Source organism: Emydura macquarii, unplaced genomic scaffold (assembly GCF_026122565.2).
Source record: "Emydura macquarii macquarii isolate MOO-44397 ecotype Brisbane River unplaced genomic scaffold, CSIRO-AGI_Emac_v2 contig_2897, whole genome shotgun sequence".
Classification (NCBI taxonomy): Eukaryota; Metazoa; Chordata; order Testudines; family Chelidae; genus Emydura; species Emydura macquarii.
This window is the reverse complement of record NW_027133034.1, coordinates 49,840,582-49,950,214: the sequence shown is the minus strand read 5'-3', so window position 1 is coordinate 49,950,214 and position 109,633 is coordinate 49,840,582. Positions and strand designations below refer to the sequence as shown.

At 40.1% G+C, this 109,633-nt stretch overlaps 1 protein-coding gene across 1 annotated transcript; it reads right to left on the bottom strand.

Moving 5' to 3' along the window:
* Nucleotides 1-1,921: 1,921 nt before the first annotated feature.
* PDE8B (phosphodiesterase 8B) lies at nucleotides 1,922-76,580 on the bottom strand. The gene is made up of 22 exons (XM_067569177.1): nucleotides 76,081-76,580; nucleotides 65,067-65,126; nucleotides 52,846-53,036; nucleotides 50,635-50,694; nucleotides 49,173-49,230; nucleotides 44,919-45,007; nucleotides 39,319-39,397; nucleotides 37,680-37,820; nucleotides 36,026-36,114; nucleotides 35,170-35,230; nucleotides 25,768-25,819; nucleotides 20,655-20,732; nucleotides 19,539-19,615; nucleotides 18,661-18,825; nucleotides 17,593-17,638; nucleotides 16,993-17,128; nucleotides 14,500-14,698; nucleotides 13,077-13,294; nucleotides 12,221-12,356; nucleotides 6,350-6,517; nucleotides 4,578-4,707; nucleotides 1,922-3,937 (listed from the first exon to the last, which is right to left on the bottom strand). Exons 2-22 carry the CDS (start codon nucleotides 65,091-65,093, stop codon nucleotides 3,822-3,824), a joined length of 2,316 nt encoding a protein of 771 aa, XP_067425278.1. The 5' UTR covers nucleotides 65,094-65,126; nucleotides 76,081-76,580; the 3' UTR covers nucleotides 1,922-3,821.
* Between the last annotated feature and the right edge of the window lie 33,053 nt (nucleotides 76,581-109,633).

The window sequence follows — 109,633 nt, the reverse complement described above, 5'->3', positions numbered from 1 at the left end:
AAAGGCAGAAGTAGATGGCTGTTCTGACTGGTGATCTAGGTTTAAATGTCTGCACAAAATGATAAACATGAACACCCTAAGGTAGGATAATTTTTAGTATTTTAGGTTTTTATAGTTGTGCACAAAAGTAGGAAAGAGAAGAAATGGCCAATGGCTGTTTTTCTGTTTTTGCCAACTCTGAGTAGTATAAGGATGTTGGTAGCTCACAGGCGTTGTGACCTTAATGAGGATTAATGCACCTGAGATGGTTTATGTAACATGATTAGTGTATTTAATATGAAGGATAGTTACAGGTTAGTTTAAGTCTTTTCATCATTTCTTCATCTCAGTTCATTTGACTTGAATAAAAAACCCTGGCAAATCCCTAGGCTCTTTAGAATATGAGAATCTCCATATTCAGCTGAGTCTAGAAAGAGCTTGTTCAGCGCTAGCCGAGGCATCTCTATCTGTAGAGTATGGAGAAATCTGGATTTTTTTAGTTGGTTTTAAATCCATTTACACTAAGTGCCCTTGACTAGAAATAAGCACAGATGAAAACCCAGCAGTTTTTAAAACAGCTTTTTAAGGAGTGGTAGTCCTAGTCCTTTCAGAAGTAGCAGAGTCATACTTTTCCTCTACCATCTCTTCCTTTTGAATCAGTGACAGCTATTCTCAGAGCATGCTAGCCGAGAGAGAGAGAGAGGTTTAAAATCTGTAATTATGGATTTAGCTGGGTGAGGCAATTAAGTGCAATTAAAATATAGGGGCCAGACTTCTCATTCCTAGGGTAAAACCAGCAGGAGAAAGCTGACAGAAGAAATCAAAGATCCCATTAGCATTCCTCCCTGTTGGAGTGGGAGCTTGCTCTGCCAGAGTAGGCTACAGGGCTCAAACTGGCAGATACTCCCAGGGAACATCCATGGCCAGCTGAGGAAAGGTCTTGTGCCTCAGCCCTCACTCACACTGATTTTTGGCCATAGCTGCCTCTGTGAGAGTGGGGCTCCACAGGAAGATAATATAGCCTTAGGCTGTACTACATTTTTCAGGGAAACATAGTGTGGCTAGTCTCACCCCTGCTCTATCTTCTTCCAACAGAGGGGTGGGTGTAAGGGCATGGAGACAGACAGACAGACAGTTGAATCCCCTCTTTTCTACTGGGCAGGAATGATATAGGCTTAAGTCTTTTAACCAGCAGACTGTTTTTGCTCAGGGTAGTTTGAGCTGTAGGGATTGTTCTGAAGTACAGCTGACATTAACTCTTCAGTTTTTCCATATGTATATTAATTCCAAATAAAAGGGAAAAGGTAACACTTTCCTTGACCATGTTAATGTGTGCTGCTGTGGCTAACAAGTTTATCACCTGCATCCAATAGCATGTGTTGTATCCTGTGGCAGAGTGCCTTTGTTTAACCCATTTTGTAAAAGGTGTGATATTCAGAAAACTGGCTAACATGTTTCCAGTTTAACAATCAGCTCTTCCCAGAAAGCACTGATTTGCTCAATTTAGCTCTGTTACATGTCAAAGTTGAAAAAACGTGCATTTAAAAGTATTAAAACTAGAAGAGAAACTGTTCAAGAAATAGTTATTTTCTAGATTACTCATTCTGTTTTAACAGGAGCCTAGGTTATCATTCCACTACTAGTTACTTTGCCTAACTCCAAATTTTTGTTTACACTTTTTCCCCAACCAGTGAATAGAGTTTTACAACTAATATTGACTGTCGATTAAAGCTTCAGATGAACAGAAGTGTGGTTGAGCTTTATTTCTTGAGTTCCTTCAACCATTAACGTTTGCTACAGAACTGTAAGAGGTTGAAGAGGGTATAAAATTTGACAATAAGATGAAGTAAATCTTTACCCAGAACATATGTAGTCTGAAAACTGATATTGTATTTAAACTGAGTTAGTGACAAAACTTTGAAAATTCATGAAAGATCCCCCCCCCCCCAACATGACAGTCCAGTGTTTTAGTATATAATTGGTTCAAGATACAACCATTATCAGAACGCTTGCTCTTAAATGAAAGCATGAGAAGAGCAAACATTTTACAATATAAAATGTGGTGGTGAACTTATTTTACTAAAATCCATTGAAAAAAATGTAATCAGAACTAGAACTTTGTAGTGATACGTCATGGGAATGATGATGAATATAGACAGTTCACCAAAAACACCATTCTTCAAATATACACAGTGCAGCATTATAATACACAGCAAACTGCCTCAGCCATGACAAAAGTAAGTTTCTATTACAGTTCTAACAAAAATATAGCTTATATACATTTCTCTGCATGGAAATTGTACGATTTGTTTACAGACCTTGGTACAAAACATAGAAAAATGTTGGCACATTATGTAAGCTTCCTGCAGTAAACTACAGTCAATCATTGTAATTTTTCCACCATAGCAATAATGCCTATTTTCTCTTTACCTGGATTACTACTTGGTACAGCACAAAATAGAGGTATAGAACTTGTCCAAAGTTCTTTATTTTCTATAAAGAATGCGCTATTTCTTTATATAAAGTCACAGCTTGTAACTCTTGACTGCAGCTTGGAGTGCACAGTGTTTAAAATCAGTAATTCCTGTTAGCTGTTTTGCTAGTATTAAACAAAGTCTAAAATCTGAACTCAGGGTTTGCACAAAATAGTGATTAAAATGAGATGTATAAAAATATGCATTTGTGCTTTGGAAGCGTCAGCATAACTTTTATATTTTAAAACTAATGAAAATACTATGTTCAGTTTCTAACTTATTTACATCTTTTGAAACACTTTTTACATCTAATAAAACAGCATATTCTATTAGGAGGGAAAAAAGCATTAGTTATAATGCTGTTATAATTTATAACCTGAAAACTCTTAAAAAGCTACAGGTCCATGCTATATATAACACAACATATGGCCTTGTGTCCATAAAATTTAGATTTAATAAAATCTTAGTGACCATGTGTACAAACAACATTTTATTAAAAAGGTTGTTGATCAATCTCACACTGTATTGGTTTATATGTAAAATAGGACAATGTCTCCTGGTAACCTCTGTATGACGGCAGAGAAAAAAGAATGAATCGCACCAATTATATGAACCATGATAATTCCCTCTGTATAACAAATGTTATAATTAAATCAGACTAAATTAATTACAATCAAGAGTTTATATGGGAAAGGAGAGAAACAGGTTGATCTGTGCAGTATGACAGAGGTAAAATTATATCCAATCTTTGTGTAATAACAAAGAGTTAAAGTTTGTAGGCAGGCTAGATGGTGTTCTTCTCTGAAAACAGGATAAATAGTTGCAAAACCTATTAACTATTTGTGAAGTCTCACTTGTTCTATTCTAGAGCTTCTTTTTAGAAATAAAGTTCACAAAAGGGTTTTCCTTGTGAGGAAAACTTACATAATGGGGGCAAATTTATGCCAAATCTTGATGGTTTTTACTCTATTTTGTGTTTGATTAACCTATTTGCATTTCACAGGTGAATAGATCACACTTTTGTATGAGAGACATTTGTATACAGTATATTTTAGTCAGTAAATAAAATTGTAGTGGTTACAAGATGAGAAATACACATAAAACATTACAAATTAGCTTTAGAAATACCTGTTCTGCCACAAAAATGATAATTTCAAAGACCATTTATTCACCTCCAGTTACATACCTTTATGAAAACAATTTGTAGAATTTAGAGCATTTTAAAATTGAGGAATAAAATATTTTCTCCTGGTGCAGCTTTTAAGATCATATTCAAGGAAAAAGTCACCCATGCCTCTTGTATCTAATTTAGAAAATGATTCACAGTGTGACTGGTAGATCAAGAGATCCTGTTTTCTTCTATTAGCTTCAATTGTTGTTCTCTGCTGGAAGCCTGAGACTCTTGCACTTTAACTCATCTAATGTTTTCCAATGTTTGTAGTTATCAGCCAGGTGTTGCATCAAAACAGGTAGATGTGCAAATGCTGCAGTGGATAGAAGGAACAATAAATCATACAAAGCTGTGATATGCTAAAAAGTGTTCAGGGCAGCACTAGCCTGACTGGACCTAACATTTACACTATTATAATTTGGCAGGGGATCTGAGTGTAACACTGCCCTCCTTTTACTTGTTGCACTACAATTAAGAAGTGTTATAGGGGTAAGAATCTGTGCTGTTTTGACAGCAACAGCACAAATAAGCAAATCCCATTATTTCAAGTGGGCTGATTTATCAATAATTCTGGTATCAATAATTCTGGTACACATATGAGAAAATCTTTCTTAATTCTCATCAGAAGAAATATTCTGCTAAAGGAGAAAGTTGGTAAAGAAATAACTATTTTCAATCTTAAATTACTCAAGGCAAATAAAATATTTTATTTGTAAAAGTACTTGATTCTTTCAAATGATCTACAATAAAGTTTGCATTGTTTATACTGAAGTTAATTCACAAAATAATGTTTAGATCTTATGCATCCTGCACACTGAGTATTGACAGAGTTACTGAAATGGAAAAAACAGTAAAAGGAACAGTGCTCGAGGTAATTCATGAGAGAATAATATAGAGTTTGTAACAGGGATTTGCTCTTCAACAGAGAAAGAAGAAAATGTGGAACTTCTTACCATCCCAGGCATCAAACATGTCTGTTATAAAATAATCAATGAAGGATATCTGAGACTTGGGGATGCTACAGGTGTTTCGATCAAATACTGGCATTACAACTGGTAGACCCTGTCTTTTCTCTTCATCTGTCTGTAGAAAACAAAGCTAGTATTAGCCTTTAAAGCTTTGTCTTTGCCCTCCTAGGGTGAAGACAAACTGAGGATTAGGTGAATTTGTAAGTAGACCAAAACAATAAGAGGTTCTTTAGCCAGTCACCAGAACACAAAAATTGCAAACTAGTAGTTTAATGTGACTAATTCCTTCTGGGTAAAAAAAAGATTTACAGTCTCTTTGGTTAAGATGGATTAAAAACTCCTAGTTAGAGGATCATGTTTATTTTTTGAAAAAATAATTACTTACAATAAACTGATTAATCCTGCCTGATACTCATTTTGTGGACCTGCGGTCATTGCTGCATTGACTTATCAACACCACCCTATTCCATAGTTAGAGACCCACTACAGAGTTCTGCCCCTGTGCACAGAAGAGCTACAAATAGGAAAATCTTTTCCTTTTTCCCTAAGTGTAATTTTGACAAGTGCCTTGTCCTTAAGTGTAAATCTGATGAGTGCCTAGAGCTATAGAATCAGCTTTTGCCCCATAATGATAGTCAGTATTAATTCAATTGTAACATCTTTATTTCAAGGTGCATTTTTATAATATTTTAATCAATACAAGTCAATTTTAAGAGTTAGGGTTAGAAAGTGAGGACATATCCAAAGGCTTCACTCAGTAGAATAAAGCACAACTCCAAAACATTAAATACTGTTACTTTGGTTTTCATTAATAACTGTGCCATATCTCCCATTTGGATTTTGACAACTGGAATGTATCAACCCTCTGTCTCCCCTGTAGCTCTTCATTTCCTAGAGCACACTATTTGGGAAATCACACATGCTAAATAATGCTTTGCATTGCTACTGCTCCGATTAGCTGAGGTCGTCATCTAAATGCTTTATACTCAAGTCAACGCAGATTGTGAAGAGAGATCACTTCTCCCACCACTGAAACTTTGCCACTAGTGGCATGGAACCCAACAACTTTTTAATAGTCCACAGTTGTTTGAGAAGGAACTGAAGAGTATTTCATTTTCAGGAAATGGCAGGAAATGTCTGGAGGAGGCATAATGGTATTACCTGAATTGAAAGTTAGGAAGGGAAGCAGGGCTCACATCCCTATTCTTGTGAAGGCTACCAGGGAACACTAGTGATCACATATGGTTGGTCTTACATCATAGATGAAAAATACCTCCAATAGCAGAGTGCTGCATAACCCCATGGTAAGAGATATTAGTTGAAGTATGACAGAGGGAAAAGTATTCTCTACTGAATCATCACGGTGTCCCTGCAGACATGGAATTTTTCTCTGTCAACTGGGAGAGTGGTCAGACTGTGGTAACTAGAATGGTGATTGTAATGGGATGAGCAATTATCTCTTGGGCAGACTGAGAAGGTAACAGAAAGTGGAACAATTGAAGCATAAAAGTGCTCTGTCCAAATAGTTTCACATTGCAAACTGAATGCTAAACTCAGACTGGACCTATGGGCAGCAGGTCAATAGTTGAAGGTTTAGACTTGGGCATGTTTTTCTTCTATGAAACAGTGAGACCCCAGCAGTGGGAGGAAAGTAGATAAAACATTTCTATTTTGAATTTATAAGAATATTAGACAGACTCCTAAGTGACTATATGTTTGAGCTAAAAAGTTGTATTCAAATAATAAAAGAACCATACCTGTGCAAAATATTCCTCTGAAATCCTCCCAGCCCATTCAATACACAGTTCCAAAGGGCGACACGGATTTGCTACATCTGCACATTTAATCATCATGCGCTTGATCAGTGTCTGATTCTCTGGGAAATTCTTTACATTGGTTGTACATTCACAGTCACTGCCCTCGTTCTGTAACAGAGAGTCAATCACAGTTTGTTTAGAACATCAGCACTAACAAGTATAAACACATTATTACACTCCTCTCTAAAGCACTTATAATAAACGGGCACCTTATCCAATTAGATACATGGTACTCTAGAACAGAAGAACGGCCATGCTGGGTCAGCCCAATGGTCCATCAAGCCCAGCATCCTGTCTTCTGACAGTGACCAATGCCAGATGCTTCAGAGCGAATTAACAGAACAGGGCAATTTCCCCCATGATCCAGCCACTTTTGGCCAGTCCCAGTTTCTAGCAGTCAGAGGTGGAGGGACACTAGAGCATGGAATTGCATCCCTGACCAGCTTGGCTACTAGCCATTGATGGACTTATGTTCCATAAACTTATCTAATTCTATTTTTGGACCCAGTTATACTTTTGGCCTTCACAATATCCCCTGAAAACAAGTTCCACAGGTTGACTACACTGTGTGAAGAAGTACTTCCTTATGTTTGTTCTAAACCTGCTGCCTATTAATTTCATTGCGTGACCCCTGGTTCTTGTGTTATGTGAAGGGATAAATAACACTTCCTTAGTCACTGTCGCCACACCAGTCATGATTTTAAGGACCTCTATCATATCCATCCTCAAGCAGCTCTTTTCCAAGCTGAACAGTCCCAGACTGTTCAACCTCTCTTCATATAGAAGCTATTCCATATCCCTAACCATTTTTTTGTTGCCTTTCTCCGTACCTTTTCCAATTCCAATATATCATTTTGAGATTGGGAGACCAGAACTACACGCAGTATTCAATGTGTGGATGTAGCATGGATTTATAGTGAGGCATTATGATATTTTCTTCCTTATTATCTATCCCTTTCCTAATGATTACTAACATTATTAGTTTTTTTGACTGCCGCTGCACATTGAGAAAAATGTTTTAGCGAACTATCCACGACTAAGATCTCTTTCTTGAGTGGTAACAGCTAATTTAGACCCCACCATTTTGTGTGTATAGTTGGGATGTTTTCCAATGTTTCAATATACATTACTTTGTATTTATCAGCAGTGAATTTCATCTGCCATTTTCTTGTCTAGTCATCCAGTTTTGTGAAATCGCCTTGCAAATCTTCAGTCTTATCTATCTTGAGTAATTTTGTATCATCTGCAAACTTTGACATCTCACTGTTTACCCTTTTCCAGATAATTTCTGAGTACGTTGAACTGCACTGGTTCCAGTACAGATCCTTGGGGGACCCCGTTATTTAACTTTCTCCACTGTGAAAAGTGACCATTTATTCCTACCCTCTGTTTCCTATCTTTTACTGATTCATGAGAAAACTTTTCCTTTTATCCCATAACTGCTTACTTTGCTTAAGAGCCTTTGGTAAAACTTTCTGAAAGTCCAAATAACTATATCCATTGGATCACCCTTGCCCACAGGTTTGTTAACCTTTTCAAAGAATTCTAATAGATTGGGAAGGCATGATTTCACTTTACAAGAGCTGTGCTGACTTTCCCATCATCATGTTCCTCTATGTGTCTGATGATTCTGTCCTTTATTATAATTTCAACCAATTTGCCTGGTACTGAAGTTAGTCTTACTGGGCTGTAATTGCCAGAATTGCCTCTAGAGTCTTTTAAAATAAAAAAATTAGCATCACATTAGCTATCTACCAGTCTTCTGGTACTGAGACTGATTTAAGTGGTAGGTTACCTACCACAGTTGTTAGTTCTGCAATTTCACATTTGAGTTTCTTCAGAACTCTTGGGTGAATACCATCTGGTTCTGGTGACTTATTACTGTTTAATATATCAATTTGTCCTACAATCTTGACTATTGACACCTTAATCTGGGACAGTTCTCCTCAGATCTGTCACCTAAAAAAGAATGGCTTGAATGTGGGAATCTCCCTTATATCCTCTGCATCTTAAGCCTTGTCTACATTCGTGGTTATGCCAGCAAAACTGTCGCTCATTGGTGTGACACCCCGTCCTTCCCTTCCCCCCTGCCCAAGAGATATAAATTGCTGGCAAAAGTGCGAGTGTAGTTGCGTTATGTTGGTGGGAGGGAGCTTTCCCACTGACATAATAAAACAACCTAAATGAGAAGCATCCGCTACATCAGCAGACAGCGTCTCCCGCCAATCTTATATCACTCCGGGGTGTATTTTTTTCATACCCCCGAGCAACAAAGTTTTGCCAGCATAACCACGAGTATAGACCTTAAACTGGTGCAAAGAATTCACTAGTTTGTTTTCCTTGAATGCTCCTTTAGCACCTCAATTGTCCAGTGGCCCTACTGATTGTTTTCCAGGCTTCCTGTTTCTGATGTACTTTAAAATTTGTTATCGTTAGTTTGTGTGTCTTTTGCTAGTTGCTCTTCAAATTCTTTTTTGGCCTGACTTGACTTGCCAGAGTTTATGCCCCTTTTTATTTTCCTCAATAGGATCTGACTTCCGATTTTTAAAGGATCTCTTTTTGTCTCTAACCACCCCTTTTACTCTGTTTAACCAACGTGCCTTTTTTTGGTGCTCTCACTGGATTTTTTTTAATTTGGGGTTGTGATGGGGTACTCAACCCAGTGGCTTGGAAAGGTTAATGTAGGCTAAGAAAGGGGCCAAACAAGCCACAGCTGAGAGGAATCAGGTGGCTAAGCAATCCCCTGACTGAGGGAGGAAGCCTACCTGAGGAGGAATGAGCTGGGCTGGATTTATAAAGGTAGGAAGCTGATAGCAGAAGGGTCTGCTGGGAAAGGTCTACAGCTATTCCCTGGGAGAAGAGAGATACATTTGGGCCGGCAAACCCAGAGAGGGGGGCAGCTAGGAAGGTAGGACAGTGCTCAGAGAAAGGCATAAGGTCTAGAAGGGATCAAACCTTGGCTGCTGGCTAGAGGGTCCCTGAGCCGGAGCCCAGAGTAGAGGGTTAAGTCAGAAGAGGCAGCAGCAGCTAATGGAGCAAGAGGTGCTACAGACCCAGGGAGAGCAGTGGAGGGATGGTGTGCAACCGTGGGAAGGGGTGTCACCTTGCAAGCCAGTCCCCAGAACAGCCAAGAGGAGGCACCAGCCTAGCGATGAATGGAGCACCCCGTCACAGGTATATATGTATTGTTTGAGCCTCTAGTATGGTGAGCAGCATGTTAAGAACGAAAAGCAGAAAGGAGAAAGTTCCTCCTGTGTACAGCAGTATTACTAGGTAATGTAATTATAACTAACTATCTGTGTTAGAAGTTTGAGAGGTTTTCAGAATTAGTTGTGAAGTCAGCAAAAGAAAGTCACTGACTTTCAGTTTCACTCCTGATCAACTGAGAAAAGCAATTGTGGAGGTGGCTATTTGTAAAGTGCACATCGGTAGTCCATTTCTTAGCAGGCAATCTCATTGCAGCGATATCACCCTATAGCTATAAGTTAGTAAACAACTTCCATTCATAAGTGACCTGGATTGGAATCAGCATTTTAGAGGTGAGACAACAACATGTAGATCTTTATAAAGCTCTTTGAGATCTACAGATGAGAAGTGCTACATAAGGAGGAAAGGCGTGATCCTCACTTTAAAGATGGGGAAACGTAGGCATGGAGATCTAAAGTGACTTGACCAAGGTGTTTTCAAGGATAAAGCAGCAGCTCCAGTCAGTTTTTAAAAGTTTTGAAACAAACAATAACTTCCTTGTGAGGCCTTTGGGCTGGATTTTAAGCCCCAGAGCTGGAATTACTACTTTATGCTTTGGGTAGGTTAATCAGACAGCCCAGGGAATCACCAGTAGTGAAACAGTAAAAAGGAAGAGATCATTTGCTGGAGCTCTCCTCTTCCTGAGCAATTCTGCCTCTTACCAGCTGCTTTGCAGAGTGGGGGGCTGGAATGGAACATTGGTGGCAAACCTGTAATGCAGCCATCTTCTGGGCCTTGTATCATTTACAAGGGCACAGGTATGCTGTTGTGGATTGGCTCCTTACTGAGCAATAAAATTGATTTCACCATGGCATTAATGCTGCTTACAAAATAATATGTTTGTGACATTAGATCCTGCCTTCTACCACTACATTCAACTCAGAGTCAAAAATTGAACATAAATATAACTGTTTACCACAAGCGTTGAAATTAATGTCTGGGTGGTTCATGAGGAAATATTTTGCAGTGACTCTTACCAATTTAGACATTACTCTTCTCTCAGTATTTAACAGTTAATTTTATTCAGCATGGGTAGCCCAGCAAAGAGCTGCCAAAGTAATGCTTCCTCCTAACTGTTGTTCAGGATCAAAAATAGGAAGAGGCATCATTAACAATAAGGAATACAACAAACTGCTGCAAGGGAAAAGAAGCCTATATCACCACTCTTTTTTGTGTTGCAATTTTATTACTCCTCAAGTCTTGTATATTTTACAATAGTCTTTGCTATAAACTGGTAAAATAAAGGAGAGTCAGTCAATCATAGAAAATGTTTTTGTGGCTTAAAAATACCGAGTGAAGCAGAATGTATGAAAAAGTATTTAGTTGTACATCAGTAAATGCTAAAATAAATACATTCATGTAGAAAAGGGGAGACTTTCAAAAACACCCCAGGGATTTAGGTGCACAATGACATTCAGTGGGACTTGTGCACCTAAATTCATGAGGCACTTCTGAAACTCAATTGTTAGAAAACATGAAAGCCTTAAAATAGAAAAAAAATATTAAAATGGATAGATTCCATTTGACTGCATGATCTACTTCTGAAAGACTTTTGAGAATGATTCCGACTTTAATAATGAATGGCCCAGCACAGAGAGCTAACAGCCCCAAGAACTATGGTTCATTTCTAAGGAACCTATGCAGGTTGTGGGGCTTTTTCCATGTTTCTACAAGTGGACAGTTGGCCAAAGCCCACACCACAGTATGTCATGTCATGCCTAGCAATCTATGCAGCAACTCTGAGGAGCATTTGCTCACCTTTTCTGAGGATGGCAAGCAAAGAGGCTTATTCCTAAACATTAAATGTAATAGTTCTTTAATTTATTGAATTGCATTCAGTCATCCAAATTCTGCTACAAAATGACATTAACTTTGAGGAGAGACAAATAGGAACAAGAAGTACCAGACCAGGGGCACTCAGTCAAAAGCACAGGGCATCAGACTGATGCCAAGAGATGTTGTCAAGAAGCTGACTGGCAGCTGGTTAAGGAGCACAGGATGACCATTAGGAGCAATGGGCAGAAGGGTCCAAACGCGGCAGCCTTTGGCAAAACAGAATGATAAAAAGAAAAAGTGAGAATTATTCAATGTTGTTTAAAAGTTCCAGAAATGGGTTTCATTCTAAAATAGTTAGGGCTAAATTGTCAAAAGCTTTTCTAACTGCACATGTAAAATCTGCAGATGCATCTATTAGCTCATGTAAAAATCCACATCTGGGAAACAAAAAATGACTTGGATAACTATACATGAATGCTGATTCTGCTAGCATGTGGAATTTTGCACTCACAAATGGATATATTCCCAAATTTTGCTGGTATAATTAGGAAGGCTTTGAAAGTATGGCCTACGGCATAAGCTGATTTAAGCTCTTTGGGCCAGGGCCAGGCACTATGTTTTCCTATATGTTTGTATTGCACCTAATGCAATGGTGTCTGGATGTTGACTGTGGCAGTTGGGCATTGCCACAGTGCAAATAAATATAAGTCAATGAAAATAATATTTAAATGCTTGCTTGATGCTTCAACAGATAAAAGTCCCGTAGAGCAGCAAGCTGAGTTATCTTACATTTGAGTTAGTTTCCTCAGACGCCATGGGCTTATTGATGCTGTTCACAAACTTGTTCACATGCTCAAAGTGCTTTGTCATCTCTGTCGCCAAAACCATGTCAATAATAGCCTGGCGCAATGTCCGATAATGGTTTCTAAAAGCAAAAGATGAAACAAGTTTATTCATGTAGGTTATTGCCAGAGTTAACTGTCTGACTCCGGATCTCCTCACAACATTCACAAAAAGAATTTTGAGACAGAAATCAAACATAAACTGGGCTCAGTGGAAAGCAACTCAATAGTGAGTAGTTACATTCATGTTAGTAGGAGTTTTAGTGGCCTCTGGACATTTTAGATAACTGAAAACTAAATCAATAAAATTACAAGTCACCCATAAGATGCCATAACTGCAAAAAGGTTGTGGCAAACGATCTGCTCTGTCTGAAATAAGCAGGAACAGGAATTCACCAGGGCACTCATAGAAATCTTTTAAAATAATTAAATTTAGGTTCATTCCATACATACACCAGAATGATCAATACACTGAATTCTGTATTCCTGGGACAGTAAAAATATGTTTCCATAACCCCCCTATTAATCTGGAGTTCTAGTCAGGCTGTTTTTGTTTTTTTAAGCAATAAAGTACTTCACATAACAACTTGAAACATCTTTATGTTTCCAAAGATCATTTGGAATACTGACATGGAGGAAAATTACAGAAATTTTTTAAAAAATTGTCTATTATATAGTTCTAGAAGTGATTCGTTATTAAGGCTTGGGGCAAATTTTCTAAATTAAACAAAAGAGGCATCTTCAGAGTCTGAAGGTAGTTTTCAAGTCCAAAACAACTAAAATAAAAAACACAGCAAACTAACCTATCAATATTCTTGAAAATGTTGCATTTGTTGTCTTTAGCTGTGAGCTGGAATGCTAATGCCGTATGGTGACTTTCCAGTACAGCAGTGTCATTATAAAGTACAGCTAATTCACTGCCTGCATTGCACAGGAAAGAGTTGGTCCGTCCTGGGTGATCCACATCATGAATTGTGGCAGCTATTAATGCAGCCACTTCATCTAAATGGTCAAGGCTTCCCTATAAGAGAGTAAAACTATAATTATTCATCATGTAGTAACTAATCACAATACAATCTTTAGAACATCACTAGGTAAATATCTGAGTTCAAACGTAAGCTCTTCAGACAGAGGCCTCTGGTCCATGCAAGAGCTTCCCATTCACTGTGTGCCAAGAGTATCCTCTCCCCCTCTTAAAACCATTTCTTCCAAGAAGCTTTCCTACCATGCCTTCATCCCAGTGATGTGTCTGCACCTTCTTCTGTTGGAGCTGTTGTTCCATGTAGTATGTCTGTCTGAATGAGCATCTTGCGGCAGGGTTTCTATTGTGTTTTTTGCAAAGCACTGTGTACACTTACAGTGCTCTGTACAGACCAAAATACTAATGTTCTAAAATGTCTATTGAAGAATTAAATATCATATTTCTGCCATTGACTTATCTAAATAGAGATGTAGAAATCCCTATTTAAAAATGTAATTTCTGCATTTATCTTTCAGTTGATTTTGATCACATATCTACAATATATTTGTGGTAAGGAAACCAGATAACCAAATACTAGCTTTCTCCTTTTGCTAAAAAAAAAATGGCTGAAGATGCCATTTTTCAAAGGGTAAACACAGATGGTTTTATAATTGCTTTGACTATATTTCTGTGAGTAAAGAAATGTTTCTAGAAGCAAAGGATGGGCAGGTTCATTCTAACTAGAAGCCTTATAGCATTCAGTTTCCTAAAATGACCCTGTAGAAAAAATAATGCCAAAATCATTACTGTTGTTCTTCTGACCAGTATTCTCTGTATTACACATGATAAACCTAGATTCTTTTCCTCATTGCTGTCTCCTGACCCCCACAGGCTAGCTGCAGCAAAATTTTCAAGTGATAACAAAAGGGAAAGGAGGTTTCTGCTGTTGATAATTAAGGGTGTGGATCCTGCAACCTCTATTTACCTAATTTCCTTACTCACATGGTTAGTCCTATGGACTTCAGAGAAATTACTTTTGTCAGCATAGATTGCAGGCTTGAAGACTAGAGCAGACAGGGGAACCTAGAAGCATTACCTACTAGTTGTGAAGATGCACAGCCCTCCCATGTGACTGTCAAGTAACAAATATTTATTTGTAACCTGAGGCTGTCATGGGCATAGCTGTTAATGAACTAATAATCTGATTAGTCCTAATGTGTGTTTATTCAGGTGTCAAAGTAAAGAATTCACAATTGAAGTTGTACCTTAACTCTCTCCTTTCCCAGAAAGAATGCAGTAGCATGTAAAACATCTGCTGCATGTGTGGAGTTGTGGTATGAGTTGGAGGAGTGGTAGTTGGCTTCAATCACCTGGAACCAGGCTCGTAGTGTTGCTTCTGAACAGTTTAAAAATTCACAGACCCCAAACCGGGCAAAAACTTTTAAACCCAAATAAACTAATGGCCTGGAAAACAATAAGGAGACAAGTATCATTGAAATATAGCAAAGTAGAAAAAACACACATGCGTGTAAACAAACTGTTTCTAGAAACCATCTCATGTGCATCATGTCTCCTCTTGCTGCACCTTCCCATATTTTTTTAAGAATAAGTGTAAATAGAAACCATTTAGTTTGTCACATGATTCTTCCAGGCTCTGGTCAACCAGGAGTTAGTTTACTACAAGTTCTTCCACTCTTTCAGACTTAATTTAAATCAGCTATGAAAAGTGTCACACTGCAGTGTTGCCAACTCGTATGATTTTACTGCAGGTCTCATGGTATTTGGTGTTTTTCTTAAAACTCCAGCCCCTGGTGATGTCTGTTTATGCAACAATCTCATATTTCATTTTTTAAAAAAAAATTCATGGTCTTTGAGAAAGAATTGGATAACATGACCCAAGTGTATCGTAACAGCTCAAAGCCCAGTGGCAAATAAAAAGAATCCTGCTATTGTTTTAAAAAAACCTTCTCTTTTTGGGATCTGACTCAAGATTTTTAAATGCTTGAGGTTGGCAATACTGTTCATGAACACTGCTTGGAGTAGCTTGGAGAGCCTCAAGCCATTCCTTCCCTATATCTATGGATGATGGCCCACATTGATGAGATAGCTGATGCATACATTGTGCCCGCTTTGGGAGGACAGGACCTTTTTTTTTTTTTTTTTTTTTTGGGGGGGGGGGGAGAAAAGGGGGAGGCATGGGAGTCCCATATACTGCTCAGTTTCTGAATTACTATATTGATGCAGGACCAACTATAAGGCTCTTTCATCTAGTGGATAAAGGCATAGCAGGAACCAATGATGAGACATTAAAGCCTGGCAACTACAAACTAGAAATAAGGCACATGTTTTTAACAGTAAGGGTGATTAACCACTGGAACAAATGACCAAGGGAAGTGGTGGATTCTTCATCTCTTGAAGTCTTCAAATCAAGACTGGATGTCCATTGACATAATTGGGGACTGACATACCTACCCCAAGCATGAGTCTAAGTATGGGAATGTGGATAAAAATTTTATAGAATGTCACAATAGCTTATAACAATAAATACTGATGGGAAAAGGAATAAATTTTGGATTAATCCAAACAAAGAGGCCTACTGCTATAACTCAAGGACAGTGCTGAATCATGTCTCATGAACAAGAGAAGTGTGGGACCGGAAACCAATGGACCAAACTTTGTGCTGGAAATTAGGCCTAACTAGTGGATTACAAAAAAAAGAGGGGATGGGCTATTTCACCCATCACTCCCATCGGGGATCCTTAAAATAAAAGTGGCTGGCTGGCTGGGAGGCAGGAGGACAGGTAGGCGTGAGCTTCATCATCATAGCGGGCACCCTCATGATCTTCTGGGACCCACCGTCACATCACAAGGCCTTTGTCATCCTGATCTTGAGAAGTGACCTGACCAGACCAGGCCAGAGAGAAGGAGCTAGGGACACAGTGTTCTGGATCTAGCCAGAACTAAAGGAGCCAGTGGCTCCTGTAGTTAAGCACAAATTTGAACAGCAGCAGCAACTCTCTGGGCCCATTTATTCCATCAAAGTTAATACAACATGCCTTTCTGGAAGGCATCTTTTAGTTAAGTACAGATTACTGGGATCAATACAGGGCTAACTGGGTGAAAATGGCCTGTCTTATACAGACGAGATGATCCAATAGTTCCCTCTGGCCTTAAAATCCATTGATCTATTGGGCCCAATACAATTCTCTCCCTTCCATCTATTTTTTTAAATCCACCACCCAGACGCACCATCCTAGAACCTCCTCTAAATGGGGGTCTGCTGTTTCCTGTATGACCATGAGCAGTCTTCAGATACAAAATACACCTCAAAATCCTTTGTGGGGCAGTTGCTAAAAAAGGATTCTGTGAGGCATGTAGGATGTAAAGGCAACTGAGTATTCCAGACAGAATTTCTATGTGGAGAGGGAATAGGAACAGGTAGGGGACAAGATAAATTGATGAGGAAAGAATTCTGTAAGCCTGTGGGTGCTGAGAGGAAGAAGAGACTGATAGGGAGAGCTTTCTGTACCCTTAGCACGGACACATTGACTCTTTTGGGCCAGTTGCACTTCCTTTCTGAAAACACCATATTGACCTGTTTTCAAAGTAGTACAGTGACAACACACAACAAGGAAAGGTCTTTGAGTCTTGTTGAAAGGGTTAAGGCAAAATACATAGTGAAACACACAGGGTTCCTTTTGTGCCAGAGCTCACTTGACAGCTTCATTTATGGGTATGTACAGAAAGAAGTCACATACCTTTTATTTGTAATAGTCTCCAGTTCAAAAATGTTAAAGTCCCAGCTTTCTTCTTTATCAAGTAACTGTGCGATACATGGTGGCACATCATTGATGGTGTTTGGCACTGAAAGGTGACTATGGCTTTGGTTCATGTCTGTCAAAATGGAATTTGGGTATGAAATTAATTATGGATTTTTACAACTCTTTAATTTCTAATAAGGATCCTGCAAATGGAATAATTCATTCTGAAGACAAAGTTTAGAAATAACTTCAGATACTATTGCTTTTATATAAGTTTATATTTTTAGTCAGTTTGGACATAAACTAAGAAGAGCAAACAAATCAAATGATGACTTTTTATGTTCCTATTTGTTTAGTTAACATTTTTCTTTTCATTCTTTTCCAGTCCAGCTTCTACATTCCTCAGATACATGTCGTTGATTATTTGAACCTGCTTTGGTTCCTGACTGGAGACATTCTAACATTTGCTCCCAGATTACTGGGACAACCATTTCCAAAGACAATTAATCAAACTGCAAATTAGCTTGGAGCTCTAAATCAATGTTTGCAGCAAATGAAACATAACACAGGCAAAGAAAGTTTAACATGGAAACTTACTCTTAGAAAATACATACTCATTTCCTGACAGTCTTCTCAAGCCATCCTGAAATAAAGATGCTAAAGTTGTAGGAAACCATCATCAAGTACAAAGACCATTTTACGCCGTTTCCCCATAGGAACTAGCCCTGTATTTCTAAAATATTGGTCATATTTTAGTGAGTGGCTCAAGCACCATGCTTGAGTTCAATCTTCCAGTACAAAGGTGGAAGTAACCACCAAGGGGTTTTAGATGCTCCAACTCCACTTTCTTTTAGTTGAAAAGTTTGATAAAAGGGATATCTGCTCCTGCAAGATTTCCTTTTAGACCAGTGTAATGAAAAAGCTCCAGAGACACTCACACTATTGAAGAATATTGGTAGGAGGTCTCCAAAAAGAATATTTACTGATCAAATAATATATTGTTCTCCTTTAATCCCCTTTCACTGACTATTGTATGATTTTTTTCATTGAAATTAACAAATTTCACTTGTTTTGCATTTCAGTTACGCTATTTTCACAAGTGACCCATTCTGGGGCTCCAAACCAGCATTTGTAGGAAGAGGTTTGAGATGTTCCACCATGAAATCTAGTGCATATTTGGGGGATAGGATAGTCTGGGCATGGTAAAAAGATTGAAATAAGGGCTCCTTAGCAGGTCAGAGTTCAGTTTAACAGTTTTTCTGTAGCCATTAACTCAGTCAGGAGTATAATAATTCTTCAGTTTAATTGCAGTGCACTGATCAGAGTAACTCTTTCTTAAAAGCTTTCAGGAATTTGCAATACTGTCAGATTAGATTATCAAGATACGTAGTTTCCAATGGAACCACAGAGGCACTCATGTAAGAGTGGCAATGTATCCAGCCACCTGACAAACAGCAGTAACTATCTTCACGCTTACTGATGGGGCCAAAATGCCAGGCAACTAAGTACAGTGAATTATAGTCACGGTTTCCCCTAAAGGTACTGCTGATGACTCCTCAGTCGGTTAGATGGATGCAAGGATTCTCTTGCCCCAGTGGTGGAAAAAAGATACCCACTATGCCAGATCAGTTAGTGATGTGTGTTTAATTTTCTTTTCTTACTCACAGTCATCAGACCTCCAACAAGATCGCTTGTGTGAGGATCTTCATCTTTGGTACCTAGCTGAGGGGAGTAAAGTTCTGTTGTCCGTAAGATTTCCAAAACTCTGTCCAAGGCCTCTGCTACCGTGACAGGGCTGTTTTCCTGGGCAGTATTGATTATGTTAATCACCTGAGTGGGGTGGGAGGGAAGAGTGAACACCAGATTGCTTAAAAGAAAAAACATTATTACAAAATCTTCATCCCCATGAAACTTCAAGTGAAAGCATTCAGTGTACTGTGTTATTTGTCACTTTGTAGCATACTAGTACTTATGTATTATGTAAACAACCAGAATCTAGATTTTCTGAATTTGAATACCTCCTCTTAGGTTCCATTGTTTTGCTGCTTTAAACGGTAGATTAGGTGAGGAGAAACCTACACTGGGGAGCTACGGGGACCAGGAGCATGAGTGAAGAGAGAGAGGTGTGAATGCCTAGGCATCCTTATTAGAGGTTGTGTGGGTGGGCCCAAGGTATTTTACAGGCAAATGGGTGGCAATGCCACAAGACTACTGAGACCCAAATAAAGTATGGAACTGCACAGGTTTCCAGGTGAAGAATCCAGGCCAGAACTCAAACATTGTGATTGTGGAAACAAAGCTATGGTTTTCTAAATGGCTCTCAAAATAAAAGGAAGGGAAAAACAGTGGCCACGCCGATGTTCTACCTCATGGCTATGATTTATAAGAAGAGATCCAAAGAGGATATTTATAAGAGTAAATAAAGTTGAGAGAGACACTTTCTACAGTTCCTTTGTTGTAAATACAACCCCATATTTTTCTGTAAAGATAGTACTGAACTCTGAGTCGGTGGCATACAAGACAGTCAGTGATATGTTTTTTACCTTTGTGATAGGAGCTTCTATTGTCATTGAGTGGATTCGTGCCATTGATGAATACCGACGATTCTGTAAACTTGGTGCTGCCATGGCATAAAATATACGGATTTAGATTCTGACACTGCACATAACATAGAACATGCATTTAAATGAGAGAGAGCCCTATGAATCATTAGCACATAGAGACTGTCTTTCAGGAATGATGTAAGAAAATACGCCCTTAGTTAGCCAGGGGGTTGGAGTTGCTTAGTCCCCTGCACACGAACTATAGGCTGTCACTGGCATTACTACTGCAGCGGATTCAGTTGCGTATACTGGTGTCTATCATCAGGAGTTTGTCTACATGGGAACTTTCAGGAAAATTCATCTGAATTAACTAAAGGTGTACATTTAAATGGATTAGTTAAACCACATTAAATCCCTGTGTGGACATTCTCCTTCAGAATCAAAATAGCCTTAATTCAGTTTAGCTTTTCTTTCAGCTAGCCCTTTGTCTGTGCTGTTTCACACCCTGAACCGCTCAGACTCTGCCTGACCACAACCAGACTCACCAATCTTCTCTCCAAACTGATTGTTTGTGAGAGTGTGCAGATGTGCTGAAAGCGTGAAAGAAGCCTCTAGCATCCCCATCCTCACCTCCCATCACAGGGCCCAGCCAGAAATGGGATAAGCAGTGAGTGTAGTCAGTAGCAGTACAGACCCCCAGTGGACTGAAGGACCCCATCCCCTCCTGCACTGGCTAGCGAAGCTGAAGAAGCATGTGAGCAGCAGCACAAGCTGCATCCTTTCAAAGGGGGCTGAGCTGGCACTCCAGCATTCATTCTTCTAGAACCCTCCCAGCCCTGCTGCACCACAGCCACACCTCACCTTCCTGCAGGCTGTACATGATCGTGCATCATACTGTACAGTTAGCGTCTATTGCTGGTTTGGGAAGTACCTCACAATTCAACATAAATGGATAACAAAATCCGCTAGAAGAAAGGTCAAAGGTCACTTGTGCCTCTCTTCCTCAGAAACTGAGAAGAATGCCACAGCTGTTCAATGCATCTGTCTTGTTCCTGTTTAACTCCATATTTTGATTGCGTTTCTAATTGTATTCTTTTTGGATTTCTATTTTCGTACCATCGCTGCTTCGAGATGTTATTGATTTGACATCAATCGATTCTTTCCTCCTGTTCTTGCATCTGAAGGAGTGGGATTCTATAAATGTAAAATGAAAGCTTTAGAATGATGACAGTAATAATAAATGCACTGCTCTTCTACTGTCCCTTCTATCTGAAAATCCCAAAGCTCATTATCTTCACAGCCCCCTGTGAGGTAGGAAGATACTGCTAGCCCCATTATACAGATAAACAAACTGAGGCATAGACAGATTAAGGCCAGATTTTTAAAGGGATTTAGGCATCTAAAGATGCAGAGAGGTGCCTAGCGGGATTTTCAAAATGGCCCAGGGGCTAGGTTTTTAAATAATTAAAATCAATAGGAGTTAGGTGCCTTGGAGTTTTGAAAATCCCACTAGGTGCCTATCTGCTTCTTTAGGTACCTAAATACCTTTGAAATCTGGCCATTAGTAACTTGCCCAAGACCACACAGGAAGTTGCTGCACACAAAAGACAAGTTACTTGGTTTCCTGACTCCCAATCCTGTTCTTTAACCAGAAGACTGTCCTGCTTTTCAACACCCCGTTGAGATTAACTGGTTTTTATTTCCTTAAGTATTTATATTAAAGAGTTACAGTGATTAAAAACAATCAAAATAGCTACAAACTAAACCACCATTCCGGACACTGACAAGAGAGAACATCCCATCTATCAGACCAAAGAAATAGCCAGATAACATATGCACTTCATGTGCCTCAATATAATCTCAAAAGGGTAATCTGGTAAAATTTGAGATTTTTTTTTCCAGATACCATGGCTGCAGTTTACCTTACATTTTAAAATAATTCCCTTCTACCTATACAGTTTCCTAAAATGCCCATCATTGTAGTAGCTAAAATGCCATTCACAGATCACAGAGAACTGTTCAGAAGGGATAATCTAAAGGATTAGGAACATTGTTAAATTGAGATTTATTAACTTCATTTGATGCTGGAGGTACGCATCTAATGTAAACAATATACAAGGTATAAATATTTATATTATGTATACAGTGCTATTGCTTGGAATCTTCATGGTATAAGGAGGCTTACTTTTAATTCTAAGACATTGTAGTAATGTAAGATGTAAATATAGTAAAAGTAATGATAGTAAAGTGACTACAATTTTGTAAGAATTTTGTCTTAGGAATTCTCTTTTGATGCGGTGATGCAGTGGCACTAAAAAGTTAGGTCGACCCAGCTACATCCCCCAAGGGTGTGAAATATCTACACCCCCGAGTGACCCAGTTAAGCTGACCTAACCCCTGGTGTAGACAGCATTAGGTTGATGGAAGACCTAGCTACCATATCTCAGGGAGGTGGATTACCGACGTCAGCAGGAGAACCCCTCCCATCGGCATGGGTAGTGTCTTCATTGGAGTGCTGCAGCTGTTCTGCTTTAATGTTTCAAGCGTACACAAGCCCTGAGAGTAGCTTTTTTCCCTTAGAGCTCCAAGGTTGCTTTAAATTCCCAAATTTCCTGTATAAGAAGGTGACAAGTGGTGAAAGTTTGAAAGCCACTCGCCTGAATTTACGGAGCTGCATTGATGGATCAAGATCCCAGCTTCTCTGTTACATTCTTGCTACTGGTTGTGTTTACTGCTATTGATTGGATTTTTATACCTACAAACCATGCGCACAGCTGCTCCAAACTACAACATCCTATTATTATTACACCATCATCCCTTCTCCCCACCTGTTTGTTCACTCACCTGTTCTGTCTTGTCTTTAGGTCCCAATCCTGCATGCACTTATGCAAGTGCTTATTTTTAAACATCTGAGTAAGCCTAATGACTTTAGCAGGATGACACACATGCTTAAACTTAAGCATATATATACACATGAAAACCCAGTGCAGGACTGGGGTCTTAGATAATAAGCACAACTGAGGCAGGGACCATCGTTTACTATACGTTTGTACAATGCCTAGTACAATGGGGTTCTGACCGGTCTTTGGGTTCTAACATAATCAATCCTAAATAATGGTCAAATTCATCACTGGTGTTAGCGGGAGCAACTAGCAGACTCAATGGAGTTGAGTCTATTTAGCTAGTGACGTGTTTGGCCTTATGTTGTATTCTGACCAAAATGCACACAACCCAACAACCATGGGTGTGTGGGAATTCTGAGACCGAATGGCCACAAAACACACACTTTTTTTAAAAAACAAAGAAATCAGGCACTCCTTCTAGGCTTAATCCCATTGAATTGAAGTATTTGCTAACAGATTAATACCGTATTTTAAAGTTTGTTAAGTACTGAGTCAGAATATCATTAAGATTCAGTTATGCGGCCAAAGTGTGATTTGTTGGCACAACCATAAACATCCCAAAGCAAGAAATAAGAGGAAACAAAATAAATTCACTGCGAGGATGTGTGTGAGTTTGAAACACTAGTCTCGATTTCTAGAAGAATGAAGTGGGTGTTCACAGGAAGAGAGCAAGATGACCCTTGTCGAGAACACAAGAACCTCAGCAGAGAGTGTTGTGTGGTGAAGTCATGGAGTGAGAATAAGTAATCATGTCAAGATTGAGATGCAATGGCAATTTTGGTGGAGGAAGACTGCACAGCACTGGCCTGTACTAACATATCATTGGCCTTTAGCTAATGATCAGTGTCTTGTTCTCATGAGCAGACAATATATAAAAAAGATTTTATGCAAAGACAACAATTTTCACAGAAAGCTTCTGTTGAATATTCAGATGAAGATTTGTTTATGACTGGTGATTTTGGAATGTCTCCTACGGTAGATACACTTTCAATGAATGCTGATGATATCAAGATATACAAGTAAAGAATTGTTTTACTATCATCATATCCGCAGGTTCACCTTTACACCCCTCTATACATTGCAAGGCAATAAGATCTGTCCCCTATGGATACCAAGAAAGGAAAACTGCTATTGCACTCAAAAGGCTGTAATGAGATTAGATTTTCTATTTTCATTGCACCCCATAGTCACTGACATGACTTCATGCAGTGCACCTTCCTGTTCTCACTGAACTCTGTGCCACTTGGAGAGGGTGGAATCAAAATGTATCATACAAACTGTAAAAAATACTAAGTTAACAGTAACATTGTGACAATTTCAGCATTCTGCAATTTGATTCACAGGCATTTCCATCTTCCCCTTTTCACAGATTCTATAGCCAGCAAAGGAAAGGTGGAAAAGAAGGATGTCATTTATTATAAGAACACAGTGTTAGAAGCAAATAGCATAACACAACATGAATCAATTTTAATGGTAGTGATTGTAAAGGGAACAGGAAATTGCACACATTTTTTACTATTACTATCTTCCTCCATAAGATCTCAAAGTGTTTTCAAATTATTAATAGACATCCTTAAAAGGTAGGTAAGGGATCACTTTTCCCAGTACTGGAAAACAGTCACCCTCTAAATGAAACACAGGAGCTGTTTAGCAGTGCATAGCAACACTACACCATGCTTTGGGGCAGGAAAGGGCTTAGATACTAAACCCAGAAACTATGGTGATGGAGCAGAATAAGGACCTAAGAGAGTAGAATAGAAAAAGGAAGAAAGCTGTACCTGACTAAAACTGCAGATCACTTAGATCAATAAAAGATGTTTATGATCCTAAAACCGATTTTGTGGCCCTTCCTCCTCAAATAAAACACTTTTATTCCCTATTAGTGCATGTTTTCTGAAAAAGTGAATGTCTTAGCTTTATTTCCCTCTCGCACTTCCTCTTGATACTGGGATACATTGAATAACTTTTGTGATAAGTTTTTGGCTGAGACCTTGAACATGATGACTTTCTGCAAGGAGACTAGATGTATAGAAGCATTGGTCTCCTAGTCCAGCCCCCTACACTCAAGGCAGGGTTAAATATTATCCAGACTATTCCTGGTAGGTGTTTGTCTAACCTGATCTTAAAAACCTCCAGTGATGGAGATTCCACAACCTCCCTAGGCAATTTATTCCAGTGCTTAACTACCCTGGCAGTTAGGAAGTTTTTCCTAATGTCCAACCTAAACCTCCCTTGCTGCAATGTAAGCCTATTGCTTCTTGTCCTATCCTCAGAGAACACATTTTTCTCCCTCCTTGTAACTACCTTTTCTGTAACTTACTTACATAAAACTTACAAATAACTGCCTAATGAATGCAGCTTACATATATAGTACATTGGTGACTTATTTTCTGATAATATGGCCATTAGCGTTACTCTGGCATTGTTCTGGCTCAGCATGAATTCCCATGATGGGACTTATTTTTTATCGCAATATCAACTTACTGTGGCCCATCACAATATGCTGTTAAGAAAAGAATCACAGGGCATCTTTCAGCAGAGAAGTTAGCTCACATCCGCACCGTGCATCAGTGAAATCAGTCACTTGAAATTTGTGAAGTAACTATTTATTCATTCACTATTACATTTTTAACTGGCCTTAAATGATTTACTGCTAAAAGGGAAGTTGAAAAATCATTAAGAAGACCACAAAACAAATGAGAACCAAAACGACATGGCACAGGCTAGGAAGCACAAGCAAAGGAGTCAATGTCAGAGGAGGAATTAGAATGCAAGAGTTCCCAACTTTCAGCCCTGCTTTCACCACCACCTCATTCTCAACACCAAGAGCACATCAGAACTGGTGCTTTAGAGGAGAGTCAGCCACACACAGACAAGTTTTAGTGACCCATTTGCTGTTCTTCTAGCCCTTTAATGGTCCTAACTTGAAGGCATTTAGCCAAATCCTCCACTGACATAAATCAGTATTGCTCCCTTCAGTGCAAGCAGTGGAACTATGCTGATTTATATTAGCCAAAGATCTGACCCACTCTTAAATACAACTACAATGGTTGTATTTTAACTTTGAGCATTGGCTTAGTGCCTTAGGCAATAAAATAAAGGTAATATAAAAATGGGGACTATTACTCAAAACTTGTTCATACGTGATGCATGTTGTTTAGCAGCACATTGCCAGTCAGCCTCAGTCGGTCACGGGCCAGTTCCTCTGATGGTGTAACACCACTGGACTGAACAGAATGGAACTACCCTGATGTATAGCCAGGAAGAATCTGGCCTCATTTTTTTTAAATGATGAAGCATGTATAGATAAATGCTCATATTCTAACCTGACTGTGAATGGTCTCCTGTGTACTTCTCATCAAGATGAATCTTGTAGAGCTGCAGTTGCATCAAAAAGTAAAATATATAAAAAAAGAAAACATTTAAAAGGGTTACATTCAATATGATCCTTAACAAGCACTGTCTGTTCAAATTCTTTGCAAAAATTCTTTTAAAAAATTCTATATGTATAATTAATTTAAGAAGAAAGAGCAACAACGTGAGAGGCAACAAGCACATGGCATAGGAAATTACGAATACAGTTGTGCTTTTATGTATTAGGAGTGCTTTTCTGTTTGATGCCTATGTCTGTAAGGGAACTGACATTCATTTTTTAATTGTGTTTTAAGTACTATTCCTAGATAAATTAACATGAAAAACTGACTTCCGTCAATAAAAAGTAAATAAATCAGATATGTTCTGCCTACTTTACAGTATATAGTACCAGTAAAACAGTTTTTAAATTAAACCAATTTTACAAGTACACTTTCAATGGTCTGACCTTGTGAAAATCCCTTGGGTGGGGAAATTACCTGATTCTGATGAAGTTTGCTGCATGTTTCTTGATAATTTTTCATCATCCCCATGGATCATAAGATTACTAAAATCTTTTTTTTCCTTTTTTGCTTCTGGAATGCACCAGATTGCTCCATTCTCATTATTTAAATATTTCTCTCTTCTTGGGCAAGATATCATCATTCCCTTACAAGGTTTTCACATAAACACCAGATGTCAAATTAAACAAGTTGAACACTGCTCTGTATTATCAATATGCTCTGCATATTTTCCAGGAACAAAGTATAAATTTCTCAGGCAGAATAAATTTAACAGAAATGTAATTGCCACATCATGTTGCCTTGGTCTTTGGTTATGGTTTTGAGAAAGTATTTTTGTTCAAGTAGAAAAACAAATGAGGAAGTTTGAGGGACCGAAGGATCTGTTCAATAAGCATGCACATGCTTATGTATATGTGGCTAATGAAACACTAAAGGGGAAAGTTTGTTGGAGTCTGTTGTTAAAATAATAGTTGGACAATGCATTTTGCTCTAGTCACACTAGGAGTAGAGATGGGTGAAGCTGTCTGTCTAAATCGGTTTTTTTTGCCCAAAAATACAGATTTAGGTTGACTGAAACATTTTATGAATGGACCAAAAATTTTGGTGACCCCGCTCCCTCCCTTCCAAAAATATTCTGAAAGACTCAAAACATATCAATGTTTTCAAAATGAAACATTTTGATGTTTCTAATTGAACTAGTTTTACTTTTGAATTTTACGGCAATTTTTTTAAGATTAATCTCAAAACCAAAACATTTTGTTTGGCCCAAAACAAATCCTCTCCTCGCCACACGACTTTTTTGGTTCAGCCAGCAAACCAAAAGGTCATTTATTCACAGAGCTCTAACTAGGAGCTCAGTTCTGCCACCCTTACTAATGGTGATTAGTACCCTACTCTGACCACATCCATCATCTGCCCTACGCACGTGAAATACGTTCTTCAAGAGCATGATGTTTATGGTAATGAGTTGGTAAGTCACCTGACTTGCCACCTCTGAGTTAGAGGGAATCAAGTGGGGCTGCACTTAACCCTGAGGGGCCTGAACACTGTCTGTCTGACATTATTGACATAGCATGTTGCAATATACAAATGAGGCTGGAGTCACCAAGGAAAGTGATGAGGTTATGCAAATGGGCACTGTCTGCAGAATTTCGGTTAGCAGCAGCTAATAGCGTGTATGTCCTGTGTTGTGCACACACAGCTGCAGCAGTTTACCCTGCCAGCCACATTTAAACAAGGAATGTGGCAGCTCACACAGGACACAAATGGTCAGCTAACCCTCAGCATCCTTTTGGGACGAGAGAGGTGAGCCCAAGGACGGCACTAGAGCATCCCTAGCCACTCTGAGGAGACAGTGCCTCTCAAGGCTTCACAGTGCAAGTGAATGCAGACTTTCCCAAAGAACTTCTAGGATCTTGGTAGTCCCCTCTGGGTTTGATGCCAAAACTGTCCCTTTTACATCCTTAGGGGTGTGCAGTAGAAGCCACGCCCATGCCTTCTGCCCACAGAATGTACTGCAAGGGCACGACCTAGCTTACACCACTACAGGAGTAGCCTGGACAATCATTGGCACTCCACGGAGCCTGCAATAAGACCTGAAGCAGCCCGGACTGTGATTGTGGACCAGTGCCTCAAACATGGAACACATATACTCCTCTTGCCCTAAGCGTTTGTTTAAGGGTAGCTTCACTGACATTCACCCATTCACCCCGATGCAATTAACTGGCTTTTAAACCTGGACATTGACCTATAAACCGATCATGGCAAATCAAACCAATGCCACATGAAGAGGATTGTTCTCTCCCCGCCCCTTCCTTTGTAACGTGGTGGATGTGAGGAGGGGGAAAACAGTTACAAGGAGCCAATAATTTCACAGTGTTTATTCAAAATGAATAATGCCAGAAAGGGTTACAATAGCCTAAACAGGATATCCTTTGATGAAATAATGTTTTGCTGGGTTATGTCTTTGTTACAGCTTAAAGCAAGATGCCATAGCAAAGTATAGTGTGAAATGATGCCACGTTAAATGTTACATCAGTGAAAGCTTGAGAGATATTTAAAGATCATAATTGTTTTTCACAAAAATTTTTGCCTTTGGGGAAAAGAAGGGTTTTTTTTTGGCTAAAAAATAATTCAAGAAGTTTTGACAAGCTCCACTGCAATGTCAACTTGATGTTTACAGTGCATGTTCCACTGCTGTAGTGCACAAAAGCAGCTGCTATGGGCTCAAATTGAAAGTTCTCTGGGCAATAATTTGACCCCTTGGGGAATGAAATTCTTAGATTATAAGGACAAAAGTGAGCACTGTGATCATCTAATCTGATCACCTATATAACACAGGCCACAGGGCTTCCGTGAATCAATTCCTATTTGAACAAGAGTATACCTTGCAGAAAAACATGCAATCTTGATTTTAAAATTTCTAATGATGAAAACTCCACCACAATTCTTAGTTAACTGTTCCATTGATTAATTACCCTCACTGTTAAAAATTTTCACCTTATTTCTAGTTTGAATTTGTCCAGCTTCCACTTCCAGCCATTGGATTTTGTTATACCTTTGTCTGCTATATTGAAGAGCCTCTTATTATAAAATTTCTGTTTCCCGCCCAAATATTTTCCCACACTGTGATCAAGTCACCCCTTAACCATCTCTTTAAAAGAGCGGACTATGCATGAGAATTAAAGGAGGTGTGTGTGTAAAGTCTGACGTGTTGAATGTAAGCAGTTTCAGAGTAGATTTACACTTGGAGCTGGAGGTGTGTGACCCTCAGAACCCTTCAGCGCCAGCTGGCAAAGGGTTCACAGTAATGTAACTGCAACTCCTAGCAGGAGTTGACAAACTCACTACAACTAACATATTACTTCCATAGTATTTATCCATAAAGAGTGCTGTGCAAGATCTTAAACGAAAGCCAGGATCACGCTGGTCAATAACATTGTGTGACGTATGTAGGGATGATATTTAAGGAGTTGTGTATATGGTCTGAAATTACAGCTTGAGTGTCTATATCAAGGTATGAAGCACCAGCAGAGACAGGTTCTCACTCAGACTAGGAGTGTTTGTCCATCTAGTGAACTAACATGTAAATTAAGCATTGTATTATTTCACAGTGGGCCTCCCATCACGGTTTGAACTGAATGCTAAGAACGAACAGAGATATATCAAGCCAACAAGAAAACAAGCAAGTGGGGGGGGGGAGTTATCTGGGGGTTCACTTCAAGTTTACTGGACTAGATCAGGGCAGGGGGAGAGACAAGTAAGGCATTTTGTTACCCATTCACTGAGAAAACCTCTTGAAGAGTGTGGGATATTCATAAATGCTTAGATCCTGGTTTTGACTGACAAACTGCAGCTCTGCCAAACATTTAATCCTTGGGGGAAAATCTACTCTATTAAATAGGAAAGAGAACCACTGATAAGTGTAGACCTAGGATTGTGTTTTATGTTTTATTTTGTGGGTGTAACCATTTGTTTCCACTCATTATCCTTACTCACTATCTCTTAAAACTTAACCTTTGATAATAAACCTATGATTGTTTCACTATATTTCAGAGCTACGATGTTGTCAAGGACCTGAACCTCAGTGGCACCAGTCAAGCTGGCTGTATACTGTTCCTTCAGGGACAGCTTACCTGGTAATTATTCAGAGTAGCCAGTGCCAGGAGCTGCATACAGCAGGGACCACTCTGTGGACTCGGGGGTTGGTGTGTGCCTATCACTAGCCTTCACAGACAGGGTGAGGTCTGCAGAGACATGGAAGTCAGTGCTTATGGTGACCAGAAGCTGGTGGTTTCAGGGAGCTGAGACACAGCAGGCACAGACAAGACTGCTTCCCACTAAGGGGCAGGTGGTGGTGATGTACCTCTCACGGTGTAAATTCCAGCACAAGGAGACATACCTGCGCTAGTTCTGATTGAGCTAATGCGCACAAAATAGAGCGTGACTGCAGTGGCACGATCTGTGAGTGGGGCTAACCCACGTATGTACCCATCTAAGATGCTACACAAAACACCATCCTCGTAAGAATGTGACTACATTCTGTGACTCATTTATTCTATAATTAAAGGTCTTTGTTTTATCTGTGACTCTCTTAACAATAAAAATCATTTGATATTAAGACCATGAACTATGCTTGAACTGCAGAGTGATTCATACGTTAGGTGCTTATGACAACTGCAGTGGAGTTACCTCACACTTGAACAAGTGTAACTGACATCAGAATCCAGCCCAGCTATTTCTGATCTTGCTTTTAGGAACAAATTGCCTTTTATGACCATATTTGGATTGCAGGAATTGAACCCAGAAATGCCCCTTGTGTGCAGTGATTTATATTTTGTTTTTGGTGTTGGGTCACTGCTCTGCTCCAAATTTTAACATATCCCTAATCCCCCAGTCTGGTCATTCCGTGTACTATTGTATAGCTCAGCAAATAAGAAGAATGCAAGTTAACTTAGGTACCTCATCATCAGGCAAAAATCTACCAATATGAGGCACTAAAAGATGAGTGAAGGTCCCCAGAGCCATGCTTTCTGCACAGAACAAGATGGCTCAGAGAGACTTGGAACTACCACACTACACAGTGCATGTTTTTCCTCCTTCAAAAGAGAGCAGCATGAGCTTTCTCCTGGTACCTGCTGTCATGCCTGCAAGCTAGCCGAACATGCCCCCTTGCACCAGTCGTACTAGATGCAGTATTTCCAGGGTTTGGAAACAGCCAGCATGTGACCATGTGCCTTAGCCAGCTTCAGAGAAGTGCTGATATCTTGTTTTCCATAAGCTCAGCTTTCATTTTAACAAATGTAAGTATCTAGCTGTTATGGTTATGAAGAAACCTCAAAAATCTGCACGTAGGGTAACCACTGCAGAGAGGAGTCTGACTCTGCAGAGAGCCAAGAATAGCAGCACTGCAGTGGCATATTGTGGGTCTCAGGCGCCCAAGGGCCAAGCCTGCATTTGCGCATCCTCCCCCTGGTCTGTACCTGTGATGGGTGCATGAGGCCTGGGGGGATGTAAATGCAGGCTTGGCTCCACCGCCACCCTCACTTACCTGCCTTGCAGGACTCACCTCTCCCACTCCAGCTCCGCAGCCGGCTGGGATGGGGGCAGTCTCACGCCCCAGCCTGGGGGTGGGGGCCCACTGACCTGGCCCTTCACAACGGGTGGGAGTGCAGAAGCGGAAGCAGCCACCCTTCAGCCTCCTGCCTGTCCTGAAGGGTTGGCCTGGTGCTCCGCACTTACCTGCCGCTCCACTCCCACAGCCAGGCGCTGGCTTGGATGGGGCAGCCTCACCCCCCGGCCCAGGGGGGACTGCCAGGTCAGCCCTTCACGAAGTGCAAGGGACATTGGAGGGGCTGGCACCCCCATCCCCTGTGCATTGTGAAGGGCCTGCCCGGCACACCTCCCCCCCTCACAGGCTGGCACCCGGGGGCCTGGCCCCCTCTCACCCCACCCTCGGTATGCCACTGTAGCACCGAGAGGTATGAACTACCCCATGCAATGAAGGTATTTCCCCCATTGGAACTGCTTCCCAAGGGTCAGGGTGGATTCTCCATCACTGGAAATATTTAAGTCAAGATTGGAGGTTTTTCTAAAAAGACATGCTCTAGTTCAAACAGGAATTAATCCAGGGAAGCTTTATAGTCTGTTATACAGGAGGTCAGACCAGATGATCACAATGTCCTTTCTAGCTTTAAAAAAAATCTATCAATCTCAGCATTTACTCATGTGCCCACTGAACTTAAATGTCAACACTGTTAACTGTTTCATTCCCCATGAAAAAAAGGAGAGGGTGGGTCACATATCTGCATACATTACTGTGTGGGGTCTCATTTTGGTGCCACCTGTGCATGGTATTTGGGAGATACCATCACCACCTATTTTTTGTCCCCAGTCCAAAAGGAGCCAAGCCCAAGGAGCCTAAAAGCTCCCCTGGGTATAGGGAAGCCCCCTGGAGAAGCAGGCAACATGATCAGACAGGGAATATCTGCACAGAGCCATGTCTTATTATGTCAACTTGCATATTGTGCTAATCATGTATCAAAGAAGCTGTCAATGTAAACATCAAGTGAAATAAATGAGCAGTGTTATCTTCCTGAAATCTGCACAATAGCCTGAAAACTCTCTGGGAAGTATGTCTGGCCCCACATCTCTCCATGAGGTGTTAGTTGCAAAACCAAACAATTTAAATGTCAACATAACATTGGTCAACATTAGGGATTTTGCCCCAGTATAGCAAAACCCACTTTACACTTTGGTGAAGAGCCACTTTACACCAGTGCAGCACATCTACCTAGGGGTTGCTACATCCAAGCAAATCTTTCTAATGTAGCCATTTGTTAACTATTTCACTCCTGATCATTTTGACAGAGACATCTCCTAATATGCTAATCCCACAATCCCAAAACTGCCTCCTCAGTTTCCTGAATGCCAAACTCTCAGACTGCTCCATATCCAACCTTCAGCTTTCCTCCTGACAACTTCTACAGTGCACTTACATATTTTCAATAGAAAATCCTGCACCATACTGAAAATTAAAAGTGTAGGAGCAGAAAAAATATTTATAATTAATATCAAACAACCCAGGAACCATTGTTCTAATTGTATTTTTACTTCCACTTAATTCAATAAAAGACTCAATTTGAATTTTCTGAAGCTACAAATGAACATCCAGTCTGCCACACTAACTGCTGAACAAACAGGGAAGTTGGCACAAAATTTCAGGTTATGCTCTTAACAGCTTATGCTGGGTTTTGCTTTTCCCGTGTTTGAACCTATCTTTGCCACCAGAGGGTGCAAATCTGCATGTCTGGATCCAGTGAACAAAATAATTACTCTTGACTTTTATAGAATATGTCTGTGTTTATGAAGAGCTGTATGAATTTGTGGCCCTGTATAAGGGCACATTCCCAGCCCCAGTGAGCCTGCAATCTAAATAAAAATTCCTTTTGAGATTTCTTCAACATCCTGCAGTGCCTACTATCCTGGTACAAGCGGGAGAAGTTCTTAGTCGTGAATTCAAAAGACTAGCTCATTAACCACAGTTTTGTAAGCGAAAAGAATTTTCTATTGATCAAAGCAACCTTTATCTAACTTACTTGAACATAGTGGCCTTGGCTTGTTTTTTCCTAGGGCCTTTAAGCCTCTATGGGTTATGCTTTCTTTTACGCCCTGATCCTCAAACCTGAAGGGCAGACCCCTTCATCCTTGAAGAGCCCCACTGAAGTAACATGTCAAGGAAGATGGAAAGGGGTGTCGGGGTCTGCCCACCGTAATTAGCTTGAAGGATGAGGTTAGCCTTTGTTTGCAAATAACTATTCAAATATCAGTAATCAAAACCTTAATAGATGGTGCTGCTAGTTCTGCCTATAATATGCTCAATGTTAATTCAGTTTTAGATATAAAACCATCTATGTACACTTCTTTGTATATTTGACCTGGACAAGACCAGTGAGTTAAATGAACTGAGAGATGAAGACTAGAGAAAAACAAAGATGAACTGCACAGGATTTTGTTGGTTGTTGTTTTTAATTTATGTCCTTTACTGCCACTTTATACAGATGGCTTCAACTTTTTTCTGCTTATTTTTGTATTAGCAAGATCAGGTTTGTCCACATGGCTTATTAATGGTGGGTGGGTAATATATATAAAAAAACATAAGACATGCCTGACTTTGAAAATTACACCAAAAAAGCCATTGCAAACAGAGCATTATTAGATTTTTCTTCACTGGTTTATTAATTAATGAATTTAAAGTTAAACAAAAATACATGAAACATCAGTATTACTTCCCATTACAAAAATATCTCAGGTCTTTCCAAACACTTTTAAACGAGCATGACAATAAACATAATTTCATTCTTCATGTAGACAAACACAGTTATATTTAAAAATGCATTAGTCTACAATGGATATTTAATGCAATATAATGCATTTCCCAGTACTGGCAAAATCTAAAAGTTCTCTTGAACATTATGGAGACAGCTTGTTCTGCTACCTGTGCAGGATGGAAAGTGGCTCCCTACACTTCTCTAACCTACCTCATCATGCATCTTTGGTCCTCTAGCATCATGGAAGCAGGCAGGATTTTATCTCAAGGGCTTAGTTTTAATTGATAGGGCAAAGTCTGTCCTAGAATATACCTTATTTCTCCCATTTACTTCATCCAAGGGTAGTTGTCATCGCATAGTGTATTAATATAGGTGAAGCAGACATATTGTAATAGTACCCTCAAGATTTAACCAGGACTGGCTTTTCTGTACAACTGTCTTTGTCTACATTAAGAGCAAAATTATATTTAACACTGTGCTAGTTCACATGGGTTATAGTTAGCAGGTTTTCTAACATGGAACATTTTCCAAGTATAGCCTAGGCCTAAAAGATGGCCTAACCCTAGTTAACCTGTCAGCACATACCCCCATTGGCTGCAGGTTAGAGAAGGATCTAGCCCCCTAGCTTGTTACTGTGTGTGTTGCTGTCTTTATTTGGGAGACACACAGCTCTAGTTCAGATGGGCAGCAAGGAGAACTCAAGAATGCATCCCCCAGGCCTGAACCATGAAATCATGCCCTGGATAGCTAGATTCATGCTCCAGGAAAGCACAGATCTCTGCTCCCAATCATCCTACCAGGCAGGGCAGAGTGTGGCCCTATGCAATACAAAACAAGAGTGGCTGACTAGAAAAAACTGTTCTTGAAGTAAACACACACAGTCTTCTTGCTTGTTCAAATAAGGGTACACTGTCAACATTTTCCAAGACTATCTAATATATCAGTTGTGAAGAGAAAAGTGGCAAAAGGTTAATGAAAAGGCCAGATAACAGATATATTACACTTTACAAAGGAAATACAGTACCTGTTTATTGTTTTCATTGGTACAACACAGCTTCTTGATGGACACAAAATGTCTAATTTTCCTAACAACAACATAAATGATTGTTATTCAATCAAATGGTTAAGACAGAAGCAAAGTGACATGATTAAATTAACACACTATTGGCCCTGCTGTCTAAAGCAGAGAACTTGGTGACCATACATGAAAACCAACGCATAAACGTATTACCAGATGAAGAGCATTCATTAGATTTCATGGCCAAGCCCTTGGCTACTCATGTCATTAACTCCTGTGGTAGGTGCATATGCACATCTAAAGGAAGAATCTGACCCTATGAGCATAATACTCTGCAATTGTGTGAGTACATGTGAGCACGTGCATGCATAATGAGAGGATTAGGAAGCCTTTACTCAGGCTATTGATCCCCATGAATTGTTTATGGATTGTTTGGATACTGGATAAAGTTGTTTTTATTCTTTTCATTTAGTGTTCAGCTAAATTTTGATTTGCAGTTTTCTGTATTACTGATGTTGTAAAACTTCATTACAATTGCTATTTCTCTCCCCCCACCAATTTTACATGCAATTATTTGGGTCACAGTCTACACTGATGTACACAACGAGCAATTGCATTGACTTCAGGTGAGGCTGCAATGGATGTACATCAGCACAGAATTTGCCCCTCTACTGTTTAGCTTTGATCATTTGTTATGGACTCCCTATGCAGCATACAAAGAACAAGCAATAACTTACTGTACGTTTATCTACGTCACTATTACTGGGCACATTGGGGTTTCCATACCAACTTCGCTAGAGATATTAAAATAGTTTGGTTAACACATTAAAACAAAATAAAGTGTATGTTTTGGCTAACTTACCCTCCCTGACCAATCACAGGTGTTATCTTCACATGTTGTTGGATACTGTCTCCTGATTTTCTTCTTGCGTAGTAAACCCCTTGCCATTCCTAAATCAATGTAATGAAAACACCTTTCAAAGACATTCCACATCACCTTTAATTAAATATAGTCATGATTATTATTTAACCCATAATCAGTGAAGAACCTTTCAGAGCACCATGTTTAACACATTCTACAGAAATAATTGTGGTGTGAAAATTAGCTATGCATTTCTTTTGAAAAGGAGTTTATGCTCAATTCCTAGCATTCCTCTTAGAGGTACCTACTGTGTGTTTCCCTCTACTGACCTCCGGCAGGCAGCATCCTGCTCCACCTCTATCCTGTTTCCATTGTACTCGGGGCCCTCCAGATCAGAAGAGGGAAGGGGCAGAATTTATTAATGACATGCTTTACTGCACATTTTACAAACTGAATTACACTTATGGATGTGCCCTAACTGCTCCACACTTAAGGTCATAATGAGATAAAAACCAAGCTTGTCAAAAAATGACAGAATATTTTTGATGAAAAAGGACACCCTCAACTCCCCTGCCTCCAAACAAACAAACAAAAAACTTTTCAAAACTGGAACGTTTTTCAGCCAGCTCTATAGCTGGTAAGCAAAAAAACAAAAAACAAAACATTTTTTTCATGACACTTATTGGGGGGGGGGGGGGGGGGGGGGGAAGGAGGAAGGGGAAAGAGTCCCTTTTCCTGATGGAAAATTTCAATTTTTTCCACTAGCTCTAGATTGGAAATTAGAGGGATTTTAATCCTGTTTCATTTCATACTAATGACTGAATTATGCTCTTAAAATTTAACACACTAAGTCTTCAGAAAACAATTTAATTTTCCACAATATTTCTTTAAATAACTAATGCCAGCAGAAACATTGTAAGGTGATCTCATTTTGAAATTCCCTTCACTTCCCACCCTCAGGAGCCTCTTAATTTTAAGATCTCTTTACTTGGAAAAAAAAACAAAACAAAACCTCACCATAATTCCAAATTACACACAAACACACAGACAGTAATAACATCTCAGAGGTAAGGAAGATTTCAAAGTTTTAAACAACGACTTATTCTCCTTCATCATAACTACTTTAGCCCGACATAGAAAAGTCAACAGGCTAGCAGTCTTGTTAACTCATGGTTTTATCATAAGTGAAGATATATTCTGTTTTTCTTAAAGCTAGAGCCATCTGATTATATCAGAATCTCAAATTAAAAAATTTCTATCCCTGATGGTTGTAGAAAAAGGCTGGAAAATGTGACCAAAAAGGCTCAAAAACAGAAGGCAAATTATTAATCTCCCCACCCCCAAAAAAATGTACAGGCTGCTCTACTTTGGGGTGGTTTCCCACACGGCAATTAGGGTAGCTAGACATCACCAGAACACAGGGATGCCCTCTATAAGGGAGGTGGGTGTCATTGAAGCAATGGCCCTGTGGCAGAGGATTCCCCAGGGAGTTAGATTCTCAGGTTGTCCAGGTCCTTCCTGGAGCAGGGACCAAGTTCTGGCCCCATATACATGATGTATCAGAGGAACTGAGACACTTTGCATTTTCAGTCCAGAGAACAAAACATGGCAGTATAGCAATGGAATATTTTGTGGGATTTTATTATTTACCTACCTTTCCTTTTTTGATACACATGTTGATAGTGTCTAAAAGGTCTGCACGGTTTTTATCACTTTTTGGTAGCTCAGTAAGTTCCTTTCCCATAAGCTCTCCCTTGTGATAGCCCATCATCCGTTCAAAGGCTGGGTTGACATACTGTCAAAACAGAAGTCCTTTTAGTACACCATACGAAAAAGGAAAGTATTTAGGGAAAAGATGTACTGAAACCTAAATATCAAAATGTTTTGTGACACCAATAAGTAAAATGTCCAACTGTACATTTTACTAATGAACTATTATTGCTGTAAGAATGAACATTGTACAGCCCAGAATATGCTTCTTACTAAACCAAGGAACTTGCCTGACCTTGCTCCTGTTGAAGTCAATAGGATTTTGGATGGGCCTAATTCATGCATAAGAAGCAGAAATAAGACAAGAGACTGTCTGGAGCGCAAGATAATGCAGAATTTGTCCAAAGATTTTTAATTGAACAAACACAAACCAACATATCTTATTATTCAATATGACAGAATTAGAGTTATTCATAGCAAATAATTTACTTGGCAAATTTAGCCATTTTCTCTGCCAATTATCCATGAACAGAATGATTTTTTTTAAAAATCTTCAAATAAATGCCCACAGGTATTCAAGACACGAGATTTTTACAAAAAATCAAATTCACTCACAAAAGTTTGCATCAGACAAGTAAAAAGGCTTGCAATTACTGCTGATGCAGAGACATTTTCTCAAATATTGCCATATTTGCTCAATATTAATGGATTTGTGAGTTGAAGGCCTATAGTATGTCTTGTGAAAATGGCAATTTGAGCTCTGATGCTGCTGGTAAAATGATTATTGCAAAACTGCTGTAAATTTTGTCAATTTTCTGGAACTTGTATTACAGCACATTACGAAGTGTCCCATTTTGATTTGCACTGTTAGCCATAGTAACGGAAACAAGCATTAAGGAGTCATGAGGAAAGACAGTGAAAGAGAGAAACCGTGGAGAAAGGGCTTTGCTATTAAACTCTCACATCAGTGAGAGATACTGTCTGAAGCCATAACCACACTCACGTAGTGGGTGGGAAGGGGGTCCATCTTCATGCTTTAGATGTCAAGTACCACGGAAGTGGCAAAAAGTTACAAAAAAAAATTCATCTGAACGAAATAAAAAAAAGTACTTGACCATCAAGGCCATCTTACTCTTATGTACCATACACTGATACACTGTGAGTGTATTACTTTATTAGGATTTTCAGAATCAGAATTTTTTCTGGCTTTGTGTTAAAAAGTCTTAATGCAAAATTCTGGGGATAGCTTTTAAATCATTTCTGATTGGTCAATGAAGGAAAGGCTTTACAAATAGAACAAATGGTAATGTACAAAGAAACAAGTTAAAGCTTTCCAACAGGCAATGAAATTGAAACATGAAAATATAGCAAAGCATAAGGAATAAGAACATAAGAATGGCCATACTGGGTCAGACCAATGGTCCATTTAGCCCAGTATCCTGTCTTCTGACAGTGGCCAATGCCAGGTGCCTCAGAGGGAATGAACAGAACATGTAATCAATGATCCATCCCGTCAGCCATAAAGGAGACAGTTTTTCCTCCCTACCAACCATATATTCTAATAAATTATGTCTTTTCCATACCTGAATAACATGATCTTCACTGGTTATTTCTATAGCTTCATGACAATGGTCTAGTGCTGTAAACACTGAATTACAAGCCCTGCAATTAGCAAATGAATCACATTAGTTTTACTGATAATATAATTTTCACTGGTAACTACAGTATGCGATTACACTATTTATCAGTGGGTGATTCACGTACAAAATCTGTTTTGACAAAACTATGGAATCATCTCTATTATAATAGTTGAAAATTCAGTTTTCAAACATTTCTGATATTCAAGTGTTTTTATTGCTATTCACAATAGTAAAGTTAACATGGGCACTAGCTCTTCTTAATAGCAAGTTCTCTTTCTTGAACACACTTTGAACTGTACAAAAAGGGTGTGTACGGGGGGGGGGGGGGGTATAATTGGGGAAACAGAGGATGTGAGACTCTCTAATGAAGACCGCATTCCAGTTTGGATCTATACAGAAGGCCTGTGGCACTACTAATAAAGGGATGGACAAACTTCTCTTTAATGTTTCAGAATAAGTTGAAAGCATGAAGCCATTTCAGTGGCCTAACACATACAGAAGATTCTTGGCATTTCTGTTGAACTGGCAATCTTTTATATAGCAGATATGAGTTACATTCGTTACAGCATTAAGTATGCAAAAAACCAAAATCAGAGTGCTTTAGATAATAGTTTAATCAGGCCAAGGTGAAGAAAGCAACATTTCCATTTTCAGGCATGTGAACCTTGCAAACAAGACAAATTGCCAAGGGAACCCAACAAAAGTCTCCCCCTAATTGATCACCACTTTATAAAGGATGCCCTGGCAACCAAACCAGCTTCATTGTGTGTTTTTTGTACCACATAATACAACTAATTTAGCTTGAAGTGCTGGGCCCCCTTGCTGAAAGAGATATGAAGTAAGTCTCCCTGCAATAAAACAAATTGGAATGTTTTAATTGTTCCCATGTTATTATTATTATTCAGACTAAAATATTTGGTTTGAATAACTTCAGTAGCAGCTCAAATCAGCAAAACCAGACATTCAGATTTTCTTGATTTGTATGTAACGCCTGCTGAAGTCAATGGGGCCAAAGCATGGGTCCTTTGGAAGGCTTCAAAGGCAGCAGAACCGTCAAAGTTCTATTGTGCAGTGAGATTCCTAGCTAAAACGACAATGCTCTCCCTCCCTTACGGGGCCATATGTCCAATCCTAATCTTTCATGTGGCTTCCCAGGGGTCCCAGGAGCTTATATATTTCAGATGTCCTGCAATATCTTGATTGATTAAATGAAAACTAACACTCCAAAAAACCTAAATAGGCCTACACGTTTGTTCAAGACATATGGCTATACCAAGCAACAATTGCTCTTTGTTTACCTTTACCAGAAACAAACAGTCCCATGCAATGTGTGTGATGAAAAGTGTTTGGAGGGAAGAGAAAAAAGTCAAATGAACATAAGCACCACCAAACTGTTCATGACACTGGCAGACCAGGTGCCAGCTCATGCCAATGCCCCCTAGGCCACACTGAATACTTGACAAATACTTAACTGGAAACCAGTCTGGCTCACCTGTGTGTTAGCATTGTTAAAACAGATATTAAGTTTATAAGAATGTGTTTAGTGTGTGGACTTCATGAAATATGAGAGAGAGTTGCTGCCTGCACTAATCTCACTTATAATATCTGTATCCTCTGCTACAAGGTAATATTTAAATGTTTGCTCTGTAACTATAAAAATGTGTTTGCTATGAAGCTAAAAACCCCACAGTCAGGAAAAAAGCATCACCAAGTGTGAGATACTAATTTACCACAAGTGGTGTCACCTAAAGACACCAGATGAGCCATTGTGGAACATCAGCGGACAAAAGACTTTGTTGATTGCTCCCCGACACCCATGAAGAGGGGACGTGCACAAACCCTCGTCCCCATCACAGTTTGAACTCTGGGCGAAGGGAATAAAAATCCCTGACCAGAAGGATCTGTATCACTGTGTTGCTTTGAATTTGGACAACATTTCTAACCTGAAGCAAGGGATACCCAAGGTACTTAGCTTAGGTTAGCCCTCAAGGACATAAAGAGCTTGCACATTACAGCAGCTTGTGTTGTTACCTTTTGAAATCTACAACTAATTAACCTGCTTTAACCTTGTAAATAACTAATTTATTTTTCCTAGTTAATAAATCTTTAGTTTATTACAGGATTGGCTACAAGCATTGTCTTTGGTGAGAGATCTAAGGTACAATTGACTTGGGGGGAAGTGATCTCACTTTGGGACTGGGAGTAACCTGAATATTGTTGCAATTTTTGGTATAAGACCATCTATCACAAAGGCAGGCTTTGTGGCAAGATAGACTGGAGTGGCCAACGGGACCATCTGTGGCTCCATGTTAAGGCTGTTCTAGTGCTTGAGGAGTTCATACTTGGTTAGTGAAATCTAATTATAGAACACAACCAATTTGGGGTTTGTGCCCTGGTTTGTAACAATCTGCACTGAGGTTGGCCCCTGTGTTCATGAGCCCCTTCAGACAACCTGATCCTGTTCATTTACCCTGAGTATTAATGACACTTATTCAATATTTTATGGTAAACTCCTTCAGAAACACTAAGTTAATGGAAAAAATCCTCCACGGTTATATATAAATAAGATTAGTTCAACTTGTACTAAGTTATTGGCCATGAGAAACCAAAAAATTTTGCAGTCATGCAATAAATGGCTTTTTGAGATCATTCTCAGTTATAGTTGTGGATTTAAAAACAATTTGAGTCAAACAAAGTTAGTGGGAAAGATGGTGCAAGATACACATCAGTAATATTCAAGTGAGTGGAAATAGATTCAAGTTTATATAACTTACACCTTGCAAAGCAAGAAAATAGTGTAAACTAAAATCAGCTTTACCGTATATGTTCTTACACCCTCCTGTTAGGTGCTTGCCTGTTACCCACATCACTTCTGGTTCCTGAATGTTAGTTACAGCAACTTAGATCCACTTAGGGCTTGTCTATATGGTGCAGCATAGCGCGCTGTGAGGTTGTGATTTGAAAGCTTACCAACTTGCTGCGCTCTAACTGCCCTATGTACACCCTGCTGGTGCATGCTAAAAAGGTACTAGTTTGTTTGAAACAGGGCTACATTAATGCAGTCTCTGCGGTCTAAGTTCAGAGGTGATATTGAAGTGCGACTCATTAAGTGGATGAAAATACCAACAAAATTTCTATTTGATTAAAGACTAATTGCTTTCTGAATTATTTCTTTTAAGTTGAAGGCGTTTTTTAGAGTTATGCAAATGCAAAAAAGCAGTGCTTTAGTATTCATGTTTTTGTTAGGATTTGGAAAACTATGAGAAATTGAATAAAGAATGGGACAGCATGGCACAGTTCCTTTAAACAATCTAGATGAAAAGATACCAATAGATCTGGTAGATAGATTACCTCCAGAGACTAACAGCTTCAAAGTTTAATGAAGACTAAGCTTTCTTTGGCTAATGGCTTTATTTTACATAAAGCTGCAGAAAAAAATGTGATAATCAATATGAGTCATGTTCCCTGGATTTTGGAATTCAATTGCTTGTATTAATTATTAATACTGTTCATGCAGAGGTGCTCAGGCGATATTAGTGTTCTGTCCTTGGGAGCCATAATTCTACCTATTAAAACATCCTGTTTTTGTACTCTTTAAACAAGCAGGATGTAATGATTATTGGAAAAGGAAACAAATGAAAACAGAACAGGAACTATGAGGGCATGTTCAATGTGCTGACATGTAACTAATATCTACTGACCTTTTTAATAACTGTTTCTTTATTCTCGTATATTCCAGACAAGTGCTAGAGGACAGATGTAAGTGCCTACAAGATTTCATGCTTAGAGGGTACCAAATGAATAATGAGGTAACTATTCTCAGATAAGAAATTAAGGAGGTTATTTTCATGTATTTAGAGTTCCTGGCAGGATTCTGACTTTGCACTTTGCTGAGCAATAGTTTTCTATCATCATAGTACATATTGAACTTGGAGGTGTAATTTGAAAATTACATCTAGTTATCTGGAAAGGTTTCCTTTTACACAGTAGTATTCTGTCATTACAGATTATATTCCATTAGCCTTATCACAGACTTCAGATACTGTAGATAGGCTATATTAATCTTTCAGTAAAGGCTGAATTTTGGATTACACTGATTTTTAATTCTGCATTCTGCTCCTTTCACACTGTAGTTAATAGTGTACCCTACCAAGCACCATCCAATAGTACATAACTTTTAAAAAGTTTGAGTGTTTTATTTTCCTGATGAGCCTGCTTATATCAGAGCTGATATTGGTCACAAAGTGTCTGAACATTTGACCAATGATTTTTAAAATTTTCTGGACTAGCATGAATTAAACGTTATTCACTGAGTAAATGCACACTCTGTAGCTAGTTGAAAATTAGTTTAACAATTTTATCCAGTAATTAACTCACCATTCTGGACTATTCTGTTAATTCAGAATGTCTCATCAATTCATGATTTGTAATTACACAAAAATAAAAATGACAAATTTTAAAAGGTGACTTCAAAATTTGTCTGTGCAATTTTGCACACAATATATTATATGCACAAATCTTATTTGTCTGTGCAAATACCGGAATGTGAAAATTATTGGATGCACAAAGCTGTCTGTGCAAATTTTAAGACCACCTCAAGATCCATTTGAAAACAAGGCCCTAAGACCTACCAACAAAATTAGATTCTGCAAAGAGACCTGCTCCTGCTTCCCTTGACTTAGATGAAGGATCAGGCCAATTAATGAAAGGTTTGGAGAATTCCTGTAGTGTGAAGTCAAATTCACAGACAAGAGGTGTGCTTTTCCAGAGGTCACCACTGTAGATTGCTCCTCTTCCATAGTTTTTGGAAAGATTAAATATTGTTTCTTTTCTGCTGGTTTATTTATGAATTGCAACAAGTTTTGTATATAGATATATGTTTGCTTACATATTTCACACAACTCTCTATTAAAGTAGTTATAGTAAACAAAGCCTGTAATGGAATACAATCACTATGGTGCAAATCTCTAATTCCTTACCTTAGGCCAAACTCTCACCAAAATCAATGCAAGTTTTGCCCAAACGAAGAACGAATAAAAACTGAATAAAAAGGCATCAGGATTTTGCTCTAGATCAAGTTTATGACAGGCTGTCACACACAGTAAGTAAATACTAGATGAATAGTAACCTAAATTACCTTCATCGAATTGTATGATGTAATTTAAAATTACAGTGTTTGCACCATGTATAGAAGCTTAGTTTCATATCAAACCCAATTCCACTAACTGAATTGTACATTGTTCTTTTAAGTTATTTCTACTAGAATGATAAATATACAAAATGGCCTCAGCCTGATCTGTAGGGGGATCGTGCATTAGCAAGGAGAGCTGCATTGCAGCCTAAATTAACTAAAAAGCCATATTAAGTGAAGTGGGGCACAAAAAGCCATCAGAACTGTTGATGACAAATAGTCACCTGTGACAGGTTTTCTTAACACAGAACACAGTATATGGAATCCACAATGAGGCAGATGTATATACAAATAATTCCTCAGGATATTGGACAATAAAAGTTTATGGGTTTTTTTTTGTACTTCTACATACCGTAGTTTGAACTGTGAGCGCACCTCCCCATGTTCTATTTGAATCAATTCATTGTAACAAGCAATTGTGCTGCTATTTTCCATAAATCTCTGGAAAAGAATCAGAGGCAGTTCATGAAATAGGTCTGATTGCTTTTAAATCCTTATTTATACTTCTGTGTCTAAAGCACTAATCTTTTGAACCCTTATTTGTACCCTCTGTGGCTAATGCTATAACAATCTGTTCCCCTGTATTGATTCTCTAATTGTCAAGACAACATTTGCTTTGTATATTACTAGGCAGTGAGATAATACGCTAAGTAACCACATTTTCTTGTTTGATTTCAGGAAGCCAGCTAAACAGATCACTATAAAAAAAATAAAAACCTGATCCAGAACCTATATTGCAAGAACTTTTCATTTTGCATGTCCATTACTTAATTCTGAAAAGAAATGGAATTTCTGAGCAACATGTACAATTCACATTAATATTAAATTAATTTATGATCTCCGGCCCTTCACTTGATTCCAAGTGAACTCACAATGGTACAAAACTCACAAAAAGTAGGAACTTTAGTCTATGTCTGGTCTCACTGAAGTCAAAGGGACTCCTCAGCATGAGTAAGGCTGGTAGAACCTGGTTTATAAGGATGCTTGAATTACTAAGCACACTGACAGTGGTTGAGAAAAAGAGGACAATGAAGGGTAACATCATCTGTACATTCCGGAGGCAAGAATGTTTTTGGCCCCTCCCTTCCCCCAGCAAATGTCGCATCCAGTCCTGCTCCTTCTGAAGTCTAGAGTTTTGGGAGAAGAATCTGGCTCTTTGATTTCAGTTCTAGTGAACTGCTGACTCGTAAACTGTTGGGGAAGATATGAAGCAACCACTTTATAAATGCATGCACAGATTTGATTGTGTTCTCCACAGAGAACAACCCTCTGATGTTGTTAGTTTTGTGAAGGGACAGCTGGATGGAGAGTCAGCTGCCAATGCTTTGAAGAACATCAAAGGTCTTTTTTAGAGGAAGCTGTACAGCATTAGCACTATGCCACATCACTATTTTTATAGAGAAAAAGAAAGTAGGTGTCAACATATGAATGTTCATCTCAAGCTGTCAACAATAAAGTCAGCTTCCTCTGCAACAGATTTTGAGTTTTAATAATCTGTTATTGGTACAGATGTGTTCATTCCATAAAACATGTTGAGAGTGAGCTGTATGAATATTCTAATACACTAATACACTAATATTCTAATACACTAATACACAGCGCAAACAAAGGAACAATTTACACTTTGCAGAAGTTAAGGCTCAACCTGTGCAGTACTGTCACATGATAATACAGTGCGGCAGAAGAAAAATCAGATCAGCACTAACAAAAAGAATTGACAGAACCAGAAATGGACACCCATGCAGAGAAACAGAGACATTCTGTTCTCCTATGGATGTGTAGTAGATTTATCCAATTAGTTCATTAATACACTCATAATACTTTTGAGTATAAAAAAGAGACTCAGAACAAATTGATTACACCAACATGAATACATGAAAACCACTTAAAAATTTAAAATAGCAAACAAAGTAGCAAAAATGCAGGGGAAAGAAAAAGACTTCAGAAGATATTCTGGAAGCGTTTCATCCCAAGATGCAAGAATGGAAAGGAATAGGTTTAGGTGATTTGATTTCAATCAATCTGTAGCATATGAAAAAGGTCCCAAGCCACTTTATGAAACAATGAACAGAAATAACTCTTAAAACATGGCTGTCCCTACATACAGTTCAGAAGATCTGTCACTGTAGCATCTACGGACTAGATGACACACAAAATTACTCATCTGATAAGAACTGATCACAGAATCTATCAAAAACAAAATAAAACCCCAAGGGCAGTGATTCAGGAATTTAATATGATCAATAAAAATAATTAAAAACTCATTTAAATGACAAAGATATATAAAAACACCAGCAAAATCCAGAATTATTCATCACTACATGACATGGATTTAATATACTGTACTGTAGAAAATCTATTGATTAAGTGACAAAACTATTCCAAGGAACTGAATCAGCTTTCAACAAGCCTTTGTGACCAATCCAGAATCCAAGGCCTTCAATAACAAAACTTCAGTAAATAATACACACCTACTTTTTATATAGAGCTTTTCATCAATAGATCTCAAAGCATTTTACAAAGGAGTTCAGTATCATCAATAGCCTTACTGGGTACAGGATCAAACCCTTTGTTATATAATTTAATTTTTTAAAATTTGCAGACGTGCAAAAAAATCCAGACACAATAACCACAACTAGCAGCAAAGGTACAACACTGTCAAATAACATTTTTCCAAGAAAAAGAAATTAAAGAGTGGGTAAAAGGCAGGTGCTACACACCGACATCATAATAAATAGTGATATGATAAAATAAAGCTATCAAAAAAGGGAAATAGTAATGAGCTATATATAATTTGAACAAAATGAATCTGTTTCTCCAAAAATTGGTTTCATTTTGCTGCTGATACAAATCTTAATCGCTCTTTGTACAATGCTGATCTTTTCCCCCTTGAATGGGTATCCACAGGCTTCAAATCCATTCAAGCATGAAAAAAATGCTGTGCTCCCCTTCTGCTTGTGACGTGTGGAAGTAGACGGATATCTGACATGTTCTAGGGCTTGAAAACAATGCTGATAAGGAAAGGCCGTAATGGCAACCTAAACTATGTCAGGAAGAGATTCAGTGGGATCCAGTCTTAACAAGTTGATACATGAAGTTGGTACTAATCAACACAATCATGCTGGTGTACTGATGACAGCATTATAAATAATTAGGGTGATAAGGAGAAAATGGTGTTCAACAGTGGCAACAACAAACAACAAGCTGGTGGATGACAGAGAAGTATCTAATTCATTTTTAATAGGCAACAGAGGATCATGAAACACTTATGATAATCTTTCAGAAAATTATTCAAAGGGAATCATTCCTTGCTTCACTTTAAATCTTCCTTCCCAGATGTTTTAAGAACCCTTCTTGCACCCCTTCCTTTGGTCTAGCCACGCAAGAAAAAGTGAATTCACCCACTTCCTCCCCTCCCTGGGACAGGTGGGAGAGAACACAAGGCTTTGGCTCAACCCTCCCTACTCACTAGCCAGTACAGCTGAACTTGTGCAGGGAGAGTCAGATTGTTGCTCGTATAAGGCCAGTACAGGCCAAGAACTGTGACTTAGAGTCACACAGAGCGCCTCCTGCAGCTACTCGGAGGGTGGTTATGCACCACCCCTTTTTTCAGGACCGCATATTAAGTCACCATCTAGGCTACAGAGCATATTGCCCTGAAATCTCTGGACAAAACACTAGGTATTAGGAGAAAAGGAAAACTTGAGACAAAAATTTTAATAGTAAAGAATGTGACAAAGAATTAGACAACTTTTCTACAATGCACTGCACTGAAAAGAAAATTAAAGTTGCATACTTTTGGGCTGACATCCATCTGTTTTAGGTACTTATAGGGCCTCCCCATTACTCCAGCTTCTGAGCACCTCACAGTCTTTAATGCATTTAGCCTCACAACACTCCTGTGAGATGGGGAAGTCAAAGATGGGGACTGAGGTACAAAAAGACTTGCCCAAGTCCCACACAGTCGGTGGCAGAGTAGGGAATTGAATTTGGGTTCCTAGAGTCCTAGGTTAGCACCCTCACTGTTGGATCATCTTCTCTCTCTCTTTACAGGGCTCCTTCCTAATCAGTTCTCAGCTACACAGGTGCCATGGGGAGCAAGAAGGCACAAATGCCTTCTTTTTCATCCTCCCTGTGTGCAAACAGTATGACAGAATCTAATACTCCGAGCACCAGGAGAGTTTGCAGGTCAGTGTATCAGTATCACACAACCAACCTGATGCAATCGCTACTGAAAACAATGGAAAGATGCCCATTGATTTTTTAAAAGAGCAGCAAAGGACACCCAACTGCACAATATTTATCCTACCATCTGTCACAGGGAATTGTGCCCAGGCCAACAGGAATTCATCTGCCAACAGTCCTGCTCCTTGTGGAAGCTCTGGCTAGGTCTATATGTTTTTCTTATGGTGTATATGTAAACTTTTCCAGTTAAACAAAGAGGAGCTGTGTTTGATGAACAGTTATTTTCTCAATGCAGTATAATTAACATTGGTGACACAAGCAAACTTGTGCTTTACATGAATAATACATAAGCTCATTTTTAAGTTTTAAAAAGGAGAAGTGTTTGTAATTTTACTAAGGAATCAGGGCAATTTCTACATACCCTATCAAAGCCCACATGGAGAAGGGGAAGAACAGAAGTCTCTTCTTGGTCAGCAGATCTACAGCAAAGCAGAACATGTCATCCAAAATGAAAACTAGGATAATTTGACAGTTACCTAAACATACTGTAGGAAAAATAACTTGGCACAAAATAGACTCGCAGAATATAACATGTAATCTATTTGCAGATGTAGCTCTTCTTGATTTGTGTGCTTAGATACCTACAGCAATGTACTAACTGTAGCATATCACGACAGATATTGGTGGCAGTTACTACATTTCTTCATCACTATTGCAGCAAATCTGCAATTCAAGTTCAAGAGAAGTGCTGGCTCTTTTCAGATAGAGAGAAGGGTTTTTACAAAGAAAGCTAATATAAAGAGGGTAAAGATATACACAGAGGAAAAAACTAAAGTTAGTTATTGATTCAAGAGTGGAAATAATAAATCTTTTGTTTTATTTTGTTCCAATTACCTGGTCACACAACTAGAAAACCAACAAAACTAGGTGGGGAAAGTGACCTAGCTACTTCCTTTAGTTATACAGTATGCAGAGCCATGATTAAATTGGCCAGGACTGCCTTGGAACAATAATGTGATATAATTTGTATGCATCTCTAGAACTTTCATTAAGCTCTTAGAAATTTCATGGGGTCTTCATTATTGTTTGGTTCCTTATCTTTGTTAAAAGAGAGAGAGAGAGCAGTACTCTCTTTCCCTTCAACCTAACAGCAAACATTAGTTGTGTTCTTTATAACAAGTCAAATCTTCAGCCCAATACTTAGGGAAAAATTCTTTGAGGTGCTTTATGTCCTTAATTCCCATGAGCTTTCGGATTTCAGTGGCAGTTGAGCTTATACAGCACCTTACAGGGATTGATCAAATGCCTTAGAGGAGAAGGCCTTCAGTCCTTTCTAAAGTAACACTCAATTGAAGTCAATGGGAATTTTGTCTGAGGAAACTGTGTGTAAAAAACAGAGCAAAGAGCAGAAGCAGAGTAAGGACTTCAGGAAACATTCCAGTGAATGTGGGACCTGCCTTCTATCAAGCTACAGTTAAGTTTTCTTATATTTGTATTTCTTATTCTCTCCCCCACCCTGCATAACCACAAGATGTTATCGGCTGTAACATTCTTGCTAAAGCTTCCTTCATAGCTTTCTAGTTTTGCTGATATTTAGGGCATTATGTTATGATCCTCTTTGGTAAGTAAATGCAGTAAGTTACGGTTTTATCTACAATCAGATAGAATAAATGTTTGAACTTACCACAAGACATCACTGATCATTTCCTCTTCATGTAAAAACAAATACTCCTAATGATTATATATTCCACAGATGCTACAGATAGTAGCTTGTGACTTATGAGATTGCCCAGCATCATGCAAACATTAGTGGTGTTACATAATAAACAAAACATTTTCTTGAATATCATAAAACTTTCACAAAAATATGAAGAAATACCTACATGCGGGGAACAACAGCAAGTATCACAGTGTGTTCCGATGGTTTTGTAGCACGGATTGATCTGAAAGGAGAAAAGTCCCTGTTTCACACCATGCTTTATGGACACAACTTTGAATTTCTTCACTATATATATAAATGAAAATCAACAAAGCCTCAGAGAAGATTCTATAAAGATCAAGTCTGGAAAATGGTAGATGACACCATAAAACTTTTTTTTGCACCTTATCGGTTTCATTTTTGGGCGTTTAAGGATATTGGGTTCACATTCTCTCCATGGAGAAAAGCATGGGCCAAAGACCCCAGATCTTGGGAGGGCAAGAACCTGCATCTGTTCAAACCAAGGGAACCTGGAGAAGCCCTTTCTCACCAATTTCATTTGGTCTGGATTCCATGGATGTGTGGATTGTATGCTGGGCTGGGAGGGGGAGCAATCAGTCTATACGGCATGCTCCCACTTCCATTGGTTGACTGCCAAAAAGAAATCTTGGTGGAAGATTAGAAAATGCAGCATTAACTCTCATATGCATCTTCTACTCCTACCTGTGGTATAGGGCACAGGTGTGAAAGGTGTAGTCAATGGCAGCACAGCTCCTACAAGGAGCTGTTCTGCATGGGGGAAGGAAAGTATAGAGCATCAAGAGAGGCCAGCCCTCAACTGCCACTGACCTGGATCCCTTCAGACAGAATAGGTTTTTCTCTCACAGACTAAAGATTCATGGGCTCTATAGTACTTGCCCTTTCTGCAAATCCTCAAACCCATCTATCGTGATGGATTTGTTCTCAGAAGATGTGGACATCGAGATATCAGGGAGACATTGAAAAATTGGATGTTGTTCAGAAGAAGAGCACCAAAAAATTGAGGAAAGCGGAAACTACATACAATAGCTTGGTTAAGCAACAACTAAAGGGCTGCACAATAACAGTTTACAATACCTGAAGGGTTAAACACCAGAGAGCAATTATTTAACATGGCACAAGAAGGTACTATTAGGAATAATGATAAAGAAGTAACGGTAGAAACCAGGAGTAATGATAAAAAGGAGAAAATTGTAGGCTGAATATCAGGAAAATGTTGTGACAGTAAGATGTTATTCTGTGAAATAGTTTCAGAAACTAAGTTGTGGAAGTCCCATTACTTAGGACGTCAGAAAGTGGACTAAAACACTAGAAAAGGTACTTAAGGGAACAAGCTTGTTTTTCTCGGGATAGGTATAAGGACAGGATAATCTGTTAGACCAGCTCTATAGAATTTATGGAAAGTACTGTGTGTGAACTATTTATGAATATACAGGCCTTTTGCTACTGGACTAACAACGACTAGATGCATCTTGTTGAGACCCTGGAATTATATGCTTGATTATCAAATATGGAATGGATTTCCCTCCATACATCAGTGATAAAAATAAAAAGAGGACCCTTATTAAAAAAAAAAAAAAAACCACCACATTAACACTAGGCCAGATTCAGAAACCCTTACTTCCACCAGGCAATCACTGACTGAGTAGTTCCACTGAAAATCAATGGGACTGTCTGAATGGTAAAGTACTACTCAGGATAAGCATGCCAAAATTTGCCCATTATGGGCTGATGAAAAAAACACAGAGCATGACATGCTGTGTAAAATATATGAACTGTTGAAAAGAGGTCTTTTCCCAGAATCCTATTATAAATAGTTGTACATTTTGAAGCAACTGCTTTGAGAGAATACCACACACATGCAAAGAATGACAAACTTTAGTAAAATGCCATCAGTGAAGTGTGCCAGACCCAGAGGACAAATGAGAGCATTCCATTAGACCCTGCTGCTCCCACTGTTGATGCAGGATTAATTCCTCAGAAGAGCAAATCTAAAAGTGATGACCACAGACTGTGCGGAAGAATTTCATGGCAGCTCTGGTTCAAAGCTTTATGGAAGCTGTGACCAACAAATGACAGCATTATTGGTTATTTTCAGCCCTACTGACTGTATCTTTCAAATCTGATCTCATATGATCACACAGGTGTTTTCGTATACTAAATGTAACTATTTTATTTCTACTTCTGTCTTAGCCACTAAAGCAGTTTTTATTTTTTTTCCTTTGTGATGAAGCCCTGTCCTAAGTCTCCAAACTGGTTTTCTGTATGTCATCATTTCTTAATTTTGTTATGCTCATTCATGGTATTCTGCAATGTACTATGACATTTAATAGCAGCATGAGGTCCATTAAGTTACCTGCAGATCGCTTCTGCATCAAAGTATCTGGAGTGCCTGTGATCTATGACAATTATTTCATGGTGCTTATCAAGAAAACATTCAAGAGCTGATTCTGGTGTTCGGGCAAAATTGCACTTGTATCCAGCTTTATCACAAGCCCACCAGAACCCATCACTTTGGTTGTCTTCTTTTGCAAAGATCAGCAAAACCTGCAAAATAGAGAAGATATCATACCCATATTAAACATACAACATAAGTCTCTTCATTGTACAAATTTAAACTACTAGAATTCAAAAGACTAGTCTTCCTCCTTTCAAAAAGAGCATCAGCTATAGAATTTAAAACAGACCCATTTACTTACTACATTAGCCATATTATTGCATTGACACTGACAGACTGGTCAGCCTGTGTATGACCCATAACTTAACAGGAGGCATTACAATTGTAATCAAGACAATGTACTTGTGTGGGGGGATATCAAAGAAATGTTAATCTCCAACCCATTACTTTATATTGATAAGAATAAAAAAAAATAGTTGCTAAGTGTATTTTGTCTGTGTTTACCTACATCTTGGTCGAAGTTTAACAATGTGATCTAATTAGTTTATAGATATTAAAATTCTGTTCCTGTCTTTTAATGATTGATTACTATATTCTGTTGATTCAAAGATGTAAGATACTGCAGGAAATAATAGTATTACTTATGTTGTCTTCAGCTTAATTATCCAATATAATTAAATGTCTTGATAGTTTGAGTGGCTAATTGCCTTATGTTAATGAATACTACTAGTTTACCTTATATACACAGGAAATAGAAGTTTAGTTTCAAAGTAACAATATACACTGCCTGTTCTTCATATCGGAAGGCCCTTGCTGTGACAATTGCTGTCAAGAGGCTATCAGTCTGCTAGAAAACTATAAAGGAGGCTTTGGGCCTGATTCTTTTTACCTCAGATCTGCTTAAACTTTGACAGAAAAGTCTAAGACACAAGACTGAGGTTTCCAGGTTTACTCTGGATTCATCCTGGAATTCTCATGGAAGGATTTGAACAAACTCTGCACCTGGACTGCCTATTAGGTTATAACTTTAATTGATTCCAGAAAGACTTTTACAAATCAGCAGCCTCAACATATCTGCTACGAAACTGACCTAAGAACTTCACTCATATCTGTATGTATATAGATCTTTTAACCATGGCAACTTTCTTTTTATTAATAAATCTAGTTAATAAGGATTGGCTGTAAGTAGGGCTGGATTTCCAATTAGGCACAGTAGGCATGTGCCTATAGGTGCCGGCATTCTAAGGGCGCCTAAACAGTGGTGGATTCCAACAGGGCCCATCCCGAGGAGTGCTGGCCAATTTGGGGGCCCTGGTCAATTTGGAGGCACTGCACGAGCGCTGGAACTCTGGCCCTACCCCCTGCTCCTCTTCCTCTGTCCTGGAGCCCTGTCTCCCGGCTTCTTCTCTTCCCGTGAGATATTAAGCACCTGATTTTTATGCAGTTTCCACCCAGCCACTTTTTCTGTAGATAAATTTGTGTTCACAGTTAGTTTTTTATAAAAATCCTACCACTAAAATGTTTAAGTATTTGATCTGAAGTAGGATTTGCACCTGCCATTAACCATAGGCAAAAAATTGCACCAGGAAGACCTCAGCCCTGAAAAAAATCTTGATGCATCACTTATCCCTTTAAGGCCACCATATAGCTACTGCCAGTGAATCCTAGTGCTTCTGATAAGACCAAAAGTGTGTGTGTGTGAAGAATGTAATGCATTTACAACTACAGTAGATATTATAACTAGTAATCAGTACCGATTACTTTTGTCAACTATTAATCATGCAATTATGCTTGCAGGTACATTATACAGCCATATAGCTAAGTCACAGAAACAGAGGGCAAAATCCTGTATCCGTCCCCTTCCCTAGCTGCTTCGACACAAGAAGTACAAAATGCAATTGAAATGCAGTGGACACTCAGCCTGAGGAGACCAGGAAGCAATGAGGCCCATGCAAGAGGACTCCTCAGAATGCTACATACCTTGCAGCAAAGCTCCATGACAGCCCAGCGTGGCTGGAGCACAGAGGGTAAAGGGGATATGGTTGGAGCAGTTTGTGTGCTTTGCCACTGGATCAACAAACTGGTCAGATCCACTGGCCCATGCACATGAATGGGAGATGAATGGCTCATTGCCATTATTCCTGCTCATTGAGCTGAATTCAGTTTAGACTACTTTAAATGCACACTATATGATTAATACAGCTGTGAAACAACCAAAACACACAGCTAAAATAATAGCTGTAATCTGATATAGTACAGTAGAACCTCAGTTACTAACACCTTGAGAACGGAGGTTGTTCATAACTCTGAACAAAACGTTATAGTTGTTCTTTCAAAAGTATACAGCTGAACACTGACGTAGTACAGCTTTGAAACTACTATGCAGAGGAAAAATGCTGCTTTTAACTATCTTAATTTAAATGAAACAAACCCAGTTTCCTTCCCTTGTCAAATCTTTTTTTGTTTTTTCCCCCCCTTTTTAGTAGTTTACATTTAACACAGCACTGTACTGTATTTGCTTTTTTAGGCTCTGCTGCTGTCTTATTGCGTTGTTTGTTCCAAACGAGGCGTGTGGTTGACTGGTCAGTTCATAACTCAGATTCTACCGTATACATTCACATTAGGAAGTTCTAGTTAATATGAATGCAGTAGGAGGCATGCCGTTAGAAAAAGTATTTTAGCTAGTCAACTGTCATCTATTTATTTTGCTAAACCACTTCACTGAATAATTTAAACTGGGAAGTGCTAAAAGTCCATTGATGCAGTTCAAACATTTCCTTGGGTTCCCACCCCCTTTTCTCAGGAGATTCAATAATTTTTTAAAATGTGAATGGAAATGTATGAGAATTATTTGTTCTGTTTGTCATAAAATGGAAAATGTCAATTATAAAATCCCATTTTAATTTGTTAAGAGCTGAAAATGTGCTTGTCTGTTACTAATAATACTTTACATCAATTAAGAATTTTGCCCTCAGTTTCTAAACAGCTGCATAGTGGAAGAAGGTATAAAAGAAAGTATAAAATGAATTCTGCTTATTCTTACGATCTCACCTAGGCTACTTCACTAGCCACAACCACACCCTTCAATCTCACATCATATAAGATATATACAAACTTACACTGATTCACTAAACAATAATTAACACTGCCATTTACTTCATCCCAGAATCTGGATCTTTTTTTTTTAAATTCTCTATGTGTAAATAATTTTGCCTGAAATTGTAAACATGTAAACTGTTAACATTCTGGTCCTACTCACTATACTCCAAATCCTGAAAAAGCAAGCAAGAGCCTGATTACAAGGGTTGTTGTGTGAAAGTTTTAAGCAATACCCTGAGCAAAGAATGGAATCTTATCCCCAGCACTGAAAAGGCCTAGGGCACGTGCATGCAGGTATGCACAGAGTCAGCTACTGCTAAGGATGGCAATGGAACAGGGGAGAAATCTCTCCTTAAAAATTCACCACGGACAAAATACATACCAGACATTTGACAGCAGCTGGCTGGACTGGTTGAAAGTTTTTTGCTGGAACTGTTTTTCAACAAAAAACTGGATTTTTGCCTGAACACAATTTTTTTGTGAAAAGTGTTTGTTTTTAATGGGAAATCAAAATATTTAAGCCAAAACCTGAAGTATTTTTATTTAAAATAGCATCGCTGTTCCGTATGGGTGTTATAGTTTGGGTTCCTCAAGCTCTCATTCTCCTCTCTGGGCTGGGCTCTCTGGCTGGACTATACCTCCCATGATTACCAGGGACTCCTACGAGCAACTCTTCCCCTCACCAAAAGGGGGGGGGAAAAGTGGCACATCATGGGAGATGATGTGAGGCCCAGCTCCTAGAAAAGAATGGGAGTATAAAGCAAAGTACAGTTCCCATGAGGCACAGCAGCACCATTTTAAACTGAAATGTTTCAGTTTTCAGTTATTTCAACAAAAAAAGTCAAAATTTTATGCAAGAAATTGAGGGAAATGGACAAAATTTAGCTGTCAAAAATTTCCATGGAAAAAAGAACTATTTTCCAACCAGTTGTAATAAGTAGCAGTCACAGCAAACCAACTCCATAACCATCACACTTATAATCTCCTTACTGTGACCTTGTGCTCCCCCTGCCTGCTGTTTCATCTTATACCTACACTGTAAGCTCTTTGGGGCAGGAAGCATTCTTTCGTTACGTGTTTGTTTACAGCACCTAGCACCATGGGACCCCCCAATCCTTTACTGCGGCCCTTAGACACTGTTACATAAGTAAGAATGAACCATGGCCTGCTGCTTGACAACTACTTCCATTTGGGGTCAAATGAACATGTGAGAGGAAAGACTGTGTGGGTCACATCAATGGCCTGCTGCGCTCTGTGGCAGAAACACATTTCCTAGTGCTCTTGACCAACATGCTGCAATAACTTAGCTCATGATTTGTCCCCATGGAAATACTGTAGAGGACTGTGGGGAGTGGAACATGCTTATGCACTGCTCCAGAGGCCTGTGAGAATTATTTACCTGTAAATGCACAGTAAGGAGCAGTAAAAGTAGGACAGCTATAATGGCTTCAGGGGTATATATTAAATAATGCATTAGCCAGCATACATTATACCATCTTTAGCCTGTAGAATGTCAAGGTCAGCAAAAACATTTAAAAATGCTCTCTTTCTTTTTTTAAAATAATGTTTTCACTTTGCAACAGTCAAAACAAATTCAGTGTTACCACCACCAGACTTGAGCACATTCTCTAGCTGTATCAAATTCTATGAACATAAATGTCTCTCCTTCAGCACTTCCTACAGCTTCTCCGTTCCTTCAACCCTTCTAGTTTCATCCTTCTTCTGGAATCGGTCACCCTCTAGTGGCAACAGTTTCAGTCTCATTCCCATTTTCCTTGGTTTCTGTGCTGAACTTGCCAGCAAGAGAGTCGATAACAAATGTGATAGTGGTTCTGTGTTGCAGATGCTTGTCCAGTAGGTACTGGAAGGAGACCACAAACTTCTCTTACAAAAAACTACGAAAATAGCCACCAGATGACAGCTTTGGCTCACTACTAACTTGGTCTGGATTTCATCTAGTGTCTAAGAAGTGAAAAGTTCCATATTTCATTACCAATCTCCAACTTGTTTGTCCCTAATACTAATAACTTGTAAAGCTACATCTTAGACAGTGAACACAAATATTCATTACTTCAAGTGTACAGCCAAACATAGCTAAACCTGATTCTTTCAGCAGAGAGAACAAAAATATGTGGCAAGCAGTTAGATAATGTATGACAAAAAATAAAATGTGGGCCCAATGCTGAAATTCTTACTCATGTGAGTTATCCTATGTCATGTAAGTATATTTACTGATTTCAACAGGGTCACTAGCATGAGTTAGGACTACTCACATGAAAAGGGTTGTAGGTTTGGGGCCTTTGTTAGATGATAATATAAAAACTAAGTTGATATCCTAGGAAATGTATATATTTGCTCTATGACACATCCAAGGGTCAATATAGGTGGAACTTAATGAATACTTCTTGTGTTAAATCATTAATTTTTAATGCATTTATAGGAAAGGAAAGAATTTTTCAGTGTTTACTTTATACTGCTTATTATCAGTTTAAAAATTATAGAGCCAGTAACATAGGTCATCTAGACACTCTCCTCTACAATTTGCACATATTTACCACAGCAATTAATCATTAACTATGCCATACTGTACTGCAGATGATAAAAGTTACTTTAAAGTAAATATACTGAAAAAAAGAACTCAAGGATTCTAGTTTACCAAAAATTGTACAAACCATGCAGTGATAGGGCAAAGTCCTGTTTCACCCACACGATTCATCCCATTGACTTCACTGGGACAACTTGTCTGCGTAAGGTAAGCAGGATTTGGCCCAAAATGTCTATGAGAAAGGTAAGTCATCTTATCTGTGTTACTTTGTGTAGCCATGGTGTCACCATGTGAAATTCAACACACACAACCTAGAGGCTAGCCAAGGTGACCCTACTTTTGTCTTATCTCAAGCTGTCTAGATTGCTGACTTCTAAACAATAAGTGAAGTGATTAATGTTTTGGTGGAAGCAGTACAATTTCATATTGGATTAATCTGGTAAGAAAATGACATGTTATATATTTTAACGTTTATAAATATCTAAACTTCTAATTTACTAGAAAGCGTCTCCTTAATCACAATTAACTAGAAATAGAGTAAGATTTGTGTGTTTTGCTTTGCAGTACTACTCACTGTAACTGGGGTTCTCTGAGGTGATGGTCTGCACAGAGCCTCACCCTTGGGAGGTGACTGCATACTCCACACTTTTGCTGGAACTCACTATCAAGTTTTGGGCAGTGGGACCACATGCATAGTACATAAGCACTGAGCGTTCACGCCTGAGCACTCTTCATGGTTCCTTGTTTCCTTAGCTACTGGAGCATCGAACAAGGGACAAGGGGGTTAGGGTGCTAACCTGAGACTTTAGAGACCCAAGTTCAATTCCCTGCTGTGTCACACCTTTTTCTGCTATTATTAGGTTTATCTTGTTCTTAGCTAGGTTAGTATAGTATAGCCAGTATACATTTGCAGTGTTTTGTGATTTTGATTGGTCTCCTCTTGGCACCCTACTCCCCCTTAGAAGTGAGGGATTGCAGTGTCCAGTGAGGTGAGCAGCTTGAAGTGGTGCCCTTTGTGTAATGCAAAGATGTCCACAGCAAACCTTCTTAATTTCATGTGATTTCATGTTCCTTAGTGAGGCACACCTACTCTGGGAAGGTGCTCTGGGTAAGAAGGAGTTGATGAGTTTATGACTAAGCTGACTTGCTGTGTTACAGTACCTTAATTATGTCATTTCGTCATCTGTAAAATACAATAGTAATTAGCTACCTCACAAGGTATTTGGATGGCTTAAAGTATGGAAAACCCCTGAGTGCCTTAGCTAAAAGGCACCAGTAAAGTATTATTATGATCCCTGATGGTCAGAACTTTGTGTAGGACCTTTATGGTAAGGTCACAGAACTGTAAGGTCACTAGAAATACCCATACAGATTCCAAGGCACATGGGCAACGGCATGACAGAAGATAAATTCTGGATAATCTGGACTGGCATGCAAGTGTTTGAATTAAAATATATGTTTAGATTTCATGTGCATTCCTTAGCTAAAGTCATTTTAGCTATTTTGGTGATAATTTGATATGTTCATTCCAATAGCACTGCTCTAGGTAGATAGCAGGGCAGATTTCTCCAGGGCCCCAACATGGGGAGAGGAAAAGGATACACTTTACCGGCCCAGGCTGCAACCCCCATTACCATGAGGAAAAAATTGTTCATGGCTCATGAGATTGTATGTATGGGATGAGTGGTATGTGTGTGGGAGGGGACCTGTGCTACAAGTTTGTACTGGGCCTGAAAAAATTATGCTTGGGCCCTGGATTTCTCTTGCTGAGCCAGCTTGCACCAGGTTCTTTTCAGCTTTATGATTATTTATTATTTGTATTGCAGAAGCACATGAAGATGCTGGTGCAATGCAGTATACAAAGATATAACTAAGACAGTCCCTGCCTCAAAGAGTTTCTAATTTAAGTATAAGACTAGAGACAACAAGTGGAAATAGCCAGGTGCAATAAGCTAACAAGATTATGATCAATATGATAAGCAGCCATCACAGCACACCAATTGCCTAGCCATTGTGTTGGTACTTGCAGGCATCATAGCAGAAGAGAGTTTTAATGAGGGATTTTGAAGGATTGACTTTAGAGAATTTTTACAGGGAGCCCCCTTCTTCGTGTAAGTTGTGGGACAGGAAAAAGGACAAAAATGCTTAGTAGAAAATTTGACAGATGGGCAGTGAAGGCTGGCATTATTGCTGGAGCAGAATTAGAGGTTGACATCTTGACACTATACAAGGAATGACAGAGGAAGGGCATTAAAAAGTGAATACGAGTAGGGGTTCTCACTTTTTGTTAATGGTTTTGGGGGTTATATTAAGACATGCAGAAGGGAGAACGATGGAAGGATGCCAACAGGGAGGAAATTGTTGAAGTGATGAGTCAGGAAAAAGGTTTTTGCAGTGTTTTGAAAAGGACAGAAGTGGTATTTGTCAAGTGGCAATATGGCCATTGTCAAGGCTAGAGTAGGGAAGATGGCAGTAACGGATACCCGAGATGAAGGAGGCCAGGACAAGAGATTATATAGTACATCACTTTCCTCACTGCATTCACAAGCTACCAGAGTAACAGTGGCACATAACCAGGATCATTCACCATAATATTTGAAGTTCCCTAAAAGCCACAGCACTGCGCTTGCTCTAAGATTGAAGTTCATCTTTTTAATTACTATTATTTTTAATTTTTACATCTCCACCAAGATGACAGACAGGATGACTGCATACCTTCCCCATACCTGCCCTCTATGGAGTAAGACCAACACAATATTCTGGACTGAGCAGGAAACTGCATATGAAACTCCTAGGCAATTACTGAAATTTCCACCATTTAGAGGGTTAATACCCTATATCATTTAGAATTAAAGTAATCCGTTAATGTTTCCCCTGGCCATCTTCATGGAATCCAAATTTTTTATAAAGTTGCTCAGTCACCCTTGAACTCATTCTCTAAAGTTATTTTAACAGTTATTAATGGCCTCAAATGCAGACTGATGTGTTCTTTACTAAAGCTCTACACAGAAAACGATAGATTCTGTCTTATAGGCTGATCCTGCAAGCCATTCACATAAGCAATTGCAAAAGTGGTCTCACTGAAATCCAGTGGGGGTGAGGAGACACCTTTCATGTGCATTACCTCCGGTGCCATTCTGGGGTTCCAAGAGCCAAGTCTGTGACTGTCCCCTGGGCAGAGTACAGGTTTTGGCAGCAGCATAACCTGTGTGTGTGACTACTATGAGGGCACTTACATACCAAGGGCTAACATGTTAGAATCACATGGTAGGTACAGTCAGGATCCCGACCTTCATGCATTTACAGGGTCAGGAACATAAGGCCAGGAATAGACTGTCCAAGTCACAGTCCAGGATGCTATGCTACATTACAAACAGGCAAGAAAAGATAGTTCTCCCCAGTGTAGATTCCCCACTAGACTCTTCACCCATCTGTTAAATGGCCTGTGGCAGGGCACAATTACAAACAACGTCACCTACCAGGGAAAAATACCAGCAGTATTCCAGGCAGGTCTGGATGTTTTCTGCATTCCTAGCTCTGTGGGTCAGTTTGCACCACATGAAACACATGCAATAATCCCCTGCTTTAGATAAACCTTAAAGTAGTAGACCAGGTAAAACAGACGTAGCTGTTATAGAAGGCTTGACAACAACTTGTTTTAGCAAGCTGTTTGAATTTATCAGATATGTAGACTAACTTCTGGTAATTTTACATGGGATGAAGCAGCAGCAAATGGGGATTTTAAATTGGAGGATAGGTAATATCCATGGTTAAGATGGAACAAAAGATTAACATGCAGATTTATTGAATTAGTGGACTTGCTAGCAATATGTTGCCAGATTAGCCAAGTGTAAAGTAACACAATTTATTTCACATGTGTTTAAGTACAATATTACACACACACACACACACACAAAGAGTACTGTATAATAATGCCTTTCTTATATGGAAACAAACATACTGTTTTACCTCATTTCTGCTTTTATGTAATACTGTAGATTCTTCTCTCTTTAAAAGAACTAAGAACAAAAGACCACCTACAGCCAGCTAAATAGTTTAAAACAAAAAACCAAACATTTGTTTTTTGCTCTCCCTTCTTACATGATGAATTTTAATTTAAAATACATCAACAGCTAACACTAACGCTGCAATATTTAGAATGTGATTTTTGCTAAGGACACAGAAGAGGACTTTCACATAAATGTTGAGAATACAGTTTTACTTATTAAATATTTTCTTGCCCATCTTAATGCAAACTATCAAAGTTTGAAGAACATCTTTTTCCTGAAAAGTTCCACACATTTATGTTAAAATTCCATGAAAAACAAAGACACCGTTCTACTACTGAAGCTAGTTATAGTTCTACAAGCACAAGATAACACGAAGGAACTATTTTATTAGATTAAATCACTATTTAGACTGATTTTGGCACAGAAAAAGTTTCAGTGTTTTATAATTACTATAAACTTAATTACACATGTATAGAGAACAAATGCTTTATTTCTTGCATCACTGTTTATGCTTTGCTTCTCACAGCAATTTAAACTGCTGCCACATAGCTGTGTGTGTAAAATACATAGATAAATAATGAGAAAAATAAAACTGAACCTTGTGTCATTAAAGCAGTGTTACAGAATGAGAATAAAAAAGCTACTGCATTTCAACAATTAATTATATTGTTTTGTAAACTTTTAACTTGCATTCTCTGACACTTAAGATTCCTCAGCACACAAATTATAAACCAAGAACTAACATTTGACATCTATCCAGTGCTTAATTTGTGCCGGGGCTTGCATAGACCTTTTTCATTACAAATTAAGCACTGCATCCGTCTCATTTACTAGAACAGAAACAAAACCTGCAGAAACTGTAGCAAGTATGAGTAAGAGGAATTGCCTGGTGAAACATAGTTCAGTCACTATTGCTGGGGCTCATTTGATTTCCTGTGCTTGTAACCTATCAGAGCACAATTTGTTTTGCCCTGTTCTGCTGTCCTCCAGCAAAGGGGAATGACTCAATGGCATCTTTTAACTTGGCAATGGAGTGTTTTACAACACTATCAGGATTGGAAATTCTATAACCCTTAGAAAAAAGGGTTTCTGGTTGGTAGAAGAAGTGACAGGAATGGTTCTGTTTTTAGTGTCCTTTAAGCACTTTGTTTGTCACTGCATAGTCACATGCTCCGTGCACTGGTTTCTTCCCAGGCTGGTAGGTAGCACACAATTTCTTCAGTTTTTAGGGAATGTGCGCTCCAAAGTGGTCAAAAAGAGTTCATTACTTTAAGTGCATATTCATTCTGGCATTGTAGTTCAGTCCTGAACACATCACAGTCACAAAGCTCAGTTGCCATTTCAATCAAACTGCTCGTGCCTGAGCAACTTTTGTTAGCGAGGAACTTTCTTTAGCTATCTAGCCAGATACTGTGAAATGTTCTAAAGGGTTACACGACTGAGCAGCAAGGATGCGGATTTGCTGCTACTGTCCATAAAAGTTATGTATTATTCTTTTCTGGCTGGATAAATTATAAAAGAACGGTTTTATACATGTTGCCAGATGAATGATTAGCGGAATGCAACAGCTTTCTTCAAATTTCAACTATTGCATTTAACATATGGGCACAGTAAATTGTGAAGATTATTGAGTATAGTAGTTTTCAGGATTCTGTTCCCATGCTTTTCTCATATAAAAGTGACATCATTAGTAACAGACACTAGCCAAACAAAATGAGTTCTCACCTCAGTAAAATGCTGAGAACCACCATGATAAAAACTTTAAGATTCAGGTTTTCTTCCTAAAGATTGTCCAAAATTGGAAAAGCTCAAGTCCAACCATTCCCTATGTTTTGTGGCTATTGGTTTCAAATCTCTAGATCCAAATCTGCTTGTATGATTCTGGCTTCAAGAACAGAGAACCCTACTTTCCAGTTCTTGAAAGACTTTATATGCAGCAGAATTTACTGTGTGCTGCTCTCCATACCAAGTTTTGAGGTGTAGCTTAAGCTTCTTCACTGTCATGTAATAGGCTGAGATGTTTTTCTGAAGAATTTCTTGAATAGTCAATAGCTGCATTCCGAATTGAGGAAAAACAGAAGTCCCAGATTCCTTCAATACACCTACTAGATACTGCCTGCACCATCCTACTATACATAACTCTTTGGTTACAACGTAGCTTCAAGGAGACGTGTCATTTAGCAATATTGATGTGTATTCTAATACAAGTTGTCTGCTGGGCAATGACTTTTTAACAGTTATACGTATTTTCAGTTATATTTCACAGGCATAGTTCAAATGGGTCAGAAATTTACTTTTATCATTTCTGTAACTTCTATGGCAGCTGTACCAAATACTTAGTCCTAACCATTATTAGCTAGTAGACTGCAAAACATCTTCATTAATATAGTTTGTTATGCACAATATAGGTCCCATCCTACAATTTACACAAAACTCAAACATTTTGCTTGATTATAAAGGATTGAGCCTTTAATTCCTTTGCACTTTCACACAACTTACGATATCAAATTGAAATAAAGCCCTACCTGAACAGGATCTTGTGTCAGTCTCATGGGCCCAATTTGTATCTCTGTAGTTGAAGCCTGCTAAATGAGAGAAATGCAAAAGATGTTCTCAGTTTCAGATCACATTAACAGATAGCATTTTGCAAGAAAGACCAAACAGAACAGAATTTTTACAGAACCACATTTTTATTGAAGGGAAGAAAAGCACACAACTAACAGTCTTTTAGTCTGGTTACTGTGAAGTATGTCTTTTATTGAAAGATAATTAATCAAATCCTAATTGGTGTTTATATTTTTCCCTTTTTATTCTTATCTCCGTCCCAGTAAATCTCCTTCATTAAACATGGGCTGCACAGCCAACTCTTGCATATACAACTATGAACAAGTTCCTGATCCTCAGTTATAAAGACCTCAACCCTTCCTACAAGAAATTGATTTTAAAAAAGCCAAAGTCTTTAACATAATGAGCCTACCAGAGATTTGATAACACAGAAAAGCCTAAGTCTTGCTTTCAACAATGCAATTTATCTTTATATGGTCACAAATGACCAGATTCACATGTACTTGGTCAGAATATGTGGGCACAAAATCTTTTCATAGGTATTTGGTACTTTTAAAATAGTTTTATATGGTTGCTTAAATAAGTGAATTTCTTTTTAGAATGCTTGTTAGAAAGCTATAGGATCAGGGCTGTTTTTTGGAACCATGGCCTTTAAAATTTCCAGGAAAATGCGTCACTGCTATGCCTTGCAGAGCATAACCAGGAGACATCTGCATTAATTCATTATGATAAGTGTCAATACATAAAACTGACAACATTTATGGCTGGTCAGTTGCTATATTACAAAGAAGTGGGACTGTTGCTTTAGACTCCTTTCTTGTGCAGTTTGAAGTATACTGAGTTGCATTTCTTTAATACTAATGATTCACTTCACTTGAGATCTTCTTAAGTTCAGTTCTAGAACGTTGTCAGGCAGACTGAACAATACACAGGTCCTCCCACACCAACATCTAACTGCCATGGAAAGTCAGAGTGCCCTCAAGCTATTTCTAATCAATGGGCACTTTATTTAAAATGGTCCCTTCTCCAAGAGTGTAAATCTCCACAGTGACTACCCTGACTGCCTGTTAAAGGTAAGCTAAAGAAATTGCTCCACGAGTCACATATAAAAGGAAATCCTAATTCCAGGGAGCAGTGTTAGGTCCCCTTTATTTGTGACTCAGGAAGACTGGAAGAACAGTGTTATATTTCTGCAGCACTCAGGTATGGTGTTTTTGTTCTTAAATTTGATACCTTGCAAAGGGTTATACATGAACATTAAATAAGCATAGTTTTAGTTTGCTGTTTTCTCTTCCTTAAAGAATACAATACCCTGATAAGCATTAACATAGTGTTACCTGCACGTGAGAGGGTATAATTATGTACAGTTATGACTGACATGTTAGGCTTTCATGTGTCACCAAGCCTTGATTCTTTTCAGTCCAACACATGTCAAAGGGTGTCATACCAATGGCAGTACTTCAAGATATTAAACTCCAAAGAACCTATCACTGTTTTCCAAAGTATAAGCTACAAAACCCTGTAACTAAGTGCTCCTTTTCTCACACAAAATATTGAAAGCTACATTGCTCATTTGATCTACTGCCATGTGCAAACAGAAGTTAACCTAATGCAATGGTTCTCAAATTTATTTGATTGTGCCCCCTTTTTTTCTGTCTGTAGTAGTTTATGTCCTCCCTCCTCCGGCCATACAAGTACATAAACTGATACATGCGGTGGCGCTTCACTTGAATCAGTTTCAGCTTCTTTGTTTTTTACTTGAGTTGTTTTTTTTCCTGTTGCACAAATGAGCCAACAATCTACTGTAATAAGAGCAAAAGCAAAACTGTGATTGTGGTCCAATTAAATGTGCACACTTCATTGTAGCAAACAGATTAACACACAGATGGCAACAACTTTGTTAATCCTACGCAAGCTCAACAGAAATCTGTTAAAATGGACAGCGCTATCTGAAGACCTGATACGTCTGGAGGAATCAGCTTTGCTAGTTATTCATTGTTGTAGGTAAAATGCAGTATGTTCCCCCCAAAAGCTTCTCATGCTCTCCCCCCTTCCCCCCCGAATACATTCCACATACTCTGCGGGACCCACCCCTCAGTTTGAGAACCTCTGAGGTAATGCAGTCAGTGTATCAGAATGGAAATTAGAATAAATAATTAAATGTATCTATAAAATTATTAGCACATAATGAGACTAGTTACAGAGGGATAGGTTTTAAGGGCGATCTTATACTGAAAGTCAATGATATTACAAATGTTATCTTGTTCAAATACTCTCCTGAGATTCATTTGAACAAACTAAATATTTTAAATAAACTAAACATGTAAAAGAAATTAAGTTGTATATGTAGATTTGTGACAACTAGAGTACACCATAAAGGAACACTAATGAAGAAACCTGAGTTCTCCTTCCAAAGCCTCTTAACTACAGTGTCCCAGTGACAGACAGTACAGACCCTTTGGAGTCCCCGAGAATGGTTCCTGTGGTAATCACGCACATATTAATAAAGAGAAACGGCATTGGCCTCAATGATACAACAAGAGGACTATACGGGAAGCTTGGAGACAGAAGAGCTCTTCTGTCAGCTCCAGAGTTGAGATAGACAAAAGGCAGCTACACTTCATTACTAATCACAGGATTTATAAAAAGAGGGTAGTTTCTATAGTAAGGAGGCTAGGAGGGGAACTGATCTCAATTTCTCCAGATGGTCAGGGAGTCGACTCAAGCAGTTCTAAAAAAATCAAGCTCATACACTGCATAGCACTATCTACACTAACGACATTTGTCAAAAAAAGTTCACTGTTGTTAACACCAGCTTTGCTCCATTTCTGCTAGCGTAGGCTACCGCTACCATTGTAAGCACTATATGTGAATTAGATCTGATTAGCTCTTTCAGAGTTTAAAATACATGTTGTAGCTAGTAATCCATCTATACCAGGACTCTTAGCCTTGTTTACCCTGGAGAAGCCATTTTTAGCAGTGGTGGGATTGTTTTGAAATGTTTCCTTAGTACAGACAGGGCTTATTTTATTGTATTTTGTTTGCATGTACTTTGGTTTATTGATACAGCCAATCCAGAGGCACCAGAAAGAGGTCTGAGTCACAGTTCTTTTGTTGATATCCAAACCAATAAGAGTGGCAAATTGACTGACCAACAGCTCTACGTTTCTGATTCAATTGTTCTGTCTGGGAAAGCAGAAGTAGTTCATCAGGAGGGTTAATTCCTGATGCAAAGTATTAACTTGAGGATCCTTTGACCTCCCAGAGTTCCTGATTTTTTGTCATGCTTCTGGCTCTATTCTGAACAGCTGAAGCTGGAGCTGTGCTGTAAAACTGCTATATCAACTGTGACAACACAGGTAGCTCAGGGGAAGCATGCCACAAGCAACTGTTGGGTGAAGGCAGTTCTCTGCAATTTGCAAATACAGACCCCAGTCCTGTAACTGGCTTTCATACATGGCTTTACTGAAGTCAGTGCAATTCTGTGCAGATTACAGGGTCTGTCTATGGGGAGTCAATTGAAGAATTGAGACCAGACTTAAAAGAACTTTCCAACTGAATCTTTTTTGTTGTTGTTAAGCTTTCAAACTCTGATTCTTATTCATTCTTGCAAGAGTTCAGAGAGTAAAGCTATGTTATATTTTACTGGTATTACAAAAAACAGCAAAAACTTATATTTTCAGAACTTTTTTATGGTGAAAACTGCTATTTGCATTAAAAACACCACTCCTTTGTGGGGCTCAAACTATTAGAGCCGTGAACACGTGACAACTTTCATGTGAAAACTAGTCTGATACACAGGTCTTAATGCACAGGAATACTCATGCATGTGTGCCTATACAAAGATGAATGCAAGAGAAGACTGGGTTGAGACTCGCTGAAAATCAGCATTCTGATTTATATGCCTTAAAAGACAAAAATACCCTAATCCCTACTAATGTCTGCCAGATACGTTACAGTTAAAGAAGTATTTGACTGTGGAACAAGTTCAGAAATCTGGAATGCTCTAAAGAGTGCAAAACAGTTTATACAGTAAATTAAATACCAGAGTGTATCTAATATCAACCAAACTAATAAAAATCTCTGATGGGCAATCCCTTCATAAAACTTCTCCTCCAACTGAAGAACTATAAGACCCACTGCCATAGTTATGCTTCAATATTTTGATCCTCTAGCAGTAGTACCAGGCTCAGATAGTACAACAATTGGTGTGATATAAGAACCTACTTACGTATTGCAGCCATGTAAAACACTGAAAATTGAATTACCTGGCATTCATGGAATAATCATAAATTTCTCTACCAAAATACTATGCAAACTCATGCCGTCTGCTACTGCCACTCATTTATGGAATACACTTATTATAATTACCAAGGCTTTGCAAACTTTTAGATACGGTTATCAATCCCACATCAATCACTGAGACAATAAATATCAGTAGCAAGCAAACATGGATGTTCTAAGTTGAGGGCTCTGAACCTTTCCCGACTACTGTACCCCTTTCAGGAGTCAGATTTGTCTTGCATACCCCAAGTTTCACCTCACTTAAAAACTACTTGCTTACAAAAATCAGACATTAAAATACAGAAGTGTCAGAGTTCACTATTACTGAAATTACTTATTTTAAAATTATATGATAAAAATGAAAGTAAATAAATTGGAATATAAATATTGTACTTACATTTCAGTGTATAGTATATAGAGCAGGATAAACAAGTCACTGTCTGTATGAAATTTTACTTCGTACTGACTTTACTAGTGCTTTTTATGTAGCCTGTTGTAAAACCAGGCAAACATCTAGATGAGCTGATGTACCACCTGGAAGTCCTCTGTGTACCCCCAGGGGTACGCATACCCCTGGTTGAGAACCACTGTTCTAGCTCAAATAGCTAGACATCATGTTGTGCTAAAATTCTGATTTAACCAAGTTCTTTTCATTGTTTCTGTGGCTGATTGGGTCTGTTTATATATCTGTTGTTCTGTTTTACCATCAAGAGCTTGGTTATGGGGGTTACAACTAGAAGTAGGAAGACTTCTAAAATATGACTAATCGTATCGAACTAACTAATCAATACCCATTAAATAGATTCTCAGCTCTTATGATGCTGTAACTTCATAACAAATGTATAACTGCTGCACTTGAAGACACCTGGATAAATTAAATTCTGAATGCCAAAATTGCCACATGATTAAAAGTGTCACAAATCTCAAAATTTTTTTGACCTCTTCTTTCCCCGTCTATTTCTGACAACTAGAATAGCCTCAGACATTTCATAGCCAAAAGCTTGTGTGATAGCAAATTCAGGATATTCGTCAAGTGATATTTAAGAAAATCTACACTGTTATGAGTTCCTGAAATCACTTAGATTTTCTTTAGTTGAGATAGAAAATGGGCCTCAAATATCCAAGAGCTTTCATCACCATGTCCAAAATGATATGATTAAATTTGAAATTGAGAAACTATGAATAGGCCTGCAACTGCTCTCATAAATCTTTACTGTGAAACTTTTGGGCCCAATCCTGGCCCCTCTGAAGTCAATGGCAAAACTCACTGATTTCACTGGGAAAAGAATCAGGCCCTTGGTTTGGAAGCAAAGTTACTACAAGTCAGCTAACTTTCTGGCAATGTCTGCTGTAATAAGGACTTAAAAACAGTCAAATGTTCATCTTCTTCTAAACCATTACCATCATCAGAACTATGTATGATTCCTCATCCAGGTACTATAAGAGCCATAGGAAATCTTTCAATCAATTAATTCATCATACATCTTCAAAGAATACTGTAAACAAATGACAACTCTAATTATATTATAACAAAAAATCATTATCAATCATCTTCTTATTGCTATAGAAGAGTCATTAGGTAACAAAAATATACTTAATGATTAATCAGATGGTCACTTTTAAAATCTTTTATCACTAACAACATAGTAGTATCGTTACCCTATCCAGGTGATCTAATAATCACTGCACCTACAACCTATGAATTTATCAATAACCAGTGAGTTACACAATTACAGTAACATATGAATTAGCAGCATATAAGAACCATGAATAATCTTACATCACTTGGATAGAGAGTGATGCTGATGACTGTGCTAGAGGCAATTTAAGAGATATAAGGAAGTGAATCTCTGATACTTTCATCTCTTAAGGAAGGTCAAAACCAGACATAGTGGCTGGCTTATATTCATTTGGTTTCCAAATAAAAAAAAGTCACTTGACAGGGTATGAAAATTTATATTTATAGTTCTTCTATATGTTTAGCTGGCAGGCAGCAGGAGCTGCTACAAGCATCAGAGCCAGTTCTGTCCTTCTTCCCCCTAGAGTACAACACACTCTAGCTACCCCTCCTGCAATGCCCTGTCACTCAGCTTTTCTGTGACTTCCAGTCCGTCGACACTGATGGCTTCTTGTCTGCCTTCAGCCCTCTCCTCTTTTTCTTCCATTGGCATGGTTGTTTCTCTCCATGCTTCTCTTTTCTCCAGCCTTGACTCTTTGCCCCTCTCTCTCATTGGAAGATCTGCCTTGCCAACTCCGTCCCCTCACATCCTGACTCCATTCCACCCCGTCTCCTAATCCCCCTCGCATCCAATGACAACCCCTCTCTGACTCTTCTTACGGCTCATTCTCCTCTGGCTTCCCCACCACTCACACTATAAGCATGCTTTAGTATCTCCCATCTTAAAAACTCATCCTTGACCCCACCTGTCTGTCCAGCTACTTTCCTATCTCCTTTCATCTCTAAGCTCACTGACCACGCTGTTTACAGTTGCTGTCTGGAGTGCCTCTCCTCCAATTCCACCCTATACGGCACTGAGCCTGCTCTCCCCAAAGTCTCTAATGACCTCTTCCTAGCCAAACCAGTACTCCATCCTCAACTTCCTTAACTTCTGACACTGTCATCCTGGTCCTCTTCTTGAAATCATGTTTTCCTTAGCTTCTGTGACTCTGTCCTCTCCTGGTTCTGCTCCTACCTCTCTAATCACTCCTTCAGTGTGACCTACAGAGGATCCTCCTCTCCTGCCCTCTACTTTCTGTAGGAGTTTCACAGGACTGACTTGGACCCTTCTCTTTTCCCTCTACACTTTATCTCTGGGTAATCTCATTGCTTTGAATCCCTCCACCACAGGGCCAACCCTAAGGGTGGCTGAGTAGGGCATCCTCCCTGGATGCTAACTAATGGGGATTCCAAAATGCTCTGTGCCCAGCTGTGCATTGTTGTAAGGTTTTTGTTTGTTTTATTTTTGTTTGGCTGGTTTGATTTTTGCTCAGCTGGCTGGCCAACTGCAGTGGGAGGTGGTGGGGGGGAGAAATGGGGACACGGAAGGGAAACCAAGAATATTTTCAGCCCTGGGCAAAAAACCTAGGGCTGGCCCTGCTCCCATAGCTCCCCCCTTCTGTATCATCTCAAACAAACTGGATGTCTTCACTTTCATGGCCCTTCATGGCCTATCTGCATCCTACCTACCATCTCTCATTCATTATCAGAGGCAGCAGTTGACACCTTGATCACCCCATGAAGCCAGTCTCTATCACTACTGGTTAAATGTTCAAATAAGCACTTTTGTGTTTTCTCCCCTGCTGACCCTTATGCTTGGGAGGAGCTCCCCACAAACATCCACTAAACTAACTCATCATCATCCTTCAGAACCCTCCAGAAAATTCTTCTCCACCATGATGCCTACAAAAAATTTGACAATGGTTAGGCTGCTGCTGCACTGATGCCACTGCCCATCATACTATCTCACTGGTTCCTTGTACTGCCCATTTGTCTGTCTGCATCTTGTCTTATACTTAGATTGTCAGAGACCGTCTTTTTGTTCTGTTTTTGTACAGACCCTAGTACCGTGGAACCTTGGTCTACAGGTCGGGCTCCTAGATGCTACAATAATACAAATAATAAATATTTATGGATGGTTTCTTTGGTGTCAGTATCCAGGGAGTTAGAGATCATAAGCTTGGAAAAAATGGATGTGTGGTCAAGGTCTTCCTGAATTCACAAAACCGACCTCTCCTTATCCATTTTTACAACATCCATCCCCTCCCTTTACCAGCCATAACATATTGGAAAGTGATCATACCTAAAGCAGGCACATTAGATACTAAGCTCTGTCCAAGTTTCAGTGGTTTGTTTTTTATAAGAACCAAAAGTTTGAATTTTTAAATGAAGTTTATCTGAATTTATACCATTTTTGGGCCTCAGCATACTTGAATGCCCCCTATGGAAAAACCCCTTATACATTTTGTGTAAAGTATTAAAATGGCAGCATTGTGTAGGAGAGAAGGAGAGGGAACTGTAGGTTAATCATCATCCTTTTCCAAAATACTGGCATAGGAAAAGTAGCCCAAAATTGGCAGATTAACCTTCAGAAAAAAGAAGTTTTCCACATTTTCAGATATCAGACTTACTCTTTCATTATTAACCTTATTCCTTGCAGAATTAATCTTTCAGAAAGGAAACTGGGATGGATAATTATATGAAGATAATTTCCTTTCTTCATGATTGCCTCAGTCTAGATTTTTATAAACTGGATTTGGCTGCTTGCAATTTTTACCAGTGTCCCTGAAGATATTTTTGGTCTGCGAAAAAGATTCAGACTGATTTTAGAATAACTTCTGTTTTTAAGAAGAGGTTTTAAAATAAAGTAGCTTAAAATAAAACAACTTTTGTGTGACTCATGAGTCTCACAAAAACGTGTCTTCTCTACAGCCTACACTGTGGAGAACATCAAGTTTTGTCACTACAAAATACACTTTCAAAAAAAAAAGAGGCCTTTTCTAATGCATTATCCTGGTGCTCTGCTAAGAAATCTTCAGTATCTTTGCACCCCAATGTTATCTCTTACAGCAGAGCACATCCCTGCTCCAATGGCTTACTGTGTCATTTAAAGTTTATCTGCAAATCAGAGATGGAACATTTTACCACATGTGAAAAGGAGACCCTTTGAACTATATAAGCAACGTTCATGACCCAGAATGAACTCTGAGCTTACAGCTGCTACATATTATTCTCTCTGTAGATCACTAGAGAAGAATAGAAGTTACTTAACCAGACAATGGAAAGGCATAATTTTCTAATCAATGATAGAACACTATTAAGAAGAGAAAAACCTTAAAGATTACACAATGTGGGCCAAATTTCCAGCCCAGCATACCACAAATCAGATATTTAGGTTTGAGTCACTAGGACTTTTGTACCATATGCCTAAACTGAGTAACTGTATACTCTATAACACTGCTCCTGAAGCTGACGCAGTGCAGGCAGACCTCTTCAACTGCACAGAGCCAGCCCTATGACTGTATCCTCCTTTATTTGTCTCCATTCTTGGCAAATGCTGTATCCTTGCTTGTCTGTCAAATTAAAAATTCAGAATATAAGCTCTTTGGGGCAGAAACGGTTTTCCTATTCATTTTCTGTACATTTGTATGCATTATAAAACAAAGGAGTGATCACACTCCTAAATAACCACGCATGTAAAATCTGGCTCTATATGCTGTAAAATTACAATAAGAAAAGACAAGTAACCCAACCGTATATAGGTAAAAACAAGAAAAAAGGCAGTGGCCAGCCAGCATGAAAAAGACACATAAAACCTGGGCCTACCTTAAGAAGAAAGGAATTCAGAAAGGTAAAAGGCAAACACCAAATTGCTAGCAATTTTAGACCAACCTCCTGAAACATCAAGCTGACATTTGAAGAATAGTTCCTTGAGTGCTAATGGATGAAGGTCTGGTATAAAAATGACTGCAATGAGAATATTGCATTGTACCAGAGTTGTTTTTTTTTAAATCATATTCACACAGAATTAGAAGCTTGTCTGGGAATGCATTATCATTATAGGAATTAGACCTCTCAGAGGAGAAGAGTCACCAATGCGAGTAGTATTTATGTTGTTAATTTAGGCACACAGGAATTGTCCATACTGGATCAGATCAGACTATTATCCTGTCTCGGACAATGGTTGCTACCAGAAGCATCAAAGGAAGGTGCAAAACACATTAAAAATATAAAAGTAAAAATAAAAGTTTCCATATAGTGAAATCACGGCCCTAATGAGGTCAATGGGCATTTGACGTCTAAAGGGCTAGGATTTCATCTATAATGAATGATCATATAATAATCTGCTCTTATGGGAAGCATCTCCTTAGCCTTAGATAGTCGGTAGTTGGTTTGTACCATGAGGGTTACATTATATATATTTCTATTCTCTCTGACTATGGATGTTCTTATTAGCCATATAAATATCTAGTTTATACAAAATATTTTGCAGCAACATACAGACAGCTTGCTATACCAGTAAAATTACAATGATCCAAAACAGGAGTGAGTCTCTTGATTTCTACTGCAGAATATCAAAAACTATGAGGAGATCTGGATTTTTTTCAGCGTCTCTCATGACATTTGGATAACGGATGCTGCACTGTAGAAACTGGAAACCTTTCTATACTGTGCAATCTCCCCTCCCACACTCTTTTCTTATAATACACATCAAGGCCCAGATTCTGAGCCATGATCTCAGTACAGCCACTTTTGTGGCCCCTGGCCTCTAAGGCTGACAGGGAATGGGTTTGGTCCTCTGTTTAAACGAGGATGGCCCCCAGGCTGCCCTAACTTATGCTTAGCAGAATATAGCCCAAAGGGTCTATTCTAGCACTTGGAAAAAGCCAAACCAAAGGGATGATCTCCAGCCACATCCCCTTGCCCTCATCTACATACCCCTCTACACCAAGAGAGGTGTAGGGTGAAAAAGCTGCATCACCAGGTCTATACCACCCAAGTGTCCTCACTTGAAAGTGGAGTTCCCAAATAGCAGGTTCAACGTACTTCCCAACTTTGTGCTGCCAGAGTGGGCCCCCCCTTCCGCTCCCAGAACTATATACTAATCATGAATCAGTCAACTGACAACAAGCAGGAATCAGGGATGAGAAAGATGGTTACATGATAAAATTAAATGTACTTTGATGGCTCACCTGTATAAAAATAAAGATATCCAACTGAGGAATGCTGCATCAAGGACAGATACAAACACCACTTCTCTTTCATACAATCTAGACCCTGAATGGATTGTGGATTTTTTTTTTTTTCACTAAATAGTGGTTTTTAAAGAAAAATAGAATTCCCTAGTGCACTTTTGGGTTGACACTTTACAAATTACAGATCTGCTCTTGCAAAAGAGGAAACAGGATGATTTGGTTTTCTCCCTTTTGGACTGTGTCAATGAGTGATCTTTTCCCAGGTGTCCTTTCCTGGCCTCAGGCACCCCTGCAAACAGCCCCTCACTTCAATTTCCCCCTTCAAGGGGCTTCTTAAATAAACTGCATACCGACTTTTATGAGCCCAAAGACAAATCCCTCCTTAGGGTCTGATTTTATACATATACATAAAATGCTTCCACCTCAGCCTTCAGCTGGAAACAACCCCTGCTCCCTGAGAGCTGTCTTTGTGAGCGAGCACTCACACATGCATGTTCCCTTCCCTCTCTATCCCCCATCTGTAACTTTCTGATGCTTTTATAGGGAAATGACCTGATCCCTGCTCAGGTGTGCCTTCTTAGTCATTAGGATTTGGCTAGCCCCAGGCATCTAGCCCTTAAGAGGCAAGCTACCCTGTTACAGACTGCATTAATATAGAGACAAGGTAATATCTTCAGAAGAGCTCTGTGTAACTCAAAAGCTTGTCTTTCTCACCAACAGAAGTTGGTCCAATAAAAGATATTACCTCACACACCTTGTCTCTCTAATATCCGAGGACCAACATGGCTATAATACTGCATGCATTAATATACACATTTATCTATTTAGAATGGAGTCTACTGAAAAAATAAGCATTTATTGCTTTTAAAAAAATAGCTTTTCCAAATACTGCAGGCTTCTTATTCTATTGTCTTAAGTGGAATTTTAAAGGGACATTTACTTAATAGTGGTAGGAAGATTGTTGTGCCACAGCAACACAATACATGAAAAACTAAAATTACATTAAGTGTAATGAATTGGCTGTGACAAAGTAATGTATAAACATAGCTGGGATCTTGAAATGAGATACTATTCATACATGGCCCTCCTGTTGATTGGAAAAAAGGCAATATTTTTTTCCTGAACAGGAAAAATAAATCACAATACTTACATAGACTGTTTAATCTATCTGTTTCCAACAGCAGTTTGATTATGATTTGGTGACACACTGAAAAGTCAGTTCTGTGATGCTATGCATACATTAACTGCAGTTTAGACAGTGTTACAAATGATGAAAGGCAGAACGGGCCCTTTGGTAGTCCTCCAAAACTATGAATTTTTTGTAGCTCCAAGTATAATGGTAGTGAACTACTCACAGGTAAACACAGACTTCACATCCTTATATTTTAATCCAACAAGAGATATAGTTAGGCAGTAAACACATAATCTGAGTCTTTTCATAAACAGTGAATTTTATAAATGGAGGGGAAGTGGGGGAAGAAGGAATTGTAACAAAATACAGAATGTCCATGAGCTTATTTTTGTATATTGTCTTTTTAAATGCAGTTCTCTCTGAAAACGTATTATATATTTCCCTAGCACACCAGTTCACTTTGTTAAATATTTATTGGCACAAGCTATATTAGTGTCACCAAAGTATTAGGAAAAAGAGACAAATCCCTCAGGTATCTGTCAAAGGTAAATATAATCTGTCCAGAATGGGTCTTCTCAGTGTGTCTGAGATTTCATTCCATACAACCATTTGTCATTATTGTCCATTCTCAATTCAGTAGCAGGATGAGTCACATCTTACTGGTGAATCAGGTCAAACCTGGTTACGTCAATCTTACAAAAGACTATTATAACTAACTCTGGACCACATCAGTGATGCAGACACTGGGGGGCAAAGGAGGAGGGAGAAGAGAGAGAAAATTCTAAAGATATGATTGGAGACACTAGAATTTTGTCAAGGGTCTTGTCATCACCTTGTAACTGATACACGGGTATAAAGTAAGTATGGACGGCATGAGAGCCTTGAGAGAGCAATGTGATCTAATACATGTCAGTGAGATAACTACAGCTAAAGCAGTAATTGCAGCAACAAGAAAAAACCCAGTACTAGAGTGAATGAAATAGCTCTAATAGCCTTCCACCAGTTCCTAAGCTAGCTACATGTGCACAGCTCTTAAAATACTGTTGGACTGCAAAATGATCAGTTAACTAATTATAACATAAACTTCTCCTCCGCCAAAAAATGAATGAGTGAAACGGAAGATTGTATGTGTCCCAGTGGCTGCCAACAAAACATACGCAGCGAGGGCCACCCAATGCCCTGCTTCAGGCTGCAGTTGTGACCAATGGAAGTTTAAAGTCCCCCTTCTGTACTGTTACAGTGGCAAGAGATATAACTGCAAGGGTTTATTATGTCAGTAGGAGTTTGCTGGAACAGCATCATCATATTTTAAATTGCTCCCAGAAGTTAGGGAAGTAGGCAATTAAATATTCGACGACTACCATTCAGGAGCTTTCTACAAGTCTAACCTTAATCAGAAAAGGGTGTTTTCCCCTTTCTCTTACTGCATTTGGTGACTGCTTTCTGGATATTTCTCAGGTAAAGAGGGATTAGACCAATTGGCTGGGTAGTGCCCATCCTGGAAAGTCCCATGCTCCAGTGCCATAATAGTAAATAACCTAGCCTCAGGGAGGCAACCTTGGTTGTTCTTAGTTGTGAGGAGAATCCTCCACTTCTGGTCCAGTTGTAGTGTACACTGTTGCAGTCAGATAGAAAAGACAAACAAACAGGCCCTTACCACAGGTTCAAGCTGGCCTCTGGGGCCTGACAGTCCTGCTCTTTCCCCCTACTCATTCCTTCACAGTTTGGGAGCCCTCTAAATATAAAAAAAAAAAGCTCAGCTTTCATTTGAAAGTGAAAATTAAATGTCTAGCCTTCTTCCTTACACACATGGCCTTGAACATAGAAGCTCATTGCTAGGGTTGAAAGTTTGCCATGGTGCAATTTTTTCTGATGTCCATGGGTGATTCACAACTCCTCCTTCAGCCACCCAGGTTTGGTGTTTAACACCCGTAAAACTAATATTTTAGTTTTCTCTGGAACTCAGCAGTGCATGGCTGTGGGGCACAGAACTGCCTAAGCTGGCACTGATAACACTACAGCTATGACAATCTCCTTTGCTAAGGTACCTTTGTGGTTTCTTGCCCCAAGTAGAACGGTTCAGCAATGCAAGACAAAGTCTAGACTAAAGGCAGCATTCCCAAAGTGCCTTAGTGACTCAGGAGCCTAAGCACTTAAATCATTTAAGCAACTTTTGACGATGGAAACTTAGGTGCTTTTGAAAGTTTTATCACACTTCAAACGCAGCTCTGATACCAACTCCCTCCATAGTCCTGAGCCAGTCACCAAGTAATCTCTCTGCCTTAGTTTCCCCATCTCTCAGAAGAAAACACTTCTAATTATTTGCTTCACAAGTCAATTAGTATGCTCCAGTATTCACCAGAATGCACGCAAAGCTCCCCACTGACTAAGGGCCCTTTGCTCGCCAAGGTGCAGGCTTTTCATATAAAATGATTCAATTAAGATCAAGCAGTGCTCAAGTGTTCTCCCTACCACGCAGCAAAATCCTAAAACCAGCTCTGCTCCTTGTTACACACCAACAGTGGCCACAATCTGAAGCCTAAAAAACTAGTTCGTAAGCACATTCAAAAAACAATATGAGGCTGCCTCCACTCCAAGGCAAAAATAGAGAGCCTCCTTTTTGATCTAAGAGTTATTTAAATCCATTTAGACCCTACCCCAATGATAATCTACCCAGGAACACTTAGCTGGTGCTACTGATCTTAAACTTCAGGTAACAGCTTGCAACTTCTTCCAGAGCTGCTCAGTGCCTCTCTCCTACAGCAGCAATAACAAAAAGTTTTTATTTACCCGCTGCCTCTTCCTTCTATTTCTTATTCCTAGATGCTTAGAGCATTCCATCCAGGAGCTGCAGTGTCTGCAGGATGAAGTTAGTCCAATGAAATCCATTAACCCCTTCCTGTGCCAGCAATCCTGGAGCATGTATACCTTATCTCAGTCCAAACCCCACACTATACTACACTTCTTGGAAAACAAACAGCAAGGAGAAGAGACAAATAGAAAGAGAAAGGCTGGAATATACATTAGCAACTTCTCTTAGTGATTTATCTGGATAAGTTTGTTGTGGATCCTGATCCAGATTTTGTGGAACAACCCTAGGAGTGGACACTGTAACAGAAGTGGGGAGGTGCGGGGAAACTAGTTTTTCTCCCTGGCTTTCCCCCATTCTCAAGTACTTCTGAAAAGTGATTTCTTGGGATTGCTCTCTTCAGATGGTCTGGGTCTACAAAAAAGGCAATTGAGGCAGATTAGCAGTGCCTGTGTAAACCATGTTGCAGCAGCCATGGGATTTGCTGCAGAATACACCCTTTACCTTTGCTCCAGAATCTAAACTTTTTTTAAAATGATGCTTCTAGCTCTCAGAGTTGCAAAGAAAAATATGAACTGAATATAAAGCAATCAGCATTATTTTCCTGAGTCTTCAGGTGGCCTGAAATGATAGATCTGAGAAGTGTGGACTTCCCCATTCATCTCAATGTAGTGTTGACTCTAAAACCTAAAAATTACTGTTTCAGTGTTAACATTGTTACCTACTTCTCTGCTCATCATGTCACCAGAAATATATAGCTAATACGCTAATCCCAAACGGCCTCCCAAGACTTCCTGGGTGCCAAAATGCCTAGCTGCTTTCACCACAGATATCCTAGCTCTGTTTGCAATACACAGCTGGGAATCTAATTCCTGGCATCAGGCTCTTAGGTACCTAAGCTTTTTCTTGCAAATGACACAGGAGGAGAGGGTAGCTCCCTTATTATTTTTCAGCCAGTAGTTAGAGCACTCACTCATGATTGGGCAAGGCAGCAGCAGAAGTGGGGTTTGTAGATCACAGTAGTGCCTAAAACTGGGATATATGTCCCTTTGTGGATCTGGGCCAAAGTGGGTGCATGTTACATGCACCGGTAGCGATGCCAGCTTGCTGAAGGGAGGTCTCCGCCATGAAGAGATTAAAATTTAAGGCCCTACTCTTATAACCCTTATTCATGTGAGTTCACTAGAACTATTCCTGCACGTCAATGTTTGGAAGAGCAGGATCTAACTTCAGAACTGTTAATTCTTGCATGCAGTTTAGGTCTCTGCCTATGCACCACTTAAGAGTCATTATGACGGCTTATGTGGGACTTAAATGTTGCATAGGGAGTAAATTTGCTGGGCTTTAAACACTCTCAAGTGGAAGTTGCTAATTACTGCATTACAGCCTTTTTTCACATACTACACATACTAAAATTGCCACTTTTTAATAAGTCTATATGGACAAACCTGACTTCAGAACTCCTGCTTCCCAGAATCAGCTGCATATAGTAATGCAAATGTTCCATACAAAATTCTTAAACTCGACCCCAGATTTTATATTTACTGAAAAATATTCCAGCAGAACTACAGTCCACTATTAAAATACATTATTCAACCCACTCCTCAGGCAACACTGAGAAAATAAAAATGACATCATTACATTATTCACAGACAATAAAATATTATTCTCCAACAAAATATCTCAGCAGCTGATGTCCTCTCCTGATTCTGCACATGCTACAATATGTGAATTTCTATGCACGATCATGAAAAGTGCAAAGTCATTCATGACTGCAGAATGCCATCATTCATTGTGCTTTCCTCCCCTGAAGAGTTCTGTAAGGTTCTTATGACTGTCCAAATGTACAGGGCAGTAAGATCATAAGACTCAATTGTGTGCACTCCAGCACCAATTTGATAAAGTACTTACCTTCAAGCTGTGAGCTACTGAAATCAATGGGACCAGAGTGTTCAGCACCTCGCAGGATCAAATCCCAAACAAATTTATGATGGGTATGTTCCTGGCATTGACCAAAGAGAGTCTTCTAGCTTGGAAATCCACCCTTACCTCCTCTAAAATTGTATTCTATCCCCAGGATGTGTATTATTAATACTTGTATTACAGAAGTGCCTAAGGGCCCCGTAACAGACTCAGACCTCATTGTGTTAGGCGCTGTACACAGAACAAAAAGATGGTCCCTGCCCCAAAGACCTGACAAAGCTAACTAAAATGGAGAGAATATTCATCTCCTCTGTGACAGATTAGAAACTGTCAGCAGCTGCACACAAAGCACAACAAGTTCTGTGCTCCACTATGCATAGTTCTCTAGAGAATGCAAGCAAGAGAACACTCAGCTCCAATGGATGGACAAAGTCCTTCATAGACAAACACTCAGGTAAAGTCTTTGTTTAAATATGTGAGCCTATGCCCCATCTGCAGCATCGCTAGAGAATTAATCCAGAGTAAATTATTCATAATCAGGCACTACAGTCTGCAGGAGGAGGAGAATTTATTACGTGACTTCTCTAGGTCTTAAATCTTTTTACAAGTCTTTGGATGAGCTCTGAGTAAAAGCATCCTTGTCTTGTTTGTTCTTTTCATATTTTATTTAGACGCAAAAAACACACACTAAAATACAGAAAACATTATTTGTTTTTTAAAATTACTTCTATAATTGGTTCCTGAGTCGGAGCCAGAGCCAATTTGCATAAAAGGTGAGAATTATTTTTAATTGACTTGAGTCTTACACATTGCATTTGTGGATTACATGCTTTTCTCATGAAGCATATAGTTGGTAATTTAGAATAGTTTCTCTCACCACTGCAAAATATTGTAAATCATGAGTAAATGCAAGTTGTTAGCACTCATGGCCTGATTCTCCTGTTTCACTAACGATTTAGGGTCTGAGTCTCCTCTGACCTACACTGGTGTAAATTTGGAGTAAATCAGCTGAAGTCAGAAGTTACACTAGTGTATGTGCATTGTTTATGCCTATAAAGCAATACTAAAATGAATAAAAAGAATTTGTATTTTACACAGTGCCAACTAATGATAAAATAAATAAACACTAACATTAGTGTATGGAATTCTCCTTTTGGAGCCCTTCAATATACTTCTGAAAAGAAATGTAGTGTAAAGTTACAGGTTTTTTCATTCACATGAAGCAAAACTGCAGTAATTTATTAGAGACAGCTACATATAGAGTGGCTGATTCTTCACTGCTTTGTGCCTGTGTAGTCATTTACACTGGGCTGAACACAAAGTTGGTGTAAAATACAATACATCCAAATCGGCAAATCCTCTCTTGCCTGTGGTTATGTTTTTTAACACCCACTGTGCAAATGACTACACAAAGTGCAAGGCACTTTTAGGTTTGGTCTTTAGCTACACTAAAACAGCACTCAGTTCATCTCAGCAGGGGCCAAAGATGGCTTTATGTCTTCTCTCTGCTGCCCCATTCTTGGGCCAGCCAGGAGCTGGATCAGACGCTGACACAGGTTACGGCAACCTGAAGGCTACTTTAAACTGCGCCCAACCGCAATGTTCCCCAAGAGACTTAAAATTAAGTATGTGCTTAAGTGCTTTGCTGAATCCCAGGGCATTAATCAAAGCCAGCATCTGGTCCTTTATGTTTACAGATAAATATAAAAAATACCTTTATACTAGTTAGCTATATATAGCTAGGGGCTGGTACATTCTGTAATTTTATGACCATGAAATTTTCCAGAGAATCCACCTGTTGGGGTAGAATCGTGCTGGAGACGCTAACCTTTCATTTTAAACAATTAGTTTCTAACCTTCAGGGTTATGAAGATAACTTTGAAAATATGAATTAAGTGTGACTCAGTGCATCAGTGTCTTCCCGAATAGATAGCCAGCTGGAAACAATAACTTTGAGAGCCTCTGAAGCAACTGAACAGTAGTCAAGAGAACGAGCTGTCAGTAGGGCCCAGGATCAGGGGAATAGGCTAGCGTGAGCATCCCTCTCTTCTGTGAGCAGTGAGCTTCCCGCAGTTTTTGTGAGCGCATTGTGTATAAATGTCAGGTTAATTTTTTTTAATCTGAAATAGGCACACACAAAGAGTGAAGGAAGGGACCACTTCCCCTAAGAGTGATAAACATTATAATACATGAGTCTATTGTTTGTAAATCCTCTTTTTGGGGGGAAGAGGGCTGGGGAGAGTCATCTATATCATGATTTTTTTAACTTGCAGGGTTTGCAAACATGGTTCTTGCTTAGATTGTTTCAGTGAGAGAACAGGTACAGTCTGACTGACTACTATTTTTGTATTTTAGTAATGAAGTGAGACGTCAAATAAGTCTTATCTTCTTAATGGTTCTCATCCTTTTCTATACCAAGACCCCTCCCCCCATCTAGCTGGGATTTAGCCAGGATCCCCCTCCCAATTCACAATATGGGAAAAGCAAGATGGTTGTGATCCCTAACATCTGCTTGCAATGAGAACCCCTATCTATCTCATAGGAACCACATAACATTAGAGGTACTATAATATTTCAGAAACTTAACTGAAAAGCTTTCAATAATATCCTAGAGCAGAAAGCACAGAAAATTCTATAAACTAACTTGGCACAACTCACAAACCATTTAAAAGGATGCCACCTGTAGCGGTTTGCACCTGGCCCCCTTGCTGGCCAGACCCTTGGCCCCCACAAATCACTTCCAGATGATGGCTTCCTGCTCCACCAGCGTGCTTTATTTACAACGGGTTGCCTACCACCTTCTATATAAACAGTTCCTACCACTCACAGGGGTCTTATAGATTCAGCCTCTAGTCAAAGGACGTTCAGCCTTCCCTTGCTGTAGCTTCTCCCTCTATAGCTACTTGCCCCTCCTTCCAGCATCCTTGTCCTGGGAGCTTTTATAGCCCTCCCAGGTTCTACAGCTGTTCCTAATTCCTTCCTTCCAGGCCGACTTGCTCAGTTGGCTTCCATTTACCCTTAATGAGAGCTGAGTAGCAGGGCCTTGACAGTAGCAACCTACTACACACTCTATTCCTGTTCGTTATGATCACTATAGTTTTGTGAATGTTGAAAGCTTTAGAAAGATATGAGAGACTGAAAACAAAAAGGTTAACATGGAAATTCGTATATAACCTTAACTACAGCTGTAACACATGACAACTGTTCCCACATTTTTATATGTGCCAGTTATTTTTAGTTCAGCTTGGCTATGCTGCATGGGACACTTGCTATAAATTGCAAAGCAACCATAGGCAGGGTCAAGCAGCTAAATGATACTGTAGGTGAAATAATTCCATTGGCACACATCACAAATTATCTTATTATCCTTGCAAGGCTGATGAAAATGCTGTGACAGTATACAGAAAAAGAATAAATATACAAGATAAGGATATATAAATGTTCCATAGTGAAAAGACTCATTATTAGAAAATGAAACAGTTGCAAGAACTTCTATCTTCTTTAAGAGGGCTTGGTTTCACGATTGCCTCTGTTACTGCCAAAAGATTACACGGAAGACATTTCTTTCTGAGGTCATTACTTATCTCTGACACATGTATGGCATGAAGTGGTACAAGAGTCTTAATGACGTTTTATGTACTGTAGAACAGATAACACTGATTGTACGTCATCTTACGTTACCATTACTGACAACAACATCAAATGAGCACCTCACTCATGTGCTTTCTTGTGTGACTGGGTTCTTCATGCCTAGAACCATAACAACATTGAATTGGGTAATGGCACCATGCTACACGGGGCCAAAGAGAGGGTTACTCACCTTGTGCAGTAATTGAGGTTCTTCGAGATGTGTGTCCCCTGGGTGCTCCACTGGGGGAAAGGCAGTGCCTTTGCATCTGGAGTCGGAGATCTTGAATAGCAGTGCCTGGCGGACCGCACATGAGCACCGCCCCCATCGCACGGGTAGTATAAACAGCGCTGTGCAATCCAGCCGTCCTCAGTTCTGTCTCTGCCGCAGAGTCATGAGTTAAGCTCCGAAGCACAGCGGAGGAGGGGGGAGAGTGGAGCACCCATGGGGGGGGACACATCTCAAAGAACCTCAGTTACTGTGCATAGTGAGTAACTGTCTCTTCTTCTTCGAGCAATGTCCCCAAGGTGCTCCACGGTGGACAACTACAAAGCAGTGCCCCTAGTTGGAAGGTTGGGGCTTCGGAGCAGCTGGTGCAGTAGTGGACAATATTGTCTGTCCGAAGATAGTGTCTGCCACGGAGTCTTGCATTATGGCATAATGTTGAGCAAAGGTATCTGACGCTGCCCATGTGGCTACCTTATATATGTTATCAGTGGGAACATTGTTCAATAAGACAATGGAAGTTGATACTTCATATGTGGAGTGTGTTTTAATCGAGGTGGGAACCTGTGCATTATGTGATTTTTGAAGTAGAAGAGGTGCGGAGGATGTCGATAAGCTCATGTTGTTGTTCCTTGACCTCCTCCAGTTGTATGTTTAAGTCATCGGCAACCATACGGAATAGTTCTTGGAAATGTTTAAAGTCATTGGCTGCCACACCGGGAGGTGGCACAATGGCCTCATCCTGCGAGGATGATGGGAAATGTAGCGTAGGTGAGGCCTCAGTCTTTTTCATCCTCCTGTTCTTAGAATCATAGAATCATAGAGTTGGAAGGGACCTCAGGAGGTCATCTAGTCCAACCCCCTGCTCAAAGCAGGACTAGCCTCAGCTAAATCATCCCAGCGAGAGTTTTGTCAAGCCGCAGCTTAAAAACCTCTAAAGATGGAGATTCTACCACCTCCCTAGGTGACCCATTCCGGTGCTTCACCACCCTCCTAGTGAAAAACGTTTTCCTAATGTCCAACCTAGACCTCCCCCACTGCAACTTCAGACTGTTGCTCCTTGTTCTGTCATCTGCCACCACTGAGAACAGCCTAGCTCCATCCTCCCTGGAACCCCCTTTCAGGTAGTTAAAGGCTGCTGTCAAATCCCCCCTCATTCTTCTCTTCTGCAGACTAAACAAGCCTAGTTTCCTCAGCCTCTCCTCATAAGTCCTGTGCTCCAGCCCCCTAATCATTTTTGTTGCCCTCCGCTGGACTCTCTCCAACTTGTCCACATCCTTTTTGTAGTGGGGGGCCCAAAACTAGACACAATACTCCAAATGAGGCCTCACCAATGCCGAATAGAGGGGAATAATCACTTCCCGCAATCTGCTGGCAATGCTCCTACTAATGAAGCCCAATATGCTATTAGCCTTCTTGGCAACCAGGGCACACTGCTGACTCATATCCAGCTTTTTATCCACTGTTACCCCCAGGTCCTTTTCTGCAGAACTGCTGCCTAGCTCGTCGGTCCCCAGTCTGTAACTGTGTATGGGATTCTTCCATCCTAAATGCAGGACTCTGAACTTGTCCTTGTTGAACTTCATCAGATTTCTTTTGGCCCAATCCTCCAGTTTGTTTAGGTCCTTCTGTATCCTATCCCTACCTTCCAGGGTATCTACCACTCCCCCTAGCTTAGTGTCATCTGCAAACTTGCTGAGGGTGCAATCTACCCCATCATCCAGATAATTGATGAAGATGTTGAACAAAACCGGCCCCAGGACCGACCCCTGGGGCACTCTGCTTGTGAGCAGCTGCCAGCTAGACATGGAGCCCTGATTCTCGTGGGGGACTTCAATCACCCTGACATCTGCTGGAAGAGCAATACAGCAGAGCACAAACAATCCAGGAAGTTTTTGTATAGTGTTGCAGACAACTTCCTGGTGCAAGTGCTGGAGCAACCAACTAGGGGCCGTGCTTCTCTTGACCTGCTGCTCACAAACAGGGAAGATTTGGTAAGGGAAGTAGAAGTGAGTGGCAACCTGGGCAGCAGTGACCATGAGATGGTCAAATTCAGGATCCTGACAAAAGGAAGAAAGGAGAACAGCAGGATACGGACCATGGACTTCAGAAAAGCAGACTTTGACTCCCTCAGGGAGCTGATGGGCAGGATCCCCTGGGAGGCTAATATGAGGGGGAAAGGAATTCAAGAGAGCTGGCTGTATTTTAAAGAGACCTTATTGAGGGCACAGGAACAAACCATCCCGATGTGCAGAAAGAATAGCAAATATGGTAGGCGTCCAGCTTGGCTTAACAAAGAAGTCTTTAGTGAACTTAAACACTAAAAAGCTTACAAGAAGTGGAAGCTTGGTCAGATCACTAGGGAGGAGTACAAAAATGCTGCTCGAACATACAGGAATTAAATCAGGAAGGCCAAAGCACAATTAGAGTTATAGCTAGCAAGGGACGTGAAGGGGAACAAGAAGGGTTTCTATAGGTATGTTACCAACAAGAGGAAGATTAGGGAAAGTGTGGGCCCCTTACAGAATGGGGGAGGAAACCTAGTGACAGAGGATTTGGAGAAAGCTGAGGTACTCAATGCCTTTTTTGCCTCTGTCTTCACAGACAAGGTCAGCTCCCAGACTACTGCAGTGGGTGGCACAGAATGGGAAGGAGATGAATATCCCACAGTGCTGAAGGAACAGGTCCAAGACTGTTTAGAAAGATTGGACATACACAAGTCCATGGGACCAGATGCAATGCACCTGAGGGTGCTGAGGGAGTTGGCTGATGTGATTTCAGACCCATTGGCTATTATCTTTGAAAGCTCGTGGAAATTGGGGGAGGTCTCTGATGACTGGAAAAAAGCAAATATAGTGCCCATCTTCAAGAAAGGGAGGAAAGAGGATCCAGGGAACTACAGACCGGTCAGCCTCACCTCAATCCCTGGAAAAATGGAGCAGGTCCTGTTCTTCCTCTTGTTCTTCCAGGTGTTCTTGTTCCTCTTGTGTTTGTGTCTGTGGAGGTCTGGAGATAGTTGAGGATGGGATGGACGGTGGGCATTGTAACTGTTGTGGTGGAGGGTTGTCAAACTGAGCTCTATACATGGCCCATGGATCCCAATAGGGCCAAGTTGGCAGGAGGGGAATATGGGGCTGCATCCAAGGGGGACCCTGCCAAGTCTGTGCTCCCTGAGATGTTGAGAGGTAGGCAGGTGGGGCCTGTGGTAGTTGCCCTGAAGTTGATGGTGCAATGGATTATGCATCTTCCACCTCTTCTTCCATGTCGCTAGGAAATGGAGGAGCAGTGCCTGCAGGTTAGAATACCGTGTGGCTGGAGTTAGGAGATGGTGAGACTTGTGGTATGTTACGTCTCAGAAGTGGAGATTCCAGGGTATCAGATACCCTTAGATCAGAAGAGTATCTGAATTCTTGCAGTGTACAAGGCATCCATGGTGTGAGATGATATGCCGTGCTGTGGTCAGCAGATGGCGCTAAAGGTCTGCTTGGAGGTGGTAGTGCAGCTGATGTCAGCGCCATTGTTTTTATTGGAACCAAAGCTTTCGCTGGTGCTGGGGTCTGAGTCGGCACCAGGGTTTTTGGTGGTGCCGGGGTTTTCAGCGGCACAGCTGCTTTTGGCTACGAGGTTTTTGATGGCGCCGAGGCTTTCAGTGCCAAAGGTCTCGTTGGTGCTAAAGTCTTTGTGGCAGACAATTTTAACGATACCAAGGTTTTTGACAGTGCCGATCTTGGTGCCAATGATTTCTTTGGGGTCAGAAATGTTGCCAGACCTGCAGCTGGGACTGGAGGCTGTACTTGACCAGCATAAGTAGAGGGTGATGCCAGGGTTTGTAGATCAGCACTAGCATGTCCCTCAGATCTTCCATTAGAGACTGAGGGAACAGGTGTTTTCTCAATGTTGCGACCCCTATCGGAAGCCATTGATACCACAGACCTAGCCAGGGACAGCATTCTGGAGGCTCGAGCTTCAGACACTGAAGAGGGAATGGGTCTCTTTGCACTCTCAGCCCGGTCAGATGATGTCTTTCTCTTGGTCGGGCGTGAGGGTCGGTGGAAGATCTTGTTGCCCATGCGGTTCTCTCGGGGGAGGACTGAGAGCCTGGGTCTGATGCTGGGTGAAGGGACTTTTCCATTAGGATGAGCATTAGTTTAATGTCCCTGTCCTTTCTCGCCCTTGGCTTGAGGCTAAGGCAGTGGGAGCACTTGGAGGGAATATGTCCCTCTCCCAGACAGCAGATACGGTGTGCATGGCTGTCCATTAATGAAAAGGCGGCCCCGCATGATAGGCACCTCTTAAACTTGGGGGAGCTGGGCATAGGGCTGAGGGATTATCCTCTTTACAGGAAAGGAAGGGCGAAATGAAATGCTACTCTAAACTAAGAACTACATAGAAGAAGTATAGCAGTTGAGAGAATTTATTTTTAGGAGAGAAAGAAAGAAAAAAAGGAGAAGAAAAGAAGAAACAAGATTTAGCTAATTTAAAAGGTAAGTAAAGAAATTTCTGAAGAGAAAAAGCGGGCTCTGCTAAAGTTCCATTCCAGACCGTAGGCAATAGAGAAGGAACTGAGGGTGGCTGGACCGCACAGCGCTATTTATACTACCTGCGCAATGCACGAAACAGGAGGTGCGACTCCGACTCCAGATGCAAAGGCGCTGCTGCAGCCACAGTGGAGTACCCATGGGGACATCATTCGAAGAAGAATCAAAGATTTGCTTTCCTTCTTTGATAGTTTGTCTCAACCCAAATCAAGGTCAAGAACCGTATTTATTTACAGATGGCTTGCTAAATTCTTCACCTTGGTGCTTTGCTTGATATTTTCCTTCAAAGGGAAAGATTTTTCATGCCCAGATGGCTCACTGAATATATTTGCAACCATTAAACCTATCTGTCTAAGCCAAATCAATAAGCACACAAATGATGATATGGCAGAATGTAAAAAGGATAGATCATGCATTTCATTCTTTGCTCTGAATTCAAATCCAACAGCTAAGTCTCAGACTGCACAACTACCAAAGATGCAAGATACATCTCCACATAAGGTTAAAATCAAGTCAGTTGCCAAGCAAACTCCTTAGCAAGCAAATAGGCGAGGCAAACAGTGGAATTTTGGAGGGAGAAGGTAGAGGGACTTGATAAGTTGTGTATTTGGTCTGTTCTGTTTGTCATTTGTTTACTTTATTCTCTATGAGGGTCATGTGGCTTGGCTCTTTGGGCCCCTGAACAGGTCAGGGGAGACAGGTCTGTTTGTGTCTTGGGGAAGGCTGTAACATTAGGAACTGTGGGTCTGTGATCCGACCCCGTGTTTGAAATCGCCGAGTAGTTAATCTCTTCCCATTAATGAGGAGCTGAAGCTGACCAGCAAAGGTTAATATTAGAGTTGGTTGGAAATTTTCTAACAGAATGTTTTTCCATAAGAAAATGGCAATTGGTAGAAAATGAAACATTTAATGGAAGCATGTTGATTTTGACTCAATTTTGCTTAGGAAAAACACCGGACTGAACATTCCAATAAGGTCAAAGCAACTTTTCATTTCCATTTTTTAAATATAACATTTTGAAAAGGTTGAAACTGGAACAAAATGTCTTGCTCAATGCAAAACAAATTATTATGGGAATTTAGTTTTGTGTAGAACTGGGTCAGTTTTTTTCAGCAAATAGTTCATTCACCAAAAAATCCAGTTTCATTCAACCTGAAGTCATTTGTAAATCCTTGTCGAGTTTGCCAAATAGTTTTGAGTGAAACAAAAAACTTGATATATTTTGATAATATCAGAATGAAACATTTCATTTCAACCTGACCTGAAATTTTTTGTTTCGATATCAGGGTTTTTCAGAAAAGCAAAAGCATAGGTTCACAAAATGCTGGGGAAAGAGGATGATGGGGCATACTCCTCACACCACTCTAAGAGAATTGAACTAGGCCAGGCAGGCCCCAACAGTCAATTAAGCTGCAAATGGGGAAGATTTGGGCTGTGTAGATGGTGCTCATTAGAAGGAAGCTCACCTGTGAGGGAATAGGCGGGGTTCTATAAAGCCAGGAGGCTGGCAGCTGTAGCCTAATCTATAGATTATGTATTAATGTATGTATTACTTAATTCCCAGTTATTACTTTGTGGGTTGAGAAGCTCTTGACCCAAGATTAAGCCCAATAATTTAAATTATATAGTTGGGAACCTCGATGTGCACAGTTACAACACTCACACTAGAGGAACTCTTTGATAGTTATAAATAGTTTATTAATACATTTAGCACAGTTACAGACACCCCAAATCAGTAAGATCGATAGAGATACTACAGAATGTGCATCTGCACTTCCATATACTCACACCATCCCTTGTAGAACAACTTGAAATGTTAGCCATCATTTTCCTCATCACCATCACCTTCACCTTCATCACCAGTGGCCTTCATTCTGGCACTTCCCAAGGACTACATCTCTTTCTCCTACCGCCCCAAGCCTGGGATGTAACTTTTATAATATGATACTCTGACCCCATTATGTTTGATTCATATTCAGTAAGGGAGTCTCCCCCTTTTCCTTATTTGTATTTTCTGGCCTTACTAATATTGAATTGTTCTTCTCCTACAGGTTGGTATATATCAATGATTTTAACTTATTATCATATATGTCAATTCGTTACCATGGCCCTCTTCCAGTTAGGTATCTGCAGATGTAGCTCATGTACCTTTCATGTATGTCAATTTGTTACCATAACATTCTTGTGGTTGGATTAAGTAGCTGTGGTTAGAAATTCTTCTTAAACAGTCTTCTTCAGCCCCTCAATATTTGGGGTTTTCCATTGAGCCGTTTATCTGTTTAAAGTTTATCTGTACAAAGTTCATAGGCCTCAAGCCTTATGCTAACTTGCTGAAGCTAATGTCTTTCCGTATATGGTAGTCACCTTGCATTAATGCTGAATATAATAGAAAGCACCAAATATAATAAAGGCAAGTCAGCCCTATGGGCTACACAGCATTGTGGAAGGCTGCAGGGAGGAAGCCTGCAGTCTCTCCCCCTGAGGTAAGAGAGAAAGGGGAAAGGGGACAAGAATCCCCTGAGAAAGGACTTACCTAGTAATCCTAAGAGAGAGGGGTCTCACTAGGGTGGCAGGAGAATGAAAAGCTTGGAGAAGCACAGTAGGAAATAATCTAGGGTGAGAGCAGTAAGGAAAATGTAGCTGCAAATCTTAATTGCTTGCTATAGGACCCTGGACTGAAACCCAGTATAGAGGGCGGGCCTGGGTCCCCCTACCAGCCATTGCAGAGTGACACTGCATGGGGCAGTGAATGGGAAGACTGCCTGAGTCACTGCAGGAGTGAAATAGTCAGGGCAGCAGGCATGAAGAGTGCCTGACGCTGCTTGTGGAAAGAGAGACAGAAAGACTCTCCTGGAAGGGGAATCACAGTGTGACCAGACTGGAGGGCCAAGTCACGAAGCAGTTATACTGTGATTCCATGGGCTGGAGAAGAACTGTGACAGTGAAAGAGAAGAAAGGGGGTGCTGAACTGGGCAGAGTTAATCCCCAGAATCACGAGAAGGAGGCACCACCCAGCAGTGAGTAGAGCACCCTGTGACATTCTCTTATAACATTTAGCTCAATGAGTAGGATACTTTCCTGTGATATGGGAGATCCAGATTTAATTCATCCTCTGTCTGATGTGGAGAAGAGATTTGAACTTGGGTCTTCCACATTGCAGAAGCATGTCTTAGTCACTGTGTTATAGGATATTCTGGAATGGGATTTTCCTCAGTCTCTCCTATCAAAGCTGTTCCAGTTTTTATAACTAACTAACTAGTCATTGGCGGAAGGATTTGAAATTGTGTTTCCAACAGTGTACATGAGCCTACTAACCACCAGACTATAGAGTTATTCTTGCTCTCTTTCCCTGGCCCAATGATGATGCATTGTAATTCACAGTCGTTCAATCAAATATTTTTTACACTTTTGATTCACCCCAAAAAAAATTTAAATTCCATTTTTTGGAATTGCCAACCAACCAAAAAAATCTGATATTCACCCAGCTCTAATTTCATGCAAAATTTCAAAATTTTCTATCTTCATTCCATTTTGGAACAGAAAAAAAAAATACAAAACTGCAGAATTTTCCACAAAACAAAGGAGTTCCTAAACAACCAGATTTAAGAAGCATAACCACTCCAGTTTCAAGAAAAGGAAGGAACTCATGATTAAGGAACCACTGAGTGTGGAAACTAGAAAAGAGAACTGATGGTTTGTAACCATAAGAGAAACATGCAGGATTCTACACAGTTGAAGGCAGATGAGACTGGACAGGCAGTGACCACCAGAAAGAAGAGGGCCAGTAGGAAGTCCACACAGTTAAGGGTATCCAATCATTATCAGGTTTTCAGCATGGAAACTGCAGAAAATATCTTTATTCTATTTAGGTTTTCATACTGTGTTCATCACCATAGTATCTAAACATTTTTCTGTAGTGCATTAAACACCATGACTGCACATCTGTCACACGTTGTTTGTTCTCTCATCCTCTCCCCAGTGAAAGAAGCATATGCAGTGGAGTATCTTGTTTTGATGGGGGTTTTGATGTTTTATGTTTTTTTTTTTATAGATGTACCTTTTGCTACATCTTTATGTTAAAGGAGGCAAGATCAAAGAAATGTACCTTGCACTGGGAGTGGACAGTGATAAGTTCCTGGGGAAAGTCATTCCACAGGCTTGGACCATCCGAGAAAGTGCTGTCTCCTGCATGGATGAGCTTTGCTCTCGCTGGAGGCTGCCCTTTACCAGCCACCTGCAGGGTCCTTAGAAACTTCCCCCCAGCCAGCATCACCCCATCCTTATCCAAATAGGAGTTACCACACCTATTGGGACCACTAGACCGATGCTATATTGGAACTACAGAAAGGCAAAATGGGACAATTATATTAAGCTCACTGAGCAATATACAGTCTGTATTTTTCAAAACATTTCAATAATCAAGCATACTTAGGCTTGGCAGAATTCAGGTTTTATTTTTTTCTAATTCCAACATTAATATCAATATTTATATTAAGGTTTTTTATTTTTAAGAATGTCTGTCTGGTTTTAACCATTTTTTATTTTGACAGTTGCTGGACATTTGGGGGTGGGGGGCAGGTTAGGGTAGGGCTGCAGGGTGGGTCCCAGCACTGACTACAGGGCTACAGGGAGCTCCTTGCACAGCCATGGGGCCCAAGACATGGGGGTGCATGTCCTGCCCCAGTGGAGCAAACTCCTCAAGTTTCTCACCATCAGAGGAGTGACGTTCTGGAATAGCCTTCCAAGGGGAGCAGTGGGGGCAGAAAACCTCACTGGCTTCAAAACTGAGCTTGATAAATTTATGGAGGGGATGGTCTGATGGGACAGCCTAATTTAGCAATTGACTGATCTTTGACTACTGGTGATAGATATGCCAATGGCCTGTGATGGAATGTTTGATGGGGTGGGTTCTGAATTACTACAGAGAATTCTTTCTTGGGTGTCTGGCTGGTGAGTCTTGCCCACATGCTCAGGGTTTAACTAATCGCCATATTTGAGGTCGGGAAGGAATTTTCCCCCGTGGCAGATTGGCAAAGGCTCTGGGAGTGGGGCAAGGCTCACTTGCAGGTGGATTCTCTGTACCTTAAAGTCTTTAAAGCATGTGCCACAGGAGTGGGTGGGTGAGGTTCTGTGGCCTGCATTGTGCAGTAGGTCAGATTAGATGATCATATTGGTCCCTTCTGACCTTAGAGTCTATGAGTCAGGCCTGCAAGTCCCCTGCCCCAGGATGGAGCCATTCAGCAGCAGGGTAGCCTTCCCCACACCCAGGTGCTTGTCCTCTTCCTCGCAGCTGCTCAGTGGGAGTGCCTATAGATTGCGTGTCACCAGCTTCACGATAGCGCAGGCAGCTCTCTGCAGCTCCGCTCTCACAGCCCCACTCATTCACTGCCATGATAACAGGGCTGCAGAGGGCTCCCTGCACAGCCCTGAGGCTGGTGCCACAGGATCCCTGTAGGAACAAGGTGCAGGGAAGGCTGCAGTCCCAGGAGGGTATAGCAGAGACCCTTCAGCTGGTGGGAGAGAGCCCGTCTGTGACAGTGGGGCAGCAGAGGGCTCCCTGTGGCTAGGAGGCTCCTCCTCCTCCTCTCTCTTGCAGTCCTGCCCAGGGTTCTCTGCCCTGCCCTGCCAGGACCGGAGTCTTCTCTACACCTTGTGCCTGCAGGGATTGGGTGTCATCAGCCCATGGCTGGGCAGAGAGCCCTCTGCAGCCCTTTGTCACAGTCCTGCTCCCTCACCCCCATGACAGCAGGGATGAAGATGGCTTCCTGCCCTGCCATAGGGCTGATGACACCCAATCCCTTCAAGCACGCTGACTGTTACTGACTTTTTTTGTTGTTGATTTTACAGTATGAGCTGAAATCAATGTGTACCAAGCTTTTTCATTTGAAATCACACCCTGACAAACCTAAGCATACTCCAGTGTTACCAAAGCAATCTTTAAGGCCATCTCCAAGTCCAGCGCATATGGGTACCAAAAAACCACTATGCTTTGTCTCAGTGAAGAATGTGCACACTCATCCTTAAACGGTTTGAAAAATCTGATGATCCAGAAATTGCCGACCACCTCCTCGGGAGCCAGAATGCAGCCTGAAGAGCACATCGGGGGGTGGAAGGGAAGCAGTTTTAGAAATGGACACATCGAGATCTAGCAGAGAAACATGGACATTCATCCGGAAGTTCAGTGCAACACTAAACCCACCAGATACGTGGCAACAAGAAGTCTCTCCAAACAGTGTCACCACACACCTGACCAACATAGCTAACACAGACAAAGATAACATTGAGAGAATGGCATCAATAAAAGGAAAAGCTTCCAACCTTTCTCTAGGGAAGAAATAGAAAAGACTGATGTTCTGAAGTAGACTGGAACCTCCTGGGGATCGGACCCTTCATACATCTGTACTGTTCCGGTGTTTGCTTCAGCTGAATGCTGCTCTGTGTTTTGTGGGCACAGTTGCCACACTTAGCATGTTGACACAGAGCTGAATTTGGCCACTCACATTATTATTGGCACTCGAATTATATCTGTGTGCTAGCACACATAGCTCTGCCCGATCTTTGACAAAATGTGCCATTACTGTTAAGTCTACCCAAAGGGCTGTGACAGGTGAAACCAACCTATTACAACTCCACTTGACTGATGCCTCATTTTCATGCAGGAGACAACATGCAGCACCAGCTCAAAGGTCTGCTCGTATCCAGGGAGGAATCCACTCCTGCAGAATGGGATCTGACACCAGGGCTGATCTCTGGCATCACTGGGAAAGAGAGTCTAACACTGAGGACATTCGTGAATCCATCATTGCATCTGCCTCCTTGTCCACTTGATCACAGATCCTGGACCGAGCTCAACAGACTACTCTGATTTGTCCAGAGTTGCTGCAACTATGCATCAGCTTGGTCTGATTTCATCTTCACTCTGTGACTCTGGAGCAGAACTGCAGACAATAACTCGTGGTGGAAGACTGCCCAACTTGACATCTGAAGGACAGTTTACAACATGTAGCCTCCCTTGACACAGCAGCTATCCTCTGGTCACAAAACTTGGACATCAAGCTCTGATGTCTCCATGGGGGAAGAAGACGATCACCTCTGTCTTACTCAGGTTCAGCTTGAGTCAGCTGTTCTTCATTCATGAGCTGATCTCATCCATGCACTGGGCCAGCTGGGTGGTAGTGGTGTGGTTGTATGTGGAGCAGGATAGGTAGAACTGTGTACCATCTGCATGTTGCTGGCACTTTAGTCCATGTCATCTGATCAGTCCACCTTGTGGCCACATGTTGATGTTGAAAAGGACTGGAGAGAGAGAACCGATCCTTGTGGGATTCCCCAGGTAAGGAAGTCTAGTGGTGGAGGCACAGTTTCCCATCACTATTTGTTGGGTGTGCCCTTCCAGTTAGGACTCACACCATTTCAGCACATTAGCTTGGACCTCTGACATATCTTTCATATGAGACAGCAGTATCTCATGGTCAACAGAGTTACATGCTGCAGAGAGTCCAGGCAGATGAGAATGGATGCCTGTTCTCTGTCCAGTGACAGAAAGAAGACCAAGGCACCAAGGGATGTTAAGATAAGAAAATCTTTGCCTATACACCAATGCTAGAAGCCTGGGTAATAACAAACAGCAAAATTCACCTTAACTTTTTTTGTGCTGAAAAGACTACAGCACATTCCACAGCACATTCCATTTCTGTCTTTGGGCAAGCTTCCCCCCCCCCTTTTTTTTTTTTTTTAAAGTGAGCTCTGTGTACAGGTGTGTGAGGTTGAGGAAGGGGATGTAGAGTGTGTGCCGGGGATTGTGTATACATGGGTATTGGGGAGAGGGTGTACACTAGAGGTTGCGGGGGCTATAGTGCGTGGGTGGGTGGGTGCATATGGGGGCTGACGGTGTGCAGGGAGGATTGTGTGCATCTATGGTGATGGGTGTCCAGGGGGTTCCTCCCCAGTATCACACATTAAATCCTGTCCCCATTCCCATTCATGGAGTCCCTGAGGAAAGTGATTCTCTCTGCGGCAGCAGCCTTAGGAACCCAGCCAAGATCCTGTGCAGGGGTGTGAGTATCAGACTGCAGGTCCACTGAGCCAGGGGTTTCAGATTCCCTCACCAGGCACCCCCAGGAAGGGATTTTGGCCAGAGCTCCCTCTCCCACTGCCTCTCAGCAACAGCGATCGCTGTTATTTTATTATTTTTTACTCTAGACCTCCCAACCCCATAAAAAGTCATCTACGTCCCTGTTCTCCGTGCTCTTAACAGATCTCTTGGTGCAGTACTGCATGTACAACATCAGAGACTGTAAGTACTCCAAGGAAACTTCTTTTGCTCAAAACCACACTGATCAACTCCCTTTTGCTAGTTAACAGATACTTCCTCTCTTTCCATTCTGTAAACAATTTCTAACTCTTCCCCTCTGTAGCCAAGTCATGCTTTTGTATTTAAACAGAAAAGTAGAATTCTAGCAGGGGAAGCTTTGATAGGATTTGAGCTTTTTTTGTTCTTTTTACTGAGGCTGAGGCAAAAATATACTAATGTTATGTGTTTTAATATAATAACTTTTTTCTTCTCACTAATATTAATTCTATAGTTTGGATTTGATTCTGCTCCAACTGAAGTCACTGGGAGTTTTGCCAATGACTTGAATGGAAGTAGGATTAAGCCCTCCAGATCTGATCCTGGGAATTGCAGGTGCTGGCAAGAGCTCAGCATCTCCCAGGATCAGGCCCTTTGCTCACAAATCACATGCTACTGAAATACCTGTTCCAAGGAAAGATTTTAAAACACTGAATATTTGGGCCAAACCTTAAGGTAGCACATAGCAGTTGGAAAACTTCTCACATGGGGCAGCCAAGGATTCTTCTGATGTGCTTGAGTGGTGGAAAGCTGGAATAGTCTTCTCTGCGGGGCTCCACATGCTATTATACTAGTGATAACAGTGCCTGGAGGGGTTTGCTGCTTGTCACTAGCGAAGCATTGTGAGAGACAGCCTAGGCTGGAGAGTTAAGGAGGCAAAGCGGTACCCCAGTTCCAGATGGCACCCCAAGAATCCTGTCAGAGTGGTGCTATGAGCAGGGTGAAATGCACAGCTTATTGTTCTGAGTGAGATTTACACTTCATACATCGGTGAAGAGATTTTAAGTGAGACTTTAACTGTGATGGTTGAGAACAGTCAAAGAGAATGTTACGAGTTTGTTATTTTATGTTTGCTTATTTCAGGAAAGGGAAGTAGGCACAGAAAAGCAGAAAGATGAGTGAGTGTGACACAGTTGCAAAGTTGGAACGGTACAGACTGCAGGTGGCAGAAAAAGAAAAAGAGCACCAATGAATTTTGGAGCTAAAATAAGCAGAGGCTGCCAGAGAGGAAGCAGCACATCGCCGAACCTTGGAACAGAAGCAGATAGAGGCAGTAGCACAAGCCAAAGAATCTGAGGCCCAAAACCCCATGGAGAAAGAAAGAAAGCAAAAGCACCAATTGGACTTGTTAGAAAAACAGTATCAGAATCCTCCCATATCACTGATTCCCACCTCTCCAAAAATCCACAAATGGGAACAATTGTGTCCTGCACACTAAGAGGCAGAATACTTCACTACCTTTGAGAGGCTGTGTGTGAGTCATCAGATTCCTGATGACAAGAGAATCCCCACTTTGGTTGCAAAGTTAACTGGTAAAGTTCTGGATATATTCAATGAAATGCCAATTGAGGAGGCTTTAGATTACTGTAATTCAAAGAAATGGTTTTTAAATGATTTCAGATAATCCGTGAAATATATAGTGACATTTAGAAATCTTAAGGGGGTGCTGAGATGAGTAATGGGGAATATATAAATAAGATGAAAGATTTGGTGGGGAAGTGGGTGAGGGGCAAAGGAGTTGCAAACTGTGAAGGAATGTTTGACCTTGCTGCTCAGAAGCATTTCCTAAACATATATAAAGATGATGTGAAAAAGCATCTATGGGACAAAAATGTGAAAACTGCTGGTGAGATGGAGTTTCTAGTGATGCCGTTGAGCAGACCCAGGCATCTGTTGAAAGCAAACCACAGAAAGAGGGGGTTTAAACCTGGTGGGAAGCAGGATTCCCATTTCCACCCTGGGAAGAAAGAGGGTGGCTAGGAGGCTGGGCACTCACCTCCCCAAAACCATTCCTCTAATCCCCATCCCAATCTCCTGTACAAACAGAAGAGCCCAAGAGGTGCTATCACTGTAATTCCACTGATCACCTGAGGAATAAATGCCCTGTGCTGGGAGCAAGCGGACAACAAATAGCTCATGTTAATTCTGCTGTCCTCGGCACAGAAACCTTGCAGGCACCTGAGACCTAACATATTGGTTTTGTGAGATTGGCCTCTGCAGAGCCAGACACAGAGCACAGTAGGGTGTCAGGGTTAATGGTAGAGAGTGTCAGGGGTGGAAGACACAGAGGCACAGATTTCTCTGATCAAGCGGAATGTGGTTCTAATACCAGCATACTACCTGACCAATTGGCAGAGATTGTGGAGTGGGCAGAACTAGATTCCTTGTGCCCCTAGATAGAATTCATGTGGCATGGGAAGATTTGGAAAATGTTTTGATTGTGGGGGTGATGGAAGACATATCATTTGACATGCTTGTTGGGAAGGAATATTGTGCTGGGACCCCAGAGGGAAAGGGTAAAGTCCCAGTAACTGCTGAAGAAATGGGAGAGCGTCTCCTCAATTCCTCTGCAGCCAGGGGAAGGAGCATGCTTCTAGGTATGGGAGTGGTTAAGACCAGCACTGCAGCTGGAGGCAACACCACCTCAAGAAGGGAGAGGGAGGAATAGCGCTTGTCAGCGAGAACTGTCCAGGCTCTTAGCCCTTCACAGCTGAACAGGGGACAGATCCCCCTCTAGAGAGATGTGTCTTAGAGGGTGGCCCAGAGGAGGAAACTGGGAAAAGAAGAGTGGGAGTACAGGAATGTTTTCTCACTGGTCACTTGGAAGAAGATGCCCAGGACAGAATGGCTGATTCAGCATCTGTGCACTCAGGAGCTCAGGTTTTGAGAGGGAATTGTGTAATTGACCTTCCGGAGGGGAGCAGGCATACAACTGACCTCTTGGGGATAGAAAGAGAGGGGCGGTGGAGGGTAGCCCAGTCCAAGTCCCAGTTTTTCAGGATGCTGTTTCTGACATGCCTGTGGAAATTGTCTCTGCCTCTTTAAGACAGGATGCAGATCCTACTGAAGTGATGGTTGTTTGTGAAAATGCAAATGACCCATCTGGCAGAGGGGAGGAAGGATTCCCTGGGGCTGATGAGATATGGAGAGCTGCTGGGAAAAGGTGCATCTCTTAGCCAAGAGAGCACAGTTCACAACCCTCTATCTCTACGCCTGCTACTTATAATCACTTAAAATCTATCTTTCTGTAATTAATAAACCTGTTTTGTATTTTACCTAAAACAGTATGTTTTGGTTGAAGTGCTTGGGAAATCTCAGCTCCGTTTACAAAGGCTGGTGCATGTCCTCTCCACATTGAGGATAGGGCAGACTGGGTAATGAACTTACACAGGCCAGATTTCTGACTAATGCAAGATGGTACGGTCCTATGGTGCAAGGCTGGGAAGCAGGGAGGGGGTCGGGGAGGAGGGAGAATTGGCTGGAGCCTCCCTATTAATGGTTCATGAGTGGCTGGGAAAATCACTTATGTAACTCAGCTGGGTGTATCATTGCCTATGGATCTCTGTGTAAGTGCAGTAGCTGCCATAGGTTTATGGTATGACACAGCATCATAGTGTGAGAGGGAGCCCAGGTTGGTGACACAGAAGGTTCAGTGGTTGCATAGTCCAAATTGCACCTCCAGGGAAACTGGTCATACCATGCCACTAAAATACCTGTTCCCTGGAAAGATTTAAAAACACTGAATATTTGGGCCAAAACTTAAAAAGATGCAAAGAAGATGTATTGGGAGCGCTGGGGATGAGACATGCATGGATGGGACAGAGTAGCTGAGTAAACTCATTGTAGTTGAGGATTGAGCCTATGGCTTGTTCTCTAATATTTTCAGTTCTGTTAAAAATAAAATTGTTGGGATTTATATATACAAATTTTTTATTTCATATTTATTAAATTTGCAAAAAAATTTGTTTCATATTTACTAATTCTAGTCCCCTTGAAATCAATGGGCATATTGCCAGTTTTGAATAGGAGCAGGATTTGAACCTATGTACGTGAGATGGTAATTTGAATTTGGCTGCTTTCTTTAAGAAAGAATTTCTTAACTGAATATATATGTGCTAGTGAATTACAATGATTACTGTAACCATACTTTAAGATTCAATTTACACAGTTCAATGTTGTCCTGGTGTCTTTCACTGTTTATTGTTTCCATTTTCAACTTTGCCTTTGTATGAAAATTTTATGGTTTAAAAGACAGACAGCTTTAAAATAAAATACTGTGCTGGCTCTCCTGCTTCATATGAAACCAAGAACAAAGTATTACAGAGCATCTCAATAAATCAAAGTTCCTTACACTTTTAAATACATTGTATTTTAGATACCCAATTAGGTAACTATTCACATTGAAAATGCTCTTGCACACTTAGATACATGACCATGCCCCCCAGACATCTAGTTTTCTATCTAACTCTTGCAGCCTGTGTGGAGTAGTCTCAAAACTGCTCAGTCCATGACTTACTCCCTTCCCTGGGTCACCTGTCCTTAGCCCCACTACTTGCGGTCTGCTTCCTGAAACTGGGTGGGGGAGGGGTTCTCCTTCAAGACTGTGTGCCTTGGATCCCTGGCTATGCCTCAACAGGAACCCCCCTTGTCTCTGGTACCTTTTGGGGTTCTAATAGCAACAACATTTGCTCCAAGCCCTGTAGCCAGCCACTTAACTCCCTTCCAGCTGCTCCCATCTGTCTGGCAGGGAGGCTTTTAACTGCTGGGGCAAGCTCCTTGATTGGTCTCAGCTGGCCTAATTAGCTTAATTGCCCTGGAGTAGCCCCAGCTGGATCAGCCAGGGAACAGGGATTTGTTGATCCTGGGGCTAATATACATACTCTCCACTACTCTCCTATAGCCATCAGGTCTAGCTCTGTCACAGTATCTTTGATTTCTATATGTGACAGAGTTTAGTGAATAGTATAGATGCCTTTCCTATCCTTGAAGTCAGTTCTTTCTTGAGGTCTCCATTGGCTAATCTGGGGCTGCCCAGGTAAATGAACTGTTCCACTTTCTTGATATGTTTGCCTTCTAATATGATATGACTGCTTGACATCTGGGTTTCAAGGATATTTGTTTTGGTGTCACTCCAGAGTGCTGCTTGGCCTGCTGTTTTTGCCAAGGTATTTGTCTTTGGTTGTAGCTTGTTGAGGTGTTGCTTAATAGTACAATATTATTAGCAAAGTCTATGTTTTCTAGGCATTTGCCACCTACCTATGGTATGCCAGTGTTTGTGTTGCTAACACACTTCTTTGTTACCCAGTCTATGGGAATGCCAAGCAGCAGAGATAGAATGGAGCCTTGTTTCATGCTACTCACCATGATGAACCACTCCATCTGCTTGTTCAGCCTCACGGAGCACTTTGCATTGCTGTACATAGCTTTGATGATGTTCGTGACTTTATCTGGAATTTTATAAGACTGAAAAATATTCCACAATGTATGCCTATGCAGGCTGTCAAATGTCTTTTGAAAAATCAATTCATTACAATACTAACACACAAAGACCAAAAGTCAGTGGTATGACTAAGCAACCCATTTATTATCAATGTATGAAACCAAATATCAAGGCAATGTACTGTAATTGTAAATTGTATTTTGGATACTCTACCCGCAAACTTTAGAAGTATAGAATCTCCAAATTTAAGGTGTCCCCAGCCATAGACTTCAGAGTTCTTAAAATCCTTATGAAAAATGACAACGAAGGAGAGGCAAGAGAATGGCTTTGAAGCTGCCACTTTTAGCACAGTGGCTTTTCCAAATGTAAGATGAGGCTGAAGACTTCTTAATGTCCTTAGAAAAAGTCCTTCATCTAAAAATAACTCCTTTTACAAAGCAGGTGATCCCCATGAAAAGGTTTCCCTCTTTGAAGATGATTGATAAGTGAGCTCTTTGAACTTTACAGATGGTCCCTAAGCCACTATGATGCCAGAAGGTCAGGAGAGATGTGCATGTGGATCAACTATTTTATTTAATGGAGTCCTACAGAGAGGATCTGTGAGAAGAAATAATGTAATTTGCCATTAATTAAGTTGGTAAGGAGAGAGAGAGGAAACCAAGAGTTTTAAGCCCAAAGAGCTGGTTGGAATTTAATAAACAATACTACTGAAGATGCACAAGATAGAACAGAGTCTGCAGTTCTCTGTCTGACTTGTGTGGGTGCTTCAGAGCTAATAGAAGTGAAAAGCACTAAGCATTACTTTTTGTCACTAAACTGAGTGGATAAGCCTGAATGCCAAGTAAAATGGTGCCATTTTTACAAAGCCACTTTTTCAGAGTGAAATTGCACTTTGGTGAAATTCACCTCTGTGTAGCCACTAAGGCCTGGTCTACACTAGTGGCTTAATTCAAATTAAAGTCCCCCAATTTGAATTAATTACTCCTGCGTCTACACTTGCAGTTTGTTAATTTGAATTAAGGAGCCTTTAAAATCAAATTAATAAAACCACCTCTGCAAGTGGATTAGCACCTGAAGCACATCAGTTAATTCACATTAGTGTAAGTGTGGATGCAATGGGACTTAACTCAAATTAATTGGCCTCCAGACTGTATCCCATGATGCCCCATTTCAGTACTCTCCCCCAAAGCAGCCCCGGGAAGATTTAAAGCTTCATTTCCTGTGGTGAATGGGTTTAAAATCCAAGCTGTGATAACCTCCCCCCCTCCCTCCCCCCCCCACACACACAACAAGCCCTTTGCAGTTTGTCTCTTTAAGATTTGTCCCTTTGAAAGTTTAGCCCTTTAAAGTTTGTCCCTTTGAAAGATTTCACCACCCACCCCCCATGTTGAATGTGTTTTAAATGCCAGTAGTGAGAGGAAATTCTTTGCTACACTGTTTCAGTGGCCAATCATGGAAATTGATACTTTCTTAAGAGTTTATTCACAGTGCTACATGTGGATACATTATATCATGCTTTCCATCAGTGAAATGGGAACATTTGTATCATTATATTAATATACTAACTGACTCCCTTGTTATTTATCTTACATTCTACAGACACCTGTAGAATCAAAATCAAAGGCAAGCAATATACAGGGGGTGGTGGGAGCATAAAAGGCAAACAGCATACAGTTCTAAAGTAATCCAGGATAAGCTGCGATGTATTTGTCACGGTCAAAATGAGAGCATAGTTCAGCTGGCTCCATGTGCCTGCAGCAATGGTGATTGGGGGAGTAAAAAAACAGCATGAAAATCCTTTTCCTGTTTGTTTGGGGGTGGAGGAAGAGGGTGGGGGAAGCAGCGCTGCATCCTGGGATAATGACACAACAGCCTCTATGGTTAGTTGCATTGTGGGATAGCTTCCCACATTGCACTGCTTTCTAATTCGAATTAAGGCTGGCCAGTGTGGACACAAGAAACCAGAACAAACACTGTAGTATGGACAGTCTGCAGCGCTTTCTATAAATCGCTTTCTGTAATTCGAATTAAGCTAATTCGAATTAGTGCTGCAGTGTAGACATAGCCTAAGACTGTGCACTACTTAAATCCTATTTGAGGACTTATATGGGACATAAATGTCTTGCACAGGGGTGAATCCTAGAGTGCTGCAGGGAGTTTCCCATTTCACCTGTTGACTGTTACAGCAGTCGTGCCCCTCTTTTACTCATACACAACTTTCTTGGCAGTAATAGGACTCTCTTGCCAGCAACCTTCCACTCTTACAATAGAGCCACTACTATAGCTTCCCACACTCCACCCCCAGATTCTCTGGTACCACCATATAGCTACTACTAATCAACATTATTTAACAGTAGCAATAATCTGCGTTAGCAAGAAAAAATGGATGAAGATGAAAGACCTTGTTTTACTCATATGGATGTACATCACAGGGAAATGGATGGATTAAGCTCCTCCAAATTCTGTGGATACATAGTGGTCTCTTCTCCTGTCCATACATGCATATATTTTTCCCGCTGTCTTTGGAGGAAAGAAAGAGTATGTACAGAGAACAGACTCATGTTAGGTGGTTTAGATGGCAATGGACATTTTACTACTAATTTAAAACATGCGTACAGAATAACACCTACACTTCACATATTATAGGGAGACAGAAATACACTTGAGCAGTTTTAGCAGGTTCTGAATCAGACTCGTATAAATAAGCACCAGACACAGTGGTTTAAAAAGATTTTATCATAAGTCAACTTCAAGGCTATATCATTGGCCGTGGTTCTGCAGGGTTACAGAGGATGAAAGCAAACTCAGGCACAGATCGATCAAAACTTGTTGCTCCTTCAAAACTGTATGCCACCTAGACAGACACTTCTTCTCAGCTCCACTCAACTATTTCTCCATCCCTTCTTAGCTCAGTACCAACTTCTTTCCTGGCCCCACCCTCCACCTACCCGAACAGACTCTTCTTTCATGACTCCTCACCCTAGACTGGACTCTGACTTTCCTTCCACATGACCATGCGAAGGAGGATTTCAAATGGAAACGGGCTCAGACCTGTACAGAGCTCCATTTTTTTACATTCTTGCTCATTTCTTCCATCATGAGGCACTATCTGTAATGGAATGCTAAACTGTATAATACTGTTCAGCCACAAGGTGACACTGTATGTAAAATACCTTATTTAAATTAACCTCCGCCATACTAGGCAAAGCATTAAAGGATCTTTATGATGAACACATCAGGTGTGTACCTCACTAAGAAGTAAGCTCTTTTGCCAGTCTGTATCTGGTACAGAAATATGACATAGTGCCAGAAGTAAACTAGTGCTAGATGAGAACAGAAACAGAAGGAAAACAGCAACAAAGCTTGTAACTGAAGGAACAAAGCAACAAAGGTTGCAAGATCTCATCAACATGCCATGCTTCAATGCCCCAGAGAACTTCAGCTTTGATAAACCTTCAGAATGGACAGACTGGAAACAATATTTTGCAAGATTTCACATTGTTACCTAGCTTCACAGGGAAACTGGAGATATACAGGTATCTTCTTTAATTTATGCTATGGGAAAGCAGGCAGAGCATATCTTTAAAGCCTTTTACTTTACTGAAGACACTCACAAAAATGACTATAAAAGCATTCTGGCTATGTTTGATGCATACTTTTATACCTCAAAGAAATGTGGTTTATGAACTAACATGTTTTCACCAGAGAATTCAAGAACCAGGGGAAAATGTTGAATGCTTTATAAGAGCTCTGCATGCACTGGCTGAAAACTGATTTTGGGACTGCAAAACATGAAAATATCAGACATAGGCTGGTTATTGGGTTAACAGATTAAAAACCTTTTGCAGAAGCTAAAATTTAAGGCAGACTTAACTGTAGGCACTGCTATACAAAATGCAAAGCAGTCTGAACTGTTAAACAACAGAACAAAAGGCAGGAGGCAACCTGAAAAATATTAAACTAGCTTAGAAGCGATAAACAGACACTTGAGTGTTAAAAGTCATGATCATAAAATGCCTGAGGAACAGAGAGAACTCCCAGGCTAAAAGGGACAAACTCCAGCCTACATGAACAAGATGTGGAAAAAGTCATCCCAAGAGACAATGCACGTCCAGTCAGAAGAGCACAGAGAAATAAATGCATGAAATATGGACATCTTGCAGCTGGAGAGGGAGCCTGCCTAGCGAATGAAACTGAATATTCATGGCAAGACTACTAACTTTAAAAGTAACTCAGGAGCTGACATCACAGTCATCTCCGAAGAGATTTGCAAGCACCTTCAACCCTTCCCAGAGCTGAAGTGACCTGACACAGTTCTGACTAGCCCTAAAGTATGAACTGCACCAGCCAGTTCGCCACAGAAACAACTTACAAAGACCTTTGCATTCAGAGTGTATGTGATCAAAGGATCAAAGACCAACAACCTTCTGAGCTGCAATGTGGCAGCCATGATGGGCCTGGTGGGAAAGGTGAAAGAACTCAATGGAGGATTTGATAATACTGGACTTTTGAAAGGAGATCCAGTCCAAATCAACTTGAGACAAACACCCTTATCAAAGAGACCTTGGAAGAAACTAGCTGCAGATTTATGCAAATTCAGAGGACATCGTGGACAGTTTTTCCAGGTACAAAAAAATAATGTACTTGAAAGACATAACATGCAACAGTATTATCAAGAAAATAAAGTGCACTTTTACTCATTTTGGTATTCCAGAATAACTAGTGATAGACAATGGGCCACAATTCACTGCAGCAGAATTTAAGTCATTCTGAATGAAACATGATTTTGATCATATTACTAGCAGCCCACATTACCCACAACTAAACGAAGAGGCAGGGAGAGCTGTACAGACAGCCAAGAAAATCCTACAACAGGAAGATCCATTCCTTGCCCTTCTGAGGTACAGATCAACACCAATAGCAGCTATTGGATAGAGTCCAGCAAAAAACATGATGGGAAGACAACACAGATAATTTTCCAGAGTTGGAACAGTAGTTCTATCTCCAAAGTGGCCAGACATGAAGAGTGTAGCCAATTCAAATAAAAAGGCAAAAAGAGCCTACAAACACTTTTACAGAAGACGTCACTCAGAGGACTGCCAAGTCAAGAATGTGGTGACCAAGTTTGTGTCAAACTGGATGGAGGAAAAAGGACAACTCCAGCTGTCATAAAGAAAAGAATTCAGAGCCCAGATCATATGTAATTGAGACTGACTGTGGAGAGTTCAACAGAAACTATCGACATCTGCAGTTTGTTCCTCAGAAAGAACAATTAACAGAGCAAACTCTATAGATGATGGATGCAGAACAAGAAGATTCAGATTCCAAACACAGCCAGACATTGCAACTAATGAACACCCAGATGATCAAGTTGTCACACCTTCAGGTTGTATAATTAGAAAACCCATATGATTCAGAGACACTTAACAGACTGATAAATACTTAACTTCAAAGACCACGAGATAGTGTATATTTTGTAAACCTTAGGAATGTAGAACTTCAGGGTGGTGAAGGAATGCTAAACTGTATGATACAGTCCAGCCACTAGGTGGCATTGTGTATGAAAGACCTTATTTAAACTAACCTCAGATGTACCTGGCAAAGCTGTGACACTGTCAGGCCAGGCACCAGCTCATGCCAACGTCCCCACGTCTCAACTGGACAGATACACATCTGGAATCTGTCTGGTTCACTTGTGGGTTAATATTGATAAAATAGGTAAGT

Bases quoted from the DNA above. Each gene is read 5' to 3' on its own strand.
- PDE8B (XM_067569177.1), bottom strand. From the start codon at position 65,093: ATGAGACTGACACAAGATCCTGTTCAG. The intron at 35,231-36,025 runs GTAAGTTAGCCA...TGTTGTTGTTAG, and splicing joins CCTGTGATTGGTCAGGGAGG to GAAAATTAGACATTTTGTGT. The intron at 4,708-6,349 runs GTATGGTTCTTT...TGTTTTCTACAG, and splicing joins CAGAGGAATATTTTGCACAG to ACAGATGAAGAGAAAAGACA.